This window comes from Hippichthys cyanospilos, chromosome 10 (genome assembly GCF_059441005.1).
Source record: "Hippichthys cyanospilos isolate Australia breed blue-spotted pipefish chromosome 10, RoL_Hcya_1.0, whole genome shotgun sequence".
NCBI lineage: Eukaryota > Metazoa > Chordata > Actinopteri > Syngnathiformes > Syngnathidae > Hippichthys > Hippichthys cyanospilos.
In genome coordinates this window covers 18,427,374-18,571,552 of record NC_142378.1, presented here as the reverse complement: position 1 = coordinate 18,571,552, position 144,179 = coordinate 18,427,374, and the positions used below count along the sequence as shown (strand labels likewise).

At 40.2% G+C, this 144,179-nt stretch overlaps 5 protein-coding genes and 1 long non-coding RNA gene across 9 annotated transcripts in view; 1 reads left to right on the top strand and 5 right to left on the bottom strand.

The window, feature by feature from the left end:
• The window catches only part of tcf3b (transcription factor 3b), a 33,122-nt gene extending 9,190 nt beyond the window's left edge, over positions 1-23,932 (bottom strand). The window contains exons 1-8 of one of the 3 annotated variants that reach the window (XM_088425949.1): positions 23,378-23,932; positions 20,049-20,145; positions 18,786-18,858; positions 7,633-7,706; positions 7,031-7,103; positions 3,416-3,456; positions 2,747-2,879; positions 2,359-2,405 (exon numbers count right to left, since the gene is read on the bottom strand). In XM_088425949.1, the coding sequence (XP_088282075.1) occupies positions 2,359-2,405; positions 2,747-2,879; positions 3,416-3,456; positions 7,031-7,103; positions 7,633-7,706; positions 18,786-18,858; positions 20,049-20,123 (516 nt within the window). In that variant the 5' untranslated portion in view covers positions 20,124-20,145; positions 23,378-23,932. The remainder of the gene's footprint in view (positions 1-2,358; positions 2,406-2,746; positions 2,880-3,415; positions 3,457-7,030; positions 7,104-7,632; positions 7,707-18,785; positions 18,859-20,048; positions 20,146-23,377) is intronic. The other 2 variants (XM_088425948.1, XM_088425950.1) reach the window with 2 other exon arrangements.
• A 22,958-nt stretch (positions 23,933-46,890) lies between these two features.
• On the bottom strand, positions 46,891-80,870 carry zbtb7a (zinc finger and BTB domain containing 7a). Its single transcript, XM_088425979.1, is given in 5 exon segments — positions 46,891-55,011; positions 55,013-55,409; positions 57,109-57,977; positions 61,347-61,901; positions 80,753-80,870. Coding segments are annotated over 4 exon segments (1,773 nt in total). The 5' UTR covers positions 61,824-61,901; positions 80,753-80,870; the 3' UTR covers positions 46,891-54,981.
• Positions 80,871-82,916: 2,046 nt separating this feature from the next.
• On the bottom strand, positions 82,917-96,986 carry map2k2a (mitogen-activated protein kinase kinase 2a). The gene is made up of 11 exons (XM_088425196.1): positions 96,232-96,986; positions 94,566-94,776; positions 91,564-91,710; positions 91,419-91,496; positions 91,237-91,288; positions 89,660-89,784; positions 88,141-88,354; positions 88,002-88,066; positions 87,854-87,915; positions 84,577-84,622; positions 82,917-84,504 (listed from the first exon to the last, which is right to left on the bottom strand). Exons 1-11 carry the CDS (start codon positions 96,318-96,320, stop codon positions 84,394-84,396), a joined length of 1,200 nt encoding a protein of 399 aa, XP_088281322.1. The 5' UTR covers positions 96,321-96,986; the 3' UTR covers positions 82,917-84,393.
• Positions 96,987-98,078: 1,092 nt separating this feature from the next.
• Positions 98,079-113,100, bottom strand: pias4a (protein inhibitor of activated STAT, 4a). Of its 2 annotated transcripts, none has more exons than XM_088425194.1 (11): positions 112,987-113,100; positions 110,497-110,878; positions 107,415-107,499; positions 107,291-107,332; positions 107,049-107,139; positions 105,846-105,974; positions 105,655-105,760; positions 105,501-105,574; positions 102,773-102,933; positions 101,349-101,500; positions 98,079-100,069 (listed from the first exon to the last, which is right to left on the bottom strand). In XM_088425194.1, the coding sequence occupies exons 1-11, from the start codon at positions 113,011-113,013 to the stop codon at positions 99,801-99,803; spliced, it is 1,518 nt and encodes a 505-aa protein (XP_088281320.1). In that variant the 5' UTR covers positions 113,014-113,100; the 3' UTR covers positions 98,079-99,800. The 2 variants fall into 2 exon arrangements, with proteins under 2 accessions (XP_088281320.1, XP_088281321.1); XM_088425195.1 differs by lacking the exon at positions 112,987-113,100 and adding an exon at positions 112,699-112,927.
• A 3,689-nt stretch (positions 113,101-116,789) lies between these two features.
• Positions 116,790-119,375, top strand: foxq2 (forkhead box Q2). The gene is made up of 2 exons (XM_088426136.1): positions 116,790-117,498; positions 118,783-119,375. The coding sequence occupies exons 1-2, from the start codon at positions 116,896-116,898 to the stop codon at positions 119,146-119,148; spliced, it is 969 nt and encodes a 322-aa protein (XP_088282262.1). The 5' UTR covers positions 116,790-116,895; the 3' UTR covers positions 119,149-119,375.
• A 3,023-nt stretch (positions 119,376-122,398) lies between these two features.
• Positions 122,399-127,884, bottom strand: LOC148417434 (uncharacterized). The gene is made up of 2 exons (XR_015867014.1): positions 127,839-127,884; positions 122,399-123,025 (listed from the first exon to the last, which is right to left on the bottom strand). It is a non-coding gene; the product is annotated as an uncharacterized LOC148417434 (long non-coding RNA).
• Positions 127,885-144,179: the final 16,295 nt, after the last annotated feature.

Sequence of the window (144,179 nt, the reverse complement as noted above, 5' to 3'; positions counted from 1 at the left end):
CTCCACAGGCAGCTGGGCTGAGGAAAAGGAGCGAGGAGGGGGTGGAGGCTGGGATCCAGTCAGAAAAAGAGAGACTGCAGTGGGTGGGGGTGGAGGGTGGGGGCGGCAATTGAGGAGTGGGGGCGGGGGTGATGATTTATGAAATGGGTAGATAGATAAGGGGTGTTGAGGGAGGGTGCCGGTAGAAGGTAATCTAAATGACTTAAACAAAGCTTGATATGGCCAGGGGAGTGTGAAGAAAACGGGGGATTTAACATGATCGCTGTTAATTCAGGGGAAAAAAACATGACTGAGATGGCTTCATTTAACAATAGGCTTTGAGTTGCTCTTTCATGGGGAACAATGTCACGCGAATCCTGTTGCTCTAGATGGCAAAAGAACTGCACTGACTGGTGTGATGCGGCGCAATTATCTTCTCAGGAAGAAAAGGGGTTTCTTGACTAAAACCCTCAACTAATAGGGCTTTAAAGGCACTTCAGGTTATCACAGCACAAATGGGTTTCTGTTTGAAAAATATTGGTTTGAATGGATTCAGATTAACTCATTAAGTGTTACTGATGGCTATAGACGTCAGAGGTCTATTTACTCTAGGCTGGCAGTGAATGAGTTGGCATCAAACTTACCTCAACGTGCTTAATTCTTAATTCAAGATATGTTCCTTCACCTTGCTTTTCAAAAGCTCACAGGAAGTAAAAATGATCTTTACAGGGAGAGTGTTTACTAATTATCAGAAAAAATGGCAATGGGCATAGGGTGTCCACACGACTGCGGGAGCACAGCATCATCACGGACAGTTATTAATCTGGGCTCAGACACGGGGGCTAAGAGGCCTCGTAAGCACCGTGCCTCATAACTAGGTCACACACAGGGGGGAGCCCCACACAGGCCATCGTGTGTTGAGGCGTAGGCGCCGGTTGACCGAGGTTGGAGGAGTGGGGGTGGGGTAAATGACCCACAGAAATGTCATCATTTGCACTGAAACCATGTATATATCATTCACACCATTGGCGAATGAATGACGTTTTAACAGTACAAATGTGGATTGAGGTCACACCAGCTGTGTGTGAGATGCAGGCTGGATGCATTCAGCAGCACATCTAACCACTGGCAGCCACAGGTAGGGGACCTTGGGGGAGGGGGGCACAAAACTTGAGGCACTTTTGTGACAAAAAACTGCCATCAATCCATCTGATACACGCCTTCCTAATAAATGCAGTCACTTGTACTATCTCATTACAACAATGAGATAAAATCCAGACTGTTTCCACTAGATTTAATATCATGCCACATTATGCACCCATGGCTATGCAATTTGTAACATGGCTGGCCAGAAAAATCAGCTTCCTCCTTGCTGTGACAAAACACAAGCATGACAACTCTCACGTAACCTCACAGGAAATCTGAGCACACCCACAATATTAAGCACACCTGCACAATTTCTCGAAATCCAATTCGGATCAAAACATTAACTGCGATTATAAAGATCAATGTTGATGAGAACCGTCAGACCGGTACTAAATACGAATTTATTATGGTATGCAAATGATATTAAAGGACATTTTTATCCTTCCATGACAACTAAGGAAATTACAAAAAAAAAACATTGCGGTATGGTTCTCAAATACGAATTTGTGGATCATTTTTTCTCCCTTAAAAGTGTTCTTCACCAAACAGAAAACATTTTCTAGGTTTGAAAAAAGGTTTTCTAGGTTTGACACAGCGAAACAACATGTGATGAGAGAATTAAAAGGTTGCAATCCTAGCGTGTTGAAAATGAACCAGTCGTCAAAGGGCAGCGATGAAGCTGCATAGTAATGAGCACACAAAACTAAACTCAACGATCTATAAAAAGGGGAGTGATGTGGCCAACTGCCGATTTACTGACTGTATAGTCAAACATGACTTGCATTTCCAACGGTGTTTGCCACGTCACATATAAGCGCCGTCAGCTGCTGGAAATTCCTGGCGAGCCGACAAAGTTTGGATACGGTCACCCTAAAAACCAATATTGGGGTTTGATGGCACACAAAAAGAGTGAAAGCAACAACTTAACATCTTTGAAAAATAAGATTGCTATAAAAGTGCCAGAACAGGGAGTGGATGGAAGACTCAAAGACACACATAGTAGAAGTTGAGCTTGATAAATGTTGATGTCAACTCACTGTGGGTCTTTACCCTGTATGTCACAGAACTGCTCAAGCAGAGAGGAGAAAGCAGTGCATGTGTCAGTGTGTGTGTGTGTGTGTGTGTGCGTGTGCGTGGGTGTGTGTGTGCGTGCGTGCGTGTGCGTGTATGTACTGCATGCGTGTGAGTGAAGAAAAAGTGAGCGAGCAGAGGGAGGAAGAAAGAAAGTCTCACCGAGGAAGGAAGGCCAGGGGGTTTCCGAATCTTCTTTGGCTGGGAGTCTGCATGCATGTAGACAGAGGAAACAAAAGATAAAGGTAAAAAGTGGCACAATATACAAGCATCGATGTCAGTACAGGTGCTTTATCTTCATGGGCCTGCTACAATTGTAACAGAACACAATTGCAGCATTGTGGTGCGTGCCAGTGTTTTATGTCTGTGGCTGTCAGAGGGAAAAAAAAATGTTGCCAGGCATCCAATGGCACATGGCATTGTGGGTTATTTTTTGGGAAGGCCAAATATTTTAATTAGAAGGGAAGTGAGGACAACAATACAATTTGGCATCCAACTGATACAGAGATTTTTCTGATGTTTATCCATTGCTGTATACTTGTTCTCTTACCCAAGCCTCCATCAGGCGGCCTCCTCCGTGGATTGTTTGGGTAGGACTGGTAAAACTGGGAGCCCGATTTCAGGCCCGATGGGGACATGGCATCTGGGCTGGGCATTGGAATTTCGCTTGGAAGGAAACCAGGCTGCCAACGCACAGAGGTGTGGTTATACTACATGCATATTAGTGAAGACTGAGCATCACATTCATTATTACAGTACAGCATATGATGTGTGTCCCGAACCTGACGATCTGACATTCCTATGAGTAACAAGCCCAAATTGGTCCCAACATTATATCTGTGCAATTACAATATTTGCAGAATCTTGGCTAAAAATAATGCTAAATAATAACAATTAATCTCCAGTTCATAAGAAGAAATACATTCTAGGAGACCACTGTTCTCCCTCAGTGTTATTTGGTAGGTGTGTTACCTTCCCGCGGATTTGTTTTTTACAGTTTTGTACAACATTAATGGAAAACGCACATTGTGACTGTTCAGGGTGGAGCACAAAACACTACTTTCCACGTAATGATTGTCAGAGAATTATTACTTCTAGCTTTCAGCACACAATAACGTCCCATGTCTAGTTTTGTCGAGCTGCTACAGAGATGTACGAAGCTGACGGTGCTGTTCTCATCATGGCAATGCAACAAATGCAGCTAAGACGTGTAACTTACTTGGTTTGCAAAGGGAGAGTAGGATGGCCGCTCATTTTTACCTTTAAAAAAAAAAAAAAAAAAAAAAAGCATTAGAACAAATAGGCCGGAGGTGAGAATTTGCACTCTAAGAAAAAAAATAGAAAAGTAGAAAGGGTCAAGACATCCTTCCCCTTTTATGAGTACAGTATACTCAGTTGCCTAAAACTGCCTGCCAGATATAACCCTAGGGAAGTTTTCTGCATCACCGTCTTATGGTCAACCAATGAAAACACATGCACACATTCGCAATGAAAAAACTATTCCTGATTATAATTAAGCATTTCTAGCAAATTAAAAAAATTTTTTAAAAAAATTATGAACTAGAAAACGCAATTTCTGGAGAAACTTTGTATGCATGAAGCATTTGATTTGATATAGAAACTGGAGGTGTACAAGTAAGTATTTTTTTTTTCAATTTGGGCTTCAGAAAATGTTATGAGTTTGAATATTGAATGCAAGTAAAAATATACAGCGAAACAAAAAATATAAAACACACAAAAAAGATTGATTTGATTTGATTTTAACTCAATGATTCAACTACAATGACCCCTCGCTACTTTGCGCCTTGCCTATCGTGCCCTCAGTGCGTCGCAGATTTATTGTTTATATACATTAAAAAAAATAAAAATACAAAAAGCTATAATGCGGAGAGACATGCTATGAAGGTTTCCGGCAAATCTCTTACCTAGATTTCTTTTGTAATAAATTAGAATTCCAAGTGTAAACTGTTGGTAAGACATTATAGTGACCTGCAAGACACTCAAACTTTAGTTCAAGAGGGGGATTGGAACTTCTATAAGACACACGATTGGCTCGTGACGCGACCATCGACCAATGAGGGCAGGAATTGTAATCTACTTCCGCCCCAACTCCGGCTTGTTATTCACACTTGAACATGCCAGTTGGTCTCATTCATTAAACACGCAGGCTGTTGCTCCTCCAAGATAGAGGATCAAAGACCTTCACCGGGCCATTGGAAATCTCCTATCTTGATTTATTTGATAATAAAATGGCATTTCAAGTGTAAATGTGCATGATTATCATGTTTGATCATGTACAGATTTGACTTCTGGGTGCCGCTAAATGACCGCGGCGGACATAAGACTTAAAAGGATGGAAAGGGGTAACTCTTCAGTTACTATACAAGTGTTAATAACTTAAGAATTAAGTAAATGTGTACTGCAGTAGTTCCACGTCCATGACAAGTGCATTAGTTACCTTGTCTGTCTGGCATGCAGGGACCCGTCACAGCAGGTCTCTCCGCAATATAGCCCCCGCCCCGCAAAAATCCGCGATAGGCGCAAAGTAGTGAGGGATCACTGTACTTGCTCATTTCAGGTTTTTTGAAGCCTTCCACAGGTGGTCCTTGGCTCTTCGACAACTCTTCTGATTATTCTTTGCACTCCTCACAGAAATGTTACGAGGAGCGCCGAAGCGAGACAAATTTATAGTGGCATGCTTGGCACTTACAAATCATGGCCCTAACTGTGCTCACAGCAACATTCAAAAGCATGGACAGGCGCCTATAACCAATGCCATCGTTTTGTTTCCCAACAATGAGTGTGTGTATAACACACACACACACACACACACACACACACACACACATATATTCACTCGTAAAAATATTTATTGTAATTCCCCAAATAAGATGCAGTTTTTTTTCCAAGGCCAAAGTGTGGATGTGTCCCATAAAAGGCAACTTAAAAATGTGATTTTTTTTTTGGGTCACCATGAGAGGAAGATTAAGCTGTCAGCGACATAAGCAGAGTTGTGATGCACATATGTGCATTTTTGCCATATTCTTACCGTAGCGTGAAACACGGAGACTGTGCAACTTTGGGTATTTATGGTAAAATGAACTCGGGCTGCGTTGTGAAGAAAAGTAAAAACTGCTTTGAGTGCAATTAATGTTACACTGGCAAGGCGTTTACAGACCGCTCACAATAGTGGGTCATCTGAAACACGCTTAGCGTGCAACAAATATATATGTGTATATAAGAGTTTACAAACATGAGATTTATTCTTTTTAGCTATAATTTTTACATTGTTGCCTGTGTTATACTCTTATACATGGTAACATTGAAAAAAACAGAATTTGACCACAAAATTAAGAATGTGTCTTTAACACAGGTGCATCTTATATTTGGCGGATTACTGTACTTGGCGGTGACTTTTCAACAACGCAAACAAAAGCGCACACACACATTTTTTTAGATGGGAGGTAGGACCCCAAACATTTTAGAGCTAATAATAATTTTCATATGAAGATGTTTTCAAGGATCAAAATCAAAACAAATGACCTAAAATATAACATAATCTGTCAAGGAAACTTGAATTTGTGCCGCAGGTAGCCTCAGGTCCTGTTGCAATGAAGCATAAGGAACCTAAGAGTGTAGCCAGATTTGCGTGATTTACTAGTTAAGGTTTCTCCAAACATAGCTAATTTCAGTTAGTTGTTTTTCCAGATCATCCGTTTTTGTGTGTGTGTGTGTGTGTGTGTGTGTGTGTGTGTGTGTGTGTGTGTGTGTTAGGAATGGGGCGTTGAAATACTGAGCAGTTTGAGTGGTTGGGATTTTGCTTTGCCGAACAATAGAAGTTTCCAGCAGCTCCGCTTTGATTACGTTTCCTCCTCACCTAACCCAACCCAGACCCCAAAACTAGCCATGGAGATCCCATTTGTGGTAGGGCTTCATTCATGCTAAAGTTACGATGACTCAATTTTTTTTCTACGTCTTTAAGTTACTTCTGTGAGGCAAACTGATTTGGGTGCATTAACGCCATCTGGTTTTGAGTGCACATACAGCAAATAACTTGCGTACTTGTTGTCTAAAGGCTTTTGTCTACTCTTGTAGGCACTGGCCCCCGCAGCGCATAGATTGCCCCTATGCTCCCGCACACCCCACAAACATTTTGGAAATGTGCAGTTTCACTCCGAGGTGCTCTGTGTCGCTAGGGCTAGTTTTGACCAGGATACCACAGGGTAGAGTTTCCTCTCCATTTTTCTGTCTAAGTCTTGTGGCTAATGCTAGAACAAAAGACAGTATTAGGAACATAGACGATGTTCATTGCGGAATCGATCAAGAAGGCAGCGGCATATGTGAAAAGTATGGCCACTTCATGAAAGTCATTTGAACGATGATGAATTCTCCAATTTAACCCTGCCTTGACATGATACTTTAAGTTTGTTGTTTTATAAAGGTCAGAAGTGAAAATCTTTGCAGAGAAAAGCTGAGTATTGTATACAATTTTCAGCGTGTCCGTGTCAAGTGCTGACATGTCGCCCAACACAATGTGTTGGTCACGTGATGTAACGCAGTTCTTGTCACCTTGTATGCACGGAATTTTGATGTCCATACTAAGATGGTTTAGGACGAATAGAAAAACCATTACAAGCTCTAATATCCAAGGTCATTTAGATAAGCTGAATGCTTTGAATTTAAAACTGGAATGACATAAATGTTACATGCACTCTTGAAATGAATGATAAATAAATAGGGGAAATACAAGATTTAACTTTGAAAATATATACTGTACATACAGTACCTACAGTGGTGGATGTCAAAGCAAGACTCAAAACATTGAAGTTCATACCTGCAATTCCCGAACTTATGAAAGGAGAGGCCAAGCCTTCATGTTCACTGTAGTGGGTTCCTTCTCCGTAGCCCTGGAATGATAAATCAGATCGGATGAAGATGAGAACATTTAAGCTTAACAGGCATGACAAGCACTCTTCTGGGCCATTCGCATCATGTTAGCACACCAAAGTGGGCTTCACGGTTACCCCTACCTCCGCTTAACTCACAGGACCAATGCCAGGCAAGTCTGCATCATCTTGGGGGATTTGGAGTGACTTTCTCAATTATGGACGCAGACTAATCAAAGCAATGCTGCGTGTACCTCAGTCCTTGTTCCTTATTTCTACACAGAATTGTGCCAAGGCAGTTAACGGTGGATGTGAGGCAGGAATTACCAGTGGGCTTCCACAGAGGTTTTGGGCGACTAGATGGCTTGCCAACGCATGACTGTGAGCCAAGGTTATTAGGTACAGAGTACAAGCACAACTTCACATCAAATGCGGCGTTGATTCAAAATGCACTTCGCCGCCACTATGATTGCCAAGTGTGTGTGATTGGCAATAGTAGTGATTTACAAAAATGCGTGTGACATATCACAAAATTCAATTTTGAGCTTACCCGTCCTTGGCTGAAAGAAGGACTGTTCTGTTCTGCCGAACCCCAGGAACCAGAGCTGCTGCGCTCATCTAGTGCTAAAAAAAGAACATTTTGTTGAGACCAGTAAAATGAACATGCGCCAGAGAACAGAAAACAAAGATTGAACATTTTATTAATGAATGTGTCATTAAGGTTAGAATGACATTAAGGGAGTGTGCCATAATGTTCTACTCAACATTTTAGGTCCTTAAGTGGCCACAATGGGCACACACGGAAACTGAGAGAATCACCAACAACCAAATTAGCTGCCGTTGCTTTTAAGACGCAAGTAATGCGGGGGAAAAAAAAAAAAAAAAAAAAGAATGGCACCTTAATGTAGTCATTAGTGTTCATTACGGCAACTGGAAATGAGAAAAATTAAACTTTTCTAAATGCAGTCCAGGAAAATCATATTACATTAAGTTAGATGAAGACAAACCAAAACAAGATGCAATCCTCCCCACCCCCAAACAAAAATAAGTAAAAGGAAAGACAGACGCCAAATGCAACACAAAGGAAACACTCAAAGCCAAAAGGCTGGTGAAGCTGAAAGCACCTCAAAATAGCCCCCATCATCCTCTTCTTCTTGACTTGCGCACTAATGCTATCCAGGCTCTCTGGAGACACAAGGCTTAATTGCATGCTGATTTGCATAATTGTGCATATTAATGCAGCTTTCCTATGAATATTCATGTCTTCTTTGATTTTTTTTTTTTCCGCCTAATTAAAAAAATGTGTATGAGAAAGCAAGTGAGTGGAAGGGGCGCGGGTTGGGAAGGGGGGGTCTGGGCCAGATCAGCAGCCCGGCTGACGAGCACAGGAATGAGTGATGAAACTAACAGAGCGGTGCAAGCACCTACACATGCTGAGACAGCCGTGATCTATGGCGCCTAGGCAAGATGCACGGAGAGATGGGCAAGCGAGGAAGAAAGGGAGACCTTAGAGAATCAGCCTCAGCGGAAAGGCCACAGCACTAATAAAAGCACCGCCATCAAACAAAACAGCGGACGACAGGCAGCAAAATATGTCTGAGCAACAGAGGAATTCATATTGGCACTTCTGAATCATCCTCATTTTCCTTGTTCTCCAACTATAAATGTATGGTCAACAACAATGCATCCCACCGGGTAAGTTGATTTTCTTGTTCAAAATAGAACAGTGGAAGCTGCGAAAACCATACAACATTGAACCAACTGTTGTAATGAGCTGCCAAAAACTAGGAGAACAACTAGAGTAGTAGGAAGGACTCCTGGCAGAGCACAACTAAGGCATGGCAACAGCCATCCCTAAACTGACATGATGATCTGCTGTACGGGCAGCACAGGTGTATATCAACTGTTTGGTATGAAGTTTACAAAACCGGCTGATACTAAAAATACAATCCGCTTTTGCCAATAGAAAAACAATTAGAATCGTGCCAAGCTGAGCTGTTCCCAGGCATTGGTTTAATCAATTCACAAACAAGATTGGCAAAAATAACAAAACATGAATGTTGTCTGCTGTCCAATGACTATGCTCTCAATGTAACAAAAAGATGTTTTAATTGGTCAGTGAGCCGCGGCATTAGCAGGGCCTGGATATTCATATTGCTGCATATTAAGCGTAATGTTAATTTAGAGATGTAACAATTAACAACAACCAATCAAATGTATTCATCGTTCATCAAATTGACCTTAGGTGTGAAGGTAAGAAGGGAGATGGGTAGGTTGGTCGGATGGATGGATGGATCATTTAGAAACCTTAAGTCATCCAAATCAGAATTCCAGCCACCTACCTGGAGATGGGTGAGTACCAAAACCAGGTATAGGGAGTATAGGGTTTAGATCCAGCCTAATTTACAGTGTCGGGCGTTGTTTTTAACACTTGATTCATTGATGGACAGATAAATTGATTATTAAAATAATCGTTAGTTGCAAATTGGGATCACTTCCCAACATAAAAAAAAAAAAAATGTAATGCGTACCACAACAGCATGTCTACAATCAGCAAAAAGAGATGACGTATTGCAGGGGTCACAAACCTTTTTCAAACCGAGAGCTACTTCTTCAGTACGGAGTAATATGAAGGACTACCAGTTTATGTGAAGACCTTGGTCATGTTATTGATTTTTCACATTGTTATTGATTTTTCACAATTAAGAAACAGCTGCAGTAAATATGTGAATCAAGTGTAATATGTAATGTATACGTCATACATGCATAACCGTTAGAAAATTCCTTGATAATCACAATGTTCTATTGCTTGTAAACTATTTGCAGAACAGGTCTGCGGGCTACTCATGTGATCCTCGGTTGCTAACCAGTGCCCACGGGCACCACGTTGGTGACCCCTGACGTATTGCTTAGTTTGTTTCATATAGCCTACCATATTATCCGCACTATAGGGTGCACATTCAATAAATGGTCTCTTAAAAAACAAAAACAAAAATTCACATATAGGGCGCACCGCATTATAAGGCGCATAGAATAGAGGCTACATCTGTGGCTGGGGTTGCGTTATGCATCCACTAGATGCAGCTGCGCTAAAGGGGATGTCACCAAAATAACCAGATAAGTCACTCAAACTAATAGACAATCAGAAATGAAGAATAAAGATGATTTATGGAAAGTACTATCTGAAAAATGAGCAAAAAATACTTCTCGATTACATTAAAAGACTAGTTAGATCAAATCAAGAGTTTTAAAGCATATTTATATTTAAATGAAATATTAAATTTATTTTTTCTTAATCAAATTGCAACCAAAAACCTTAAAATATATTGTTTTGTTGATCTAAACAGTTTCTGGATTTATTTTATGATATTTCGCTTATACAAAAGCATTTTTATGCACCTTGTCCCCATATGAACTGTTTCAAATTGGATCATACGTATAGAGCATTTCAAATTTTCAAAAAGGAGGTTATAAAAATTTTGATTGTGAAAAATACATTCATAACGGAAATGCAGAGGTACCAATTGAAGAATTTACACGGCGATTCAGTTCTTTTATTTTTCCGTCCCCCAAAAATGAAAACTTGCGGTTTATGCACTGCACTGTATAAGGCACACCGAATTATAAGGCACACTTTGAACTTTTAAAAAATGTAAGGCTTTAAGGTGTACTTTTTAGTGCGAAAAATACAATACTATCACTATTTAGAACTAGCTACAACTGAAATAGTGGATATGCATGCTGGCTAGGATTAGGGTTAATTTAAGAGCCGGCCAAAGCTACGCTACGCTACAAGGTTCGCTGACCTATGTCACTCACCAGGCCATGATTTGACTTGTATAGCCACAAAAACAATAGAAGAACAAAACGATTACGATTCCAAATGGAAACAATTCACTCACTTTGCATGTGTTGCGTATTGCTAAATAATGCAAATTCAATGTGAGAAGACGGGATAAAGATTAGAACATTCCCCCAAAATTTTTTTACAGATACATCCCTAATTCTTATTATAAAAAGTGATTTACACTGTTGTAATTGGACAGTAACCTGAAGATTGTTGCAGATGATTAACAAATAAATCCAGATATACAGCAAAGTATAGCTATGTCAGACTAACAAGTAGGAGCATAAAGTCATAATGACCCTTGTGTTTTGGATGCACCACCGCGCCACCTAGGACGCCTCCACTCACTTGGCAAGCAGGGGGTCTGCTGTCGAAAGTGGAGTGGAAGCATGGCTGTGCAGTCTGACAACATTGTTTCACACTTACTGGGCTAATTAAGTCAGAGGCAATTAAAAACAAGGTGGAGAACCGCTGAGGTGCCAATGACACTTTGCCTGCCAAGGAGAGCTAGAGAAGAGATTTAACCAATGTTGTTGACCTTTTGTCATGAATACAAACACACCATGTCCAACTTTAGTGCATTATGGGTGCTTTAGTGTATTATGGGTGCATATGTAAATAGGCGTGGGCCGAGAACCGGGTTGATGGTCTACAGTAGTGTTAAAAAGTCAAGGTACGGGGGGCCTGACAGATTCAGGAAATGACAGCAATATATAACCCGCAGGCTTTGACACAGTCATTTTGAAATCAGTCATTTGAGTGTTTGGATATATGATAGTTTGTTTAGCAATTGTTTGAAGAATTTAGAAAGAAGGATATTATACTAAAATGACATGAAATAAAAGGTTTGAGACAGCAATGATGAGTAAATTCTCCCTTGTTGTTTAATTACACAAACATTATCAGTGCCCTCCTCCAAGTTCTGCAAGCATGTTTTGCTCTCCTGGTTTCAGATGCTTTGTTGTGTAATATTTTTTTGCAGTAAAAAAAAAAAAAAAAAAAAAAAAAACCTTCTCCTAGCAGTTAAAACGTGTGAGAAACCGATACATCACCTTTTAAGATACTGATGTCTATGCTTATTACTCGCTTATTATAATCGCCAGCTAGTGGTGTGTTGTACACATGAATCTTCAAGAAATGAACCCTTATTCGACCCAATTGGCTGAATGGTTTGGAGACTCTTCGAGGTTTCACCTCGCTATCATTAGTACCAGGTGAAAACATTCATATTTAGAAAATATATCAAGCCATTATTTTAGAGGATTTTTTCCAAAGTCTAGTGTGCCTCAACATTTCAAATGGTCAACCAAAGTGCTATAAACAATAACAAAAGTTGCAAATAAAAACATAAAACACATAAAACAAATGAACAAGCAGAAACAGACGAAACGGCCGTGCAAAGGTGATGTCAATGTTCAAAGCACATTAAAAGCGAGCGAAAAAAGTGGGGTTTTAAAAGATTTAAAAGCACTGAGGGTCTGGGTGGATCTGACAGACAGGCAAACTATTACAGTATGACTCAACAAACCACCTCTGAAAGTAATTAGATGGCAAATGCTGTTTCATTTTTGTTTTTTTTACTTGTTGCTATGCATGGAGGATAAGTATGAGAACTTTGTCGCAAAAATAATTTAGCAGTGACATGGCACTGTGACTTGAAGAACAATTAAAAAAACAATAAGAATGTTGATTTACGTATTGATAATAAACGCGGTAAACATTTCCTAACATACAATTGTTCCCACTTTTTTTTTTTTTTAAATACAGTTAATGGGGTCCCAAAACCCCTTGTGAAAAGGGAAAACCAGTACGTGGGACACTTGGGCCTTACAGAGTACGCAAAAGACGAAGTACGAAGTGGCGACGGCGCACTGTTCCAACGATTCAAGATTTTGTTTAAAAATAAAATCGTTTGTTTTCAAACAAACAAAAAAATTACAGCGGTAATTTTAATACTGTGATACCAAGACACAGTGATATTTTATATATATTAAATGGTATCTGCTAAAGCCTACAATTGAATTTAAGATACCATTCATGTTTTTTTTTTATGGTTGTTTGGCAAATGCCACATAGGCCAAGGAAGACACAAAATTTGAATGCACATCCTAATAAATGTGTGGCTCCAAACATTTCACTTTTTGACATTACAGCCAATGCATTGGGCCTACTGTACACTATAAGGAAAAACAATCGTTGGAGACAATAATGTTCAACAGTTTGAATATTAAATGTCTTGTCTTTGGAGTGCAATCAACTGTATTTTGTAATTGTTTCATTCATTCGGTTTCTATTTATATTTTACAGACATTCCAACTTAACGTGAATTGGGTTTTTTAAATAAATAGCATGTCTACACAGATTAAACTCTTGAATAACTAAATACTATAGATGACACTGTGTTACATATATAGTATTCTAATGGATTTTAGTCATCAACATGTATTTACATATTATTACAATACTTGCACTAGTTGCAGGTTTTTAAGTTTTGAATTCACATGTTGCTGTGAGTAAAAGCCAAGAAAGACCTATGTATCTGTTCTTTTTGCAAGTGCCACTAAAAGAGAAGTACATGTTAGTGCTGCAGGTGTTCTGCACTGCAACGAAGACAACATCATCAACACAGCTAACATGGGAGCCACTACAAGACCGCATTATGTAAATTGACAAAGTTGTTTGTTGTGATCCAGGGGAAGTGAGCCAGTCACATCCAGCATGTTTCTGGGTGTGGGTGTGGGTGTGTGTGCATGCGCGCGCGAGAAGGGAGTTGGAGACATTGCCAGCAGCTGCAGAGGTGACAGAAAGGACGCCTGCCTGCCTGCCTGCTTGCTTAGCCCACTCCCACTACCACACGCGTCACTTGACCGCCACTTCTCAAACATCCCAAATCTTCTTTGGTAGGGGTCTCCCTTCCACATATGTGCGCACACTCACTAGCTCTTGGGGAAGGGAGAAAGACGCCTAATGCAATTAGCACCCCGCAGAGCACTTTTGTGTTAATGAATAGAAGTGGTCTGTTGGGCTACTGGGCTGCTTGCTGTTGTTCCCGCGCTGTTGGGTCACTGAATATACAAGCCTAAATGACGTCACACATGAACATTGTTCTTTAATGGCGACTATTGTGACAAGTAACAACTGAAGACCGCAATATGAACATCAGTGTCGTTCTTTGGCCGTTCTCATCCAAACAAGTCAAATGATTTTCAGCGGACATGATTGAACAAACAGCCGGATTTGAAAAAGTCTTCAGTACATGTCGGAAACATAAGGAATTGTATAGTTTGACAATAAACAATGGTGAGGCCTGATTTTGTATTACATACTGTATACTGACACTACCCCTCTATTACGCCAACAGGAGGCTTCAATACATGCAACCAACCTGCTTAGGCCTAGGAGATTTGTCGATTTTCTCGATAAGAATCTTTTGTTAGAATATTTAAAAAAACAAAATCAATATTTTACTTTTCTCTTTCCTGTGGCGTGTGGCCTACATGAGTGCCCGAAGCTTGCGCATTCATCATTTACTTTGCATTCACGCCAAACAGAAGGCTAGCGCAACATGGCTAAGGTTAATAATGCGACCCATTAGTTTTTAGAAGTTGTTTGGGTTTGCTGACATGGAGCAAGTCCCCCTGCATTGTTTATTCACAACAAACTTATTTTGGAAACTAAATCTGAGTGCAGTGGGCCACCGGTTGAGAGATTAATCCGTTCCGCGGTTGGGATCATAACGCAAATTCGCCGTATGGCGGGCAATCCAAATCTATGTTCATTAGCTAATGCGTGACTGTAACAAGAAATCTAATTGGAGACCAAACAGACAGTGTACTTTTGCTAGCTCTGATTGGCTGGCTTTGTGGCACATCCATAACATGTGTCCCAAGCTGAGCGCACAGAGGGGACAAACCCGAGCATGCAGAGAGCGACAAGTTTGAGTGAGAGAGGGGGGGAGGGAGGGAGGGGGGGGGGGTATTGTGAGCGAGCAATGAGTGATTTTGAGCGAGCTAAATCTTTTTCTGTGCTCAAAATCCAATATTGTTTGTTCAAAATCTATCATTGTTTTTCCGTGATCAAAATCTATCCGTGCTCGCCCAAAATCTTTCATTGCTCGCTCATGATAGTGGCACTACTATAATTCCATTAAAAAAAGTGCAAACTTTCAGCCCGAAACCTCAACTTGGAATTTGTATTAATATCAGTGAAAAGTCAAATAATACATAATCAGGTAAAAATGAGCTAGAGAGTAAAAAGTGAAAACAAAATGTTTAAAAAAATTGAGAAGAGGAACGGGACATGTTGAAGCTAAACAAATGAACACTCAAAGTAAAAAGCAGTGTTTGCAATATTAAGAAGATGATGAGAGATTCTACATGAAAGTTCATTCTATTATTTTAATAAATGTTATTGTGACAATTGTTAATATCTGTTGTTGGTTTTTGCTCAGGTCTTGTAAATGCATTTTCAACTTCGACTTACTCGGTCCTTTTTACTGCGCAATTATTGAGAAACCAAAAGTTTCTGATGGGACCCATAACTTTTTAAGTATTGCGAGTACCGGGGACCCGACAGTTTCCGTAGTTAAAATGAGCACTGCTTGGGGTTGTCTTTTTGAATAACGTTTGGCACTGCAAGAGTTAACGCTCTATTAGTTTCAACCTAAACAGACTCCAAATACTTCTCATTGAGGAATTTGCATGGATAAGCCTTTTAACACCATTGAGCTTCAGATCTCCAAAGGTGACAGCTATCAGTGTATCGCATTAAATGGGAGTCATTGAGGAAGGGCCACACTTTGGGACATGGAGAGGGGGGGAGGGATTAACTCCTTACTTCTTAGCAATTGCCAGCTATAATAGAAACAAACAGAATCCTGCCTTCCACGGGCTGATCCCTCTATTCAACAAGCTCCCTCTTCCACTTGGGCCACTCTCGGCATGCTGGGCCGGTTTAAGAGCCTGTGAGCTGGGGGGTGAGGCACATTGTCTCGGACTGGAGCCATTTCCTGCAGATCAGTGGGGGTAAGAGCCCTGCACCGGGTTGGGGGAGGAGTGTTTTACACTTATGGGTGGTGTTGATGTTGTGGGGAGTTGTTTCAAGTCTATAAGCCCCCCCTTTTTTTTTGCCTTTGTTCCTCCGTGGCCCAGCTCTCACTCTGGGGAATGCTGGGGAGTGTGACTGGAATTCACACGGCAGGTTGGCAGGGTGACAGAAGAACCAAAGTAACATGACTAAGTAATAACATTCAGCGAGAGACCGAGAAAGAAAAGCTCACTGAAAGTCCACAAGCACTTCCAGAGGTGAACTGTCAGTTCATTTACAATTTTAAAAGTAGATACAGACTATCCAAAACGGCAGAGAGGTTTGAGCGTGACTAATATTCACATACGTGAAATTTTCCTGGGTGAAAAAAATAAAAATGCCACTTCTCTCACACTCAAAACAACTAAAACAAATCATGGACTGTCATAATATCCATATACTGTACTGTACTGAACAGAAACAATAAAATGTGAATAAAAATACATTTTGGGCACCAATCAAAAATAGGCCCACTTTGTTCAGTGAACTCTGCTAAATGCAAAATCTATCATGCACACAGTTCAGGGAAGACACAAACATCGATCATTAAGCCACTCTTGTTTGAATGTACCCAGTATATGCATAAGCAACTTCCGCATTTTGCAAAATGAATGAAAGCAATTCCAGGTATAATGCAAATTCCTAAAGCAAGGGACAGACCAAACAAAGCAACAGTGGGAATGTCTTCTTGTCTGTTTTTTAATAGAAATTTAAAATAACGAATTTTAAATTGTAAGGATATGATACATCCATCCATGACATCAAACATTATCACATCAGCATTTGCTCCTCCGACTCTACCCCACTGTTGCCGTGCCCTCGGATGTTCCATGCTGGCAGTCCACCGCGTGTGCTCTCCGGTAAGGTAAACACACAAATTTAAGTTTCAAAGTGCTCTTTTAATTAAGTGCGCATTCATGCGCAGCAGCGAAACGGAAATGAGTAGTGCAGAAATGTTTGAGATTGTTCCTCAGCAAAATGAACAAAGTTTTGGTCGATCACCATGCGTGAGCTAATTTCATTTAGTTGCAATTTCTCCTCCCAATATTGAGCCAAATAGTGTGTCTATGTCTCATCTTGCATATTCGTTGCCACAAATGTACTAGCTGTATGTGAGCCATTTTACACAGTTAAAAGGCGCAGTGTCAATAAATTGCTTTGAACATTTGCGTGTGCTTACTGTGCTAAGGGAACTGCACCTGAAAAACTGCTTTAGTAAGTCTGGCCCTAACGCTCTAGCCAAATCTTTGTCTTGACCCCTCTTTCAAATTCTAGTAGTCAGTAGTCAAATAGTAAGCCCACCTCTGGACTAAGAAGAGGATATATAAATTAGAGCAGTCACCATTAAATACTTTTAAAATCCTTTACCATTATTCTATTATCTCCTCGATACAACCCCTTCAGAAGAAAATGTACTATTTTTTATTGTTTTTATTTTTATAATTTACTGTTGAGCATGAGTTGAAGTGGATATGAATAATCATTGTTTACTGTATTCTACAAGTATACAATCATTAGACACCAATCTAATGTGCCTATACTAAACGGTTAGCAATTGCTATCAGCATGGGCGTGCTATTGATTAACTATTACAGTAAAAAACACTAACCGGAGATTAACATTATTTAGTTCACAACTAATTAACGTTATACACACATTACACATGTAATAGTCACTTACAGACCATGTTTATACATTATTCCGGGAGTAAACCTAAGAGAGGAGCCACCCAAATCTATTGTCAACTTGCAACGCAAGACAGCGACATCTGTCGCTGCCGCAACTGCTTTTTGCGTCCCATGTGAGTTGAGTTTGGCTTGGGAGGTGATGAAGTTCACATATTGCTATTTTTTTGGCATCTCCCATGTGTCAACCCTATAATTTGAACACCTTAAATCGAGCCTCTATAGATTGTCCTGATCATTTGAATCAGGTGTGATGTAGCTGGGAGCTGTACAAAACATCCAGGACAACGGCCCTTGAGGAGTGAACATCCCTGTGCTAAAAAATGTGTTTTTAAACACACAAATAGGATCAGCCATTTGGCTACTCGATAGTGTGCCTCGCAAACAAATGGAGCAGTTTGTCAAGATGGTATTTTCATGCAAACGGGTTCTGTTTAAGTGCGGCAACGATCAAAGTCATGCCAGGTCCACCTTACAATAACTGAATAGTCTTTATTTTAAGCATCTTTATTGGAAATGGTCCCAACCTTATGTTGTTTTTTTTAAGCTTTTTGTTCCTGGCTTATTCAATATTTAAGCTTTGTGGTGAATAGTTTTACTTTACCTATTTTCAAAGTCGACTTACCCAACTTGGTCGAATTTTCCCCCAAGGCCTTAAAAATCAGGATCAATAATGCAGCACAAAATAATGATGGAAGCAAAAATTGTTGCATTTGTAATAAACGACAATCCCTTTTGTGTAATCTCAACACTCGTGCGGATGTGGTTTTCTACCTCATCCTCTTTCATGCCACCAGACAAACCCACATGTTTTCACTATGTAAGACAAGGCTCTTTGGCGCTATCTTTGAAGCTCAATATTAATTTGTTACTTCAAAAATTAACAAAATTATTCAAATTTTTTCTGGTCACACCGTGTTTCCTCCATGTTTAAAAAAAAAAAAGAAAAACTTAAAGCTTTTGACTGATGTTGATCTCTCAATTCCATTTATTTTGTGTGTGTGTGTGTGTGTGTGTAAGAGAGAGAGAGAGAGAGAGCGAGAGAGAGAGAGAGAGAGAGAGAAAACACGGCGCTTTGAAACTTACCTGAGCCACTAAACTGGCTGCTGGCGAGGGTCATTGTTCTGTTCTTACCATTCGCGACGGGAGGCGCGAACATCTGTGGGGATGACAAAAGGGGAATGATATCGTTACCAACAAACGCAAATGAGGCCACACTTCACACATTCCATTTCCACTAATAAAAACACATAACGTACGCCTGTCATTCATTAGGATAAACTTTTGACGTTTCAAGAAACACCAGAAGAATTGTAAAACTGGAAAAACTGCGCCAAGCTCGCAGCAACAACTTCGGAATACCAGTGTTGGCTTTTCATTGGGGAATTTACACCCACTAAGGGTTAGGGTTCTGTTTGGCTTGACTGTGTGTTTGAGTGATCAATGGTGCCAACCCAACCCCCCCCAAAGTAGAACATGAAGACCCGAGCACAAGCTAACAACATAGCAGAAAGCATTTTGATCCCATTAGGTCTTGTAATGACAATCTATAACATGAAGAACATTCAGTCTTTCGCGACCATACCTTAGAAGGATGTAAGCCACAAAGAAACAAACGACAAGGAAAGTTGATTGTACAATCCTCTACAGTTTCTCACACAATTATCGGTGTCGTAGTCTTAGTTGACAGAACATCTGCTCCTACAAATTGGCAGGCGATCAATCTGAACATTTTGATGGTGAATTCCGCGGTTTAATGAGACACTCCCTTCGAGGAGCGCTGCTTCCTTTTCTTAGAGGGGGCCTGTGGCGCTTCGTCAGTCATGTGAAATACTCTAGCTGCATACAAAAAGGCAACCAAACCCCAACCAACAAAAATGACATAACACCATTGTTAAAATGGCAATCAACCGCAGCATAAAAATGATATTCATTAGTGGTGACAATTACAGAAACAGCTTTGGCCTGAATGTAAAAAAAAAAAAAAAAAAATTCGTCCAGAATGTTTTTAAAAAAAAAAAAAAAAGGGAAAAAAAAATAACTTGTCATTGAGCCTGCTTGTTTTTGTTTGAACGTCTCCGCAACAACCTCAAAATTCAAACAATTAAAAAATACAATAAAACACATTGTTGATTCATAATTCAATGCTTCGCATATAACAAAAAAGGCAAAACTTCATTAAACTTTTCCCTCAGTCAAATGCCAACTAAGTCACTCCCTGCAATTCTGCAGATGCATGTTACTTTATCAGAACCTGCATTTACAAGTCGTTCTATCCTCGACATCTCCCACCTGTGTGGTCCTCTCTTCCCTGTCCCCCACATCCCGACTGCACTCCCGCTCTCTTACCGCGCTGAAATCCAGGAGGTCGCTGAGTTCCTTGTCAGTTCCCACTGCAGCCATTCTTTGCTGCTGCTCGGTCATAACCTTCCGTCTCTAACAAACCCTACGAGAGAGATTTGCAGATACAGGACTTTAATAAATGATAACAAGGTCACTCGCAAGCACAAGGACACGTGTGGCCAAGCTGAGCACAGTGTCGCTTGTGGTTGCAAATAATAGTGATGAAAAAATAAGTCAGTGCATGATAAATTAAGTGAATTACCCCATCCTATATTTGAAACCGTATGTGACTTCCTGGACAGCCATGACATCAGTACACTTTACCATTGTTTCCTCTTAGGAAAAAAACTATAGCTTTATTGCCAACATTGGGCATTCCTAATTCAAAACACCTCAGTACAAAGCAGAGAAGTCCCTAATTATGAAAAAATTCGAGGTACATTTACTTAAGTAAAACAAAGGTACGAGTTACATGCGTGTCTGTCCCTTTCATTACAAATTCTTGCAAAACAACCCATATTTTGGGGAAAAAAAAATCTACTTAAGAACGGAGGTAGGGCAATATTCTTTTACTTTGGCTTTTGTGTGTGTGTGTGTGTGTGTTTTTTTAGTTGTTTTTTTTTTTTTACAAATAAATCACAATAGAAACTCCTACATTGAATAGTGAAAAACAATAAACTCAGAAAAAAACAAAAACAAGAAGGACCTCACTGGGACCATGGTAGCACCTACCAAGAAAAGTGCTAGTATGCATGTAATGTGCAAAAGTTTTTAAAGTTCAAAATATATGATAACCATTTGCAATTCCAACACATTTCCACATTGAAAATACAAACTAAAAATTCTGTTCCTGGGTAAAACTGTCATGACTAAAAAAATCTTTTACAGAACTTTTTTTTTCGTAAAAATAAACTCAAGACAAATTATGGAACCCAGCTATTGTGGGTGTCTGGTGGGTGATGCGCATGTCAAAAAATGCAACAAGAGTTGGCGATTTATATCTTTAGGTTTAGATTAACAGTTTGTTTTTGTTTAATAAAGGGATTAAAAACATATTGATTGCTTTGTTCTCCCTTGACGGTTGTAAAACGTTCTAACCAGCAGTGGTCAGCTATATTAAAGTAGCTAAAGATGCCCTCCTTTACTCTGCATCTGCAACGGTAGGCATGTTGATGTTGTTGCACTTTCGTTCGCTCAATTTGCACATCTTCTTTTAAAATGAGAAATGAGGTGTCTTTTACCCTTTCTTTCCTTCTGGCTTGGGCATGTCTCTTATTTGTGGGTGGAAAATGTGTACAACGCTTATAAGGTAGAGATTTTGATTTGACATTTACTAGATTCAGTAATTCAAGTTATTTTTTATTCCTTACTGCATACTTAAGTGTCATTCAAATGGGTCATAGAAATGAAACATACGCTACAATGTGTCAAAAGAATTACTTAAAAAAAAAATACTACTCTGGCAAACAGCACAGCCATACGTCTATTACAGCCACATCAAAGGTGACGTGCACATTTACAATTACAGACATAATTGGGACCATTGTTAGCCCAAGGAAATAGGGTTGAAAGGCAGAGGTAATGACTCTATGCAAACACGTCATTACTAAATTAGCATATGTCAATGCAGAAGAAAAGCATGTTGGATTTTTCTTGCATTCATTTTGCATTCTGATATGAGCCCAAAGCCACGCTCTGGTGCTGATTCGTGATCGATCAAGGCTGGCAGCAAACCACCAATGTAGCTGTGACTAAATGGGGTGGGGGTGGGTAGTTGTTTTCGTATAGAGGCACTTGGACACCAACAGGTGGTGTACTTTTACAGCTTCTTTTGTAATAAGGCATTCACACTACAATTACCAAAAAAGTAAAAATAAAAATAAAAAATAGGAGCATACATTATTGGTAAATTTATGTTAAAATCCACATAGAGGATGCACAGGATGGGAATTAAAGTCAATACACATTTAGAAGATCATAGCCCACCATCAAACTTGAAAACAAACAAGTGTGGCAAACTCAGGCAGGCAGAACTAATTTAACCTTGAAACATAGAAAGGAAGTGACCGCAACACACGCACTGATCCAAGTATCCGTAAGCCAAGAGTACGCCTCTCTGTGCCTGTCCCAACTTTTTGGTCTTCTCAAATGTTACCCAAGCACTGCACGACGTTGACTCAGGCATATGGAAGACAGAGGAGAGAGGGGGTTTTGACAAAATGGCATCTTGGCCCACTGAGGGATCAATATTTGAAGCAAGTAGATTAAGGGGTCTGCATCAGCCCCCAACATAATGAATATATGCCACAAAGAAGCAGTCAACGCAAACCATTATAGCATCGTGGGTAACTTATGGCACATTGGTCAATAAGGGCCCCCTCTGTCACGCCATAAACACAATGTGAATGATATATAAAAGTTGGTGAAATTATTCTGCGTAAACCTGACGGTGGCGCACACTGCTATCATAACTACTTGCTCCACAAAACAAATATTTACCTACCAGTTAGCAGCACCCCAAAAGCAAAATATTCAACTGTTAAAAAAAAATGGTAATATCAGTAAATAGCCAACTTTGGATACGACTAAGTTTAAGTATATTACCAAACATCCAGAGAAAAGGCCACAACCAAAACCAATCCATGCGACTAATTTGTGTGTGTGTGTGTGTGTGTGTGTGTGTGTGTGTGTGTGTGCGTGTGTGTGTGGCACAAATATGTAAATAAAAGACGACGGCAGACAAACTTTGGACATTCTCCCTTTGCTTTGCTCATATTGGGGTTCAAGTAGCATTATGGAAAAGAGGTGGTGGGGTGATGGGAGACGGTGGGGGTGGGAGCGAGAGGAATTTCCTGCCAAATGTGCAATAAAATTAAAAGTCTCGCTGGTGGCCACTCGCTCGCATAAAGGAATGTTTAGAAGGCTTCCAAAACCGAGCTTATGGAAATTGTGTCCCTGAAAACGGGCGAGAATACATACAGTGGGCCCCGAAACGCAAAGTTGAGCTAAATTGCTTCTTCAAGCTTATACATTGTGTTTTCTGAAATGCTAACTAGCATTACACACAAGGCGGAACAAGCACAAAACGGGGATAGTTGGACCTCTTGTGGAATGATATTAGCGGTCGCAACGCGAAGCTAGCTCGTCAAAACAGACAAAACAATGTAACAAGCACCTCGCTTTAAAATCGGCTTCCCGAAAAAGTTTTCTGAAAAACACAAGGCGCTCTGCGCGAGTGTCAATGGGGAGGGGGGAGCCGTCGAATTCGAGCAACTTTTCGGGGTGAAAGGTGACGGCAAACATGGTGTTATTTTAATTTATTTAAATCATATTACCTCTCCTCCGCGGGTGTCGGCTATCCAAGAGAGGCAAAGAAAAAGCGCACAGCGGCGAGTGGGAAAAACATAAAAGTTGAGGAGAATTTCGAGCTTAGCGCACCAGACGCATTGGAGCGCCGTGGAACGTCTTTTGCCCCCCTCTTTGTCCCGAAAAGCTCGCTCTTCAAGTGTCCGACTCCACGTGCTGCCTCCAGCGTATCGAGTCTGTGTCCAAACAAATCTATTCTATTTCCTTAATCTCGCGTCTTCCTTCCTTTTTGCCCGTTACAACTGAGGAGATGATTTCATTCTTCTCGCAGACATATTCGCCTCCTCCGTCCACATTGTCAGACGCAACAACGTATCCGTCCGCGCGTGGAGTGAGGCCCACACCGCCAGCGGTGTCCGATTTCAAACGCCTTGCTCCACTGTCGGGTTCGATTCGTTCATGGTGAGTAGCGATTGTAGACGTTTCGGTGCCTACAAGCGAATATTTCATACCCATAAATCGCTATAGCCTGTTTGCTTTGGCTGCAGTGATCAAAACGCGAAAGTACTAGGCGCACTAGGTTGCTCGGCGGAAGGCTATCGCAAGAAAGTTACCTGCGATTACACAGCAGCAGCTTCGACGAGATGGCACGATAAATGCTAAGGCTTTCCACCAATGGGACGGCACGTACGTTTGATTGATAGCAAGCTCGGCCACTCGAGGGTTGAAAACACGGCCTTGTCCCCGCCTTTTTCTTGACGCTCACTTTCTCTGCGTAGTGCTTGTTCTCGGGGAGGCTGGTCGAGGGGGCTTCTACATGCCCGCTGACATCATTTTAATTTTCAGTGTGATGTGCTCACTTGCCTCAAAAAAATCCTCGTAATTACCTCGTTTTGTTACTGTTATTAAGCAGCGAGTCAATATTTTTCATAACTAAAAGGAATTTATGGAAGCCCACAAGCTGTATAAAGCCAGTTTCTACAGCGCAGAACTGCCAACACGTGTGATAAACATTTTTGCCTGGGAAATTAAGTACAATTTACATGAAAAATACACGTACTTGTCGGATGCGTGTTAAAATTAGAGCTACGGGGTTTAATTGGACATGTGCTTGCACAAGGAAAAACATTTTGTTGATGTTGTTTCTAGTATTTTGGGTTGCATTATAGCAATAAGTACGAAAAAAGCAAGAAAACATTGCTTATTAATGATTTTTGCAGGGCATTTTGCCCCCGTGACTCAAAGTCAGCGCTTGTTTTCTTGCCTGACAACCATAAAACCAACGCGTCCCTGCTTCCTGGCTGCTTGCTTCCTTAGCTGAGCCTCCAAGAGAATCCCAGGCTCGATTTTGGAACATTTAACAACCCTCCAACAATCAACGGAGAAACAATGCGGGGGCTTTCTTCTTTTAAACTCTACCTCTCCTCCTTTGGTATCGACCTAAAATATATACATTCACGTGAAGACACCCATATTATCATCCCTGTGCATAAAAAGCCACAATAACTCACTTTTGTTGAAAGTTATTGGTCATACAGCTGTTGCTTGCAGCCTGAGGGGGGAAAAACTGGGGGGGGTGTATCAGACAGCGCCTCTTTTGTTTTGCTGTCGACAAACACATCATCCTTGTCGGATAGAAAGTGTACATATTTTTCTGACCACTTCTGGAGCTTGGCGTAAGAATGCAACAATTGGTGTAGGACCGACAGTAATTCAGATCCAGACGAGCTCACCATGACACCAAGAATTACAACTCAAACAAGAGGGGTTTATTCTTTTATAGGACGGCGCACAATGCTTTCAAAAAAAAGGTGCATTTATCCAACCTTGTTCCAATTTAGTGAGAAAAGTTGAACACATGGACCGACTGCTGGAATCGAAGTAAAGAGTGCTCATGAGAACCATTCCACCATGAAACCTCCATAGCTGATGTGGAAAGGGCATAACTAGTGTAAAAGTTCCTGCAAAGGAGGAGAAGCAGTTTCAACAAGCGATACATTTACCCAACCATGTTCTAAGTTATGAAGTTTCGGTCCAACCAAGATTTAATCACAGATCACTGGATTCTAAAAAGTTCATTATGCAAAGACAGTGGTACGCAGTAAAAGAGCATGCTTTTCTTGTAAAAAAACGCACAACCGTGACACATACTTTTTGAAATCTACATGTTTGATTCGAAACCATCCATCCATCCATTTTCTAAAAGGCGTGTTGGTGCCTATCCCAGCTGTCATTGGCTGGCACAAGACACCCTGGACTTGTTTGCTAGCCAGTTGTAGGGAACTCCAAGATGAAGGACCACTCACACTTACAAACATGTCTAAGAGCAATTTGAAGTGTCCAATTCACCTACCATATCATGTTTTTGGGGTTATGGGAGGAAACTAGAATTCCCCTAGAAAACAGAGAACATCCAAAATCCACGCAAAAAGGCTGAAGCTGCAATTGAACCCATGATCTCTGAGGCCTTTTCTCCACGTAATCAGGGCTTTTTAAACCCGAATTATTCACCCCTCATGTGTCAAAAAATTCCGCCGCTAAACGAATCCGCATAGTGCGGTTTTATTCATTCACAAGCATGTCAAGCCACTAGGCAGAAGTAGTTTTATCAAATTCTGTCCAATCTGAAAGTACCTCTGTCCCTATCGTCACCAGCATCTGTGTCTTTGCCGCGAAATTGAAGAGAATGATGATGTAAATCTCAGTTTTATGATTGCTACACGCAAACACGGATCTCGAGTATTTGGCAAATCTCCACTTTGGTCCGAGTTTTTGGCACCTTCGGTTTTAATTCAAAAAATAAAATATTAAAAAAACCTGGGCACGTGTAGCGGATTGGGGAAACAGGAGACATTTATCACCTGTTTGCAAGAACTCCACTTGCGTGTGGACTATGCTTGAACTGTGATGTGAAAGTGCCAACCAATCATCCATGATTCAGAACTAGCAACGGAATAAACAAATATGCCAATTAGTCACTTTATGAAACTGGATTTTGAATTTTTTTTTCTTTAAATTTGACCTCTCTTACTGTATTTGTGCAAGCACTGTAGAATAATGTATACCTCATAGTCAGTGACTGAGTGCAAACATTTTGATGGAGCTAAAAATAATTGATTGTTTCACCTAAAACTTTAACTAACGTAAAAAATATCAGCTTCGTCTTACATCAGTACACTTTTTGTACAAAACCCTTTTGGAAGTTTAACCCATACACACAAATTACGATGGACCTATTGGACAATATTCCACTAAACAAATAACATTTTTTCAAGTAACCTGAAAAATGCTTAGCGAAAGCTAATGAGCAGTATGCTTTTCATAAGAAAATCATTCAACTTATTTATTTTGTCTTTTTTATTGTAATAACTATCTGACACTTTGAAATTTCGTTGTACATGGTCCGTGTTACAATGAAAACAAAGAACTATTCTATTCTATTCTATTCTATTCTATTCTATTCTATTCTATTCTATTCTATTCTATTCTATATAATGATCTTTTATGTATCACCAAAATATGCCCATTTGTACAGTTTACCACTTTGAGACATGTGTTATGAGATTACACTGATGGACAGGACCCAATGAAGACACAATACTGCATATGCAAATTTGCTCAACCGTTTGGTGTTGTCTATTTGCACAGCGAAGGGGGCGGAAGAATTTGCTGTCAATAGGTCATATAGGTAAATAATCCATTGGCTGTCCCCTGGGTGAAGGCACAGCACATTAATTAGCCCCGTGGACAGACTTAGGAATGTAATGAGGTTACTGCTCGGAACATGCGCACATATGGGTCATAAATAGCTTCACAAACATGCCACACACACGCACACACACAAAGAAGACAGGCACAAATGCATCAGAAAATGAAAAAAAGCGCATCCTCATTTTATCTTGCATGTTTTGGGAAACGATCTATATCAACATGATTAGGCATCGAAGCACGACATCTGCTCAGGGGAAGATGATGGATTTTTTTTTTTTTTTCCGAAGGGAAATTGCCGCCATTCTCACTTTTTCCAGCGGACGTTGCCTGGTTCTTTTGAGTAAGAATAGCGCCCGTTGTCAGTATTAGCAATGAGGCTTGTAAGCCCTCCAAGTAGTTTGTAGTAACAGCTGGGTCTGACATGGAGAGCATGCACAAGGGCAGCCAGGATGAGGAACAGGACGGGAGGGATGGGGCAAAAGAAGAATTACACACACACACACGAAAAAAAACAAAAAAACATGCCGCTCATCTTCAATAGAAACATGGGGTGAGGACAATAAAAGCAAAGTGACAAATGAACACAAGATGAACACAAGAAAATGAAGGTGGTGCTACTTTTATAAAGATGCTACTGTATGGTATTAATCAGAGCTGCAAGCAGCAATGAAAAGGCTCTCGTGCTTCAATTTTAAATCAAATTCTCTAAAAATATTGATGGTGTGCTTTGCACGAATTAGACAAGTGAGGGAAAAAAAGCCTTTGCAGAGGTTTATCTTATGAAACATGCTTCCTGGCAGATCTCAACTGGTGTAACCATCAACATCAGTTTTTTTTTGTTTTTTTTACTGATTATATGCCATTTTTGTATAAAAGGTTGCCCAATGAGGACAGGAATGGATGGATGACCAGGAGTCAATCATGTGACTTGTAGGAGTGCCTGTGAGCTTGATTGACCGATTTCCTGGCCAGTCTTGTTCAAGCTGTTGACTGCTGAGGACAGAACTTGGAGTATTCTCAAGTAAAGCTCACTGAGAATGCCGCAAGGATGAAAGAAAGCATTGGGAAGCTGTTACATTGAGCTCTTTTGTAATAAATTGGAATTTCGAGCGAATGTAAACTCTGATTCATTGTTATTATGTTTGGTCAACGACAGGCTTCACGCTAGGTTGACGTCCGAGGGGCATTACGCTCTGTAACTCCCACTCTGGCCCTCCTTGTTTCTCGACTCCAACCAAGGAATGGAAACAATTACAGTACAATTGGTGTATTCTATAAGGTTTAATAATTAAAGAGTTAAATAAATATGTGTATTGCAGTAAACTATGTCTCAAATATGAGAAGTATAAATACTTTTGACATTTAAAAAAATCTGGTACCCATGTATGGTACACATGCAAAATTCCAGGGGGGGGTACAGATTTTACTAATTGTTTTTTTTCCCTCATTAACAACAAAAAATGAAGAGATACTTTATTTACAAAAATCTGATTTGACGTCACCGTAAACATCTGTTTTCTACTACTTGCATGCGGAGGTCTTATAAAACCCCCCAAATTATTTTTTCCAGTACCTCCAAATTGTTACTTTTCTGTTAAGTAAAGGACCACTGGGGCTCACCACCATTGGTGAGCTTTGTGACAAAAAAAATAAATAAAAAACAACAGTTTGAAGAGAGTCCTCACAGAGTGGAATGCAATTTATGTTTGATTTCGCCTCTCGCCTTTCGGAATATTCAATCAAATATTCCGTTTTTGTGTCACTATTTCAAAGGTTTGTAGCTTGCATATGGTTAGCGAAATAGGGACAGTGTAATAGTTGCTTGGCGCAGTGTTGCTACTTTGGAATTTAAAGGGTAGGTATTGTCACATTTTTGTCAGGTGTCAGCGCCCAGCGACTTCCTACATAAGCAGATTAAAAAACAAAAAAACAAAACAAAAGCCTGTTGTTTCATCTTCCGCGGGTTAACTTGCCACACGAAAACGTCAAAAAGCTTTGCAGGGTTATTAGATGAGACAAAGCAAAGGGAAAAAGACATGCACGTCATTTAATCCCCATGTACAATGGCGGTGCAGTGGCCGATTAAAGGCCCAATAGGGAGCAACTCTTTGTGATTCCTTGCCGTGCTTTTATATGTGTGTAATTAACAACAGATGCACCAGGCAAATTAGCATATGTTTGGCAGGCCAATCATATATTTGTGCATATTGATGAAATATTTATGGACGTAAACATATTTTCAATTAGAGCCATATAAGTAGAAGCAGCAGTGGCGTACAAATGGTCTCATCAGCCACGCCATGCATTTGTTTATAATGACGTGCGCCTTTAATATTAAATGCAGATAAACAAGAGCGTCTTTTAAAGTGAATGCTTAATGTTTTGGTGTCTGACACAAAGCTTGTTAATGTCTGTTTTCTGCTCGGGCTGCCTTTGGATGGTAGCTACCTGCCTTCGAGTTCCACATGCTTGAAGCGGGCAAGCCACATCGCCGGCTCATCTCACACAAGGATAAACACGACGCGGAGGCAGCAGCCCACAAAAAGCCACAGTGAAGGCGAGTCGCTCACCTCGTTCCACTCGGAGCCCCTGACAGCGTGTAATAGTAGAGGCTTTAGGCCTCGGGTGGGGGAAGGGCAAGAGGTGCGCAGGTTTGTGATCAGACTTGCAGAAACAAAAAGAAGAAAAAAACAAGTAGGGCAGGAGTTTGGGGCGTCACTCCACAGAGGACGCATTTTTGTGTTAGTGTGCCAGTACATGTGTATTTATTTACAGGGCGGCGCAGAGGTGTGATTTATGAGCCCTCGACTAGAAGCTGTCGCCCAGTAGGAGTTGGAGACTGGAGCTTGAGGAGCGGATGGATTGATAGTGTTGGCTCAATGCCCGCGCTCCAAGTCTATCTGCATTGAAGGGGAGGGGACTGATGGCGATGGCGGTGAGGGGGATCTATCTGTTGTGCTCGTGATAAACCACCCCCCCACCCCCCCCCCACCCCCTTCCCCGGCGCAGCCCCTTTTCATGGCGACAAAACAGCCCAACTCAGGTTGTGTTTCCACAACAACGGACTAGTAATAACTGTTATGCTTCTCCATTTGTTTCATTTTTTTAAGAATGGTGCAAGTGATCCCGGATCATGATCGTGTCAGTGATCCCAGATCATTATGATCTACAACAGGGTTTCTAAAACTTTTTGGAGTCAGGGACCCTTTTTTGAAAGCACATTTTTCAAGAACCCCTCATTGCAAATTCTTGTGGAAACAAAACAAACAAAAATCATTTAAGCCCTTTTTATTCAGCAACTGATTCAATTTGACAACAGGTATATTTGTTACTTTTTAGCGATACTGAAGTTTAGAAAATTAAAATTGCAAATTGCACACCTTCTCATAACGAATCGGGTCAATTTTCCTTATACAGGTTGCTGCTAATTATTTAGTCAAAAACAGCATTATAAAATAAAACGCCGCTATAGCTTTGCTGACTTCATCGACTCGTTAGCAAGCGATTGTAGACGCGAAATGCATTCTGACGAATTATAGTATATATAGTAAACTAGTTGAATCGATTGCTTTATCTAAGAGTCATGAATACTTTCACAATTTTATATACATAACCCTAACCCTAACCCAAAGCTATGCTAGCCTAGCCTAGGGTACCCTTACTAGGGAATATGGCCATAACAAAGGTAAATAAATTTATCAATATATTTTGTTATTTTTTATGTTATTTAATTGTATGCATGTATATTATATATGAGTAGCACTTTCTATACTATATTGAAACCAGTTTTTAATATGTAGATACAATTTTTATGTTTTTACCTGGGGTTTTACATGCATTAGCTAATTAACATAGGTTTGGATTGCCCGCCATGCGGCCAATTTGCGATACGATAGAGGGCATCCGGTTTATGAGATGAATCCGTTCCGCGGTTGACGGGCAATCCAAACCTATATTAAATAGCTAATTCGTTTAGAACCCCGGGTAAAAACATCAAAATTGTACATACATATTAAAAATTGGTACCAAAATAGTATAGTAAGTGCTACCTATATATACTATACATGTATACAATCAGAAAACAGCATGAATAAAAATTAAATAAAGGTTAAATTTACCTTTTGGTGGCGCTTGTTATGCCCATATTCCCATATAAATCATCTTCTTACTTCTCTCTTTAACGTCACTAGCAATCTGAGGACCCATGGCTAACAATTTCAACTTTGAATTAATCAGTAAAATGCACTTTAAATACGGTTTTGTAACCACTCACAATCGAACAAAGCTTCACCATTCAACCATCAGACCACCATCTCCGTGAGGAGACACCAATCAATAACACACCAGAACTGTTGTGATGCTTTGCAGGGATGGCAACTGATAATAAGTGTAATTACCTAAAAATTCTTGCAGATGGAGACGAAACAACACAAATACAGCCAAGTCCCTAGGGTCATGACAGTTGTTTTGGGCGCAAAACCGGGAAAACACCATAAAGAGGGGATTAAATAACTCAGTATTAACATGAAAATAACGTAAGTCACTTATGATGTGTCGAGGTTACAAATGTGCGCCGTAAACAATTGCGCAGCAGATGAATACACTTTGTGGTCGTCGTGGGCGAGAAAGACAGCGTCTCTCAGGTTATGTTTCTCTTTTCTTTCTCACGTGTTTGTTTGTTTTTTTTTGTTGTTGTTTTTTTATGCCCAAGCAGACAAGCTGGAACGGTAGGCAGGCGGACAGTCAGGGGCAAACAGGGTCGGTACGTGAGCAGACAGGAGTGGGAAACAGGCAGGTGGGTGGTCAGAGATAAGATGGGTCGAAGCACGTGCAGGCTGGATTGGGCAACGGTAGATGGGAGGTCAGAGACAGGCGGGGTCGGTAAACATGTAGGCAGGCAGGATGGAGTGCGGGAAAGCTTGGCAATACTGAACATGACATTCTGGCGAGTTCTGTGGGGGAGGGACCCGGTTATATGCAGAGCAGGTAATTGGTAGCAGCCGTTGGTATTGGGTGCTGATTGGGAGGAGAGAGGTGAGCAGGTGCAGTGAAACAGAATTGAGATGACTGGACCAGTTGACGGTGACATTCCGGGGAAAACTTCAAAATAAAATTGTCCCAATGCTGTTTGTTTCATACATTACTTGATTTCTCATGTTTTATTTTGAAGCATTGTTTGACTTCCCTTATAAACAGGCGCGTCACCAGACAGATGTCACCATGGTACACGCTAAATACTGCTCTGTAGTGTTTGGGTAAAAGCGTCACCAATTAAAAACAAATTCCCTTCAGAGCGCACATGCCGCATACTAAGTATAGTAATGCATTGCTACTGTATTTGCTTCACATGAACAATGCACACATGGCTAATTAATATGATAATTTATTCGGTAATGTTAATGATTAATAGTGAGGTTTTACTTGTTTTAGACAGTATTTGAAAAAAATTGAAGTTGTAGTTACATAAATGATTTTATTGGAATAGAGTTTCCTCCATGCGCCCGCAATCTTAAATGAGTTTGACATCCCTGCTCTGGATGGTGCAGTGGTTCTCAAGTGATCTACCTTGAAAAAACATTTTTCCCGATCATCAAGTTGTGGGTCAATTTTTTTAAACCATTCACATTTATTTAACAGAAAATTGCACAGTGGACTTGTCCGTCCTGACAACGATTCTGGGATCTGTCCCCCCCTTTCTAAAATGCCTTGTAAAAAGTATCTTTAGGCCCTAAGCAAATTAAACTCGTCAATTTTTTTTAGTATCAGTGACAAATTAAACAAACGAACACTCACTGTAAAAAAGCAGACTTTTCTTCCAAAATTGGCCGTTGTATTATTGGCTGTGATATGAATAAAATGATGAGGGACGCTACGAGTAAGTTCATTGTATTTTAATAAAAATTCCTTTGTTAATATCTGATGTTGATTTTTTATCACGTCTTGTAAATGCAGTTAGAACCTTGGACTTACTTTGTTGTTTTTATTGCGCAGTTTTCGGGACTCCAAACATTTCTGTCGGGACCCATAGATTTTTAGTACTGCAAGTCTCGGGGACTCAACCGTTTTCAGTGGTAAAATGAGCATTGAGTGTCAAAGTCACTGTTGTGCAGAAAATAAAAAACATCTTTTCTCAAAAAGCTAATTTTCTCCTTTAGTCCAAAATAGCTAAGTGTCACTTAAAAGACCTGTGTATCAAACTGTGATTACAAAAGAACAGTATAAGGTAGTATCGTACTTTCTAGTTTTCTAAAAATTACAATGAAAATGTTCATTAAAAATCCTAATACTTAAGTAATTTACAAATATATCCCTGGCATCGGACCAACATTTCCTAGGTCACATTATGGTGACTTTCTAGTTAAAAAAAATAAAAAAATCTGCATTATTAGCCAGTCCACATGCAGCGGTGTTATTTTATTTATTTATTTAGATTATTGACCAATAATAATAACTAATTCACAACCATTGAAGGGAATAGATACCAAAGATTAATTTCTACTGGGCTGGCAGAGAATACCTTAACTCATTCACTGCCATTGTTAGCTATATAAATCAAAAATCCCTTTTAACTGGGCTGACGGTGAATGAACTAATGCAATGCAATGCAATGCTAAGCTAAAAATTGAACATATGTCCTTTATTGGGATTTAAAACGTGATGATTTTGCAGATACAAGGAGCGACACCAGCAATATATATTTTGTTTTATGATAGCATATTTTGGCGTTATGAACGACTCACACATAACCTGTTAGAACGGCAGCATAAGAATACAGTTTCTATGAAAAGTCTGCAAACAGGATCAAAAATGAGACCAAGATAAGTTGTTTCATAAGGTCTGACGCCCTTATGCACCTGTAATCAGTACTCATGGACAAAAAAACCCCCCAACACATTTTAGTGAAGGGATGTATAAATAACAGCGAATGAATAACTCTTTGAAAAGTATGTTAATGGGGAGTCAACAGATGTTTGCTACATTTCAAGTGCCTATGGTTGACTCCAAATAAAGTTCAAATATTCAAGTAGGCCTTTTTTGCTTTTTTCTATCCATTGTACTGTAAGAGGTCACATTGCACATGAAAGCATGCTCCATGACTTACTAAATGTTTTTCATCGTGTTGTTTTTTGTTTTGTTTTTTTCCATACAGCGTTTGTAGCCTAGGAATGTTTTCGGGACAAATATTTTAACAAGGTGCAGGGCAGTCCATCGACTCTCCCACAGGTTACGCTACCCGTGGAAGCAAAAACATCCCCGCTTGTTTGTGGAACAAGCGAGGACGCCGTATCTCGTCCCATTCAAGTATTCAAAACAAAGTCAGGCCTTTGTGGGAGGGGCTAAATGTGTGCTTCTCTCCCTGCCTTATCCACACAGTGTAATTCCCACTGAGCTGCACAGTGAGAAAGAAAATGAGTTTGAGGGATTGGCCCTGACATTAATCCGCCGCAAACGCTGCACTTCCACACGGGACGCGGCGCTCACTGGCAAAGACAAAGCAAATCAACAATCTATTTAGCAGAGGAAAAAGTGCATCAACAATCCTTGTGGCTTCTGTCTGCTCTCATTTGACAATAGCTTCCGCCAGCCAGCCTTCCTTCTGTCGCTCTGCTATTTTTTCGTATACCCACTACCACCTCCACTTTAACCACCTCGCTCTTGCGAGTTCTCCATTAAAATTAGAATCTTCATTAAAAACAAACAAACAAAAAAAAACAACTAATTTTCCCCGGTGATTGAGCCAATTTCTAGCAAGGAAGCCCTGAAAACAAAATGTACAGGTAGTGTTTTTTTTTTTGTCAAAAGTCAAATCAAATATTTTGCGGTAAGAAACACTGATGTATTTATGTGTGTGTATGCATACTGTATATTAAATATTTAAATACCTACGTGCTCATTAAAATTAAGGTAGAAGCTTAATTAAGAAAAAGTAACATGAGTGTGCTTCATAATTGAAAAAAAATGCTCAAATAATATTTCATCTAAATGCATCACGAATAAATAATAATTCATGATACAACTGAACTCCACTTAACAAATAAGCTGTATTGGATAACAAACACACAAAAATCTAATTTACAACAACGTTATCCCCACTATGGTGGCAAGCTGGACGATGGATGAAGGGTTAGCTAGTTAAATTCCAGCTCACTGGCCTCCCTATGTAGAGTGCATGTTCTCCCCGTGCCGGCGCGTAATCTCTCTGGGCACTCTGGCTCCTCCCACATTCCAAAAACACGCATGGCAGGTGTATTGGACACTCTAGATTGTCCTTAGGTGTGATTGGGTACGTGAACGGTTGTTCATCCCTGTGTGTCCAGCGACTGGCTGGTAACCAATTCAGGGTGACCCCCACCAACTGCCCGAAGAAAGCTGGGATAGGCACCAGCAAGCCAGAGACCCAAGTAAGGAGAAGCAGCAATTGAAAATGAAATATGCTTGATGAATTGAGTGATTCTTTCACATACCACAAGAGGCAGCCCTTTCTGATGTAAAATGGGGCAAACTGCACAAGCTGGTATCAAAATAGCACTCTTTTGAGAATTTGAAGCGATCACAGCATTACGTCAGTTTTCAACCAATTACAGGGCAGTAATTTACAAATTCCTACAAAATAACGATGCCATAGCCTTGTCATTTTTCTATTTAGCATAAAGCATTTTTCGTTTTAAAATCCTACTGAAACCTGCATTTCAGGTAAACGGCAAATATTTTAGTATTCAACAAATGACTGTGCACGTTTATTTTAACATTATATCCAGTTATCAACTAATTACAGTGCATTTTCTCAGGAAATTCTACAAACTATAGGCAACCCACAATTTTGTAAAACACCATTAATCCAATAAAAAATTGTGCGTTCAACCTTTGCAAATGATCATCACTTGGATGACTGAGAATGTGCAGACATAAAAAAAGTAAACACATTTGATTCAATCCAAATGGCGACTTTGTTACGAGTGGATTTGGTAATTATGCTATAAGACCAAGAGTAGGTACATTCCATTTAACAACTGTTTAGTTTTCTGTGTTTCTATCAGTCCCGCTGTATGTATTCAAAGCTTTCTCACCCCGAAAAGAAAACGAAGGTTTTTCCAGAAAAATTATGACAATTAGGCAATTATATACTCTTTCACTTAAGCTTTCATATGAACTTCTACACAATCAAATCCTACAAAATAAACAATGCTCATGCATATATTTGTCAATATATAATGTTTCTCTTCATAATATGCTCCTTTTAAAGACTTGTCCCACAAGAAGTTGCCACATGCTTAATTGTTGGGGGCTTAAACTGAGCTTTTTCTAATAAATCATACAAAATAAACTGCTTAAGCACATAATCAAAATAAAAAGCGAATGCACATGAAGAGAACGTTTTCAAACAGCAGACATATTCTTTTAGCAGTTGTGTGAATCCTACCTTATTTAGGAAATGATATTAATATTCAGTTAAAGGTCAAGGGTCCTCAGTGTAAGCGCAGTCCATTGTGTTCTTTGTTGATTAACATAATCAATAAAGGATGAGATCAGTTGAAAAAATTTTCCTCTTATTCACTTTCCTCCAGTTTCTAAAAGACTTGATAAAACACTTTAATGACTTCTGTTGTTCTTTTTTTTGTTGTTGAAAGAATGTGCTCAGCTCAAAAGATTCTGAATAAAATGTTTAGTTTATTTCCAAAAGAGGTGTCCAAAATTTTTCACGTTAAACACACTGCAATACGTCAAGGAAGCACTTGCGTATTGTTTTTATTTTCAGTTTACTTTGATAAACCGCTACAGAAGAGCTTTCTGTTCAAGAGATGAGGCAAATAAATGAGGAATTTTTGGATGGCCAACAACCCTGTATCCCCAATGACCAAAATCCATCCCAGAACTGGAGATCAACCCAAACCCATCTCAACATTTAGAAGTAGAAAATTAGTCAATTGTTGTCAACTTAACATTTTTTAAATCGTTACACAACTTTGAACCTTGACATGAAATTAATTTTATCACCGGAGTGTTTTGAATAGAAAATGCTGTATTCACATATCTTTGCATAAATCTCTATAGTACATTACCCAGTTTATTCGTAGTGGTACCAGCTGTTATTATTTTCATCGATACACCTGCCCATTCTCTATATATTTTTTTTCACTTTCCACTAAGGGTACGGACCAATAAAAGCGGACCACTTGGCGAAAACGCAAATTTTACAGGGGCGCGAGAAAAGCTCACGGCCAAGGGGACCATACAAAAAGCGATGTCAAAGACAGTCAAGTAGTCTCAGTTCATTCTTCACGCTAATTTTCTACAAAATTCACTGTTTTAAATACAGAGTAAAACTGAATATTATGTTGCAAAAGTTTGTTTTGCGTTTCTCTCAAAACAGGGCACCCTGGAGCTGTGGCGTTTCTAAAACATGTAGAAAAAACCTCGAATCGAAACAAACAATAAAAAAATGCAAAAAATGATGATTGAATATTCCACCAAGTGGATTCCATTCTGTTGGCTCGTACCCACATGTCGCGGACCGCTGATAGGCTGGATGGCAAGTCACAAATGGCCCCAGGCCTGTAGTTTGTAAACTCCTCATGTACAAGCTGCTTTCAAATCTTAATTCAGTAATAAGAGTATTTTCTGTTCTTCTGTTTTTTTTTTTTTAACCAATGCAATAATCAAATATGAAACCTTTCTGATGTAAAATGGGGCAAACTGCATGCGCCTAGAAATAGTGCTGTGCTCTTGCCCGCATGATAACAATCAGATCAGAAGCACAATTGACTCTTAATCAATTGAAGTGGGCATGTCATGTCAGGGCTGCCTGAGAGCAGAGGGTGCTTGGGTGTGTGTGTGTGTGTGTGTGATGTGTGTGTGTGTGTGTGTATACGCGCACGCGTGGTGAGGCAGATAGATGGATAGATGTGAGGCCTGGTGGGGGAGGGACAGCAACCAGAGCTTATTGGTGTCGTGGGAGCAGCGCAATAACAACAATAACAGCAGTGTTTTGTGTGTGTGTGTGTGTGTGTGTGTGTGTGTACGTGCACGCACGTGTGTGTTTGAGTGTTTGTGTATGAGTCACAGGCAGTGCGTTGGGAGTAAAAATGGGTTGTGTTATTATGGATCCCACTGAAGTAGCAAAACGACGTGGTTTTTATTTACTCAATGAAGATATAATTCATATTATCTTTTGATAGTTAATGTCAGTTCAAAAGGTACATTTTCCAATATTATTATTTTGTTCTGGCGTTGTTTTGGATATGGTAGTCTTCAGTCATGTTGTTTTGCTCATTGTATCTTTCATGTATCTTTCAAGCTGGTTGTGTTATTATGGATCCCACTGAAGTAGCAAAACGATGTGGTTTTTATTTACTCAATAAAGATATCGTTCATATTATCTTTAGATAGTTTATGTCAGTTCAAAAGGTAAATTTTCAAATATTATTATTTTGTCCTGGCTTTGTTTTGGATGTGGTAGTCTTCAGTCATGTTGTTTTGCTCATTGTATCTTTCATTTTGGGATTTTTGGGTTTGTGTTGGTTTCGGTATTTGTTCATGTTCTTAGTTCATGTTTTCTGGGCCCCTTGTGTCTGTGTGTTGTTAGTTTGATTGTGTCTACCTGTCATCGAAAATCTGCTACCTTGTGTAAACCAAGCAGCTCCCTGCACCGCTTATGTCTTGTCCAGGTGTTCATCTTTGTCTTATCAGTTTGGGTTGTATTTAGTTTCCTGTTTCTTTTTGAATGAGGTCTATGTTTTCCGAGTCCATCATCCAAACCTTTTGGAGCGAGTTTGTTTTGGGTTTTTGTGTTGCTCCTTAGCATGTGTTTTTGACTTGCATTTTTTAAAAATGCTGCAATTGCTCCAAAAATGAAAATGCATTAAAATCAGTGGTTATGAAGTATTAATACTAATATAATCATCTCAAATATTACAGCAGGCAAACCTTGAATGTAGTGTTTTCCCCCCCCAAATTCGCCAAAAACACCACGCCCATTACTTTCAGTTAGTCAGAGATAAAGGCAAGGAGAATATAATCGGTGAACTTGGTGTGCAACACCGAAAGAGCTGTTCAACTCACTAAAAACGAGGAGACTCTAGACTGGTTGCCAGCCAATCGCAGGGCAAACGGAGGCGACCGACCATCCACACTCACAATTTGCAGTGTTCATCCAATACCCCTTGCTTGCATGTTTTTGGAACGTGGAAGGAGACCAGAGTGCCTGGAGAAGACCCACGCGAGCACATGGAGAACATGCAGACTCCACACAGGAAAACCGAGGGTGAGCTGGAATTGAAACTGCAACCTTTCAACTGTGAGGTGGTGCTGACCATTCTTCCACTATGCCGGCCTCCTTTAAAGAATGTACAATACAAAACATATTCTGTTTTGTTTAGCATATTTTTGTACACAAATAATTTATTGGTGACTTTAGTATTAATCTTCCAGTAAGTGTTTCCACATTTTGACCGGTACTGTGATATAAATGAAAATTCCCCATTATTAGGTACAAGTACACAATCGTGAGAAGCAGTGTCATGATTATTTTTTGTCTTTGATCCATTCTGTTTTCATATCCAAACACAATCATTTTTGGACATTTTTCTTTGTTGTTGTTGTTTATACCATTTAGTCGTCTTCTTCTGGTGATTTTCCTCCTTTTTCCCCTCCCCCGTTCTTTCTTTGCAGATTAGAATTCATTAGCAATCAAAGAGCCTCCAGAGAGCGCCGGCTCTTAATTACCTTCTCATTTGCATTTTTGCATATTAATGACTGCAGGCTTCCCCCCCCCCATTTTTTGCCGCAGTGGTTTAAAGGCACCTCGGTGCTCTTGTTCTCTGGGGATGAAGAGGAGGAGGAAGAGGAGGAGATTGGCCGGAGGCGAGGCTGCAAGCCTGGACTCGGCCCACCAAGGCCCCCCCCCCCCCAACACTCACTACTCTACACATGGCAATTCCTGATGGGAGCTGAACAGGACAAGGATGGGGTTGGCTGGAGGCATGTGGAACGGGTGCGGTGTAGGTGGCCGCCGCCATATAGCGGTGAGGAGAAATTTGGGAGGGTTAAAGTTCAATGTCCCTTATCAACATAAGAAAAAACACATGTCTTGTTTGCTGCCTAATTATTGTCATACTGAGGCGTCTAAGCACAAGCACCTGATGTGAACAAAACAGAGCCCGAGAGAAAGTGCTAGTTTGGAAGGGGACGCAAAAGCAGAGGGGGATCCATATATCCCCCTGAGAAAGGTGTACGCTGCTGAAAATGAGGCTACTGTGCGTGTGTGCGTGCCTTTCTACATTATTGCCTCAGAGTGTTCACTGTGGGGGCAGTGAGAGGCTCATTTGGCTTAATGATGCTGCTCTGCCTGCATAGCAAGTGACATGATGCACTTGAAAGTACAAGCACACAAAAAGAAGCCCCCCCCCCCCCCCCCCATTTGGGCATAGTGGTGGTCCGCTTTATCCAACATGTTTGGAGTGAGACTTGGACACATGTTGTTTAAAAGGTAGCTCACAAACATAACAATTAATAAGCTGGAGCCGACCACACATCTGGACAACAGGTTCAAACGCCATCCACAAAAACTAGCTACCGTGTGTGTAAGGAATATAATAGCTTGACTTTTTCAAGACATTCAATAGATCGTTTTGACTTTTTTTTTTTTTTTTAAATCAGTTAGCTTTTGGAGTTCCTTTTGTTTAATGTTTCACTTTGGTTTACTTTTTCTTAGTTTTAGTATTAGTTTAAAAGCAAAACATAAATACGATATTTGTCAAAAACAAACTGAATGACTGTTGACCTTTTTTCTGTTGTACAGCCAAACAGTAAAACCAAAATTACCGTATTTTACGGACTATAAACCGCGACTTTTTCCTCATGCGGTTTATACTCCAGTGTGGCTTATCTGCAGTTTTTTTCCGCCGGTCAAGCAAATGTGTGTATCTGTTCAAGGAGTCAGTTTATGAAACAACTAGGAAATAGAACTCAAAAGATGCGAATCAATGGCTGTGCTCAAAAAGTTTTAAAATATACTATTAAAAATATTTTTTAAAAAAAGTTTAAATTGAGCAATATCTTGCATAAAAGTTTGTGACTTGTAAATTTGATATACGGTATACAGTATATATGATTGTATTTATAACATGATTGTATATATTATTTAAGTGCTGTGTGTGTAATGTTCACAAAATTAATCTATTAATTAAACAATGGGAGATAAAATGCTATCAAAGTGTTGACTTCAAGTTTGAACTGCTATTTAACTGCAAAATTCTGTTGGTGATATGAAGGTAATATTGATTGATTTTCTATAAATATAATGTTGGGATTAAACTCACAGGCATGTTCAGTCTGTTAAAGAGAGGATGTTGCAGCTGGTAGACTTTTTGCATAAATATGTGATGTTATGACCTTCGTTTTATAGTCCAGTGTGGCTTATATTATCTTATATAAAAAAACATTTGTTTTTTATATAGGCCATTTTTGGCTTATATAAAAAACAAAAGATGTTTTTTTTTGCTCAATTTTTGCTCCTGTGGCTTATAAACCAGTGTGGTTTATAGTCCGGAAAATACGGTAAGTAAATGCAGTGTGATGATCTAAAAATAAATATGAAATGTGTAATGACACAAGAATAAGTAACTACGAGAAGGATACCTATATGTTTTAAATACAGCAGAGCCCTCTGTTACAGCGTCCCTGGCTTACGTTTTTTTTCATGTTGCGATGTGGAATACTGAGTTTTTTCGTCCCCTCTTTACGGTATTTTCTCAGATTTGCGACAAAAACAACTGTCTTGACCCTAGGGGGTTGGTTGTATTTGTGTTGTTTCGTCTCCATCTGCGGGATTTTTTTAGGTAATTGCACTTAATTTCTGTTGCCGTCAATGCCTCCATGCAACGCGTCACTACAATGCTGGTCTGCTATTGGTAGGTGGCTCACTCGTTTTAAAATGGCGCAATGGTAAAGCTTTGTTATATCGCAAGTGGTTACAAAACCAAATTTATAGTGCAATTTACTGCTTAATTCAAAGTTGAATGGGTTAGCCATGGGTCCCAAATTTGCTAGTGATGTTAGAGAGAGAAGTAAGAAGATGATTTATATGGAAACGAAGCTGGAGATAATCAAGAAATACGAAGCTAGCCTTATTGAAGAATATGGGCATAACAAGCGGCACTCAAAGGTAAATAAGTCCTTTCTCTATTTTCTATTTATGATGTTTTCTGATTGTATACATGTATATTATATCGGTGAAGCACTTACTATATTATTTTGGTACCAATTTTTAATATGTATTTACAATTTTCATGTTTTTGCCTGGGGTTCTAAATGCATTAGCTATTCAACATAGGGTTGGATTGCCCGCCATACGGTGAATTCGCCTTACGAGCTCAACCGTGGAACGGATTAATCTAGTAACACGGGGGCCCAAAATTGTACATACATATTAAAAAGTGGTATCAAATAGTATAGTAAGTGCTACGTATAAATAATATAAAGGTGTGTCTTATATTTAGGGAATGACAGTAAATAACACAAAAAACTGTGAAAAAAAAGATTAAAACTTTAAAAATAAAATTATAATAAACATGAAATATTACATGAAAGAAGCACAACCCTACACAATTAAACTTGTAAATTTATGAGACGTAAGAAATTAAAAAAAAACAAAAAAAACACTTGTGTCCTTTTGCTGTGATCCGGCTAGCAAACAAACAGCTGTCAAAACAATACCTCCTGCCGTTCTTGGTGGAGGTGAAGAAACAAAAGTACTTTATTGTACCTTTGGAGGTGTGATAGCTTGTTACTTAAGGTGCTGCCTTTTCACCCTCGTTTAGAGTAATAACAATAATCTCTCAGACTGCCATAAATATGGTAGGCATTGCCTTCATTTAAGATTCATTGCATTCAGTCATTTAAAGTGTTTATTTACAAACATTCAGGGACAATTTGCATTTAATTTTATTTGAAACACATTTAGATTCATGATTTAATTTGTATATATATATATATATATATATATATATATATATATATATATATATATATATATATATATATATAATTTTAGATTAATGCTTTCGTTTTGCTGTATTTGTATTTAGGAGTACTTAAGTAAATTAACAGGAACCACCAATGAGTATTTCAGTAGTTAAGTGAATAAGAAGTAATGGAGTATATCGAAGATTTGGTGTATTGAAGTCTATTTAAATTAGACTTAAAAGTGTTCATGTTACTTTCAGGGATAGTTACTGTAAGTCCATTTAAAAATACTCAGAAATCAATATGAGTACTTCTACTAAGAATAGTTATTTTAGAGAATATTTCAATTGATTTAACAGTATTTATCTTCACAGGACTGTTTTGGTCATATCAAACATGAACACTTGAGCCTTGTACCCAAATGCATTTTAACGTTTAATGTTTTGTCAACTCACCACAAAACTCATAGTTCATCCATTCAGAAGTCGAGGCAACAAGGTAGGCTTACATATAAAGTACAAAATGGGGCCTCATCTATCATGGTAGAAACAGCTCGAGTCGACGTTGAGTCGTCCTTACTGCTGCTATTAGTGCAGCATTATGAAGGAGGCGTGTGCGAGCGTGCTTTTCGTGTGGGCTGCCAGGGTGGGGGTTAATGAGCTGCTCCGTGACCTCTGTCACCTGGCAGGATAGCCTGAGGGAGATGGTGCGAGACAAACAGGAAGTCGGGGTGACAACAAGGTCCGCCCGCTTTACAGCTATGCTTTTGCAGGGTGGCCCGATGCTACATACATAACTACATAGCCTAATATGCGGCTTAAATTTAGGGCTCATCCGTTCATCTTCATCTTGTCTTCACGACAAGCAAACTCATCAGGAGGAAGCCTGAACCAAGATTAGAAGCTAGAATCTCAGAGCAGTGAGACAGAACCACCAGGCAAACCATTAGGTCCACTTTGCTGCCGAGGATTGCACATTTACCTTAGAGTTTAAATGAAGGCACAAATGTTTGTTTAAGGCAACGAGGAGTCATAATTGTACAGCTCATCCCTAATGTCTGAGCAGAAACAACACCGCCACCTAGCGGGTGCATTCCGAACAAATGACACATCACGCTACGATCTGTGATGGGATTCATTTTGGATAAACATTAACCCTGGGTGTTCGGGGATTTTTCACTAACTTAGCCTTTTTATCACCCAACTTGGGGTGACTTTCAAAGGGTCATAACATCGTCAAATATAAATGTATATTGACTTTCAACCCCTCAAAATCTTCAGTGGCATCAGCCTTATCCATTAATATGTCTATTTACATATGTACATATTCCAAGGCTGTTTGGTTTGGAAGAATTTTCATTTTGTGAGAAAAAAAACAAAAACATTGACAGCTATTCAGTGCTGCAGAGTTTGCAGACGGGACTATGCAGAGATAATGTTATGCTTTCTGTGAAATAAAATGTTTCTCTGCAGCAAAATAAAAGCTTTCCTGCAACATTTAGTTCTTGGATCAAAACTTTTTTGTCAACTACAAGTTCCAAAATACATAGCAAGAGTTTTGCAGTATGAGAGTAAGGCTAAGCCACTCAATGAAGTCATTGAAAGGCTTGCAAATGTTATAAATTGTCCGCTAGCGCCTCCCCATGGTTTTGGGGTCCTAACACAAAATTTTTTACTGCACCCTGTTTGCGAGTTGCCGTGGAAAGGATTGATGCAAAAATCGAGGGAAATGCATGCAAGATTATGTTTTCATGTTGTCCACAGTTGACAGTTGCAGTAAATGAGCATTTTCATTGGCTAAATTTGACATCTGCAGGGTTTACCTCTCGGCCTCTCGTTTGCAAGCATTTAGAAGGGACGGTGGGCGGCTGTTGATGGTGTTTCAGAAACAATCTATGCAATATTTTACAGCCCTAGTGTTTTTTTCTGGTATGGTTTTCCTTTGTTACCACACATCAAAAACTTCTAAAAGCCCGAGTTGGGTCAAATTCTCACCCAGGGGTTAAAATCCATCTAAAACGGATGTACAAGTGAAGACAATACAGAAAGGTGGTGCATTCAAAGAGCCTAGTAATAATAATAATAATAATAATAATAATAATAATAATAATAATAGAACATTTTCTGCATGAAAATGAAGTGGAATACGTTAAAAATACTTGAGGTAACAAACAATATTCTATATAAACATATCTCCATCCATTTTCTTAGTCGCTTATCCTCACGAGGATCGTGGGGCCTGCTGGAGTCCATCTCAGGTGTTTCAGGGCAGTAGGTGGGGAACACCCTGAGGTGGTTGCAAGCCAATCGCAGGGCACACATAGATAAACAACCATTCACACTTACAAACAAACCTAAAGGCAATTTAGTGACCATTTTACCTAACGTGCATGTTTTGGGGTACGTGGTAAGAAATCGAAGGATAAAGTATATACATATTTCACATTAAAGTCTAATTTACATAAACGACAGGCAAAACGAACACGTTTCCTTTACAAAAACAATGATCAGTTTTGACGACTCCGTTCGTCGAATAGCACTATCATACTTGAAGCTGTTTCTAACCTTGTGTATCGTAGCCGCATTTAAAATAAAGTTACCTGAATTGAATCATCCCCATTGAAGGTAAACTCACTTATAATTCTGTCCGGAAGAATCCAGGTCATGGCATGGCTTCTTGCCTTTGTTTGTGACGCCCCCTACAGAGTGTTCTGATTATGGCGGAAAAAATATGAACCACAACTTGACATTAGTGTGACTGTTAAGTAAAATATTGTACAAGCAGCATTTTATTCCATTCCACTTTTACACCACTTCACATTGATTAATTTGACCGAGAGTCTGAAAAAACGTTTTCAAATATTTGAAGTAGTCAAGGGAGGACTTTAAGTACTATTGCACTGGGTTCCATTCGCGCTGTGATTGCTATCACTGGTAAGATGCCGACAGATTCTCCATGAGAAAATACCCAATTTCAAAGGATTGGTTCGAAAATGATTTGATAGTTGCTCTGCAATCCCTGCAATTATATCAGCTTTGTGTTCAACTCAACATAAAAGGCTGCACTGCGCAGTTCAAGACGTGTCTCGACGGACTGTGTAGAGACAAATCATTGACACGCAACACGGAGTTCAAACGCCCAGCCCCCCCCCCCCCCCCCCCTTTTATTTTTTTAGCTATTTCTTTGCGGCTTTAATGATGCACATCTTGTGTCGTCACGCTGTTTTAGACAAAAAATAAGTTATCAACAGCCTCAACGACTAACCTCAACCATCCAGGGAGTGCGCTCTCTGCTGGGGAAATATGAAACTGCTACCATCCCTCTATTTGTACTCAATGGCCAACTCATTGGCACCCCCCCCCCCCCAGGAAAAACACACACACACACACGCATTTTCGGGGGCCATGAACACGCTGGATGTGCAGGCCTACTCAGGAGTACGCACTAAACATGGCTATCATTTGGAGTGAGATGAGATCGACATTGCTTTAGTTTACACCCGTTGAAATGTCAGCTTTTACTAGTAAAAACAAAACCCCCACGTTTTTGTGGCCTCTAACTTGGAAAAAATGTAAACGAAATTGATTCACTTCGAGAGTTAAGTAAAACAAAAAACTCACTCATAGTGTATTTATATAGTATACTGTATATACTGTACATGGTAGTGATTTTTTGTATTGTAATTTTGTTACAGTGGGTGTCCCCCTGCTACTGCCCGAAGCCAGCTGGGATAGACACCAGCCAGCCTGTGACCCAAGTGGCTCTAGAAAACGGATGGATGGATTATACAGAGGGGTGTGTACATTTCTTCAGGTTTCTGACTTATGTCTTGGTTCCATAAAAGATTCGTTAAAAACAAACACATGCAACCGTTGCAACCATTGTTTTTTTTAATAAACATTTTTTTTATATTCTTTAAACCAGACAACCAGATGCCAGACATTTTTGGATATATTAAAAAAAAAAAAGAAAAAAAAAGGACAAACATGGAATTACGTACATGATTTTCAACTGGGTGAATGTAGTGGTCTCATACATTGTTTTCTTTTTCCTCATCACCAGAAAGTGCAAATTCTCCCCAAAATCAATTTACCCGCTTGCAGCTTCATAAACAAGTGGAGCGAACTAAGGAAACAAGAGTAACATCAAGCAAACCAACTACTTGTACATGTCATCACTTGAAATATTCAATTGCATTTTTTCTATGGCCTTAAGTCATACATTTTGATAAAAGATTTTGCGTGGTCATGTACTTTGGTGCCTGACGTGACTTGTGTTTACAATATCCCAGTTTGAGTGTTGGGAAATGTTGTGACACTTAATAGGCCACTTTAGAAACCTCACTAATGACGCTCAAAATAAATAGTAGCCTACCATTTAATTATTCTCCCAGGTTATGTTCTGATCAATACATTTTTTTCCGCTGGACTGCACACAATATTTTGCTGACTTGGAAAAAAAAAAAAAAGTGCTCAAGATGGATACCTGATCCAGCCTTGTACTGTACACCAGGGGTCAACTTTTCCTCAAAATTGAGGTTGCACTTGTTTAGGATTGCATGGCGGGCTGCATGTGTTGCCCACCCCTGGATTACACGTGACATTCAGTACAGCTTCACAAGTCTCCCAAAATGAGAACCAACCTTGTTTCTCTTTGATTAGCAAGCGAGCAAGCAAGCGTAGGGTATCCAATATGGCGTCCATCTCCCACGATACAATTCAAGTGTATTTTCTCACAAAAATGGAATCAAAATAGCATCGAGGCGACAAGAAAGCAAAAAAGAACATCAATACATACAACAGAGGACGGCCTTTTAATTGCAAAGTGCTAACGTTTACAATCGCAGAAGCTGAGAAGCAAAAAAAAAAAAAAAAAAAAGCCAAGTCGTCACGTGTGCGGAATATGAAAAGAGAATCACAGTATGAAGTTATGGAATGTTTGCTTTAAGTGGCCGCGTGACACTTTCTCCACAACTTGGTGCTACTCTAAAAACCGAGACTGATAAAATGGCTCCCTCCCACAAGGTATGGAATCACAATGAGCCCAGTCCTCCTTTTTCCGTCTGCTAATTCACGAGGCGACAAACCGAGCATGGTAGGACACACACACAATAAAAGCCAATGCATAGCAGTGTTTTGTTTCCACCTGAGAAGTACTTGCAAAAGAGGCAAAAAGGAGACCCGCAGCCACCTGCATCTTCGGGACGTTTTCCAAAACAACATGAGGTCATGCGCTAACCCTGAAAACATTACAATTACACCCCCCCACCCCTTCCTCAAACATTGGCATAGAGCCAGGAGGTATAAATGGTCCACACTTGGCCCGTCTTCCATAAGACCAGAGGTTCGACCTCCTTTTCTTAAGTCATTCGCCGCCATTGATGACTGTACGCGTCAAAGAGCCATTCATTACTGGTTTGGCAGCTAAGGAGTTAAGAACTGGAGACCTGGACAGCCCATTGTCACTGAGAAGTTTAAATGACAGCGCTTTGGAGAACTGAAGGTAGCCCATCATTTAGGACTCCTTAACAGATCTCTCTGGCTAAGAGTGAAGGGTGGCGGCCCACATTGTCATGACCTGGGGTCTGCACTTCTACCGTCGATCCAGATGAAGGACCCCTTCTTCTTAAGAACTACACGATGGGCATCCGATCATAAGCTTATACTGCGTTAGGACCCCTTCTTCTTAAGGACTACACTATGGGCATCCGATCATAAGCTTATACTGCGTTAAGACCGAAGTGGTGTAAAGTATTTGGCGCAGCATGGCGCAAAAGTGTGTTTGGCGATGCGAAGGACGCGTATGGAGTGACGCGACATGGAAAGTTAAGCGAAATTCCGCTCATATCGCTGGGTCGCAGGAAGTAAACATGTTTGAAACTTTTGTCGAGTTGCGTTCAACGCCGCACAAAAGAGGAATGAATAAATTATGGCGGCCGATTTGTGGACACATGGAGTTATGCTACACGGCCAACATTCAATACAAAAGCCGAGCAAGCATGTGCGCTCACCTGGGTTGTAGAATTGGTGGAGGACGAACCTGGTATTACTTGAATTTTTAACAGGTGGTGAACTCCAGTTAACTTGAGATAGCGGTAGTGCAGCATTAACAACAGCAGAGTATTCGCCACTTGATTGCAACGTTGAACCTTTATAATAAAACCAAAAGCCTAGCAAATTAACGTCAAAAAAGACGATCGCTCAGATTCGGTTTCTACACAGCATGAGACCTAAAGGGGTCATCACGACCTAACGTTTTTTTGGCCTTGGCTTTATCGTCCTTGAACTGCGGGGTTGGCCCAACTTTCACTTGAACCTGAATGCAGCCAAGGGGGCTCAGATCTTCCGTTAAAAATCTGGCTAAAGTCTACTGTTCACTAGGAAGCGACCTTCAGTGAAGACCTGGGGTCAGAACAGTATTTTTGGACAACCCAGCTTATCTTGGGTTCCAAGGGCCTTTTCCACGGTATGGAGGTAGCTTGGGCCGCACTGCATATGCAGCCAGAGCAGAAGGGGAAGAACTCACTAAGCAATCGGCTACAAATCTCAGTGGCAAAGCGCCGCCAACCCTGAGCCAGTTCCTCCTGGCGTCTGCAGTCTCACAACTCCAGAAAGAGTCCCCTTATCTTGCCTTGAAATGAAAATAATATATCTTTATCATGGTTGTTGGTCTTGTTTTATGGCTTTCTCAGATATATTCAGAAATAAAGTCTTTGATAACAAAATAAGAGAGAAACAGAAGTCAAGGTCCATTTGGTAAAACAATCAGAAACTAGGATGCACTGGCAGCAGAACTCTCGGGTTTCGGGACAAATGTGGTCAAAGTGAAGACAATAAATTAATTCAAGTAAAGCTCATACATCTGCATGATTAGCGGCAGGTCGTACAGTTTGGTCTGAAAATGTGGCAGGGAAGAAACAAAACAAGGAGTTTTTGCCGTCAAAGAACACAGCGTGGATTTGGTCAAACAGTCCCCACGTTGGGGCTCACCTGGTGGAAATGAGCCAAAGGGACGCATTGTGAATTCGCAAAAAAGTCAACGCAATCAAAGACGTATGGAACAAACGCTCATTTCTTATCGTTGAATAAAAAGTGAAATTGAGTGATTAATTCATCATCAGTCTGACTGAAAATACATAAATCTCATGGTGGGTTCCGTATCTTTGTACACTGTGCATCATCAGAGCAGGACCAGGCCAAAAATTTCTAATGAGAGTCCCAAATTTGGAATCTTTCACAAACAAAACAACATGAGTTGGACTCACTGGGGTTTCAAAGTCAAATGATCCAACAATTCCATGCGAATTCCATTGCAACGTCTTAAAATATTTCCGCTTTGGTATTAGTCAATCTCGGACGTATACATTACATATATACTATACATGGTTACTTCTATAGGGCGGGACCGACCGCGGGCCCACCCAAGGTGGCCTTTCTGTGGTCGTCTCCCACCAGCAGGACGAGAACATTGACAATTAGTGCAAAGGTTTGCGCTACGCTCAGCTAAAGCACCACTTCCAGTGCTATCAGGCTTGAAATCCTAGACGAGACACCCGACCCAGGCACCAGTTTACGCCAAACCAAACCACCTGGCGCTGAAGGCCCATTAGACATCAGCTACACCCGACATTCACACACTGAGTTGTAGCGTAACAACTTCAAGCAAAGCCAGAAAATACTCGACACCCTTAAACCTGTGATTCTCTTTGGGTAGGTCCCTTTTGGAGAATGAAACCAATTTCATGCGAAGCGGGTACCGCTGCTGGTTCGGTACTGGATACCGGTTTGGTTCAACTTTCACTCGTGTCTGTTTCGAAGGCAAAATGTCAACACTTGGTTGGTTTCTTAACGTAAGGGGAACAGTGGTCAACCCCCGGTTGTAACTATTATAACTTCAGTATCAGTCAAACGTTTGAACACGCCTTCAAAAGTCAATGACCAATTGTCAATTATTACTGGACACCCAGACCATACAAGCGCCAAAAATGTTACTTTATACGCTCACGGCTTACTACCCTGAGAATGCCTCCGAAACTAAATTTTACACTAGCTAACCAGCAACCCTCATGAGGATGAGCGGTTATAAAAAAAAAAAGAGGATGTTATTCATATCAATACATTTATAGATTCTAGATTTTTTGAAATAGGTGCCATTCAATGACATCTTTGCACAGCTTGGCATTTTTTTCTGTCTGTTTTATGTGGTTGATGTTTTATGGGTAAATACTTGAATTTGACTTTGTGTGTTTTGAGACTATTTGAATTTGAAAGCGATTCATAACTTTTGACTGATACTGTGCAACAGCTACTTTTGGCTTTCCAGTTATAAACCAGCCGAGGCACTAGGCTATCATTCAAGAGGTCTATTGACCAAAAGTAGGACCAGTACTATCAGAATGCTTTCACACCACATAATTTGAATTTCTGACTCCTGATCAGTTTATTAATGAGTACAATTGGCCTTGATCCCCGCTGTACACCCAAAACATTTCCATGAAAAACAGTACATCTTTTTTTTTTAAATTTATTTTCTTTTAAATTTCTCCGTTGTAATTTGAAACCACTCAGATTGGGCTCACAGACAAATTCAATCACTCTGTTCACACCTGACCAAATTCAATTCAAACGGAATAGGAAAGGTTGCAGGTGTGAAAGCACTCTAAGACTATATCGTAAATGTGAAAATCCCAAAATATACACAGGTAAAGATGGCTCAAAAATTATTAAGGAACAAAACTAGTTTAGGGTCCATACAACTTATGACAGTACAGACATCAGTTTGCATTTTTTTTTTTTTTAAACGAGAATTGGGACTTCAGAAAAATAAATAAGAAGTACACTCTCAAGGCCCGGACAGCCGCCAACAATGACCAGCGAGGGTAAACCAAGATTTATGCAAATGTGCGCCAAGAGAGCTGTGAAGTAAACAAGTGACTGTCCGATGAGGTGTTTTACAACGTTGGGGCCCGTTATCGTCGCGCACTTAGGAGGGGAGCCGGGGAACAGATGGGCCAACGTTTGTTTACACAAGCTTGTCCCAAGACCCTCCGGTCCACCAGACAGCAATGCACGCTTGCACACATGCGAAATTGACACACACACACACACACACACACACACGCTCTCCCCTTCTACCTTTAAGATATTTAGACAGCTCACTAACTGCTAACTTCAAGTGCAATCGGTTACAGAAATTTCTCTTTTACCAGGCCTTTCTTCTAGAGAACTACACTTTAGTGCATGGCAGCTTGTCACAAAGATAAAGGGCCTCTTTTTACTAACACCAAAAGAAGAAAAGGCTGATCTCATTTGAATTTTTTTTTTTCCTCAAAAGTACCCGTTTTGTTGACAAAAGTGCCCCTGTGTTGTAACAAAGTGCTTTCAGAAACTGCCTCGTTCTGATTCAGGTGCAATTAAGGACAGGAGGAGTACAGCAGAGATGATCTAGGATCAGGCAGGGAAGGGCCTTATTGAGGAAACATTTGGGGATATTCCAAGTAGGGATTGGTATAAAAATTGTTTGGCGTCAATAACATTTGTCAAAATGGAATGGTGCACTGCACTGATGATTTCGGTTTGTGGTCTTCGTACATCTAAGCGAAGCCGAGACGATGTCATGCTAGGTCAGAAAAAGGCCAATTTTAGACAAAAATCGGACACATCCATGTTTGGTTTGTTTTATATTACAAAAGTCAAATTTAAAAGAAACGTTTACCTTTTACCTGGGTCATTGTGAGCTCGCTTTGGGTTGTTTCCATACAGAAGAACCCATTATACACATTTATTATACATTATACACTAGGAAAGTCAACATGACCTTGCCATAGGTTGTTTTCTATCGAAACAAACCATTTTTCTAAATGAGAAACAAATGTCTCATACAAAAAAAGCAAGACTGATTTCTTTTCCATTTAAAAAAACCGCCCTTTCATATTGATCAAACTAGTAGGGGTTTGTCCAATTTTTGACATAAAATTAGTTATGTTAGACCCAGCAGTCTTAAGAGCTTTTTTCAGTGCAGAAAACACCAATTTCAGAATATTCAGATTCGCCCATCCATTAGAAAACATGTTTTACAAAATGAACAATCAGATTTTTTTAAACCATTATCAATCAAGAGATTCATTCAAAGGCCATCCCTAACTCAAAGATCAACAAAAGCCGAATGTGCAGATTCCTTTCCGATACCTTGGGACTAGTTTCCACCTAACAGTCCAATTTGGTATAGTCTGGTTTGTGTTGTACGTTTACGGATGTCTCCGCTTCCACGCCCGATGAGCGTTAGCGATCCATACCGACCGCTTGGTGGAAACGTAGCTAGGAGAGATGGGGAAGTGCACTGAGGCTGGCGGCTAAAGGTGCATGTTTGAACAGGCCGAGGCTGACTCACACACTGATGATGTGGCCACAGGGACCCTGGCTGCCACGCACGCAGGCACACGTGGACACACGCCATGCACCCACGGTAACACCAGGCTCTTTTATAGTCATATCTCTTAGGGGCACTAGAGGTCCACGCAAATCGGGGCCGGGTCTGATCCCCACCGTCGTCCTGCATGGAGACGTGGCTGAGCTGGGGGAGATTTTTTGGGAACGCATCAGACATGGTGAGAGCTACGTAACCTTCCTGTGAACCAACAGCAACTGCACTATTATTTGGCCTCCTGACCCGGACAGGTATTCACCACGCTCTAATTCGTCTAAGCCCCCCCCCCAAAAAAAAGAAAGAAAGCCGTTTAAACCAGGGTGAAAGCACATCTGCTTATCCTCTTTGTTTTGGAGGTTTTTTAAGTGTAGAAAACATAGAAAAAAAGGTGCTCATCTTTTCTCTTCATCACTCTCATTTGGACTTCCTGCCGTTCCTTAAACCTGTGCCTCGTCACACAAGGACACACACTGCACAAAGCAAAGCGCATTCATTCTACTAAATTTCATCTGCTCATCATTTTAAGGGCGTACCCCCTCGATGTGATTCCATGCTATCGCTCAACAAACATTCATACGGGTTGTTTGCCGACATTGCGATAAATACAACATCTAGCCCAAGAGAAGCCAGAATGGCTGGCAGGGATGTCAAATCGGCCCATGCTGTATATACAAGTATACAATTATAAAGTGTCAAGTACCCAGTCAACTAAAAAAACAAAACAATAAAAATCAAACAAAGACAGGAAACGTTAAATTGCAGGATTGTGAGGGCAGTGGTAGCGTTTTAAAAACACCGAGCCTCGTACTCCCCTCGTCCTGCAATCCTTGAGCCCCCACCATTGTGGATTTGACTCATTTGCTAAGACAAATGATAAATTCTCCCGATGCATTTTTGTTATCGGGTAAGTAACACTTCAATCAAAACCTTGTCTAGGACTTTATGGAGCATTTGGAGAGCGAGCGTGACCGAGCTGTTGCATCGCAAGTGTGGTGAGTTTTCCTTGCATATGCCATAGTATGGCAACATTGTTTCTATGGTAACTGTACATCTCTAGACCTGCAAAAGAATAAAAAAAGAAAAGCTGTTTTCTCTGGGAAAGATTTGTCCTCGCTTCACCCGTACGGCAGCCGGAAGGAGCTCAGACACCTTTGCTCAGAGCTCGCCCGACAATAAAAACCTAAAATCAACTGCATAGTTTCATAGTGTACTTTATACATTATGCCAATGTATAAACCCCCCTATTATTATTGTTAAGAAATAAACGGCCCAGAAATTGGACGTCGCAGGTGCGTGATTTGAAGCGGTCTTTGCTCTTTAAACTGACTCAAGTGCTTTCACATCTACGTTGTTTCCCAAAGGAGAAAGAAATGTTGAGATTAAAATTGTGACACCCTGATTTGGTTTATAGAGCCATAATTATATATATTTATATATATATATATATATATGTATTCTTTGAAGTCCTTTTTTTTCCTCCTCTGTGGAGACATGTGGAGGTGAGTGACATTGTGTGACAGTGCCCATCAATTTGTTAAGAGTGTGTCTCAGGGTCCGGCCCCTCCTGCAAACTGCGGGCTGTGCGCGTGGGCCCCCTCAACCTCAGATTTGAGAGCTTCCGAGAGCTGCCGTCCCTTGATGATGTGAGGCTCCAGGCCAGCGTCTGAGCCAGGGCTCAGCATGCCCATGGGGGCATCCAAGAGCCCCGGTTCTCGCACACGAGGCTTTCGGCCCCGGCGGGATGGGATGCCGTTACAGCCGTCCTTCTTGAGGTGGCGGTGCAGGTGGTCTGAGCGTACAAAAGTCTTAAAGCAGCTGGAGCACTGGTAAGGGCGCAGGCCGGTGTGAACGCGCATGTGGTTCTTCAGGTCGTAGTTGTGAGCGAAGGCGGCCCCACATTGCGTACAAAGGTAAGGCTTCTCTCCTGTATGTTTCCGCATGTGAACCTTGAGCTTGTCCTGCCTGGACGGAGGAGTGGGGGAAAGACATTAGAATCAACACTAACCAAACATCAAAACATTGATTTTTACAATCCAAGCTAAATACATTTTCTATTTAATGGCCGAGCATTTGGCTCATGTCCATTGGTTTCCCCCTTTGGAGAGGTCAACTTGGTTGACTGTCGCAAAAGCATCAAGTTTGCATCTTTATCTGTGTAATCGCACTCAAGAGGCCAATTGTAACCTGACAATAAAGCTCAACGTTCACCTGACACTTTTTTATGGGTGCTTCTCAAGTTATCTGGTTGAAAAGCAACACGTCAGTTGACAGGGCATAACTATTTTTGAGATCATCATCATTTTGTTTTAAATGATACATTTGTCAGTACAAGAACATACACCCTAACTAAACTTATTAATGAATGTTTAGTAGGAGTGACTGCAGAAAAACAACAAAGAATATAACAAAATGAAATCTTCAATCCCACATAATTCATGTCAGAACTATTTTTTGAAAAGAAATGAGATTTTCTGCAGGGTTAAACTCCAGTTAACGGAAAAAATCTTAAATGGATATTAAACATATTCATCCATTTTCATCAGTAAAAAAAAAAACCCTGCGAAAAGTAAAACTGTATCACATGGTGTTCCGTGCCCCGGGCAGCAATAGAGAACATTTGAACATCATGACGGAACGTGCCTAAGTCCATCACCAATCTATGCCTGTTCTACCTTCGATGTCACATGCCAGCTTCGACTAAACTTTATCAGGACACTTTCACCTGGCTCTTGAACTGCCCCTCCCCCATTTGACAACTCAAAGAATTTTGAGGGGATTAGCTCTCATACTACACACGGAACCAAGCATTTGCACTAACTGTACTCTTAAATCTAAAATGACCGGGTATACTAACACATGTTAACACCGGCACTGAATTATTTAAAGGACGGGAGTGATTTATTACCATGTGTGCGGCACTCCTAACCCTGATCAAACAGGATTAAGATTACAAATAGCCCACTTCCCACTGCCGGTCTAATTTAACCAGGAGGCCAATTTGGTTCACCATTGCTCTCCCCAGACTCCGCTGCCAGCAAACGTTCCAGGTATTTGAGGACCACTGCATCTATTCCAAGCACGAGTGCTCTGATTGATTAATTACGGGAGAGATTTCAAGGAAAAGACCGGCCTCCTTAATACAGGGAAATCACTCAAAGTGTCTCGCTAAACTCTGATCACATTTATCTGAGCGGCAGAGTCAGATTTCATTAGCGAGGTAAAGAGTGACAAAGCAAGGAGGGGAGTGGGGGTGTATAACTACTCTGCTGTGGGCAATAATCAACACAGGCAGAGATCAAAAGTTCAAATGGCTGCACTGAAGCACAATCTAGGGCCTGTAACCCCCCTTCAGTATCAGAACTTTATAGCAGCCCTCCGCTAGATAACGCCAGCCGGCCACAGCCTTCTTTTATAGGACCCCTGCGCTACAAATGCAGGACTTTGCTTTGCAGAGTATCACAATAAAAGCCGCTTTTATGTCGGAGCTGGAATACCTCAGGATGCTAAGCGATACAAAAATAAACAAGTGTGTTGGCCCCTTAATGCAAAGCCAAATCTCCTACTCTCGACTGCAGATGCATCTCCCTTGCTGGGTGCTCTGCCAAGTCCAAAAGTGTTAGGACACGTGACATGGTGCAGCGGCCTCATTAATTGGGCTTACCTGGTAAAGCGAACTTTGCAGATGGCGCACTCGTAGGGTTTCTCCCCCGTGTGCGTTCGGATGTGTCGGGGTAGCTTGCCCGCTCCTTGAATGACCTTGGAGCATATGGGGCACTTCTGAAAGGCCTTGGAGCGCATCTTCCTCTCCCCGCCGCCTCCGCCACTCCTCTCGCCGACCCCCCTGTCGCCACCTAGTCTGTCGGTATTGCTCCGTGACAACCACAGTGGCGGAACGCCCGTCGTCACGGCGGCAGAAGGCGTATCCTCAAGATGAGTGCTGTTAAAGTAATTGTAGTAAAATTCCATATCTGGGTCATCCCCATCACCCGGGTCCTCGCCGGCCGCTTTGCGCTGCTTCTGCCTCTCGATGGAGTCCATCATCTGCTGCAAAAGGGCGCTGGCAGAGCCCCTCTCCCTGGCCAAAAGCTGCAGGGCGCCGTCATCCATGTCTGGTGTGTCGTGCCCCGACCGAGCTTCAGGGGGGAGGTAGAAGTGCCCGTTCTGGGAGGGTGGGCAGTAAAACGACCCGAGGCCTATTCCGTTGCCTTGCAGCGCTTCCCCATCCTCGTCTTCTTCTTCTTCATCCTCTTCCTCTTCTGGCTCGTTGATGGGGGTCTGGGACAAAGCGAGGGCCAGGGGTGAATAGTACTCACCGGGGCCACCGGCTGCGCCGTTGCTTGGGGTCCCGCCGTTGCCGTGGTTAAAGTGCAGGTGCGTGGGCAGTTCCCTGAGCTCCGGTGTGCTGCAACTGCTGCTCCAGTGGGCCCCTCTCTGAAAGTACTCCAGGAATTCCCGGGCCAGTGCCTGGTTTCCCTGCTCACCTCTTCCACTGCTCCTTTCCTCATCTTCGTTTCTTTGCTCGCTGCCCGCCTGGAGAAGCATCGGGAGGGAGATAGATGAAAATATATGTTAGCCATTAATAAAAAAAATTCAAGTAACCCCCTGCGGAGAAGATACACATTTGAGTCAAGTATTTTCAAATATGGTGGACGGCTAAGAATAAAGAACAAAAAAAAAAAAACAAAAAAAAAAAACAATGGTTGCACATAACACGCTCCCTGTAACATTTACTAAAAACCCTGGCTAAATTTAGCTATTCCTTGACATACACCCCCAAAAACATTCTCTCAGTCTAAAATGCCACAAGCAATGCCGTTAAACCAAGTCACTCAAATCCTTGTTTTCAGCATAATGAGGGTGGGTACATTCTTTAACAACGCCGGTTGGAATACCAACTCGAAAGTTTCAATGTGCATGGATTTGATTGACAAATGTCGACCGTCAGCAAGCGAGCAATCAATGCTGAGACTCATACCATTTTTTTTTTTTTTTGGGGGGGGGGCACTGTTGTTTCTGCTATGCATCAAAACAACAGTTAAGAGTACCCACCCTTTTCGGTGGGTGTACAGTACCTTTGGGGACACCCTTTTTCTGCTTGAGGACTTCAGTGTTCACATAGGCAATGACAGTAGTGAGACCTGGAGGGTCGTCATTGGGAGGAATGCCGACGGTTGTGTCAGCGGATTTGTGGTCGCATGTTGTGGACACTGGGGAGGAGAGGGGCGAAGTTGACAACTTATCACCACCTGGTGGTGTGTTGGCTCTGATGGAGGGGGAGGATGCCGGTCAGAGCTGCTAGACCCAAACATATTGTGAGGGTCAGCTGGGAATGTCTAGCAGAGGTCCCTGTCGAAAGTAGTTTTAACCCCAATCCCCGGAAAAATTTAGTCTGAGTGGACCATGTTCTGTGCCTCCATTGTCGAGGTGGCTGATCAGAGTTTTGGTGCCCGTCATGGCAGCAATCCCCGAACTTGGAGCAGGAAATCGACAATTAAAGCAAAAATACACCTTTGAGAGAATCTGCAACTAAGATACAACTTTAAGCAGCAGGAGTTAAATCTGTGTGACAACGGCACACCTTATAGTCTAGAAATTACAGTAAACATTGAACAACTACCTGCATTGACAAGCAATGTGAAACCTCAATGTTTCCGCTGTACATGTAAAGTCAAAAACTACAGCATAGCACATAAAATATTTGCATGAATTGAAATATGCATAGTATTTGACATTTAACCCTCCGTTTTCACTAGTAATATTTCTACATAGTTTTGTAAAGTTTTCTACAAAGCGTTGTAAACTGCATTGACCAGTTAATTCACGCAGATCCTAAGGCCTATATGATTGCAAGAATTGTTAGGTGATAACATCGAAAGACAGGAGCCAATCGTACATCGCTACACTTTATTGTGTGGACGTGTAACTGTGATATGATGTTTGAGGGGGAAAAAAAATGTGCTGTTCCTCCGCACAAGCAATTGGCTCAGCATGAGTAAGCGTTGAACTAACCCCAAGGCCGTGGGTGTGTGTTTGGCATGGTGAGAGCCACTGATAACGGCCTTGACGCGAGCTTGACGGGGCTGACTACACAACTTAATGAAGGGGAGAGTCACGAGGACCACACACCTTCATGCTAAACGGTTATTCTGGCGTGACGACACATATAGCCTATAGTCTAACTCAATTTGTCTTTGACAGGAAATATACGTTTAAATTATTTTAATTTTATCCTTGCCAATGTATAACTCCAACAGAGGATGTTTCTAAGTTACAATCATTGCTTATGAACTACTCATAGCAGTAGCATGCAATGTTCCTACATCTTGGGACTAAGAATTTTTCATTCCGTTTGAAATCAAATTTTAGACTAACTTACAATGGTCCCAAAGTCTCATGCTGCTGCAGTACGTTATGAGGTTCATCTGCTCTTACCATCATTGGTTCGTTGGTTCAGCTACTGTGATTAACCCGCATTCACCTCATTTGGCAAATATTGATCAGGAATGTTAACTTATTTTGAGATTTAAAGGTACAGTGTGTGAGGTTTAGTGGCAGGTAACAGTGAACTTAAGGGATGTTGCATTTTGAATTATCCGCACTACGGTGTGTCAAGTCACCATATTCTGCAAGCTTATGCTAAAGTGAGTGAAGGGGTGAGGGGAGGTAGAGAAAACATGTAAATACTGTACAACTGGTTTCAGTGCACAATAGCGTGGAATCTACAAAACCTTGACAAATATATGTGAACACCTGCTATTTATTCCAGGGCTTTGGCGAACACAAACAAGGAAGCCTCAGCCAGTGGTGGAGAGGACGCCTTCATAGTGAAATGCCAACACTTCCCATACTTTTTCAAAACACTACGGTTAACAACACGCAACAATGCGGTACTTATCACTGGACACAAGGAAGCCATAACCGCTGGTCCCCAAGCAGTTCTCTCGAAGGTAAATTTTTAGTGGAGCGCGATGCCTTCGCTGGTGTTCTTTTGTATTTGGTGGGTGTCTTCAGATGCGTAGGATAACTGTAGCCATCCTAATTCTAAATAGACTATCAAGCCCTGCCGCAACAATTTCTTGTGTGTTGCATGGAGAGGAATTCCACCCCCCCCCTTATTCTATTCTTCCTTCTCCTCCTTGGATTTACAATTGGCATACAAACCAGACGCATTGCAACATTGATGCAGTACACATAGAAGCAAGCGAAGCAGTACAACAACTATAACTGCAAATTAGATTATTACATTATTGTGATGCAGTTATCAGGTTGCGATATATACCACCGGGTGTCCCCATAAGTTTTTAAAAGCACCGTACACCAGTGTAGCTCCAAACATCAAATCGATCATTTGCAAACAAAAGGCATTCCCAGCAGAACTATTTGCCAGGGTTCGCTCACGCCCCTGCTACCCCAGTCAGAAACATGGCCAAGTCGGGACAGGTTAGCTAATAGCTACGCCTCAAGCCAAAGCAAACACCGCGTAGCATGCTTGTTGAGCATTGCACCGCCTTCCTGCAGTGAGCTACCACGCACGTCACGTTCAACGTGAGGCCTCTAGATGGCGATCTTGTGACTCGATTTGCGATTACAACTGTCCATTAAGTTATACGGACTGCTCACATATCCTTCTGCTCTTGCGCAGAAGCCCGCAACTGTTGAAGCGAAAGCCCTAGCGCCTCCGAGAGCAAGCAGATTACATGCAGCCTGGCGACACAAGTTAGCTGAATTCTAATTGGCTAAAAACTCCAACACTACAACACTAGAAGGCACGTAGCCAAATGGATATAATTTGACACGAAAAGAACACACACATACGCATGCACACGTAAATACATGCTATCATTTGAGCTTAATGTTCCACTCTCAACGTAACAGTGTAATTGTAAAGATGTGTCATACCGGCGGGGAGAGCACTTTGGTGTCCAGCAGGTGTGTACAGACGTCCTGAACAGGTGGGATCTCAAGGAGACGTGCGGCCGCGAGGATGTCCGCCACGCTGCTGTGGCTGACAGTCAGCGTGGCCGTGTAGGCAAAGTCCAGCAGTGCCCCTAGCGCCTCCGCCGCCACAAAGTCGATGTTGTAGACATTGCGTTGGTCGGCGGCCACTCCCGATGTGAACAGCTTGTGGAAGTAGGAGCTGCAGGAGGCCAGGACTGAGCGGTGGGCCGGGAACTCGCGATCTTGCGTGATGAGCAACACGTCGCAGAGCAGGCCGCTCAGCCTCTGCTTGTTGAGGCTGCCCAGGATGTCGGCACTGTGTTCAGGGAAGGGGATCCCCACAGGGCCCTCTTCGGCCTCGCCGGCGATTCCTCTGCCTCCGCTGCCTGCCGTCCCCCTGAGTCGCCTTCCCCCTCTCCCGCCGGCTCCGGACGACATCTTCCACCAGCCTGCCGCCGAGCCGCCAAGTACAGCCCCCACCCGTGTATCCGTCCTGCCGTCTGTCTGTCTGCCTGTCTAAAAACAAAAAAAAACAAACAAACGTGATCAACACAAACATGTGAACATTTTTAGCAAATGGATTAATCTGGTTTGTCAAAATTGATGATCAGATAGCTGCTCTGTAAAACGGTCTAACCAAAAAAACTGCCAAAACTTCAAAGTGCTTAATCAACAACATGAAGCCAATCGTAAAATTCCATACCAGGAAGCTATGGCCTCAACCTGTACCAAAGTCAAATTAAAAAGTTAATTACTGTAAAATATAAAAAGAACTGTAAACTCATATGTGTCTCAACGTGTATTTCTAGTTAGATGGACACACATCAAAGTGGGTATCTTTTTCTTATTAAAAAAAACAAAAACAGAACAAAGACTCATGGCATCATAACTGTGTCATACAGCGCATAAAGCCCCTCCCCCATGAGTGTAGAATCTTTTTCCTGTTCCTTTTAATAAACTTATCAACACACTAACTTCAAATCAAAAAACAAAGCAATGCAACGACAAAAAAATAGAATTAAAAGAATTAAAAAGAAAAACAAAAAACTCAAGTTGAGCTTCACCAAAAATTTCTGCCACAAAAGTCACACGGAATTTAGAAGTTCAAACCACCACCATGCCTAATATATAATCATTTTAAACCTTGTAAATGACATTATATTACTTATTTCGCATTCGGACTAATTTTATTCAAATACAGATATGCGGAGAAAACTGGTCCGGTTTTGAGTTATGTGGGTATAAGTGGACCCCCCCAATATGGAGGTTGAATAGGAGGAAAAAAAAAAAAACCACTCAACTTGTACATGGAGAAATGTGGTACATTTAGTGATAAGTGGCTAATGACAATGGATGGATGTTTTCTCCAGGGTATTTTTTGAAGCAGGCGCAGGCATTCTGGGAAACTGTGGTGGTGTCAAAAAATAGGACTTGAATGCAGTTCTACTGTCAAAGCAAAAAATAGATAAATAAAAAAAAAAATTAAAAAAAGAGGGGGGGTTCTCAACTAATTAGTCAATCAAAATTAATTGATTACTCGACAATCAATAATCAATTATTTAATCATCGCATAGTTGGTTGGATCCATTGCTTAAAATGATCCAAATCCTATACTTTCAGCATCTCAACAATAATTATTCTTACTTCTGTATCCCTAGTGAAAGCTGGATGATTGTCTTTTGATTGATCAAACAAGACATTTGCAAATTCTTGCTTGTACCTTCGTAAAATATTGACTGAACTCAATTATTTACAATGGTGAATGGAAATACATTTAAATAAAATGAAAACAAGTGAGCAAAACACGCAAAAATAAACAAATACAAGAATTCTTTTTGACTGAACACATTGAATTCAATTGAAATAAATTCAATTTGTATGAAGTGTAAATCAACAGCACAACGATAATATTAAACAATGTATCGATTTGAGATAAACTACCACAACTAGAACTACAATATGCAGTATTTAAGAGTGCGATGTGCATTCTGTCACTTGACGTTGAAAGGGCAGATGACAATTTTTCTGCACACATGCATACACAAATGCACTCTCTTTGCCTGTGTTTCTTTTTTTCTCGTTTACTAATTCTTAGCATACTTGCAACGTTCATTCGAAGATAACGTTAATATATTAACAATACAGTGCATTTGTCAAACAGCTCTCTCATAAAGGTGACATGTTAAATGTTTCCTCCGTTCTACGCCACTTTTTGAAGCATGTTTTGCAAGTGGGATACACAAGTCACAGTCGCCTTCGAAAGCCTAAAACTTTCTACACAGCCGACTTTGTTTATTTGGACGATGTGAGGGGTTTGCTAGTCACATTATCTGAGGTACCGTAGTTAGCCACAGTAGCAAACTTATTAATGATTTCCACAAAGCAGGAAGTGGACAACAGCAGCTGTAATGTAATTGGCTACTGCAGCGGAGTTTTAAAATCTAAAAGCCTTAATGGGACAATTTGTTAAGATTTAGACCGTTTTTCATTACAGGATTTACCATTGTCCGTAGGTATAATAGTCATGGCAGCCTCTGGAGGAGTGCCACCCCCCATGTAATATAATTTAATGCTAATTAGACCTATGAGTATATTTAAAACATACTGTTGGTCATTACGAACACATTTATTTGCACGTTCTTTAAATTTCTAATCATTTAATTTAACCCTCTTGAATGAAAAATGGTCTAAATCTTACACATTGTACCTTTAAAATCGTTCTAATCCTAAGAATTTCAGGCACTCGGTTGGAAATATTATAGTAATAATACTATAACAGTCTTCAAAAGTCTTGTCTGAAAGAAGCCGGTATTGAATCAAAATGAGACATTTGCAAAAATTTGCTTTTACTAAGGAAAACAATGATCCTTTACGCCAATATTTTGACATCCAGAAAATCAGCAGCCAACATAATTTTTTTTTAAAAATGCCACCCCCCTCAAAAAAAAAAAAGGAAATTCTTTTCAAACAAACCAATTCAGTGATTAATTGCCAAAAATAATCAACACATTGACTTGTCTATTATTAAAATAATCAATAGTTGTTTCCGGAAATGGAATAATCAATTCTAAATATTAAATACTGATAGCCCCAGTTTGGACTACTGTACTTCCTCTATGTGTGCTGGTGGCAGCGTGTCTCCTTGTAAACACCTATACCTGCATGTATGTGTGTGTGCGTGCATGCACTCGTGCAAGAGGTCATGAAGGACAGCTAGGCAGAGGGCAGTGGGGATCAAAATGCATGCTGGGAGCTGGGCTGTCAGCCAGCAGCCAGGGAAGAGAGTAAGGGAGGTAGAAGAAGTTAAAAAAAAAAAGGAAAAAGGAGGTAGTGGGACATTGTGAGAGGGGCGGAGGGGCTGCCAACATTGGACTCTGTGGAAAAACTCCACAAGGAAGAAGACACACAACAAGCTGCGAGGGAACAGTATTAAAAGGGAGGTTGTCAATCCGGTCTGAGCTGGTTACCCCACCCTGCACTGTGTGCCAAGTTTCAGGAAAGGCTGTCCCCTTGCTCACGTGTGTGTGTGTGTGGGGGGGGGGGATTAAAATGATCGACTGAAGCCTGCAATGGGAGGGGGCTTTCGGGAGAACAAGCCATCCTCGATTCCTGTATCAACACACTCGCATGCACACACAACACAAACGCTGTGCCATCACAGAGACATCAATAATGCACACACACACGCACAAACACGTATCGTACATCCACCACCCACCCTCTCCATTCCATCTGCCAGGGAGAAGCAGCAGGGGGTGAGACGGGGGGGCGGTTAGACTCTCTATATGAGCAAGTGCTCTAACGACCGTGCAGCAGATTAGCTTCTATGTACGCTCGCAGGCCACAGCCCCCACCACCAAACCTGCCGAACCTGGCTGCCTCTCCTCCCTCACACCTGCTCACCTGCATTCACCTCTCACGTTCCCTTCCTGTCCTTTGACCAACTATGCCTATCTGCCACCACAACTTCAAAATGTGCCTTTTTATGCTGATTTACAGTCAGGGGGCAAGAGCAAAGAGCACGTCCTGATCCTTAAATTAGTGGCGTGTTCTTTAAAAAGTAGTGTTATATAGTGCTATTAATAGAGTATTAAAATGAAAATACAATGGAAGCTCTCAGGTCAAACACAATCCATTCTGAAATGCTGATCGTGCAAAATTTTTTATATAACCTGCAGCTGTTGAAATATCATTTGGCATATTTGATGAACCTTTCAGGTGTGAATAATGTTATTTGTCAATTATTATCATCATCATTATCATTATTATTATTATTATTATTATTATTTTAAATTTGACAATATACATCTTTGTTGTAAAATTCTAACAAGTTCAGGGAGGTTCCAGGGACCGCAATAGCCTTAAAGGGAAAGTCAACCCCAAATTAATGTTTTACAATACGCTCTATGCAACCTCTCAACAGTTATTATGATTAATATTGCACATGTTAATATGAATTAAGTAGCGAAATCCGTCTGTTACTATCCAACAAAGGAGGCGGCCATTTTGCCACTTCACATCACAGTTGCTCAGGTATCAGGTCATGATTAATCACAGCTCAGCTTTGAGTGTCACATGACCTGAGCCATTAAAAAAAAAACCCTGCGAGCTGCCATTGGTTATGACAAAAGCCTGGGCAAGTGTGATGTCATTTTCAGTTGACAGCAAATGGCATGTTGTGCTATGATGACCGGGGAAGTACGGAACATAGGGTAAACCAAAAAAAAAAAAAAAAATGGGTGTTGACTTTGGCTTTAAAAAGTTCAATGACGAACATCAATAGCATCAACATCCTATGTTTTCAAAGTGTTAAAATTTCAATTATCTTTGTTTGAATAACAACAAAAACAAAAGGTACATTGTGTTCCCAGGGTCAGCAGAATCACTAATAAAATTAACAGTTTAAATGGATTTTTTATCGATCATCACATTTTATTTGAAGAAAGTAAATAATAATAATTTGTCAAAACCTAGACTATTGGCACAGACAGTCAACCTCGCTACTAATAGTCCTGTGCTTAATTTTAAGTAACATTTTAACATTCTTAATTGATGGGTAAGCGTGAAATGAACTTAACTTGACGGTGTAATACTGGTCTAATAGGGAATTAATTTACACCCAAAATGTATCTTGATGTTCTACACAATCCAAAAAGGTATGCCAGGGTTTGTCCCTTTCATCCATTCATTTGGGTTCCAGGTGAGCTGGACCCTATCTCAGCTGACTTTGGGCAAGACACTAGGTACGCTCTTGGCTGGTTACCTGTCGATCATACAGTATCGACACAACAACCATTCACACTCACAACTAAAGACAATTTAGGACAAGCAAATATTTGAATGTGGCAGAGAAAACAGATGCAAGGACCCTAACCCAAACCCATAATATAATATAATATAACCCATAATATACAAACTGTTTAAAGAGCTCATCAAAACAAATTCACAACTACAATGACAGCAACAATTATCATTGTCATGCTGAGATATTCATGCATCACCCAATTTCTAGTATACTTCTTCCAAAAAGGCCACTGAACGCAAACCCCGAGAAAACCAAAAGTTAATCCTTTGCACTCCACTGGAGTGACCCATTGTGAGGTGCACATGAGTCATGCAGGACATCATAGGCAACGGTATTTTGAACTTGAACTTCACGGCGTACTTTTCACAGCGCTTTTGGCCAAATGATAAATGAAAGTATTTCAGGGCCGTTGAATTGCGTGCATCTATTCTGATGGCATGCTCATTAAAAAGGAATTATTAGATGCCAGTGAAAATATCAGCGCATCCTCTCATTGGATTTTCACTACACTTTAAATTATAAAAAAAAAAAAAAGGTGTCTGGCAGCATCTGAGCAAATTGCATCAGAGACGGACTGATTTGAATATGCAGAGGAGGATGGGGAGGAAGCAGAGGACAAAGACAAAAACTGGAGATGGCTCAGGAAAGAGAGAGGGAGACCACATGGCCTCCGGTCATGTCCTCTGAAGGAGGAAAGTGATCTCTTGTGAACCCATCCGGACCTGACTTCAAGCACCTGCGCAAGACCGGACTCTGGCTGCGGGTGTGTGTACACGTTATCCTCTGTGCATACAAGAGCTGACCCCGGGTTGCAGCTTTGTGGGGGTAAAGACGCTGAGCTGAGAAGAGATAAAACATGCACACGCACACGCACTTGGTTCAAGTGAGCGCCAAAGAAGCATAGAGGGATTCCTCGGCACGCCGGAGCCACCTGTCCCCAGATGACCTAGCGTGGACTAAGAAAGCCATGCATCCAACCTGATCCCATCACCTCCTTCTGGCTTGCAGCATTCCCTATAACTAATTCATGCTTTTGTGCCATTGAGCCCAAAGTCAGGTACAAAGCGGGGCGGTGTCTGTCCATATCTATATAGTTGTGCTTCAAGGAAGGCCCATTCTTTAGTCTAGCCAGTAAGAACTTAAGTCCTGCTTTGCAAAAAAAAAAAAAAACTTTCTGTGATCCAAGCCACGACATGGAAGCTCTTTGCACACGCTCCACAGTACAGTGCCCCCTGTGTTACAGCATCCCTGGCTTACGTTTTTTTTTTCACGTTACGATGTGGAATATTGAGGTTTTTTTTGTCCCCTCTTTATGGTTTTGCGACAAAAACAACTGTCATGACCCTAGGGGCTTGGCTTTGTGTTGTTTTGTCTCCATTTGCAGGCTTTTTTAGGTAATTGCACTTATTTTCTGTTGCCGTCAATGCTTCCATGCAACGCGTCACTACAATGCTGGTCTGCTATTGGCCGGTGTCTCCTCATGAGATGGTGGTCTGCTATCGTTTCAAAATGGCGGAACGGTAAAGCTTTGTTCTATGGTGAGTGGTTACAAAACCATATTTATAGTGAATTTTACTGCTTAATTCAAACTTGAATGGGTTAGTTATGGGTCACAAGATTGCTAGTGATGTTAAAGAGCGAAGTAAGACGATGATTTATGTGGAAATGATGCCGGAGATAATCAAGAAATACGAAGCTAGCCTAGCCTAGGCTACCCTTACTAGGGAATATGTGCATAACAAGCACCACTCTAGAGATAAATGAATCCTTTCTATATTTTTTATTTATGATGTTTTCTGATTGTATACATGTATATTATATACTGTATATACGTAGCACTTACGATACTATTTTGGTAGCAATTTTTAATATGGATGTACAATTTTGATGTTTTTACCTGAGGTTCTAAACATTAGCTATTAAACATAGGTTTGGATTGCCCGCCATACGGTGAATTCGCCTTACGAGCCCAACCGCAGAACGGATTAATCTCGTATCACAGGGGCCCCACTGTACTTGGTTACACTTTAGGCACGCAACAAAAAAATAGTCTAGCTTGTGTGTTTACTATCCAAACCCAATTTGCTCATCTGTCACATGGCTATTTCATTCCGCGTATCCGAGCTAACATGAAACACAGATCAAAGATATCCACTGCTGTGAATCAAAAAGCTGGTCTCTTTAGCTGACAAATACTATTCAATCCAACAAACAAAGAGGCAAAATGTTAAGTCTGAGAAAATTCTGATGTGTTTAAGATAGACAGCCAGCACATTTAAGGAAATGATCCCAAGGCGTTAGTGAACATGAGGCATGATAGCATTTGAAACAAGTTGAAATAAAAGTGCTTTTGTGATTTTCCAAGAATTTTTGTGAAACTGATTTGTTTCACATAGCTTTTCGATGTCTGCTGTCCTATGTTCTGTCTTGTCTTTCCATTGTGTAAAACAGACTTGAGTTTTGTGAAAGCTAAATAAATACAAATTTGTATTATTCTATTAACTGAAGGTCCTTTCATACTACCACTATAAAAAAAAAAAATCACTGGCGTGGAATAGAGTGGCTAAATCAATCTGGGAACTTTCTTCTTTTGAATGTAATATCAGCAAGATCTGGTAAGATGGGACAACAATTTTAACCTTTTGGCTGTGAGGAAATGAAAACAGTTACCTTAAAAAGGATATTTGTGAAAAAAATCTCAAACTTTCTCTGCTGACTTGTGGAACTTTTAGCCAGATCGGGAAACATTATTATAGACTTATAGAATAACTTATAGAATGTCACATCTGCTGTTACAGCTCTGAGATTTGTAGGACAGGAGGTTATGTGCTAAAACATGTGCATAATTGGGCTGAAAAGTGAGATTTTAAAATGGACTTACTGCAATATAGAGCTGTTATGGCAGAAACACACGTTGCTGTTCTAGTATATGTCTCTCCTCTTCACATGCCAACACAAAACTCCACAACATCGTCCAAATAATCACAGTCAAAGCCACAAGATCAAACGCATCAAAGGTTCATTCCAACTTGACAGCCGGGTGGGAGGTGTGGTCCTAATGCCCGCCACACATTGAATAATCATTTGCCCCCTTGCTGATTTCTGTGTTTTTTGCACATTTATCACTTGCAAAGGGTTGATGAAATTAAAGCTATCAAACTTAGACAACCCTAGAAACCTATTTGACCCTACGTGAATAAGTAATTGCCCATCTTGTTAAATCACAAAGTGACCAACCACAGTTTTGGCAAAGCTAAGTTCGATTTTATGGGCCAGACCCAAACATGATTACTACCATGTTTGTTGTTTGAGAAATCATTTAAATAGGATCTTTTAGCCAAAGTGGAGTAGGCTACAAATCCAAGAACAAACATCATGCCAGAATTCAAAGAACTGAAATCTATCAGTCTGGAAAAGGTTACAAAGCCATTTCCAAAGCTGTGGGGCTCCAGCAAACCACTGTCAGAGCCATTATTCAGAAATGGAGAAAACGGGGAGCAGCGGCAAATCTTCCCAGGAATGGTTGGACAGTGGAGATTACTCCAAAAGTGTAACGGTGCCTCATTCAGGAGGTCACAAAAGAGCTAGAAAAACATCCAAACAACTACAGGCCCCTCTGGCCTCAGTTAAGGTCAGCGTTCACGACTATAAGAAAGCACTAGGCAAATATGGCATCCATGATCCGTAAAAATCAAAACTTAGTAAATGTTAAAAAAAAAAAAAAAAAAACAGTCTCCCCTGTTATTGTCTCTTGCAAAGCAGACTGAAGTTGTAGATTCTTTGCACATCTAAAGATTGAAGCTCAAACCATTTTTGATTGAAGTGAATCATTTTCAATCAAAAATTGTTGAGAATCAAAAATCAATTTTGAATTGCATTGGAGACCCCCCAAAAGTGGAATTGAATCAAATCTTGAAACAGTCAAGGATTTCCACTCCTAGTGGTGAAGGTCTGGGCAAGAGTGCCCTTGGTGGTTAGGGAAGAGGAAGAGCAAGATGAAAGTGAGACTTGGAGGAAATCCGTACAAATGCCAGGTCACCATACAATTGACGCAGACAGCAGACTGGGCGGACAGTTTGCCAAAGACAAACTTATTTTACTCAAGCGCACCAAGTCTAAGGCAAAGGCTGCCAGACAATGTATCAAAGGCCTGGCACAGAAAAACAAGAAGGGTGTCATCACATTATCACATAAAATTCAAACATTGATTTCAAAAAAATAACCTCCAACATGCATAGATTGCATTCAAATTCAGACATTTCAGACTCAGAAAATAGTAAATCAATGGATTAAACATTGATGACTGCAAATATCTTGGCATTGTCAGCTTTCTATCAATACACATAATGATATAATCTGAATAAAATGAATAATGATGGGGATTAACATTACTTTGGTATTTTACTTAATTACAAAGTAAGTCAGGTGAAGTGTAATTACAATAAAATAAGAATTTTCATAATTAATTTTTTAATTTAAGGTCCTTTGATGCACTTGGTTATTTTTTTCTGTTTTAGACTAAGCTATAATCTGCATAAACACTGTAAAAAATTAACAGCTGTCGAAAGGTGATTTATATATATATATATTTTTTTGTTAATGTTAAAAAGGATATAGGTTATGATATACTTATACATTTATTATAGATAATAATCTTGTTTATAGTCAGCGTGTCAAGTGTGTGCGCGTGTGTGTGGAGCGTGAAAGGTTTTCTCTTTCCTATGGGGGGGCTTGGCAAAATATAGTTGAGAAGCACTGCTCTAGTCACTTGTTTACCCAATCTAATAACTAGGCTTCTATCTTCCATTCTAGTGATTTACATGTCATTGAATTAGAGTAAAAAAACATAAACCTGACTTTGGCACATAGGATTTACCCAGAAAACTGGCACACTTTTAAATTAGTCCGGATGTTAAAACACTGAGCAAGAATAATATTTGGCACCATGGTTTCAAATTTATGTGTCTTAGCAGCAACTACTGTTCTTGTTACAGTAAAATATTTAGTAACTATTGTATAGTTTGAGTCACTGTCAATGTTTGTTTTATGAAACTAGAGTTTGCAAATTGAGGTGACCGTACTGCACATTAGCAAATAAGATCCTGTACTGATTCAAAAAAGTGTTCGACCAAATCCTATGCAGTTCGACTAGTGCAAAAGTTTATGTAAAGCCCTGTCATGCTCTGAGTTGTCAACAAAAAACAGGTAAAAAACAACATGAAGTAGAAAGACATCAAGACAAAGATACACTCTGTCTCTGTCCTGCAAGAAAACAGCAATTTTGAGGGAATTACCTGATTCAAATCAATAAGGGTACAAAATCCTAAGAATGAAGAGTGGGGGAGGCCGCATCTAGGAAAAGCAGATTTGGAAAAAGTGCCATGGTGGCTAAAGTATGCCGCGGATGCCAGGAGACCCGTGGAAGGAAATGTCTTAGTGGGAGATGGGAGGAAGAAGGTGGCTGGCTGATAAAACTGACATTGCGAAAGTCGCAGCGTTGAGGCATTTGCTCGCAGCTGAGCAGGAAGTGCTGGTGAACACACCGAAAATGAGTGAAGTGATGGTGGGTGAGGCTGGCTTATTAAACTCACACCCTCTTATAACAGAAGAGTATGGAGGCCTTGGATTCCAGTTCAGATGTCAACGATAAACTCGGATCTTGTTCGTTTAACTGGTAAAACCTGCTTCAAAAAGAAGAAAGCTCAACGCCCACAGGTGGGGCAAAGATTCATTTGAGTAAGCAGGTAGGGGGTTATTAACTTTTGCCCTTCTGCAAAGCCAGCATAGTTCAACAAGTACACTCTGTACAGACAAGTGTAAATAACAAACTTCATTTTTAACTGCATTCATAAAATTATATTTTAAGATGTATGGATTAATCGTATGAAACATCCCAAAAAGCTCAAGGGCAATTAAGATCAGTTGGGAACATTTTAATCAATCCGCCGGATGCCTCCAAAACGATCTAAGTTTAACAAGAATGTTCTGGTAAAACATGCCACCAAATTTCAACTTTAAACTATCATTATGATGTATGTAACACAAAACTTGAGCATGTCACACGCTGGGCACAAATATTTATTTAGAATTACTTCTTTTAGACAACGGGTCTGACACTTTATGTTGATTATTTTTTGGAGGACAGATATTTATTCATAATTAAGTTAATGATTAATTTTTGTGAAGCAATTTCTACTGTAATCCCAAAACAGGATGCTTTATGTTGAATATTTTTCTGTGGACAAATATTTACAACTATATCTTTTTGAGAACAGGTGTGACACTAAGTTGATTATTTTTTTGTGAACAAATATTTAGGTTTCAATTCCACCTCATAAGCCTTTAGATGACAATGTTGACCACATGTTTGCGTGTCAAAAGCCTCTGCTTTTCTCAGGCCCCTAGTATACCATACTAGCTGTCACTTGAGACCCATTTTGGGAAATCCGATTGGCAAAAATTTGAAAAAATTGGGTTCGAAATGACCAAAAATTACATTTTGACTACTTAGCCCATACTCACGTTGAGTGATTTTGGTACTTTTGTGATTTTTTCTTTTTCTTGCAAACAAACTTGAAGGCTGTTGTAGGTGTTCTTACGGGTCTGTTGTAGTATATGCTTGTTTCTAAGTAAGCTGGGTTTGCACTCAGCAATTTTTGACATAATTATTTACTTTATTTTAGTTTATTATTATTTTTAAGTATATATACTTGTTATATACTTGTTTATGCAGTATATACTGTTAATATATAATCGTGAACGCAATACTGACCAAAATAATCATGATTATTATTATTTTGGCTATAATCGTGCAGCCCTAGTCTAAAGTTTAATAAATATGTTTTATTCAATTATCTATTTTTTTAAATCCCCAAATCCTTTGCATTGGTTAAAACAGAGGTGGGTAATTTCAGGCCTCGGGGGCCGGTGTCCTGCATGTTTTCCCGTTTTCTCTCTCACACACACCTGATTCAAATGATTAGGATTATTTTCAAGTGCCAGCAGAGCTTGTTGATTAGCTACTGGTTTATATCAGGTGTGTTAGGGAGAGAAAACTGGAAAACATGCAGGACACCGGACCTCGAGGGCCGGAATTGCCCACCCCTGGGTTAAAGGGTACTTGACTGAAAAGATATTTCATCGGGGGTACATCACAGAAAAATGTTTGAGAACCAGTGGGTTAGAGAACACGTGAAGTTGGGCTGGACGATAATGGCCAAAATAATAATCCAAATTATTTTGGTCAAAATTGAAATCATGATTATTCATGTTTAGTCAAACATGTATATTAATTGCCCCCCCCTTTTTTTTTTTTTTAAACAAGCAGTATATACAAAAGGCTTCGATGCTTGATACTTACAAATAATAAGAAGCTAAAATAAATAAATAAAGAAAATAAGACAAATTCACTCAGGACATGGCAAAAACTTGGCACACAGAAAACAGTGATGCCTACTTAGAACCAAACACTTTATTCACTTTTAAGAAAATTTGAATCAATTAGGAGTCAAAATGTCATTTTCGTTTATTTCAAACCAAATTAATTTGATTAATTAATCAGATTTTTCAAAATGGGTCTCAATTGACAGCTAGCACGGTATTGAAGGCCTTGAAAAGGAACTCTACTTGTTAAGTATCCCTATTATTAAAGGGACAGTCAGTTATATTTAGTGATGAAGGACAAAGTTATCAATTTTAAAAACTCACTATAAATTTCAATAACATGCCAACAGGAGCATGATAATCTGTTTGGGAATTTGGATGACCAGTTATTTTACACATTTGAAGTCACTCGCCACACACAGCCAGCAAATCTATTGTGATAAAACATAAATTTACTTTGACGAAAGAAAAGGTCTGTGAAGTGTTGGACTTTTGCTATGGAGTCTATTAAGTTGTAGTGTTGTGAACACTCGCGTGACTTGATTGCTGTACCGTATTCGTTGATCCCTTGGCCTGCCGCTTTCTACTTGACTGGTAAGAGTGCCTTTGTGTTTGCATTTAGCTTTGTTTTGGAGATCCCCAATTATAATATAAAGCATCAGTTACAGCATGCGACTGAACACCAATTAGGTAAACTGTTTTTTTTTTTTTGTATGAATGAAAAATAGATCAATGATGAACAAAAAACTGCATTAGCCGACCAAGCAGGGAAATGTATCTATTCCAAGCAGTCTAAGTAACCATGTACAGTAGGAGTGCATGTACATACGTATGTATGCTGGAGCTGTGTATGCTATAGCTAAATATTAGCTACAGTAGGTATATGCAGTTGTGTGTTGACATACTGTTTTAGTTCCAGTTATACTTGATGGCTCAATGTTGGTATTAGAAGCACTAAGCCAATCCTGACTTTGGGTCCGGATCCACAACAGTTCTAATGCTGCTAACGAACAACATCACCAAATACGCAACGGCTGACTCCCGCCACAGCTGGTCCAGGTGGGTTCGGTTACTGGGAAGATTTACGAAAAGGCTTCGCACACGTCAATGACTACAGCGCAGCACGCACGTTCCTAGCCCCAGTGCTTGGTGGAAAGCAGGTGGCGAGGCCACCTGGGAGAACCGGCAAGTGGGGACTAGCTGCCGTGCATGACAGCAGAGAGGGGCTACGTTGTACGGTCTTCTTTTGCGGGTACTTCTTCCGTGTGGCTAATTAGTAATCAAAATTTAACATCCAAGTTTTAAAACATGAATGATTCCGGATTTCAATTGATTACCGATTCCGTGTTGCCACCCCTCATGGCCCACAGGTGGCATGGCAGACCGAGAGCAGAAGCAAGCTGAGAAAAGTTGCCCAAAAAATTTTGCCTCAGCTTTGATGGGGGGAGTGGCCCTAGAAACACTTACACATGGCTAACTAGGAATGAAAATTTAGCACTTTTTAAAATCTGAAGGATTCTGATTACAAAATCCAACAAGAACCCATCCACCCCTATAGCTCATTTGTACGTAAGTGTGGAACTTCACTGACCAACTCCTTCAAATGTACTTGCAAATACATTTAAGCATACTTTCAAATCCATTTGAAATGCAAACAAACAAAAAAAAGAGCTTTTGTTTCCATAATGCCACAAGTTGTTGACATGTATATCTCACAGCATTCTGGGAAGAAACTGCTGTTTGTGGCATTTAGCCCTCAAGTACGTTCAGACCTATTTACAAGTTCTTCAAACTTAGTTGCAAAAACAGTTAAACATATTTAAATACATTTGAACGAGTTTGCCAGTCAAAATGTTGACTGCGTTGGCAGCATCACACTACCACACATTTGCAACTCAGCTCACGTTTGAACCACCGCTTTGTCATTAAGGCCAAGGCTCAAGTATCTACTATAGATGGTGCGTGATGAATATTATGTAATTAACATCTTTCTACACTATTTGACAATTATGAATGTAGAAATTGTGGTGATATGAACCACCACCACCTTGTTACTAAAGTTTACTTGTGCAATCTAATGTAAAGGCTTGATGAGGTTTGAACCCAAAACAATTCATTCACACCATATCATATGGGACAATGTTCTATTTCACCAGTTCGGACCCCTATAGTGTGCTCCTACAAGCATCAGCAGTTCACGTCTTCATTTTGAAATGAGACCTCAAAAGTCAACCAGCATCAATGAAAGGATTGTATTCAACTTAAGAGGTTCCATGATACACTTACATTGATTACAGTGAATAAAATCCATGACTTTGTCATACATACACAGAATGCTCTCTTTATACATGGCTATGTATCGAGACAACATTCGCTTACTTAAGCTCGACGCTCCCGTGCGACAAACCAGGAAGTGTGACCAAATCTTAACACATGGCTTCAGAAGAGACGCGACTGCCCAACAGAATTTTGGCGGGCCTGACGCTGGGCCAGCGAGGCCGCACGCAGACCAAGCGGGAAGGACTTCTTCCTGCGAGCCCATAACAGACATGTAATCGAAGCCGCTGTGTAATCAGATGACCAGCTCTCTGCTTGCTCAATCCCTCTGTCCTCACTGTCTGAGCCTCCCTCTTTCGCTGCACGGTTGCTCCATCTCAGTAGCGACACATCACCTCACTTCCCTCTCTCCTCCAGCTCTTTCACCAAGGACCCAAAGCTGCTAAGAGCCCCGCCCGTGGTCTTGTGACGTGCCAACCTCCAACACAACCCACCCATCTCCTCTCCTAAATCAAGGTCAGCAGTGTCACATCGGTCACATGTCGCTGTCCCGACCACTTCGCCAACGCCGCTCTGCTTAATTAAAAGGCGGCTGTGGTCTCTGTGCTAGTTATTTTAGCAATATCCAAATAGGCAGTGGGCGTGTGACGAGAGCCTTTAATGAATGCATGTTTTTGCGTCATGCCATGAACATTGAAAAAGAAAACTGTCTGCTTTCATCCGCAGCTGAAAAGTATCCCAAGCTCCTCTGGCTCACACTAATTTGATCAGGTTGCGTTGCCCTCTCCATAATAAATGTCCCAGACAAGAACAGAAGAAGCCCCTTTACTGCCCCTAGACATGAGCACAACAACAGGAAAACAACAGAGAGGGGTCTGTGTGGCTGGAAGTCGAGCAGCTGACCAGGAGAACCAAACACAAGGGAAGAAGTGAGACTGCAGTTAGGGAAGGGGCTGCTAAACCAATTTGATTGTGACTTAGCATGAATTTACACACAGCAGGAAAGAAATGACTCAGCTTGATATAAAACTTTAAAAAAAAAAAAAGGAGACTTCACCATGCATCATGCTCATTTGCAGGGTTGCCTCAGAAGGGGAAATTAGGCCGTATCATTCGGAATCAGACCAATACTATATCATAAATGTGTCCAACACCAGCTTTTAAAACTGACTATCAACTTGATAACAAAGTGTTCCTTATTAAGTTGTCATTTTATAGTAGCTAATTAGAATTGGAAAAATGAATCAAACAAAAATGAATTGTTCAAAGGTTAGAGAACCTTCTTTTTTCCCTGCATTTGTTCAGTATAAATGCGGGAGACCAAGACGACTTAGTCATTTTGTGCCTTTTAAGATTGCATATTAGGTCTTTGCTTTATAACAGTCTAAAATACAAATTTTTGAGGTTACAAACAGTGTGCAGCGTAAAAAAAATGCACTCACGTGACACTAGAAGGCATGTTCACATACTGCCTCACTGACTGGATTTCATTTGCTGTTTTACAGCTCATGATTTTTTTTAGACAAATATTTACTGTAAATATGACTGTACTACGGCCTTAGTGAAGGTTAGCAGCATGCTACAGCTATTTACATTTTAGGTAGGAATTTGGAAGCTGTTGACGCCATAGGACCACTGAAATTTGCCTCCCACTACTCATGCTCTTCTCCTGCACTGCTGTGTTGAAAGCATTTGTCACATCAGATGCTGACATCAGGCAACTAATGATCCAATTGCGTTTTGCCTTCCGTAGTTGATGTAATATCCCACCTAATTCTATTGCTAAGGCTTTAAAACATCAACTTTGCGATATCCCCCTTTTGTTATACATTTAGAGCTGTTAGTGTTACTTAACACATTGCCTGTAAGCAAGAAAATGTTTTATGACAGCCAAAATGGGTCTTTTTCTTCAAAATGGATCATTTCTATATACTACGTAGATCCTTGTCGAAAAAAGTCTAAATTAGGACTTGGACTAGAATTCTGCAATGTGCACAATGCTGTACAACTTTATTATGTTATATGTACAATCAATACCTTCAAAAACACATTTTGCCAGTTACTTCCGAATGTAAATGACATTTTTTAAAGGGTTTTGTCATGTGATGGTCAGAAGTTGAGCTGTGTGATGTCATTTCCAATTGGGAGCAAGTGGCAAAATGTGTTTTAAAGCTATTGGTTGTACATTAAGTTGTCAAATTATTGACTTTGTAAAAGTATGTTGACTTTTAACAGCCAAAAATGGGTAAATAGGTATCCGTTTAATTTACAGTTGCCAAAGCAACAGAAAAAGAAGTATGGTATGAAGCTTGACAATATATAAGAAAAATCCGTCACATATTAACATATTCGTTAAAATAAAGTGTCATATTTCATAATGTACACTTCAGATTTTGAGAAAAATGTCAAGCTTTCAAACTGCCACGGCGACATCGGGAAAACCTGTCTAGCTCGGAAGCTGCTCGTTTCGGGCTATAGTGGTGCAGGCACAAACATACAGGAATATCAAACTGTATTCAGCCTCACCACCAAATTGATGGGTGGTGTCCTGGACCAACCCACAGCCACTGAAGTCCCCTGCAATTCCCTTGGAATCTATTGTTGGTAACACAGACGCACACACATGCATGCGTGCGTGCATACACACTTACGCACACCAACACATATGGCGTCCTAGTTTAACCTCTTGGTGGGATTTGCTTGAGCCAAATATGCCGGTGTGGTCCAAATCAGCACCTTGAGAAGTAGCATAGGAGAATAGAATCAGGACAATTATAATGACGGTATCTATTGTATGCCCTGACATAGAGCAGAGGCTGATTAAAACAACTACAAAAAAAAAAAAAAACGTCCTTGCTGCTTCCTTCTGAGAAGCATACCACACTACTTCCAAGCAATTGGGCGTCTTCAAGTACCCTCTTCGTGTCCGCAAAAAAAAAATATGCACAACAAAACGGGTCCAACAAGTACGTCCAGCTCTTAAAAAAAAAAAAAAACACATGTCTGATTCCTATGTGAGAAACAGCGTTTCCAACCACAAGTGAGGCAGGTGAGTTTGGAGCAAGATGCTAGTATGTATAGAAGTCACCCCAAAAAAGAGAACACTTTAAACTTTTTTTCAGATAGTTTGGGGAGTCTCAAACAAATCTAGTACCAAACTCAAACATTTACAACTTCCTTCACTGTTCCACACAACTAATATTCGAGACCGTCTACAAAGAAATAGAAGCCGCATGAGAATAGAAGCAACGGAGCTGTGCAACTCATTGACCCATTTGCCTTCCCTTACTTCATGTGCAAGTGGGTCAAGAACTCTGAACTCCTTCACTGGCAACATGATGTGGGTTCCATCCCTCCTGCCTGACTCACTTCTCAAGACAATGTGTGTGTGTTCTTACCAAATAGGAGGTAGGTGTCCCCTGCTCTGCCTCCCCTGCCTGCCTGCGGGCCAGCTCTGCCGCCTGCGTCTCTGGGCAGGGCTCGAGCTTCACCAGACAGGAAACTTGCGAGCGGCCCTCGTCATATAGGCAAGCCCTTGCCTGATCCCACACAAACAGACCCCCCCCAACACCTCCTCCCTTTCCCCTCCAGCAACCATCACTACCCCACCCCCCTCTATTTTCAGCCCACAACTGGGATCTGCATGAGCTCTGCTCATTGGCCCGACGGCTGTGCACACGCCACACCTCCTCGGTGGGATAGGCTAGCGGCTGCTCGCTTTCCTGGATTGCCACGGGCAAGGCACTCTGGGAGATGGAGTTCCGACAGCCCGCTTGACCTGTTTTGCAGCCCCGACGCAGGACTACGAGCCCCAGCTCCCTCTACCCTTGCCCGCCCCCACACTCTCCGAGCCTGTTTTAACGTAAGCACTCCGGGGCTGAATTATACACTGGAGTGTGTTGCTAGCGGGCTTTCAGGTATTAAAGTACAGCCCTAAGCACTGAGGAAATAATAATAATAATAATAATAATAAACAAACACAAAATTCAACTTAACTTGAGCATCACATCTCGTCATTCGCCAATGGCGGCATGACATTTCGCGCACACACACACAAACTCCTGACCTAAATAAAAACAAGGGAACATGCTGGGTATCGCGCTGTCACAAAAGTTGCTTTCGGATTAATTATTAATTCATAACAGTTCCCGCTCTCTCGCCGCCCCCCTCCTGTAAGTGCTTCCACCTGCCTGAAAAGTCATCACTGTAAACTTTGAAGATTCTCCAGCACTACGAGGGGAAGTAGAACCAAAAAGAGGAACCTTGACAGGCGACCCACCTCTCAGGCCAGCAACCTCCCACCCTCATTCCTCCCACTCTCCTCCGCTGGCCCTGCTCCCCCCCTCTGCTTGACAGGCCCAGGGCAGCCAGCGAAGGGATGGCAGGCTGCCTTTTAGCTCACCTGCGATGGCCGTGGTGCTGCTTGTTGTGAGGTTAGTGCAGCCCTCCGCTCTCCTCCTCTCTGGAGCGCTCTCTCTCCCAGTGGCTCTCTCTCCCTTCTCCCAGCCGCTGTCACTGTTGTGCAGGCTTAAAGCCCCCGTATGCGCTAACCAAGCAGCAGCAGATCAACTCAATTCCCTTCCTGGTTTCTGGAGGGCAAAGAGGTCCCTCCCTTTTTCTCTCTCCTCCTCACTCACCCTCGCTCTTAAAGAAACAGCCTCCACCCCCCCCCCCCCCCCCCCCTTCCCCATACCTACCTCCCACCCACCGCTAAAAAAGTCAAGTGGAAATTTCTCTCTGCGCCTCCAAAGTGGACACTTGCTAAAGTCGTAAAATCAATCAGACAAATTATTAACCCATGCTTTACCGCGTCGTGCTTTCGCGTCAGCCTGTGGCGCTGTGGGCTGTGATCACGTGTGGTTTAAGGTTAAATAAGGTTGTCCTCCCTTTCTTAACCGCTGCTCCTTTCCTCCCCTATTGCAAGAAGTCGCACCCACTCATCCCACTGCCTGAGGTCATGGCGTCCCACCCCAAAAGCAAGCCGCGGCAGATTCCAGAACATAATAGCGGGGGCTGCCAGCGAGCCCCTTCACATTCCCTGGCTTGGCCCCTGCTCGCTGTGCATAATACCTGCCAAGCTCCGACAGGTGAGCTGTCAGGGAATACGATAGTGTGTAGGAGTACCTTCCCCGTGTCTAAATGTGCAAAGCACTTGATGTTGCGCCACTTCCCTGCCGCCCACCTACACGTGCACACCACCCCAACTGAGAGCGAGCCAGTCATTGTGCAGCAAAGAGGGAGCATTCTGACATACTCGCTTGAATGCTCGTTTAAGAAAATACATTGGAGGACACATACTTAACACCACGTGTCCTATGGTCCACCATGCATGTGTTAAGAGAAGGCAGTGGCACAACCTGTATCTAGAGGGCACTCTTCTTCTTCTCAAACAAAAGTGAGCTGGAAAAATCAGATTTGCTTTTCAGATCTTTTTACTTGACTACTGAAAATGTACACATAATTTTAGTATACCTTATACCTTTACCCTACCTAATTTGACCTTCCCCACACTTTTAGATGAACATGTCTAATTGCTGAGTGATCGAATACTCTGGCTCAACTTGCCTTTCTCAAACAAGGAGCTGAAGGCCAAAATTCACATGTCAATGTAATCAATATTAGCCAATACGTTTAAAAGAAGTTCACTTTCGTTTCTATTTGCGACTCGTTCCGTCTGCCATTTGACGAAATAATGAAGTATATATTAGATTCCAAAAAAAGTTTCATCCCTTAGTTTATGTCTCACAAGATGCCACATTTAGGAGTCTCTGAGGGATGACCGCAAGAAGGAAGAAATATTGCAGTATTTATAACTTTCATTGTTAGCGGGTAATGCAGCTAACGTAGGGGCATATTTGTAACCTGAGTGTTGCCTTGAAAAAGCAAAGCATGATACTAGGCCAATTACTTTGTCCAAATCCATCTTAAATGCTATTCAGTTCTAGTACACATGCGTGCATGTGTAGTCACCACTCGAATATATTTGTTGTTAGAATTAAAATGGCATGAACATTTTACCAAAAAAAAGAACCCTTCTACCTTCGAAATGAACCGGCCGGCATGCTAAACTGTTACCAGCATGAGCAAGCTATGTCCGTATGGTGTTTTCACGTTGCGCTAGTAACTGTCGAATGCCAACTAATGTGCGTCCTCGCTCTTTGCTGTTGTTTTGTTAGAAAACGTACCTTTTGTGTCCTTCCCTGGAGACGAGTAATTTCATATTTGGAACGTAACTGAGAAGGGTCACAAAAAGAAGAAACTTGGGTCTACCTGCCGGAGGCTTCAGGAAGTAAATGTTTGCCGCCAAATTGTGACGACACCGAGCGATTTCGTTCCCGGAATGCTAGTCAAGCACAACGTTTTTGAATAAGAAACATTAAAAAAAAAAAGAAAAAAAAGTGCATGTCAAACACCACAAAGGTAGATCTTGGCCGAGATAATGACTAAAGTAAGAAGGATAACTTCAAAAACTAATAATGTTGTTCCATGTCTGATTAATTGCATAAATGATGAGTACGGTAAGTTTAAGGAACCACATAAGCAATGATTGATAGAAATCGGGTACCTTCCAGTCACAAATAAGTTTTATTTTATCCTTTTATACATTAGAACCATATCCAACACGTTTTATATTATAATAAATGACTCTTTTCCTTGTCATTTACATAAATCAAAAAAAGTTGTATATTAAGACTGCAAAATAGTACTCCTGTAGTTTTTGTATATTTTGTACACATACAAGTGATGGATGCATTCAATTTTGCTGGGAATGAATGCACATTGTTTTTGAGGGTTTGGGGAATAGGAGAGGGCAGGCAAAAAAAGCAGAGAGAGAGAAAAAAAAAAGCAAAAGCTCGAGCAAGGCTAGCAACACCACCAGCATATGATGACCAACACTGACCCAGGTTACAATGCTCAATTGAACCCTTTTTGTTCTATTCAAATATTTGCGTCAAAGTACGTCCAATTATACCGCAATGTTGCTTTATAGGTGTGTGAGGTCTCCTTAAGAAGCGCAAGCAAAGTACGCTGGCTGCTTTTGGAGTGCCACACATTTTTGCAATACAAAGGGGAGCGTAACCAAACACACCTCAGGGAGAAAGAAAAAGTACAGATCAACAATAAAGAAAACAAAATATTAGCGAACAAAAATGATTCATATTGATAGCACAGAGGGTTCTCATCAAAACACTGGCTGACCATCCGCACCATAAAAACAAAACACAAGCACAGTATAAGAAAGATTAAACCATGCTATAGCATCCAAAGAATACATTTTTGACCATTGTTTTCTCAGCGTCATTAAGACGCAGTATATTCCTGCCCTCCATTACAGGAGAGTGTGACTGAAATGTATGAGAGGAAAAATGTCAATTCAACTGCACTGAATTTCATCCAAAGTGCACTGATATACTGTTCTTCATATATGTGCCGACACAAAGGAGGGGTAGTGATCAGGCATTGATAAGTGCGAGTATCCTCTTTGGTTTGACATCCTCAGAGCAATTAATCGTTTAAAAAAAAATTAGCGAAAATGACTGAATGTGTCCCATTTCTCCCACACTGTCCCCAACTAATGTAATTACAATGTAGTGCATCTTATTGGGTCATTAATTTGGGGTCTGAGTGAATGGAAACTGCTGCATTCACTTTGATCACAATCTATATGGAATTGACTTTGTTGAGGTTCCTCCTGTCTGAATCGCCAATGTTATCAAAAGACAGCCCCACTCGCCATCAACCGTTACCATAGAAAAGATTCATAAAGAATAGCTAATATAAAACAAGTGTGTCAACCAGGGCAGTCGAGTGGAAAGGTGACACTGGCCTGGTGAAGCTTGTTATCTTACAGTACGATGACTCGAGAGCCCTCCAGCTGCTGCTGGTGAACAAATACATGAGAGGAAGCTGGAACCGTTTTGAAGCCAAAACCAACATGACAAAAGAGTAGAGTGTGTGTGCGTGAATGTACAGGAGAACGTTTGTGAATATGCAAGCAAGGGCAGTGCTCGTAGATGAGGGGGAGTGGGGGTCAGGTGGGCTTCACTCAGTGTTGCGGGTGGGGGTGCTGGGCTGGTTGAGGTTCATGGTTTTGCACAGCCAGCCGGCAAAGTTAACTTCCGCTACTTCGGATCGCTTGATGAATGTGTGATTCTGGAGAGAACAAAAAAAGTGGTTATTAAAATGAAAGAAAATTGAAAAGACGATGGAAGTTGAGTCACTCACAATGAGCATCTTCAGATCGGCCCTTTCGGCTGGATTCTTGATCAAGCTGTAAACACATACGCAAACGTGCGGGTCACACACATAGGTCACAAACATGACATCGCTATTAGGTCTCAATTACTTGAAAAAAAGACAACCATGGTTTGATAACTATTTGAATAACATCTGTTGTTTAATATTATCTAAGTACCGGGTGCTATAAACTTCAATTAAAAATAAAAAAAGTCAATAAAAAAAAACAACTAAATATTCAACCGAGATGTGTTTAATGTATTTCATGACCACACTGACAACACAAAATTCTTGAATCACAAATTTTCTTTCCCGAGTGAAATGGAAGCCCCCAGAAAATAAATAAAACCAAAACAAACAAAAAAAACAACAAACCCTTCACACACACAAATTACAATGTTTGTAGTGCGTGTGTTTAAAAAAAATAAAATATATATATATATATATATATATATATATATATATATATATATATATATATATATATATATATATATATATATATATCTGGGAGCTTTGACAGGGGATGCTGTAGTGTACCTTACACTGTTAACACAGTAAAGATGTCTCTGTAAGACTTCTTTTTTCGAAAGAGGCCTCCACATGACCTCTTTTCATCTGTGAAGCCCTTTGAGACTTTGGTTATTTAGGGCTATAAAAATAAAATTTGATTGATTGATTGATATATGTGTGTGTGTGCACACACAGTGTGCAGTGGGCGCCCCGGGTTACACCACGCTCATACGTCACTAAGATGCTGGTCCGCTATTGATCGGCGTCACTAAGATGCCTATCTGCTAAAGGTGTGAGCGCTTACAATATAGCATTTATTGTGCATTTTAGTACTTAATTCAAATTTTAATTTGTTAGCCATGGGTCCTAAGTGATGTTAAAGGGAGAAGTAAGATGATGAATAGTATGGAAACGAAGCTGGAGATCAAGAAATACAAAGAAGGCTATGCTAGGCTAGCCTTGCTTAGGGAATATGGCCATCAATAGCTCAAGTCACGGCACTCCTAAACTAAATTCAATTTCTTTTTTCCTTCATATATTTTTTTTATTTATGATGTTATTTAATTATATGCATGTGTATTATATATAACTATCACTAACTATATATACTATTTTGTTAATAATACTTAATATGTATGTAAAATTTGATGTTTTTACTTGGGATTTTTCCTATTATTATTACTTTTATCAATATTATGAGCTAATAACGAGAGGTTTTCATTGCACGCCATACAACGATTTTGCATTACGAGCCCAACTCCAGAGCAGATTAATTTTGTATGTACACTTGTATACATATATACAGAGGTCCTCGGGTTACGACGGTCTCGACTAACGATGTTTTGAGGTTACAAACGTGTGCAGTAAACAATTGGCCATCACCGTGGAAGTGAAATTAGACAAAAACAGTGAAACGCGAACAACCAAGTTGTTGCAAGCAATAGCGACTGTGAGAGATTGAGTGCTATTATCCGTTTTTGGGTTTTGTTTATATAATTAAAATAATGGTTGAGACTGACCCTGTCTCCCCGCTGCCATTCTTGCCGGCTGCGTAACAGAGTAACAAAGTGATTCGCACACACCGGGGCAAAAATAGCCACCGCACTGTTTCCGGTTGTCTGACCCTTCAAAACAAGAGTTCTCTCCAAAATAAAATGTGGTGCAAGAACAAAAGTGGCCCCTTGTCTACATTTTATACAATTTCCCAACTTCAACCGAATCTGGTTTGTAGTTACCTTGTCCACATACACACACGGCTCATATTAAGTTGGAGATATTTTGAAAAGCTCGATAGATGTCACTTTAGAGATTTATGAGGTACGGAGACAATTGTATTTACCACCTCATTTGGTCTCCCATTTCTCTGAGTTCTGTGAGGCCATGAAAAACTAATTTTGCATGTCTTTGAGGAAATTCTGTTCCCCCATTTGGTGTATCAGGTGGAAGTAGTGCACCATTAACATTGTGTACAGTGGAGATAAGACGCTGCTTTGGACGTTGCGAGCCGGTGGGGAGAATACTTCATAGACCATATCAATTACAACGACACATCTTCCTCCAGAAAGCAGAGTCTGGAAACTCAGAGCTGGGCTCTTATTTCTGGTGCTGAAGTCACCAAGTTGGTCAAAGGCCCCTGGGGTGGATGAGATCAGCCCTGAGTTCCTAAAGGGTCGAAATGTTATAGGGCTGTCCTGGTTGTCAAGCTTCTACAACATCGCATAGACATCGGGGACAGTGCCTCTGGACTGGCAGACCGGGATGGTGGTCCCATTTTTAAGAAGGTAGACCAGAGGATGTGTTCCAACTTTAGAGGGATCACACTCCTCAGCCTACCCAGTAAGGTCTACTTAGTGGTGCTGGAGAGGAGTTTGAACCTCGGATTCAGAAGGAGCAGTGTGGGTTTTGTCCCCGCCATGAAACAGTGGACCAGCTCTATGGCCTAAGCAGGATCCTCAAGGGTGCATGGGAGTTCGCCCTACCAGTCTACTTGTGCTTTGTGGCATTAGAGGAGGCATAATCGCGTTTCTCACTGTTCTGTGGGGGATGCTTGGGAGTATGGGTCCTTAAACCACCGATGTCAGAGATTGTTCCACAATGCTGGCAGAAAGTTGAATTCATTTCCAGTGAGAGTCAGGCTCTGAAAAAAATGCCTTTTGTTACAGATTCTGAATTTTTAGGAGCAGCAGAAGCAATCAGAGCATCTGACTTGGTGTCTCAGCATTGTAACTCTGCTTTTTGCAGATGATGTGGTGCTTCTTCAGGCATAAATAAAAGAACGAGATCCCGGATAAAAGCGTCCGAAATGAGTTTCCTCAGCAGTGTCCTCTGGGCTTTCCCTTGCAGATAAGGTCAGAAGCTCGGATATCCATGAGGGGCTCAGAGTCAAGCCGTTGCTTTTCCGTGTTGAGAGGAGCCAGTCGAGGTGGCTCGGGTATCTGGACGCATCCCTGGTGAGGTGTTCCAAATATGTCCCATCGGGAGGAGACCCTGGGGATGACTCAGGAGACAATGGAGAGACTATGCTTTTCTGCTGGCCTGGGAATGCCTGGGTATATCACCTGGAGGAGTAGGACTCATTGGCTAGGGAGAGGGAAAGCTGGGCTTGCCTGATAAAGCTGCTGCCCCGCAAGCCAAACTCGGATGAGCAGTAGATGGATAAAAATGGATGGATGGATAAACGTGCGGTTCTCAATCGCTGAAAAGTTGCTAATTGTAAATAATTTACAATAATGTAAATGATTCAAGAACTCACCATTTTGTGACAAAGTCTTGGAAGTCATTGGTGAACACACCGTGTGGCAATTTAGGAGGAGGCTGAGAAGAAAATAATAATAAAATATAGGCTATTTAAAATAAGTCACTATTTTGGAATCGATAAGTTTGTGGATTTTTTTCCAAACCTCATTCACAATATAGTCCAGGAGTTCAAAGATGGCCATAGCGGGTCTACAATCCATTCCGTGACCTGCGCCAAAAATACCCATTAAATCCAAGGTAGTACAGTTGGAGCAGAGAAATAAACAAAGATGTTTTTCCTACCGCTCACAGGCCTCCCTGGTGGTCTGGGCCTCTGCATGTTGGTGTGAGGCTCCCCCTCGCTGCCGTCCAGCACAGGCCGTCCAAAGATGGCCTCGAGTTCCTTGGCGTCTGGTGGGGGGATGGGGTAGCGGCCGATGGCCAGCTCCACCAGGGACAGACCCATGCTCCATACATCCGACTGAACAGAGTAGTGGGTGCCCTGCAGTCTCTCCGGCTGTTGAGGTAACACATGGTACGGTATATTTGTCTGAGGGTTAGAGAACTGGGCCAAGACACAAGGCAGCATTAGCAGGCACTGGGAAGTATATAATGACAGAAGGAAAGGGGCAAGCCATTTATGGAAAAAATACACAAACCGATATACACTGATGATGAGGACAACAATGCTCAGTTTTGATCAGTTATTCATTTAAGGTCATTATTGTGGTTATAATTCACACTACTGTAGTATCATACTTCTTTATGCATTAAGTATTGATGCATCAAATAGGGGGCGTTGCCAATTATTTATGATTAGAAATATAGGATCCACAAAGCACATGCATATACTCTTGTGCTCTAATTGTGATGCAGTGCAATTTACTATAACCACAATAATTAACATGTCAATACCTGTCTAACAGTGTCAACCAAAACTGTCTTGTGTTATTTCTAAGCGGCATAATATCTGATAACCCTTTCATTTTGGATGGGCCGCCTGGAAAATGTTAGCCTTAGGCCAATACTTTCCTAAGCGTTCAGCATTTGCATGAAAAACAATATTTTTTGGTTGTCTCGTTTCTATCATCATGTTGCCTTGGCTGCAAATATCTGTTGCGCCTCTTCCAACTCAAAATACCTGAGGTGATAGGTCTTGTTTTGAATATCTTTAGTTAGTTGGTTAGATATAATCACGTCACATGATTAGAACTGTGTGTGCGTGCATCTTTATGCTATACTAGTCAGTCGAACAACAGCACAACATAGACTTGACTTATAATTAAAACACTTGGCCAGTGTGAGTGCACTGTTAATGGTTTTCATTTATTGTAATGACAATCAAATGTAATCTTCAGTGCAACTATCATTCCACAACATGTCTGTCATCCTTTTCTTTTGCTAGGCCATTGTAGAAATGGGTTTTTGGTCCAAATAGACATTTTGTCTGGCATTACAGCGCTACGTGTTGCCAGTACATGTTAAAATAATTTATTCCGCACCCCAAGGTGGGAGAAACATGCTTTACAAAAGTTTAAAGGTCTTTGAGAATTAAAGGTTGCTAAATAACAGTGAATCATTAGTGAGCAGTGTTTTTACATAAACCAGGTGTCCGCAGGATGAGAAAGAACAGCAAGAGAGAACGAGAACGCGGTTGTCGACAAATGGACCAAAGAACAGTCTCCTGGGCATGGCCCTTGCCTCTTGGCAGAGGAGTGAGAAAGAAGGTAAAGGGCGGCGCCCGCTGCATGTGAGAAAAGAAAGGGAAGGAAAATGGGGATGGGGCCAGAGGAAACGGGGTGGGGGCACAGCGCTGACTCACCGACATGTAGGAGCGCGTTCCAACAAAGGAGTTGGCCATGGAATCTATGAGCTGGCCGCTCACTCCGAAGTCACACAGCTTGATCTCCCCGCGAGAGTTGACCAGAATGTTGGAGGGCTTCACATCTATGTGGCAGGCAAGGGGTGGGGTAGAGGCATGCACAAAAACAAGATAAAGAATGCCTTAAATTCTTATTTTGGTTTTGCAATACTACTCAACACAAATGAAAGAAGTTTGGATTCTCTAAATTCAGTTCAACGTAATTGTTATTGCAAGAATGTACAAATGGTAATAATGATATATTCAATGAGTAGTGGAGGGAAAATTAAGCACTTGTGATACATTTGTTTGACTCCTCCAGATGGGACTTGGTTTGAAGATGAAGATGAGTGCAAGTTTTTTTTTGTTTGTTTTTTTTTTTTTTACATTTCCACTGAATCTCTAAACCTAAATGATTATGGTTTTGATCATTGTACCGGTAATAAACCAAGCACTCTGCTAGCTTGATTTATTGAAAAATAGTCAAAGTCAAGGTTGTATTTTTAACATTGGATAACTACACTATACACTTGTGTGATAAGAATGCTGCTAAATTATAAGATGTTTATGTTAGTTTGCGTCGCATTGTTGATGCCATGTCATGAAAGCAAAAGTGGTGTACATGCATACTGACAAATGGCAGTAGGAACAGTTAATGTATTATTCATTATGGGGGAAAATTTTTTATCCAGAGGCTCGCCAGGTGGATCTTGCCACAACCGTGTGTGATTTCACGTAGCTTCCTGCAGTCACACAAGCAGATAGCGTGATGTGCAAAATACTTGTCCGACTCAACAATTGCATCCAACACTACAGGGCGCGACAAGTGAGCATCAGGTGGTAAACTTCACACCCATGTCCTGGGATTTGCAGAACACCCTTACAGTATATGTAGATAAGGTGCTCACTTTTTTACAGCTCTAATACTACCTCAGAACATGGAAAAATGAAGCCGCCAATTCGTATTCTGTTTTAAAGAAGAGTGATGTTTTGAAAAAGCTATGACAGCCAGTTTGAAAAGCAGTGAATAATAAGGCAACTCTTGGTTGTCATACTTATAGTATGGCTAAGATTAACAGTAACATAAATGCAGGTGCATTGCGAAGAATGTACTGTATGGTAAAGCGCTGTGTGCCCTGAAACGTGTCCTTTGAGGCGTGTGACGGTCTTCCAGCAACCAAGGTCAGGCAAGGAGTGAGTGACAAAGCGATGGCATGAAGAAGTGAGGGAACAAAGACAAAACAACTATGGAGGGACAGTGTGGAAAGGGTACATAGGGTGAGGTTGCTCATAATCACATTTGAGAAGCGGCAATTACCGCCTGATCTCACAAACAACTCTGTCATGGTGTACTAATTATTCATCCTGAGACAACTCTACGCACTTAATATACGGCCGCCAATACATAATTGAAATATAAATGACAAGTCAAAGCCCACAATTAGGTGGGTGAATCTACTGTGAATATATAAAATTGGCCAGCTCCCAAAAGATCAAAGAGGGATTCTTCTTCATCTTTCTTTTTTTTTTTTATTTACCTCTGTGCATGATTTGATGTTTCTCCCGCAGGTAGGCCAAACCTCTCAACACCTAGTGAATGGTAACAGAGACATAAACAGATGTTACAAAATAACAGGCCTGTGTGTGAAACTCATTGGTCATTAACCCCATGGCCAGAATATTTGAATAATCTGTCAACAATAATACTCATAATACATACAGCGATGCTAACTTTGCCCAAGACTTCCTCTGGAATTCTCCTAGCTTCCTTCAGAACCTGGTCCAAAGATCCACCATCCTACAGAGACAACACACTTAAATATCTAGAATATAAGACTCAACAAGAAGGTGTAAACATGTCTTACCATGTGCTCCATACAGATGCTGATCTCACCGTCGCTATAGAAAGCTCCATAGAAGCCCACAATGTACGGAGAGTTGCACTTGTGCAGGACTTGAAGCTCTCTGATGATCTGGTTTCTGATGGCCGGCTTGATTTCCAGGTGGATCAACTGAGACAGAGAGGAAGCAGGTTAACGTACAGTAATATTAGAGGTGGAGGCTTTGTGAAGATACAATTTCACTGTATCTGCACCATACAACAACAAAAAGGACTTTCGAGATCCTGATACTGATCGAAAAGATTCTGAGGAAATCTTCCACAATGGAAAAGTTCACCTGTGCAGTTAAACCTAAGCAAAACTAAAACTAGCTCGTACTCATTGAAAAATATAAAGGTAAACGAAAAATCCATACATGAAATTTAAGTGCTACAGTAGCAGAAGATTCAATTGTAGAAGCTAGGGTAACTTCTATCTTATCTGGTCAAATACACAAAAGAAATTACACATCGGCTGTCAATGGGTCAATGTTTTTGTTTTTTGTGTTTAAATTACTTATTTAAAAAACTTGAAATATATTTGTTTGCTCTCTGTGAGATTGTGTGTGTGTATGTATGTGTATGTGTATATATATATATATATATATATATATATATATATATATATATATATATATATATATATATATATGAAATTTCTTTAAAACAGTTAGGAATTTTGCAGTATTTTATTGTTTACCGTGTCACTAGGAATGGGCAGCTGACACGCAAAGGTCCGGCAAATGCGTCGTAGCTCATAAAGCAGTTGCGTCAAATCACCGCAGCGAAGTTTGGTTTGGTCACACGACTTATGACGTCAAATGCACTTAAGCGACAAGAAAGTGCTTCAAATCAAATGGATTGTTAAAATTCGAGTCAGTGGCGCGTTCGAATGGCCACTAGGATTGGCCCCCGTATTTTGTGGATTGTGTTGGTTCATTTCGTTTCCAGAATGATTGCATTGCATATTTAGCGAGAAAGGTAGATAAGTCTACGGATCGATATTTATAGGTAGATAAATCTGAACAATATATAAATATAGAGATATTTATAGATGGATAAATCGATATATAGAGAGATAAACATATTGATAGATATTTCTATTTATTTATCACCAATAAACCTTAACATATTTTGCCCAATTCCATAATATAATCTCATCACATCTCATGAATGTTATCAGCAATATTTAAACGTCCCATACCACAAGAAGAGAATATCTACTTTGGTCTACAATACAGATATTACAGATGTTATTAGAGTAATTATTATTATGGCTACTTTAATTAATAGTGTTGACTACAATCCGTGCAATTATCTGGTGTCTTTAAACAGGAATGTGCATAGAAAATCAAATACTCCAAAATCCATGAATGCTTGGAATGTGTTGTGTATTTAAATAGGTATGCTGCAGAAGGGTTAGCTACTGTTTAAAGCCTCTTTTCTATTTAAATCAGCTACTTCGATAGAATTGTCTGGGATTCCAATGTGTAGCCAAGTGCCTGTGAGTAACATGAAATCACATTCCATGAGTTTCTTGTGTTGTGTCATTCGAAGTCGCAATTCATCACTCTTGTTCACCAATGACTGCACATTAGTGAGGAAAACGTGCTGTTAGCGGTAGCCTCGCTCCCAGCCATCCATGTTTCAAATCCTCTATGCTACCTGCGAGCACCGTTGGCTGGGTAGACTTCGACACATTGGGTGTTCGCCGTAGCTCAGGGATCAGGCAAAGATCGCTGTTAAAATGATTGTAATTTTGCAGTCTAATGTCTAAAATCTCCAGACGGGTGTATGGTGTAAAAGCCGAGCTGTTCTGCTCTGACAGACCCAAAATGAGCAGGAACATTTGTTAACTTGCAAAATCTGAACAGACACTGAGCATCGCGTTGTGTGGCCACCGCCACCATGTGGCCAAAGATAAAACGCAAAGTAGCGAGACAACGCTGTAGTTTTGTTTGTATCCTAGTGATATAATTGTCAATGTTTTTAACAAAGTTGAATAGTTTGAAGTTTGCACTTTATCAATACAATGTTCTACTACACTTAAGTTGTTTATAGCAGACCTTCTCAAATAGTGGGGCTGGCCCCCGTGGCAGAGTGCGAATGACCCCAAGGAAAAGGCTTAAAAGTTAACATTCGTTAAAAGTTTATTTCTATGTTTTGTTTTCTTTTGTTAATGTTAAAAAGGACACGGGAGGGGGGGGGGGTATTTTGTCTGGGGGACTTTGCAAAATATAACAAAGAATCACTGTTTTAAAAAAGTATTTCATGTAGGGCAAACAATTGGCCTTTTAATTCTAAGGCAGTTATGCATGATAAATACTAGTTAAATAAAACTGTTTTGAATTTCCTGTGTCACTTTTACTTGTTTTCTCTAAAAAATAGAGGAGGTCAGGAAAACGGAACAAAAATGGGAAAAATATAAAAAGTATAGAAAATTGTTTCTTGGAAAAAAAAGTTCTTAAGTTATCTGTGTTTCTTTAAATAAACTATATTGTCTTTGACATGAAGTAATTTGCATCAAAAGCATAAGCTAATTTCAAGAAAGAAAAAAAATATATCGCTGATTGACTATTAAAATAATCATAAGTGAGAGCCATAGTTTCAACAATATTGCCAAAACGCATACATGTGAAACTTTGCTCATAAAAGTAAACGGCTGATAATCATTAACAACTTGAAGTAGAAAAACGCACCAAAAGTTCATGGACACGTTATGTCGACTTGTCTGGAATGAAAAAGGGGCACTATTAACATGTGAGACAAACTCTCTCTGGTGTAGATGTCAAACTCCAGTTCTGGAGGGGCGGTATTCTGGATGTTTTCAAAATGGCTTTCTCCAACACACCTCATTCAAATGATTGGGATCATTTTCAAGCGCTAACTATTCGTAACCATTTGAATCAGGTGTTTTGGGGAGACAAACCTGGAAAACATTCGGGACCGGAGTTTGACGTCTATGCTCTATTGCGCACTCATTCTCACCTTGCGAGCCATGACCAGACCTGAGGGCTTGTGGCGAACCTTGTTGACCACCCCTCCGTTTCCGGCGCCCAGTTCGCAGATAGGGTCGAAGTCTTCGTCCTTGAGCTCCCCAACCTGCGCTTTCTGAGTGAGGAAGGCTTCCAATCGCATTTTCTGTTGCTCATCCAGGTCTAGTTCACCAAGCTTTTTTTGTAAGGCCTCGAGGTTTGCTCTGTAAGAAGATGAGCACATGGTTTGATACGGTTCTGAAAAGCTTCAGCTGTCCATTTTTTGCAGTCCTTGTCCTCATTAGAGTCACGAGGAGCTGGAGCCTATCCCAGCCTTTCCCATTTATGGGAAATAGGCGGGTTTCACCATTTACTGGTTGCCAGTCAATTCCAGAAGAAAATAACAAATTCACACATATATTGACAATTTTAAGCATGTCAACTGAATCCAGTCTACCAGATCTTTTTAAGTGGCCCACTCGAAGTTAAACTGCATGGGGTTGTCTTAAAATAGGTCGACGTTTAATTAATATAGACTTAGTTTTCACTCAATAATCACATGTGGCAAGAGGGAAATTTATCATGGTAGTGATTTGTGAGTATTAACAGAATGGCTACTATAAGTTCGTAGTTTGTGGGTAAAAGAAAAACAAAACTATGCACACTGTAGACCAATTTTAAAAAGATGAATAGTGATTTGAGTGCTCCGTGCTTACAATTTTGTTTAACATTATTTTTAAATGATTTTCAAAATGATCTTCAAATAGGTTATTTCATTTATTGAATACAATTGTATTTGTATTTAATAGTATTACAAAACAATTATTTCCTAATTGCTGTAGTCACTAATTATTATTGTTTTCAGATCATAGAAAACCAAACAATAATTATGCAACATCCCGCATGAGGGATTGATTGATGTTGTACTCAATAACCTTTTAAAAAATGATTACGTTATTAATGGGGTCATTTTTTCCCCCCAAAAGTAAAATCGGGTGTTTGCAAATATCTCCCTTTGATTAAATACTAAAGATAATCGCTCTGTTGTCATGAAGGACTGCAGTAATCTGAGTAATTATTGATGACAGGCTGTATTCAGAGGATGTGGCGCACTTTATATTGGTTACTTGATTATAAAAATACCTGTTGATTAATTTGACTATTGATTAGTTGAAGACACATTTTTGCATCAATAAAACTTTATTTGTACAGCACATTAAATATGCAAGGCAACTATGAAACCAGTGAGTGGTACATGGGCTCCCTCCTGTGGTGTGCATAAGAATCACAATCCAAAAACTGTTCAGTTGTATTTAACTTTGTCAATGTCGATGGGAATGCTGTAGTTTAATGATAACACAGGTGTTTATTGCTAATAGGTAGGCTTGGTATAAAAAGTTGGAGAACAACGGCACTCAAGAGAAGAATGACTGATTCATCCATCAATGAAAAGTACGTAGTTGGACACCCTTGAGAGTGTTCATTGGAGGTAAGAGGCATGATTTGGGAACGTGGAGGAAAACCGTGGCACCCGGGAAAGCATGCAAACTACACAAATCAAAGGCCGGTGCTTCGAATCACACAAATACTACAGACGTGCCGATCACTCGTACACAGTGCTGGCCGTTACTAAAGATACACACAGTAGAAAGGATTTCTAATTCAATCATGGTACTCACTCAGATGCAGCATCAGTTGTGTTTGAAGTGGGCTGCCCTTCTCCAATTGGCGTTATATTCAACGGAACCGGTCTTCTTTTGGGGGCCATTTTAAATGGGGGAAGGGGCGGGGGTGTAAATGTCAAATGTTGTGCACAAAAACGCACCGAGGCGAGCAGTTGAGGCAAAGTGGCCCTTTCCTTGATGGCTAGTGAGCAACAGGATCACGTCGAGGTGGCTAACGACTAAGCTGGCTAACGTCAGCGAAAAGATGACACTTTCACGAGCCGTGTCACTCTAATGTTTGGCTTGGACATGGCATACCGAACGTTTCTAATGAACAGGTTATTTGAAGGTGTTCATAATATTTGAGGTGAGCGCATTGCTAATTTTGGGACGTTTCTTATCGGTATTATCTACCTGCTGCTAGCCATTAGCCACTTAGCTAGCGCAACCGGAAAAAGGAAGCCGCTACACTCAGCGGCCCGCCACGTTTCCCCCCCGTTTGATCGACGGTAGCACCGGGGACCGGCTGCTGATGGTCGTCTGGCGTCCCTCCGCAAAATTACAACCGTTCTGTTAGGGAGGGTGGGGAGGGTCTCCGTGGCCGGTTACCAGGGCGGCAGGGATTTCGTCTGTGACTGGTGGTGGTCCGTCAATACAGGAAGCAGCAGACCTGAGTGACACCCACAGGGAGGGCCCGTCACTTCAGCAAAACTGGAAATTATTCTCGAGAGAGAAAGAGAGATTTCAAACGCAACAAACTCACACTGTAACATTGGAATCGCACGTTTGAACTAATCATAACCGGAGATGTGGCTTTCTTGCAAGTTTATTAGCAAGTAAATGTCATGTGCACAATTCTGCCACCTAGTAGTTTGATAGGGAAACTGCTCGAATACTTTAGTGATACTTCGAGAAACGAGTTCAATTCTCAAAACACCCATCCATCCATTTTCTGTTGGCGCTTATCCTCACAAGGGTCGCAGGCGTGCTAGTGCCTATCCCAGCTGACTTTGGGCAGTAGGCGGGGTACAACTTGAACTGCCAGCCGATTGCAGGGCGCACTGAAAAGAACCCAATCATACAGTAATAGCCTACGTTCTATACGGTGCTCTTGAGGATTGAACCGTGGATGGACCCGGCTGACGCGCCTGTGTTGCACAATGTAGTGTACATCAAACAAATTACTTTAAGCACTTTTGTGGGAATGGATTTATTAGCACCAGAAATGAATGTCATCGGTATCTGCGAATAGAAAAACATAAATCATCAGTGAATACTGTCCAAACACATTTCCGACTGTATTTGAATTTCTACCATACCTGCGGTCAAAACCTTTTGCCCTTCCGGGTCAATCCTCGCTCGCCCTACTCGTGAACCTGCCGCTTATATAAGCCACAGCACCACCCCAAGGCAACGTGATCAGTTGCTTTTGCCCCTAACACATACCTAAGGACAATTAAGGTATGTGTTCTGTACACCTGCCATGCATGTTTTTGGAGTGTGGGAGTAAACTGGAGTGCCCGGAGAGAACCCGCATGGGTTCTGGGAGAACATGCAAACTACACACAGGAAGGTCTGAGCCAGCTGGAACTAACCTCAGGTCCCTCAACTATGAGGCAGATGTGCCAATCACTGCTTCACTGAGCCACCCCCGTTCTCACAATTTTATCTCAAATCACTCTGCCCACTTTTACAGTACGAACGTTCTACGACTCTAAATACACGGAAACCTCTTGCAATTTTGATCTGATGAACAAACATTTCAAAGTGTATGTTTTTTGACGTAAAACATACAGGTAAATCACCACGACATTTACACATCCAAAAATGTCTGGCGCACAAAGGAAAAGCAACAACATAGACACGTTTTAAAGAACTTGACTTTAATTCCATACATCAATAACAGCTGTTAGAATTCATTGTTCAATTGTACAATCGCATCCTCAAGGCTGAGCATCTGGAATTGAACCACACACCCTTTTAGTCCTTAGGACATCGTTTCCATTAGATATCCTAGTACGCTTTTCTTTCTGGTTTTGCCTGTCGGAACAACTGGAAGCAATTCAAGGCTTAATAAAATATCATTTAAATTTTATTGACTTTTAATATGAACATATAAAAAAACAAAACAAAAACATTTACATCATGGATTGTAAGCATCTGTCCATGCTACCGTATGCATTTACCGTAAGCGATGCCACAACATACTGTAGTCACAACCAGACTCTCAGGGCCTTGCACCAGTCCCCACCAAAAACATCAACGAAAACCCCCATCTGGCTCAGTTCCATAGAAGCAAACTTGCAAATGGACAACTTCTAAGAATAACCTGGACAGATTATGAGGGTGGGAAAACAGGTTGGAAGACCAGATTTAAATCAAAAGTATAGCCAAATTCCAAGCCGCCAAGCATTAATGCAATTCCCGTATCAAAGTCATCAAGACAGACGTTCGCAATCTGATGGTCCTTGTGCTGTGGATGGTTATGCACTACACAATGGCTTTAAAGGCATAAACACAAGCGTGCAAACGGCTGAGTCCCAAATTATTAAGTCCCATCCAAAGTAGGCTTGAGGGTTGTGGGTAGACTAACAATGCTTGTTTTTATTTCCTGACACGTTGAATGTCTTAACATTTTAAACCCACTGCAAAAAAAAAAGAAGCAAAGGTCCTATGAAGTAAAAGGTCAGCGTCCAAACCACACATGAGATTGAATAATTGAGTGATTCAAACAGACAAATGCAGAGAAAGGGCGAGAGAATATTTGTGAACAATTTAGATACTTCCGCATAAATGGGAAGCAAAGCAGAGCAGAGCAGAGCAGCTTCCCCTCTAACTGCGTAGCCAAGGACTGCCATACTACAGCCATTTTTGTTAAGTAGAAACCAGACAGCCCCGATCTCACTCAAAATGAACTGCATAGCATGAAGAAATTAAAAATACATTAGGGGAGTTGGGAAAAAAAATCTCCAGTGTAAAATGGACGTCAGTATGACTGTCAATTGCTTGTTCTGATCAGCCGGCAGAGTGTAATGACTGAGGTAGTTATTTTTTAACTTAAAAAGGGGCAAAATAAGATAAAGGAAATCATCACCTCTACTTTGAAAATTAAAATTGATCAATTCTTAAAAAAAAAACAAAAAAAACACAAAAGCCATGGGAGAGGTTTGCATCACGTTCAGATTATTCTTTTGCCATTTGTCTTTTTCCATCTTTAACTGAGTTGCACAAATAGCTCAAATGTGCCGAAAACCATATGCAATGTGGCGTGAAGCGCTTTTTGTTCTTGGTCAGACAGCAAAGAAGATGACGTCCATCAAGAAAAGGGGTATCCAGTGGTTGAGTCGAGTACAAAGGGGAATTCTACTGACTCTAGGCCGAGAGTTTATTATCTCTGTGTGGAACTGCTAAAAGGCCGTGATTTTTTTGTTTTTTTGATGACTGAGCGAAAAATGAGAGGGGGGGGGGGGTGTCGCCGTGTCTAGTGAATTACTCCATTCACCATTATTTTCAGCCCTCACCATTTGTCACGTCCATGAGAGGAGAACGGGGAGAGGGGTGTGTTTGAAGAGTAGCTGCATGGGTCAGTATGCAGTGACCAAGTCCTTGTCGTAGTTATATCGGCCCCTTTTGGGGTTGGGACTGTCCGTGCTGTCCTCAGTGTCCTCACTGTCGCCACCACCCCCACCTCCTTCCTCCTCAGAAGACGAGTCTAGAGTCAGATCCACCACCACACCCCCTGGTGGTGCGGCCGGCCCTCCGCCGACAACGGCTGCCGTCACAGCCCCTCCAGATTTGCCAGACTGGCTGGTGCTGCTGTTGGCTGGCGAGTGGCCATTTGCCTCCGGAACACCTGGAATCGGGACATGGAATACTGAGAAAATGGCTGGTTCAAAATCAGCGATATCATGCCTCCCAATTTCCCAGAATGCACAAGATTCAGAAATCTTGTTTTTCATCACAAAAGAAGAGAATAAAATAGAATGCCTTTATTGTTATTGTACACCTGGTAAAAATGCCCCAACCTCTTGGGTTTGTATAAATATATACATAAATAGATATATGTGTGTGTGTGTGTGTGTGTGTGTGTGTAACAGTGGACCCCTGGTCTACGATGTCCCTGCCTTAGGTTTTTTTCACCTTTCGATGTGGACCGCAGTGTTTTTTTTGTCCCCTCTTTACGCCATTTCTTTCACCTTGCACCTTGGTCGTGACACTGACCAATAGCAGACCAGCTATGTAGTGACGTAAGAGGTGACGCGCGTATAGACGTTCGAGCACGCTCCCATCCAACATGGCGGTCAGTGTGCATGCGTGACCGCCATGTTGGATGTGTCCGCACTCATACGTCTATACACGCGTCACTGCTTACGTCACTAAAATGCTGGTCTGCTATTGGTCGGCGTCACAGTCAAAATGGCCGCATGCTAAACGAAGCGGGAAATAATCCAAGAAATACCAAGAAGGCTAAGGTGGCCTAGCCTAGGCTACCCTCAAAAGGGAATATGGCCATAACAAGCTCGTCACGTCACTCAAAGGTAATGAAATCCTTTATATGTTTTCATTATGTTATTTAAAAGTATAAATGCATATTATGTATATGTAGCACTTACTATAACATGTTGATACCAGTTTTTAATAAGTATATTCAATTTTCATGTTTTTACCTGGGATTTTACACAGTTATTTAACATAGGTATGGATTGCCCGCCATAATGGCGAATTCGTGTTATGATCCTAACCATGAAACAGATTAGCTCGTAAACCGGAGGCCCACTCTGTATACGTGTGTGTGTGAATATGAAATGATCTGCACCACGCAGTGCTCTCATCTTTTTGCTAGCAGGTAAACATAAAAATCTTATAAGCCGGGTAAAAAAAAAAAAAGACAGCACTTGTACTGCATCTAAAATCGGTAAATTGGTCCAATTTTAAAACCACCTCAATTAAATTGACATTGGTCTGGCTACTGTCATCTTATGAGTCCAAGGCTCTGACGAATGATGGGGTAACCCTCCAGCCCAAGCTTCGCATCAGCATGTGTTTGTACGAAAACCGACCATGTTTCTCCTCCAGTGCATTTGAGGAAAATCTGTGCAATGTGGGAATAAGAACGAGTGTTTTTCACGTACACATATCGACCATCGAGTACTCTGGCGTGTTGCTGCGTTCTCTTTCCTTTTCCTTCTCCTTGTCTTCACTGATTGGTCGCCAGGAACCATCTGTCAGGTATTCGATCTCCTCAATTTCCTCACTCGTCTCTTTCAGGATCTCAGACAACAACCTAGAACACACTCACTGTCATAAGTGACACAGATAACTTCAAGTCAAACAAGTTTCTATTATTAAGGTGGACATTTAACCTAATGTTTGAGGATAAATATGCCCCTGTTTACAACTCAAAAATCAGCTTAAACTGTCCCCATGCGAGATTATGGTACAAGACATGGGATCATTGACTACTATTTTTGGTGACAGTTTTTCCAAAAGTGGCAGCCTCAACAAGATGTGTTCAGTCAAGAATGTGAGGGATGATTTTTTTTCTTCTTCTTCTTACGGTTGTGTCATAACTAAGAATGTTAAAATGGGACACATCTTTGTCATTCCCCATTTAAAATAGAATTAGGGTGAGGATTATGAAGCATTTATAGTGGGTAGGGCTGCACGATTATGTCCAAAATAATAATCACGATTATTTTGGTCAAAACTGAAATCACAATTATTCATCATGTTTGGTCAAACATGTCTATTTACTGCACTTTTTTCAAACAAGCAGTATATAAACAAGGCTTCAAAGCTTGCAACTTAAAAATAACACTAACAATTGGAGCAACAATGGCAACACAGCACCATAACTTGTTCCTTCTGATCAAATTTTTAACAAACCAAGCAGACCAAAATGTGCAGTTTCAGTCGACAACATGGCTCCTGTGGTTATGACGTCAATCTTAGACCAAAATTTATGGCGACAGATTTCTTTAAATCTCACTCTTTCTAGAGGAAACCAGTGTGTTATCACTTTCATATTATGTAATGCAAAAATAAGTATTCACCCAGGATAACATTTTGTTGTTTGTAGAAATTCTAGAGAATTATCGTCACACGTATAGTTGACCACCTGGTTTTGTTTGAACAAAGACCCTTTCACTAAACATAAATGAGAACTCTGAGGCTAGAATGAGAGGCCCTTGACAGATAGGTGAGTTCAACAATAAAGATGTATATTATTGTTTTGTATTTTACTCCCTTCTTGTAGCTCATACCTTCCATGGCCTTAAGAATCTTGTCTTTCACTTGTCACTGCATACTGTTTTACAGATCACCAGACTACTGTTAAGATTTGTGTCGAGGAATCTTCAAATTAAAGAACTCCACTCCGAAAAAAAAGACTAGCCTAAATCCTACAAAATTCCAAAAGGTAAAAAAAAAATGCTTATTAAAAATGTTGCTCATGCTTAAAAATAGCCCTCTGGATAACAGTAGTCAAAAAAATAGGTTGTTTTTACCAAACAGTATAGGGAAGTATAAAGAGTGTTTCAAATGGGCACATGCTTACCCATCAATAGTGAGCAGCTCAAAAGGCGCTGGCTTGTCACACACGGGGCAGGTCCATGTGGGCTTCTTCTCATTCATCTGCAGAAAGAAGACTGCGTCGAAACACTGTAGATGGGCGCAGGTTAGAACTCGACAGGGAACACCGATGCGCATCTTCACCAGCTGAAGAGACAAAGAAGCACGGAAGTGTTAAGACCATTATTCATAGGGCAGGCAAAAGGGGAAAAATTAGGAATAAATAACTTGGTAATGGCTTGTATGCAAGCATTGCTTTTAGGAGGGAAATGGGCTTGGACCATTTGCAAACTATAGCAGCAAGGTCACTAAGTTGAAAAAGCTTACATTGTCGCATGACCGAACTAAAGAAACCTATACTCAGACATTGAGTCAACTAAATTCTGTGCTTTCAAACAGTGCCACAACTAATCGGTTCTCCTTTGTGTATAAGAATGGCTGGGACTTTTAATTGAAATGCCTGTCAATTCCTAGAATTGCTTCTAAATGCATTACACTGAAGACAACTGTTGAAAAAGTAAATAGACTGAAAACAATGGCCGCATTCAAAATGAAGGCATATCTGATTTGATTCAAATTCTTACTCAAATCCTGTTTTTGGGGCTGATTGTCCATACTTATTAGCAAGTTCCAAAATCTGATCTGGCCCTGTTCCGACACCAATGCTCATTTTACCTCAGAAAACTGGACTTGCAAGACTAAAAAAAACTATTGGTCCGGAAAGAAATGTTTGGATTGCCAAAAGTTGTGCATTAAAAAGGACAAAATAAATCTTCCAACTGCATTTATAATGACGTGAGCAAAAACCACCAAATGATATAAACAAATGGCACAGTTAAATTTAATACGATAGAATTAACTTACATGTAGCATCCGTCATCATCTTCATATCGCAACCACTGATATAACAGTCCATTTTGGTAGAAAAGTCCACTTTTTGCTTTGAGTGTTTGTTTAGTTTCAACATGTGTGTTTTGTCCCTGTTCTTGAGCTTCTGTAGTGTTTCGTTTTTGCTTCTTTACTTTCTGGCTCATTGTTAACCGATTGTGTATTATTTGACTTGTCATTACTCATTGATACTTGAGGAAAAAAAAAAGAGAAAAAAAAAAAACTTACTTTGTTTTGAGCCTAAAGATAGCACATTTTTGGAAGGCATTTTAGAAGTGGGGGTTAAAAATGTTTGTATAAATTAAACATTTAGAAATGTTCATGTCTTTAAAGAAAACAAGTGCAGTACTGCTGACTGGCTTTAGCTTCTCAAGGCGATGTGTGCGTGTTGCATCACTTGGACGAGGAAACCTCAGTTCCTGAAGAGCCTTATAGTCCCTTTTATTGATGTCTCCCTGACATCACCTGATTAAAATGATCAGGATCGTTATCGGGCTTCCACGGTCAGTGGGAGTGGATTATTTGATTCAGGTGTGCTGTTAGCGGGAGATGTTGAAAACAGAGTGGGTACAACTCTCAAGGAACTAAAATATCCTACGCCTGGAATAATGCCGTCATCGATAGTCAAGTCAGATATGTGGGGGGTCCACTGTACCTTCGGTTTTGCAGATGACACATTTCCACTTCCGGGTTTAATCACGGGCAAGAGAGGCAGACTGCTGCACTCATCAAACAGCATGGTCTATCTGATGCCATCCTTGATGAATTATCAGGAATGAATGCCATAGGTTTCATTTTATTGTATTTCAAACATGAGTATCGATATTAAGGTATATTTTCGCTGTTTTGCCGATCACGCATTTATGTTTCCAGACGGCCGCGCTTGTTACAGATGGATGGAACTAAATCTAAAAGTGCAGTCTGACAGTATTTCATTTGGTCAACAACACCAGGGAAGGCTGTGTGCAAAACATGCCAGGGTGAAATCAGCATGGGAGCAACAGTAACAAAAAATAAAACCACATCCAACCTATGGTCCCACCTCAGGATTCATCACCCTGACTTTAATTAAACTTCAAAGACAAGTGATTGTAGTTATATTTAATTTTTACTGTATTTTCTATGGAAAATTTTCAGGGAGTTATTTACTTAATTCAACTTCTTTTTTGAGTGGTTCAATAAACATGCTTGTAGGCATTTCAATGAAGTTCAGTGTTTGCATTCAATTTTTTAAGCCAATTTTTACACACAAATGAATATCAGATCCAAATACGGTTATCGGCCTCCTCTACGACTAATAATTGGTATCGGTCCTGAAAAACCCATATCGGTTGATCTCTCGTAGAAATTGATTTTAAATAGGAGCGTTCCAATCAAGGCTTTATGCTGCAGAGATCAGCCACTAACTACACGATACCTGCTCAATTTTTTAATTTAGAGTTGTTCACCAATTATTATTTTTAACCTCGTAATCCGCCAATTTTATCAAATGTTTTCAGTTCACTAATCGGATTAAAAACATTCTCTTTAAATTTCTGTGGTTCTAGGAGTTTTTTTTTTTTTATATATTTCATAAAACAGATGAACTTGTCTGTATTTTAAATGTGCTATTTACTTCTAAAGATATATTACTCCAGTAAAGGCTGATTTGATACATATGTTAATATATTTCATAGTGTAATGATTCAATTCAGTTTGATTCAATACACTAAATCAAAAATGAATTTCAGGTTCAAACTTTTTGACAAATTTCCATTAGAAACTCAACTCTTTTTACCAACAAAAGAGAATACAGATCCCTTCAAAGTAAAATATCAAATACTCACTGGACAAATGAGAGAAACCCTGAGGCCTGTAGTGGCAATCTCACTCTCTGGGTCAAAACGTAGCTTGTCTTGAACTACAAATCAAAAACAAGAAAAAGCATTATGACAATTTGGGCAAAAGCTCTTAAATGGATGAAGGAAAAAAAACACCCACTGCGCTCACGACAGCGCTCTGCACTCTCAACAGAGCAGAGTTTGAGCTGGTTGAAGAGGTCTGATGCAGTGAACACCCTCACTAAATACACTGCCACAGAGTAACGCTGAAAGCACACAATTAAAAGTCACACTGACACAGCAATTATCAGGAGAATAGTTCTTGCGAGGGTGGCGTCCATCCACGTTTACCTTGCCAAAGTTTCCCCAGGTGACTGTGACTCTGTTGGTGACAGTGGAAAGATGCAACCAAGGAGTAATGTTGACAGGGCGACAAGGACGACGAGGTTCCACGCCAGGCTTGTTTGAAGGGTAGTAGCCCTGAAGAGCAAATGAGGAACAATGAAGCTTTCTGCAAAGAACTGCCCGGTTTCCATTTTGGGCGCTTAACCCTTGTGCACTTTTGTGACAATTTTGGGGTCTTCCACATCATTCTCACACTGTTTTGGCAGATAGACGGTACATTCCTGATAGTGTGATTATCGTATTTTTTGAGCCAAAAGCCGCACGATTAAGTAAGCCACACCAGCAAAAATTGCAAGAAAGAAAGGGAAGGACAAGCTGCACTGGACGACAAACCGCAGGTCGTAACATCAGATATTCGTGCAGAAAGCTGGCAAATGCGTTTTTTTTAATTGTCTGTTTACAGGACATGTCTGCATGTTTAGCATTATTATATTTATAGAAAATGGATGGATGGATATTTTCAACATAACACTGGCAGTACACTGAAATTCAAAATCTTTAGTGTGTTCTTCTGTCTCCCTTTTTTTAATTGATTATTTTAATGAACATATAAACACACTGCACATAATTCACATATAAAATCATACATACTTTATATGTCAAACTTTTATCCAAGATCTTATTCAAATTATACATTTAAAAAAATATATTTTTAATACTACATTTTTAAAACTCCGAATTCAACCATTGATTCACATCTTTTCAGTTTTAGTTCATAGTTGTTCCACAAATTGACACCTTGAAGAGATACATATGTTATACCCTGCAGGTAGGTAATACTGGACAAGCCGCAGGGCTCAAATCATGAGAAAAAAAGTTGCGACTTATAGTCCGAGGAATAATGTAAGTGGTTGTGCCATGTTGAACTTTGTCATCATCTAGGTCAAATTTCAGCTCCCTAGTGTAGTCTTCAAATTGTATCCCTTTATTGTGAAATGCCTGCAGATCAAAGGATTGGACAAAATACTACCCAAGGTTTATAATGGAATACATTTCGGAGATGGCCTATAAATAATTGAAACAGTGCGTTATTAAAGACTAGTCATACTGCAACAAAAAATCCCCTTTAACTCAGTTTATTAGAGAGTATTTGACTATTGTTAGTTTAAACAAAGCCATGTGTTTTTGTAGTACTAAACTAAAACTCACCGGGACATGACAGTAGGACTGGTTGACTTTGACAGCAATGTTGGGAGGATACTGATCCTCCTGATCCCCAATGGAGTCTGTGTAACATATTCTGCAACACAAAAAAAAGGTTCTCTTCATAAAACAAAGCAAAATCTACAAGAGAAAAATGATTTTCATGAGGACAATGATGTTGAGCACATTCTGACTTCATTTTGAATTGGGAACCATAGTGATAAGAGTCAATTGCAGCGCATTCTTACCTGAGAACCACTTGGATTGATCGAATTCCTGGGCGAATTTCACTGCAATTATGAGACCAGAAATTATACCACACATACACACAAAAAAACAAAAAAGGAAGTTGGGGATAGTCCACATTCCTACCTTGAGTTTCTGATTTGGTCTGCTTGACTTGGTGTTAACTCAAATATGCACTGACTGTCTTGCAATTTCTCATTATTCTGGGCAACTGTCAAAACACATTAACAGCGGAAACAACAACAATTATTCATGACAGCTTGACAATCAGAACTACCCGCTTGACCCATTGGCAGATGGCATAACACTGGAAAAAAAATAAAATAAATCAAACCTCTACCTCACTTAGAAATTGGAAGTTCGAAGAAAAAAATTAGTGAATGACAGCTTAACAATCAGAACTACCCGCTTGACCCATTGGCAGATGGCATAACACTGGAGGAAAAAAAATAAATAAAATCAAACCTCTAACTGAGAGATTGGAAGTTACAAGTTAGAATAAAGAAATTAGAAGTTATAACAATGTTTGTTCTAGCTACTAGATAATTTTGATGCAATTAGTGGCAAGTAAGTAGATTGACTCCAAATTGATTTTTAAGAGAAAAATATGGTCATGCTGTACCTCCTCGAGAAGGCGTGCAACAAAATCCTGTGCGGTGCGGCAAAAAGTTTGGTAAAGCCACTGCTACGAGTGCAATAGTTACTGTAGAGCTCTGCTATAACTATCTTGCTCAGTATAGAAATAAACTTGCACATGCTCAATGCATGACGCTAGCCTATTGTAGAATGAGTAAATCCCCCCGCTTGTTTGGAGTAGCGATCACCACGTCAATCTCTCCTAACACCTGCCCCCGCTGCGGAAAAAAAATTCGAGAGGAATCTGAACACAGAGGTAAAGAGGCAGCTTTTCAAAGAATGGAGTTTTTTGGTTCAGCCATGAAGAAACATTAGCTGCTAGAGAACCCAATTCCTCTGACGTGTCTACTGGTGCTGGATAATGCCCCTGCTTACACTCGCCTCAAGGCACACAGTGCTGCGGTTTGCTTTCCTCCTCCTCAGCTAATACATTTGAATGATGACTCACTTGAAAGGTTAAGGATCCACATTTTTGTACTTTTAATTAGCTTGGCAAAAAAAAATACACAATTTACATCGGAAACTGGACTATTATATATATATATATACACACACACACACACATACATACATACAGTTGGCCCCCGGGTTACGATCTCCCTCTTTTACGAACTTTTCAACTTACGAGCGTGGACCGCGGCGTTTTTTGTCCCCCTCTTACGCACAAACCTTTCTTCTTACGAACAACCCAATATGTCGGTCAATGTGTCCATACTATTTTTTTCGCTTTGCTACATCAACGAAATCACCTGTTCACGAATGTCACGGTCACACCGATATGCTATTGCTCTTATTATGTCACAGTCACTGTCTCAGTCACGGTGTCAGTCACAGAGATGCCGATATGCTATTGGTCGATTAAGGTCACAGTCCCGGTCTCACTCACGGAGATGCGGATATGCTACTGGCCGGCGTCACGTCAATCACAAAAATGCCGATATGCTTTGGCCGAACGCCTTCATCTAGCTTGATGGCACAGCTGGTAAGGATAGAAGGAAGGAGAGAAAGACTGAAAAACGGAAGGAAGGAATGTTGTGAAGACTTTGCAAACTTTATCTGTTAGACATGGCTTCTAAAATTGCTAGTGGCGGTAAAGGAAGAAGTAAGAGGATGATGAGAATAGAAACAAAGCAGGAGATAAAACAAACACGAAGAAGGCGCACGCATAGTTAACCTTGCTCGTGAGTATAGCCATAACCGCTCGGCAATCTTCTAAGGGCAAGACTTTCCTTGCCAGGGGACGGACCTCGGTCGACAACAAAATGGAGAGGCTTCTTCTATTATGGATTAAGGAAAAGGAAATCGCCTGTGATAGGTTCTCGTTTAAGAAAATAAATAAATAAATTCTGCGGTTCGTCTCTGCTCCCCTCCGCCTCCAACCAGCTCAAGTCATGTCGCCCCAAAGGTAAATGTCATTTTTCCTTGGTATATTTATGTTATTTAATTGAACTGTACAGTAGATTGCTACTAATTTTTAATATGTGTATAAAGTCGTGATGTTTTTACCTAAGGCTTTTGCACGCGTTGCAAGCATTCACTAATTAACATAGGTTTGGATTGCCCGTCATACGAGCAATTCGCGTAGCCGCTGAACGGATTAAGTTCGTAACACGGGGGCCCACTGTATATCACAATGCCTAGTAAAGTACCTGCTGCAATATCTGCATGTAACTCACCACTACAAGTGGCAGTGTTCCCCTGAATGAAAAAGCACCAAATAAAAAAGCACCAGGATCATGCTAACCCCTCCTCCACTGTACTAGACAGAAAACAGTTCAGGTGAGATCAAGATGGCTTCCAATGTTACTTGCATGACAAGGGAGATCCTACTTGAGATATTTTCTAACTGGCACAGTGGATGAAGTTCCACCATGTTTGAGGGTACTTTTTCACTCAGTGGAACACTGGAGCTTCAGGTGCTGCTGGGTCATCGAACGCCGTCTGGTTATGACTGGGGGCCCTTGTCTATGCATTAACAACTGGGTTTTTCAACAGGACAAGGCTGCAGCTCATAATGCACTTCTCAGGGTGAGTAACATTACTTTTTCAAACCGTCCTGCATGTTCCCCTGATGCAAATTCCATAGAAAACATTTGGGGATGGATAGCAAGGGAAGTTTAGCCAACTGGCCATCAGTTCCATAGTTGATTATGAGGCCATCGTCACCACACTTGGAGCAATGTTCCTACTAGCCTCCTGGCTAGCATCACTCGCATCAGGCATAGCCAAACAAATTTCTAAAGTGATTATTAAGAACGGTGGGGCTACTAATTACTGAGTCCTACTGAGAAATCCTTTCGTTCTGGTTTGACAGTTTTTTTTTTCTTATTTCTTTAAACTTTTGATCAGCTGACGAACAGCCTATTTCATTTTTTTTTTCTTTAAGTAAAAGTTCCACATGTTTTTGTCTCACTGACCCTTTTTGATTTTACATACATATTATGGCTTTATTCAAAAACCCCATTAAGATCCCCATAGTGCAAAAAGTAAAATTCTAGCTAATTTTCAACTGCTCTAAAAAAATTTGGGGGGATCTGGTCTGGATTTAATGGGTACTTAAGTGTATACTCACTGAGCTCTGTAGGTGGCAACAGTGTTTCCAAAGTCTGATAGAAAGGCAGCTGTACCAGTTTGACTTCTGGAGTCGGGGTGGGCATTGGTTTGGAGATGCCGTTGAGGTATTCAACGCCCTGAGATGTGGCCGACGGTGCTGAGCTGAGGGATGAGTAGGAAAGGGGCATGCCCTCTGGGCGCCTCGCCGCCAGCCAGCTGGATGTTCTGGGGAAGCGTGACTCGTAGAGCTGCCGCACGTTCTTCAGCAGCTCAGGACTGTATTCCGTCTGAACCAGTCTCAGGGCCCGACCCACCAGGTCCTGCTTTAAGCCGCTTTTGCTGCGGCCCATGGAGGCCAGCAGTGTTTGCAGGTCAGAGACCCGGAAACTTTTGACCATGTTCTGGATTGAAAACAATAACACAAGGAAGACAGATGACATGACTGATGAAATCAATAATTCCTTATGATAGTACTCAAATTTGATGAGACTGCATTTCCTGATGTCCAAGTAACGAACTAGTTCAGGCCTTGGCTAAAGCCACACACAGGTGTCACAGGTGTTACTTTGTAAATGTGAGGATTGCGACCTCAAGTGGACAAAAATAACTCTAGAAAATCATGTTCACATTTTGTATCAGTATTGCTTAATAATGCAAAAATAATTAAAATATTCCTTGACTGTTGGTAATCGGGAGGGACGGAGTATTGGATCGGGACTCAGTATCCACACACTCAAAATGTGTGTCTCCGACACGGGTGCAAAAAGATTGTGAACAGGACATTGCTATTAATTGATGGAATGATCGATATAAAAACTGATTCCAAAAATACGATAGTGACAGAGTTGTTTATTTTCATTCTTAAATTAGTAGCAGACGTAAATGACATAACATAAACTGCAATCAAAACCTTTTTGATTGTGAAAGGAGACTTCAAAGCTTACATTTAAAAGCTGCTTGTAACAAATATTTTATGATGTTGCCTCCCCCAGATTTTGAAGCAATGCACCGATGACGGTAAAATTTTGATCTAATTTTTCTCATTTTTATCTCATATTTATCAACCTTGAACTTCAGTGAAGCTGTGCTAAAATTAACCAATCACTAACAAAAGTAATTTGATCATTTAAATAGTCTATTCACATTCTTCAGATTTTGCCCAATCTTTGATCTTTAGATTAAAGGCATATTAGATTAAAGAGAAAGCATTGAAAGAACACACTAGGGAGCTGAAATTTCACCCAGATGGTGACAACATATCAACATTCAACATGGAGTGTGCCATCCCTTGGCTTCAATAATCTGATGTGGAAGAACATAAAATGGTCAAAAAACTGCACAAGGGTTAAGGAATTTAACATTTTGCAAATTTTCAGCCACTCAACTAAGTATTTTTAGATTTCTGTTGCCCTTGGTGAAAACAGACTTGAATTTGAATGAAAATGAAAACATTGCAAACAACTTTCTTTAGCATGCAAGCAGTCGACATTTTTGACTATTTTCTGAGACAATGGTGCAAACGAATTTCTGTATAGTCAATCCCAAACCATTTCAATGAAGGGAGGGAAATAAAAGCCTTTTGTTTATCGTATTCATCACTTAATAAACAAATTCACAAATATTTGGAATACGGGACTTTAACAATAAATACCAAGTGCATGGCAGTGACGATACTTGTCAAAAGGGTAAACAATGCACTAAAATGCAATTTTGACGACTTGAACTTTATAATCGTGCGAGACTTCTCTTACCTCCTCAACAGCGTTACATGCGACGCTCAAAAAGCTTTATTATCGTCACGTACATCATACATTTGTCATTGAATAACATCCTAAATACATTTGTCATTGAATAACATCGGTTTATGGTGTTTACATCTAAGCATTTAGCATCGGGGGTGCTAACAATACAGCGTTGGTTAGCAATTGAGAAAAAACGGGACTGTTAACAAGCAACAAATACATCATTTGGTTGTTCTATTTGACGCAATAGGATCATTGTTTGTTTCAGTTCAGCGCGCTCTCATTTAAATATTATCCACAGAAGCTGCCATGCTAGCCGGCTAGTTCTGTGGGGAAAGGTGATTTTTTTTCGCTGCTCAATCAAGGCAAACGGACGTTTTGACAGGTGCACAGCTCGGGAAACTAAGTGTGTAACACAAGAGATAATATAAGCTGTTGCAAGCGATTCGAAAGGCATGCAAGTGTTATAGCATAGAAACCTCAAGTGCGCTATGATGGCCATTCATTTTCGGCGTCTTCTTTGGAGCCAGCGTGATGCTAGGATGCTAACCCTTAGTACTTGCTAACTTAAGTGGGTAGATAGCACCGTTAGCAACACAGGCTAGTCGCTTTCGCCACGACCCTATTACGCCACATTCGTGACAGTACGCGCTGTAATGTCGTTTTCGCACAAAGATGCCGGGGGTCTCAGCGTCCATGCCGGGTGCTCAACAAAAACGCCCGCGCCCGGCTTCCCGTTAAAGCGAAGCTATTGAGACTCTACTTGCCATCGCCTCCACCAATTCGGCCGCCATCTTCACGTAGCAGTACCGCGAGAGTCCCAGCCGACTGCCTGTCTTTCACCAATGGAACGTTCAGTTGACTTGACTGACAGTTCTTTGTGACCAATCACCGAGTGGTAGAAAAAAGAGCCCAGAGCGCCCCTTTCGAAATGGGCGGAACCGACGGATTTTAAAGTTACAGTGTAACTTTTTTCAAAAATACTAAGAGACAGGTCTCCTTTCCAAATTAGGCCCCGGTGTCCACCTGTGACGCGACCCGTGACAATATTCCGATGTTCATGATTATACGGGTTTATAATGTCATGGTTTACTCAAAACGAGCCACATATAGACTTTTAATCCGTCGTGGAAGTAAAGCGCGGGATGTCAAGTGGAGGAGGTCGCATGGTGCGTTGAAATCCCGTCCGAGCAAAAAAATCCAGTCCGGACTGTGAAAATGTGGACTCGGTGCTTTGTCTGGGATACGACCAACATCTAAAGACAAAAAAACGTAATCAGTAATCCAACGTGCTCTCGCCAATGCCAACTCGTGGCACGCCGTGCCTAAACTCGCATTTAAAGCAGTGGCATGCTTGTTTCCAAAAAGTGAGTCATTTAGTACTCGAGTTTTTATTCACTCCCGTTTAAGATCCACTCCAGTTTTTTTTAACATATGGCAAAGATACCTCCAAGTGCGGCCAAGCAGTGGCTGAAATAGCAATATGATGTCATGATACGCTGCTTTGTTGCTTCGACTCCGCGTTGGAATACGTCAATAAAGTAACGCTCTTCGTTTCAAGGTGTGATGGTGACATGATAAAGCATAAAGTGCTTCCTGAATCATGCTCTTATTATTTACAATCATTCTTGTCTTTATTTTCCCTAGTTTGCATTTTCCAACAAACATTATTGGCCTTGGAAGAATATTACATTATATCAACGCATTTTTTACAATGATCATCATAGACGACACTAAAAATAAAAAGGCTTAAAACAATAGAGATTTGTGAAAAGTTAAACGTATTTACATAAAATCTTGTGCTCCGGACATATTTATTTACATAATTCGGGGGGGGGGGGGGGGGGGGGGTTGTCCTCTCTACCTTGTTTTTTTTTTAGGGCCCAAGCAGCTACCGCTGCGAGGTCCTAAAGTTCTTCTCCAGATATGGATCCTTTGTCTCGGTATTATTCCTTGAAATGTTCTACTCTTTTTTCGCTTGTTTTTCAGAGTTATTACTTTTCGTACTTTGTATTGAAGTTAATTAAAAAAAAAAAAAAGCCTAAACCTGGCCTTGAAGTACAGCTCACGTTCCACATCTGAGACAGAAGAGGGCAACATAGTCCTATTAATTCATCACTCTAGTTAACCTTGGACTGTAAATCGTCTGTACAACATTTACCAGGGTTTAACTGGGTTCTGCGATCCATTTTACAATTTGGGTGTCCGTAATAAAAATATCATAACGACATACAGTTTGGTTTGTATTTGCATAACACTTATCACAGAAAGGACTCACAAAGTGCTTCACTTGTTGAACTACAGTACATTGAAACACAGTAATACATGAAAAATAAAATTAACTTGGCAAACTCCTGATAAAAAAATCCATCTCAGGGAATGGCCATCTTGCTACTTTCTGTCGACTAAAACTGACATGCAGTTGCTCAAAGACCAAGGCAAATCAACCAATTACAACTCACCACTTTTCCAAGTTTGGTCATGTGAGATTCACAGACAGAGCCACGATTAATCATTACCTGAACCCAGAGCAGCTGTGATGTCATTTTCAGTCGATGAGTCATCATGCAGCGACAATTCATATTTTATTTGGTGCTGCAAAAAGAGCGGCCAAAGCTTGCTACCTATGAAATGTTGTGGCGGAACCTTATTTTTTGGGAGAGGCTTCTGCAGTTTGGTTGATGTCGCAACCACTTCTGTCCGGCTCCTCTTGGAATAATACAAAAGGAGGTGTGGTGTGGTGCACTCAGGAGGGGTACTGTGGTGTGGGGCTGGTTGAGGCTAATAGAAACGTGGCACAAGAGTGATGCGTGGTTGTTGTATTATAAAGTCGTCGGGATGTTTTCCAGCTGAAACTAGGGCCTTAGTTAGGATGAAAGGATATATATATACCAGTCAGTAGGGGCGTGCCAAAAAATGCATTCACATAAGAATTGGGATTCATTTATCATTTGCTACGATTCAGTATTCAAATCAGATCTGAATTAAAGTGTCCTAAAATGTATATTACAAATTAAAATATCATCAAACAAATCCGCTTCCTGTTTGCTTCTGTTGGTGTTGCACTACGCAGCCCATTGGGGAAGTCAGCGTTGGTTTACAAGACACAGAGAAAGTGAAGATGGAGGAAATTCACCAGCCCCATCCTCATTGAATGCAAAGATGTATTACTTTATGGCGTTCTGGAAAATGTTGCAGACACTATACCATTCCTAAGGATTTTCAACTGAGACAGCTGCGCCACAGCTATCACCAAAAGATTGAAAGAAAAGTTGCCAGTGCCTTGACTGAAATGACCAGTGGCACTACCATGTGATGAACATTAGGAGCAATGCAGTCTTGTCACCTTTTGTAAACTCATGTGACACAAATGTAAATACAACGTTTCACTCGATTGCAAAGAAATGTGCTTTGACTATCAAGGATTGTGACTGTGTCATACTTAGGTCCTTAGGTGTGATTCTGTGCGTGGATGGTTGTTCGTCTCTTTGTGCTCTGCAATTGGCTGGCACCCAGCTCAGGCTGCCCCCCCCCCCCCCCCCCCCCCCCCCGCCTTTTGCCCAAAGTCAGTTGGGATAGGCATTAGCAAGCCTGTGACCCTTGCGAAGATAAGCGGCTCGAGAAAATGCCTGAATGGACTGTGACTGATACTGTTCCTTATAGGCTCGCAGGTACACAAACGAACAATCTGGCATGTGTTTCATGCTTTGCCCTTACTTTCAATTTAGAAACTCATTTCAAAAAGTTTATTTTCAAATCTTGTTTGTTATTCTGTCTCGTAGAGCCGACTGAAGCAGTTTGATGATTCTTTGCGTATCTATAGATTGAGCCAGAAACCTTCCTTAATTAGTCAAGTCCATTTTTTTAAATTGAAAATCATTTGGAATCAAAAATGAATTTTGAATCCACTCACGTAAACTCAAAAATCCAATTCAAAGAAAATCTTTATACAGTCAAAGATTCTCACCCCTACCAGTCAGACATGTCAATATTATCACAATGCTTTCAGGCTTCTTATAAAAAGCTTATAAATGTCATGAATTATTTCCTATTAATCAGGGACACTTTAATTATGATTTCCCAATTAGCATAAAATTGAATGTGACTGGTTTCGAGCTATAAAGGGTGTGCACACCTCTACAACAGACTTTATATTAATTCAAATTTCTTTTCAAAAACATTTTTTTCAATTGACTTTCAAAAAGTTGTTTGCAAGTCACAATAATTGTGGAAAAGTTTAATTACTCCTCTATTGTAATTGCAGTAAGTCTTTGGACGGTCTTCCCAACTAGACAAAACAACTTTAACAGGATAACAGTGGCATCCAAAGGGCCTTTGACTCTGCAGCATGCATCCCTTGTTCTCCGTGTCTCGCGCAGTCCTGAGTGTTTAATCTTCCGTAATTACACAGATTTGCTTAGGTTAATAAAAATAATCCGCCTAAATTGAGACCCCCTACCTCGACCTCCCCTGTGCCTCTTTTGCCCCTTTCTGTGAGGGATCAATTTGCGGTCATATAAATAGTGTGAAGCCCAACTTTGATTTAGGAGGATTGTGAAAAGTAGGGCTAACCCAAGAGACGCCGGCGCTTTGGGAAATTTCATTGTTTCGAAAAAGTCGCTGCATTTAACCTGACAGACTGACGTCATTTCCACGCGATAGAGATCGTGTCACCGATGAGCGCATCAAGGTTAACAACAGTTGAGAGGCTCATCTTTATCTGCGAACTGGTCAACACTAGGACTCGGGCGAAAACAGCTCTACGCAAGAGATCACCAGGCCATGCTGTAAAAGCCCAACTTCTTCAAAGGCGACAGGAATTTTTTCACTTATCGGCAGAAAGATTTGATTTGGGAGTCATGAGTGACAGTTATTTAACACCGGAGATGACGAGAGAGGACAGGAGTGGTCGAGAGCGACTTGGACTGAGTTTCACCATCGACTACCTCCTGTTCAATAAGGGAGCCAAAGATTCCGCAGGGGAACCGACGGCTGGGCAAATGTCGCTCGATCATCATGAATCCAAAGAGGTGGCCATCGCACAGGAGATGTCAGCAGAGACCGGGGAAAGGAGCGTCAGGAGAGAGGAGGGGGATGGAGAGCGACTAGAGGAGGGGGAGGAGGTGACCACTACCATGACCGCCGCGTCTGCCGAAAAGCCCAACCAGTCATACATCGCGCTCATCTCCAAAGCAATCCTGGCTTCGGAGCAGAAGAAGCTGCTGCTGTGCGACATCTACCAGTGGATCATGGACCACTACCCTTACTTCAAGAGTAAGGTATCTTCCACTCTCACTGAGTCCTAATCAGAATTTCCCATTCCTTATGGCGCATATGTTCTACATTTGAAAAATCTCTCAAAAATTAAACAAACATAGTTTAAAGAATCAATGATGTCATCTTGATTTACTCACAAATTGTACTTAGTGTGAAATGATTTATGCTGTTGATTGAATGGCGCAAGATAATTGTGGAATGATTATTGTATTGACAACTGATTGAGTATCAAATTTATGAATATCACTTTTGATAATTCATCAATTTGAGATTCATTTCAATTGAATCAAATGTATTATCGATTAATTGACAACTAATCAAATATCAAATTTAATGATTTTTCTTTAATAATTAATTCATCATTTCAAGACTTGGTTGAATTCAATCCTCAGAATGTCAGTCTCTGAAAATATTTCTCCACTCAAGCTGACATTTCATCTTTGTGTTGAATGAAAAATAAAATATTTGTAAACATTCACTTAAGGAAAAAAATTGAAATAATTTTGCCCTTAAATTCTATGGACGAAACCAGTAACTGAATCTCAATTCAATATTATGTTTTGCATTTTCTGCACCCAATTTGAAATAATGCCCTCTTTTTCAAAGAATGCAAAATGAAACTTGTTTTTTTGGTCATCAGATTCATCAATTTACTGAATAAATAATGGCCGGATTAATGGATTTTAGTATTTAGTAGTATTTAGTTCAAGACCTGGTTAATTGTACCTTCGCCATCTAGTGGAAGAGCGTTTAATTACTTTGCTTGTTACAATAAGACACTGGCATAGATTGATGAACAATGTTATTTTTCTGAATTATTCAGACCAATTTTTACTCCAGAAAAAATACCGTTAACAATTTTCATATGAGAAAATGGGAGAGGGCTGTTGGGCCAATTTTCCAAACCGAGCGACCTACTTGGCAAGCGTAATCTGTCTGAGGGGTTAGACAATTAGACGCGATCCCATTGTTGGCAAATTTGCAAATAAAGTAATCCGGTTGCTAGGTTGCAAACCGCCTCCTGCCTTTGGCAAGTGCACTAGATGGCATGACAGATTGAAGATGGGTCTATTGGATTAGACTCGATCGGTCGGTTTGACGTGCTAAAAAAGTAACGTCAGGTGTCGTGTCCTGTTGAGATCATACTCCATGTTGACACGCAATCGCCACACAAGTCCTGCCAAGAACAGAGCAAGGTGACATCTCAAAAGAGATCAACTTAACACCCGCTTATGCCCACTGTTTCGCATTAGCGACACCCTTGGTCAACTCTTGTGTCATGGCAGGATAAAAACTGGAGGAACAGTGTGCGCCACAACCTGTCCCTGAACGACTGCTTCATTAAAGCTGGACGCAGCGAAAATGGCAAAGGCCACTTCTGGGCCGTCCATCCATCCAACTACAAAGACTTTTCCAACGAGGACTACCACTGCCGGAGGACGCGACGGCGGGTCCGCAGGGCGGCCGGGCAGCATCCGCTATCGCCCCTCGGCTCATCATATCAAGTCGCACGTCACCAGAGGGTGGCCTGCTGGTGCTGCCCACAAGTTCACACGCTACCTCTACCTTGTTTGGCCCCCAGAATCTACTGGCCTTGGTCCAGCGTCCAAGTGCCAGGCTTTCACCCGGGCCTGCATGTCTCTGGACGTTGAGGCTACACCGCTATTGTGGGATCTGTTTGGCATTGTTCACTGCAAATTTAGGTTAAGATTTGTTTTCAACCTTATGTTTTTATAAGGTTGCGAATGTTGTTATTGGACATTGATGTCTGTGCATTAAAAAAATGTATGTAACACAACGAAAGTCAGATAAAAATGGCATCATAAAAAATGACTGAAAATGGATTATTTTACCATTATTAAATTATTTTCCAAACGTATCTAATCTAATTTTTTAACATGTCATCATCTGTTCTTTGATGTGGGAAGACTTCTGACTGGAGAGTGCATCAATTAATTTTTCTTGATACCATGAATGCATGATTAAATCTGGCCAGTTTTCAGTGCTTGGAACAATGCTGAAGATTTGATTTTCATGGAAGATGAGCCCTTTCACAATTTGCAATAGTTCTTTAATGCTCATTGTTCTACAGTTACTTTTCAGAAGATTGCTGGTTCATGTGAGTGGCCTATTAGGCTTCCTGACTTAATGTATCGTAACTCTTTTTCATGAGGTTAATTACAGGAGCCAGTTTATTGTACCACACCAAGGATTGGAGTAACATAGAGGGCAATAATGAGGATGTGTCTTCCATCCCACAAAGGATCCTGATGAAATCAGTTAACAAAACGCATGGGCAGTTTGAGAAGGGAGTATTATTATCATTATTTTTTTATTTTTTAATTTATTAATTCTGGCCCTAAGTCTCTTTTGCAATACTCTGAGGCAGCTCACAGACAAATAAAAAAAGCCCCTAGATAAGAAAAATCCTAACTTTGTTACCAAGTGACACAAAAAAGAAGCCACTACATTATGGTGAGAATCTGGATGAATATGCATATACATTCCCAGCACTGGCATACCACCCGTCTGGCATTAAGAAAGTAACCTGAGAAATAAAACTCTTTTGCCTTGGTTGAAGGCTGTTTTGCTGTGGCATTATCGTTTAAGGATTTTGGCACAGTACTAAATCCTATCTTGAATAAATGACCAAAGTTATAATATATGAAGGCAATTGCACTTTTTTTTCAAATGAAATGGTTTGTTGATTAGATCACATTGAGAAGGACTCATCCTAAATTTTGTCACATTGCCATCATATTTGCTTTAAAAATATCCAACGTTTTGTATGACATCCTAGGCACGAAATTTCCACATGATTAAATCGAGAGACACAGAGTGGAATAGCTTGAATGTTGGTTGACATCTAGTGGCTTCAAAGTGTGTGGAAGAAAATCAATTTTAGTAGAAAAGTAAGATTCATTGTATAACAGCTCCAGCTAGCAAATCTCGTTTCGCTAGTTTTCATGAAAACTAACACTAGGATTAGGGCAAGATCTCATACAACGAGATTGTGTGAGATAAGAACGATTTTGAAAGTCACGGTTATTTAAAACCATCCAAATGTGTCAAAAGAGTTTTTTAACCCCTCCTGCGTTGTCCACCTTATTGGGCAATTGGCAGGCTGCAGTGGGAGCCTCCTCTTGATGTGACTCATACTCTTTGGTTGCTGCAGCCAATCATGTCCACTTCCTCGTTTGTTGGCTTCAGTACAACTGTAAGTTAGTGACTGGAGCTATCTACCGTTTCTAAAATACTTAATGCTAGTTTTACAGAGCGTTTTATGTGATATCGCTCGAGGTAGGATGCAAGGAGTCTTTCGAGCTAAAAAAAAGTATGGGTCAAGAAAGCGAACCCTCGTTGACATGAAATGACAGAATCCACATCGTACTAATAATTAATACACATAGTTGTTGAATGATTGATTTGAGATAAACTACATCTCTCGACAGTAGTTGATTTGAAATCAATAATTTAAAAAATATTGTGTATTTAGATTTCTTTTTTTAAATATTATACATGGTAAATGTTTGTTATTGTAACAAATGGCATATTATATATTTTGTTTGAAAATAAAACTGCTTATATCGTTTAGAAAAATGGTTAGTTACTAAAAAATACATTCTAAAATGATATATTTTAGAGCTGTAATTTCAAAACTGTGATACCGCAATACCGTGATATTTTTGCTCAAGGTTATCATTCTGGCAAATTCTGATATCATCTTATACCTACCCTGGACCAAACAGTATCATTTTGTTTTCTTGTTTTTTCCACTTAGTCCTTCACAAGTGCAAAGGTGTCAGTACAGAGGAAAGAGTAAATCACATCACCAACACTTCAAAACAAACCTTGCCATACCAAATAATATATAGACTCGAATGACTTAGTACGCCTTTATTTTGAAGATGTTCCCGGCAGAATGTTGCCACAAAGGCTGGCAAGACTGACTCGTCTTTCTACTGCACAAAGTAATGCTTCCGGTGTGAGTGGCGTGATTTAAAACAACACAGCATTGTTGTGTTGACGTGTTCATGTTCATTGAACATGAAGTTCAATCACCAATTTAGGGCGCTAAAAAAGTGACTTAATTATACAGACATCGGGTTGCACAGGGCATAAGATATTAAACTGGTTGTTCTGGTTGCTTTATTGTCATGAATACTTTCACAATTCATATAAAATCAAATGAAAACAACACAAATATACTTTTATTTTTTTCATTAATAACCCAAATTATTTCGGATCCCTTACAGTCAGAATATGGTTCCGCAGACCCCACTGTGAGAACCACTGCTTTAATGTTTTTTAAATTTTTTTATTGCATTATCTTAAATAAAACAGAGATGTATTGATCACACCTTGTTGCAAATAGACATCATTTCCACTTCTTACTTTCTACAGTCTGTAAAACACATTCCATTCATGTAACGCATCACTAGGGATGGGACAAGAAACGAATCTTGCAAGATGAGATGTCTCACGGGGTTGAGCCCACGAGAACAGGACTCATGACTAGGAATGGGACTGGAGATTAAAAGAACACGCAAGAAATTATCTCAGTGACAATGCACAAATCTCAACCTAAATTTCAAAAATAAACATACTCAAAGCTGAGCCAGTATAATAATATGAACAATAACTAGTCCCAGCAAGGATTGAACAATGTATTACTTTGGGACTGGATTGCAATCTCAGACAACAAGATTCCAAGATCTAAAAGCTGTTTGTTGTTAATTATTTTTAATTATTTATTTATTTTTTTTGCTTATACGCAAGTAATTTTTAGTGCTAAGCATTTATATCAACAGATGTCAATCATCACAGGAGGTTTGTGCACGAACGTGAAATCGTGTAGAGGGAAGTTTTGTAGTTGTACAAGCGAGACTTATATTTAAAAGATTTTGCACTCACAGGCTTTATTTAGATTTGTAGTTGCAAGGAAAATATTCAAAAATGCACATTCTTTATTCTTTGTCAAAAGAAAAAAGTTCATAGCCACACGTTTCAGTCACACTTACAAGAAAAATATTCATACTTCCAAAATTTAGACTCATACTCACAAGCTATAACTATTACTGATATGAATGGTTAAACACACATACATCTTTTTGACAACAATCCATCCTGACAGAGCATCGTTCTTAGTGCACGCTGAATTTCTGAACGACACATTTCTACAATGCTCTGAATTACTGAATGTTCTGAGTGAAACAGTGCGTGGCTCCCAGTATGTTTCTGGACGCACCTCTGAGTTTGGATGGAGCTAAAAGTGAGCCCACCGCTAACACTGCCACCCGCCGTTACATGCTAATTAGTCCAAAGCTGTCGGGATACAAAATCTCCTGCAGCATAAGACACTCAAATCGGTGGATGGGGTCCGGGGCTGGTGGGTTTTACAAAGCCGACTCCTGAGTGTATGAGGCCGGATAATCTGGGCAATCCCAAGCAGTTTCAAGAAATAGGAAGATTATCACACGCCATAATCCGCCACCACTCCTGAAGATTTTGAAGGGCAGGGCCCAGTGGCTGAGAAAAGGGAAGGATGGAGAGAGATATATATTAGTGATCTCTAATATACTGGTGAAGATGAAGATAATGAAGAAACAATATGAGTAGAGAACACAAGCAAAACCACTACACTGAACTAGGTTTAAGTGAAAATAGTTTTATATTAGTGTCGTTACAACTGGAAATTAGCAAAATACTGTGTGATGATAATAACATGGAGAACAAATATGACCTCAGCCAATGAGTCGCTTGCGGCAACACCAAATCATCTGATCACATGACATAATCTGCTCTAGAAAATCTCAATTGCATGTACAGTAGGGATGGGAATCATAAACCGTTTCTTTTTCAAGGCGGAAAGCAGTCTACAGTTTGGCTATATTTTATGAAAAAAAAAAAAAAAATGACCCCTGGTCTCGTTTCAATATGTAGAATTAACATCCAGCCATCCATTTTCTAGAGGTGCTTCTCCTCACTAGACTTGCTGGCTTGCTGGTGCCTATCCCAGCAGTCCTCGGGCAGTAGACACGGGACACCCTGGAATGGGGGGCCAGCCCAATCTTACCTAAGTGTAATTGGAAGTGTTCAATACACCTACTTACCATCATTGTTGGGAGTAATACGTTACTAAAGTAATGTAATTACTGTAATGCATTACTTTTTGCTGTAACACTGTTGTGTAATGCATTACACACAAAAATAGTAATATATTACTCAATACAAATGACAGTAATGAAATGACATTAATAACTAATAAATAATGCATTACAGTTTTGAAGTAACATGCCCAACACTGCCTACCATGCATGTTTTTAGAATGTGGGAAGAGACAGGATTGAGAAGACCAACACAAGCACGGGAAGAACATGCAAACTCCACACAGGAATCTCACCGGGGCAAGCTGGGATTGAACCTGGCACCTTTGTACTGTGAGGCAGACGTGCTAACCAGTCTTTCACCATGCTGCCCAAGAATGAACATGTAACCTGTTACATATTTATACATTGGTCTCATTGTATATCACTTTTGTCATTTATCACTTTTGTCATTTCAGTTCCTCATTCAATGAAAAGCAATTTTAAATTACTGACAAGAAATTTGGTTGATCGGACTCGATACATCCTTACCAACTCCCATCCCTGATTATATGTGGGCAACCTCTAGTTAGTCAGTGGTTATATCAACTTTCGCAGGGTTTGAAAAATTCATGCAATATGTGGCAAGTTTGAATTACCCTGGAATGACATCTATTTAGTTTGGTGGAGAAATTCCACTGTTCATTAAAAAAACTATGTTACGATACTGATGCTGTCGATTGTAACATCAATAGTGAAATTCTTCTCTGACTGGCTGTGGTTGGTATTGACATCCATGCTGCCTAAGAGGATTAAAGGTTACACATTGACTTTTGTCAACTTTGTCTCAGCAAATGATCAAATACTCCAATAAGGCAACATTTGATGTGAATTTAGATCATAAGAGGACAAACAGTATGCTCAAGGGATTTGAAGGGAATGAGTAAGATGTGTGTGTTATGATTACCGTGATGAATTATGATGTTCATTAAAATAATGACAAATCTACCTAATTAATTTTTTCTTTTTTTGTGGGGGTAGGGAAGCAGGTCCACCAAAGCTCCCTATTCAATGTCAAGTGCTAATTGGAGACCTAATTTGCTTAATTCCCATGAATTGCTCTCCGCCTCAAATCCTCTTCAATTCACCAGCTTTAAAGCTTTAATTTGGTTACATATGTTTGCTGTACACACAGACGCACACACAAATACACACTTGCCAAAGTTACAACCCCACTGCGTAAGCTTTTTCTAATGTAGCATTTTGAATATATTTGCTGACTTTGAAGATTACCAAAACGAGCATTTTCTCTGTTACTAATTTATAAATTAAACAATTATTGCATACAAATGTGAAAATACACATTCATGGTGTATACGGGGCTTTAAAATGTGATTCTCCAAAATGAATGCATCTTATTTAAAATGAACAATTAATTGAGGGAAAGTCAAATCCAAATTTTTGGTTACAATGAGATATTTTAGATCTAAACATAGTATTCTGAGTTATCCACTCTATTTCATTCTTCTGAAATCAAGATGACATCGTAGTTGGCCAAAGTTCCAGGGATGGACAATTATGGCTTCGCTTGAGAATGTCACATTACCAAACATGTGTCTTCTTAATACTGTAGATCACTATTGTTATATGGAGGGACAAAATAGTAACTTGATTGCCGTTTTAGTTAGAATTTTTTGTTCAATTTTTTTTGGAGCGAGTGGCAAAAGCTTCAAAGACCTTACAAAGTTATCAAAGCTGCACCTACCCCGTTGACAAAGACGTGCCATGTCTTGAAATCAACACATTTCAAAAAATGTGTAACTACATTTCAAGACAATTGAGGTCAGGCGGTCTGCGTGTGCGCGCACATGCCATTTTGTTAATCTAATGAGATGGGCGGAAGGGTGCAGGGGGTGCGTAGATTAGTGCCCAAAGATGTTCCCGATTAGCAGAGAGTGAGCTAAGAAGATCAAGCCCCGCTGAGATGGCGATGAAACATTATGGCCGTGTTTTAACACATTCCACGGCCGATTTCCTGTAGTTTGACCACACACAGAACACACATGGGGGAAACCCAAAATGAACAAAACCAGTTACCATGAGGCACTATTTCTAGTACCTGGTCATGAATGGACCGGCCGTTTGATTAACTCCATTAATGACATAATATTAATAATTATCATTATATATACTGTTCAGTATATAGCAGGCAGCATGGTGTAAAACTGATTAGCATGTCCACTTCACATTGATTCTGGCTCTGGTCTTCCTGTGTGCAGTTTTCTTGTTCTCCCCATGCCTGATTGCTTTTTCTCCAGGTATGCCAGATGCATACCTTTCAAAATGTTGAATTTTTGACGCATCAGTCAGCTGAATGTTTCTTCAAAAGTCTTGAGGATCACCAAATTGCTTCTTGCCAAATGTCAGAGGAGCCTCTGTGTTCTTTTGTGACAGCAATGGTTTCCACTTGGGAACCCTCTTTTGGATGGCACTTTTGGCCAGTATCTTTCTGATAGCGGTCATGAACACTGACATTAACTGAGGCCATCGAAACATGCAGTTCTTTGGATGTTTCTCGAGATTCTTTTATGATTTCCTGGACGAGCTGCCATTGCACTCTTGGCGTAATCTCTATTGATCGACCACTCCTGGGAAGGTTTGCCACTGTTCCCAGTTTCTTCCAATTTGTGGTTTATGGCCTGAAAGTCGTTTGGTGTTGAACCCAAACCTTCGAAATAGCTTTGTAACCTTTTAAAGACTGATAGATTTCAATCATTTTTTTTCCCCCATTCATTCTCATTTCATAATGCGTTTGTTCTTGGGATTTTGTAGCCTACTTCACTATGACACATAGGGGGCAAACTCAAGTATCCTGCATGGTTTCCATGTTTGTCCCCCAAACACACCTGATTCATATGATTAGGCTCATTTTCAACCCCCTGCAGCATTCGTTGATAAGATAATCATTCGAATTAGGAGTGTTGGAGCGAGAAAGATTGAAACAATACAGTATAAGGAAACCTTTGAGGTTGGAGTTTTACACTTGTGGAACAGATTCCGTTTAAGTGATTTCATGAGTCAACAAGGGGTCGCAGGCTTGCTGGTGCCTATCCCAGCAAGTGTAGGTGAGGGACACCCTGAACTGCTTGCCAACCAACTGCACTACACTTAGAGATGAACAACCATTCACGCACCCATCCCCGAAGGACAATTTAGTATGTCTAATACACCTTCCATTCATGTTTTTGGAGGTTGGGAGGAAACTGGAGTGCTCGGAGAGAACCCATGCGGGCTTGGGGAGAACATGCAAACTCCACACTGGAAGGCCAGAGCGAGGTGGATTTGAACTCAGCTCCCTAAACTGTGAGCTGGATTACATATATATATATATATATATATATATATAAAAACGCACTATTCATATAGATTAGGTCATAGATGGTCGTTTCCTGAGCCCTGTGTGGCAAAATGGCCAAAAACGGATAAAAACAGGTGTAGTCTACTGTTTGATTACTATTCCACAAATTCAATATTAATCAGAATGGTGTGTTTAGAATGGTGGAGCCGCATATAACATATTATTATAAAACATTTTTTTTTACTTAATTTCCAATGTATTATTTTCATTTTAAAATGCCTGTTTAGCTTTATAGCAATTTAAATTCTATATTAAAATGAAATAAAAACTGGTTAGAATTTATTTGCCAAATAGTGCTGCTTGGAGTTGGAACAAACCATTTTAGCAAGTACTTTTTTTTTTTTTTTTTTACATCAATTTGGTAAAATTACACACAATTACACAATTCTTGACAACTGTGGTAGTTAAATAGTGTTTCAATTTGTGGAGCAAAATGTGGAGTCGTTAAAATATTCCTTTTTAAAGATTAATAACGTTGATGACATGAAGATGAATCATTCATTTTTACGGATGACCTAACCAAATAGTTGAGGACTAAATCTGTAAAATGAACCACACTTGAAGGATGTGCGAGCATATAAAAGGCAGCAGGAGTCTAAATTGCTCGTCTTTTCGAAATCATGATTGCATACAAGTAGTAGGTAGGTAGCACTATTTAAGGCCGCAAAGACACAGCAGAAGTAGCCCAACCACACAGCTGCCATTTCATTCTCGTGTCCCGCCATGAACAATAGCCCGTCTCCCTTCAAAGGCGCTTTAATAGTCAATCGATGGCAATGCGAGGCGCCTATTCTGCAGATTACTGTTAACAATAATTTGCCTCCCAGTGCACCGTTACCATCTTTGAAGCAATGTTTTATTGCCTTTTTTCTCCTTCCATCTGCATCTGTCATCCCCCTGGTCCGGTGTTTGATCTCCCTGCAGCGGCCTGCATCCCCACGAATCGCCTTGACCTGTTGATTGACAGCTGCGATCAGACATATGGCGGTGCATGCATCGACCCGAAGAGCTCCCCCGGGACAAAAGCAAGTCCAGTGGGATTTCCCCCTCGCGACCTCCCCTTTTGGTTTCCCCCCCATTTCCTCCTGCACTGTCTTCGATAGGACAGCATGCGATCTGACGGTCTCATTCGGCCACGAGATGTCGCAAGATTCAAGCAAATGTTTATCTTTTGCTGCCAGACACAAGATTAGGTACACTCGTGGCCCAAAACCCTGACATTTGAAGAGGCATGAACAATATATTATGCTCGTTGTTGTGCAAATAAATAAATAAATTAACAAAAGAATAAAATTAAAACGGTGCCATAGCTGAAATAATTATCCTCACTCATCGTACGTATAGGCCTATTCACGAAAGCACAAAAAGCTCCACAGGGCCGCTGTATCCGAGTGGACACCACCTTTTTTTGCAGTTCTTCACGAAGTATTTTGTGGGAGGGCGTATAAAAAATATAGTCTACTTTAGAATACGGTAATAGGGGTTAACTATACCAGGATTTTGTGGAGGCTATTCAGTCAAATGCAGTCAGTAACCCCCGCGAATCGTGGTACTGCTGTAGAGTACCAGTCAAAAGTTTGCAAACAAATTATAAACTATCCAGTCAAACGTTTGGAAACACATTTTAATCTGTTGTTTTCTTTCTTATATACTATGACAACATTTATTGTACAAACATCTAACTTTAAAACTCTAACTCATCACTGTACACTCCCCCCCCCCAAAACACACACACACACACACACACACACACACACACACACACACACACACACACACACACACACACACACACACACACACAAATAAGCGTGTAAGCATTTATTCTTTATGAAAATACTTTGGAAACTTCGACTCAAGCAATGCATGGGCGAAGGTGGCTAAAGGGAAGAAGCAAAAAAAAAAAAAAGTCCAACAAGGTACTTGAATGTTCAAAAATACAAAATAAACGAACTTTCAAAATAACAAAAGCTTAAAGTGCCAAAACCAAACTAAGGAAAAGGACTGCAATAAAAAAAAAAAAATCTCAAAAAGGCCTGACAAACTCAACAAGCAAGAATAAAAAGAAAGCAGGGAACTAAATACAGGCTAGCTGGCGAGACAGCAAGGAAAGGACAAGAGAGAAAGTGTTGGAGGAAGTTGATGGGTTGACACAAGCAACCAGGCTAATCAGAGCAGGTGGAAAAGAGACGCAGGAAAACATGATAAAATAAAATCTGGTATAAAATCAACGCGGATCTAGATTTAACCATCATAGGCCACTGCCTTTTGCTGACACATGCCATCATGCCATAGCATAACTCAATTCCATTTTTTTTTGTAAAGGAGCTTATAGTAATTCAACATTTTGGAGCTTTTAACCATGTTATGATGCTAATCTTAGTGTAGACGATAACCCCCTCCTAAAGGGTTATTGTCCTTTGTTGATGCATCACTGGGAATTGTTGTTCATCGCTGTACTCTTGGCACCAGCCCAACACAGGGTCCTTGCTTTATTCACTTCGTGACATCACTAATCCAGGAACGGCCTCCTCCCGCCCCTATACCATACTTACTGCCCAAGCAGACTAAACACACGCCCACATTCTTATAGTTGCCAGTGGTGAACTACGACAGTGTCATGAAAGGCAGCGAGATGGTGTGGGGCATGCTTTAAAGGGACAATGTGTAATATTTAGACAGTTATTAATTTAAACCCCCACCGTGTATTTCAATAAAGTGTAAACAAATGTGTTTTGTCACATTAACAATTAAATTATATATATATATATATATATTGATTTAGTCTAGTAATCGCTAATTATATGACTTGGGGTGTGCCGCTCATACGGAGGCTTTCATGTTTCTTTTAGCTACAGAAAACAAAGAAGGAAAACTTTCATCAACGCAATTTAGAATGTGTTTTGCATTTAAGTTTGTATCTAGTGTGCAGCCAAGTGAGTTTCTGGTTTGTATGCCAATCGCAAATAAACAAGGAAAAAAGAGGAAATAGAAAGTTTGGATGCTGATCGTATATAAAAGAAATAAGAAAGCTCCATGCAGCACAAGTTTCACGATGATGCACAATGATTGGCTTAGGGTGACTAGTTATTCTATGCATTTGAGTTCACCCACCAAACACAGCAGAAACCCAGCAAAGACATTGCAATACAACAAGCATTTACCCTTACAAGAATGGCCAAAAAGAGCAGCTGTGGCTTCTTTTTCTCATGGATAGGTCACTGCATGCGCCGTGTTGTTGTCTGTTGTAAATCATCCTGTGCCTGGATCCCTGCCCTGCATTGTACTTGACTGGTATGAGTTGTGTCTGTGTTTAGAAAAATGTTGGAAGTGTTGGATTTCCGCCATGGATTCTGGACTGCGCAATGCTTACGGGAGAAAAGGAACGAGGGTTCACCGGAGCGATGTAACTCTCTTACCAAGATTTCTTTTGTAATAAATTTGAATTTCAAGTGTAAACTCTAATTATTATCATGTTTGGTCAGCTACAAGCTTCACTCTGATAAGACTTGCAGAGGCCGCTAATATTACCTTGACTTTCCGTGAGACTACAGCCAAAGGAATAGGAGGGGATATAGGGATAACAGTACAGTTACTGTACAAGGTTTAATAATTTAAGATTTAAGTAAACATGTGTATGGCAGTAGTTCGACGAAGAGGAGTGTCTGTAGCAAGTGCATTCATAGTTACCTCGTCTGTATGGCATGCATGACGGAAATCTTCACAGCGCATCACTATGCAATATAGCTTTTTTCTTTCTGTCCTTTTTTTAATTAAAAAGAAAAATCCGCAAAGCACTGAGGGTGCGAAGTAGCGAGGGATCACTTTATTCTGATTCACTTTCTGTCTTGCTCACGGGGCAGATACTTCCAAATTATGGTCTATCTGAGACACTGTAATCACGTGTTGCATTCACATAACACCAGTAAATGGCAACTCATCACTTTACACAATGCAGCTTTAAAGGAGCCAACTGTTTAATGTCCTGGTTAAAAACATAGCCGCCAAAAAAAATTAATGTACTGGATGTTCAAAGTTGGATATTTTATGCTTTAACATGGTTCCAGTCAGACTTTTGTGGGAAAGATGGCTCAAAGATTTATTTCTGGTGTTAAAAGGTTACGTGTCAATCTAATATTAGATTACTAATGAGCATGGCCTCTCCGTCTTACTTTGACATCCCTTCATGAGAACGACATAACACAAAGCTTATTTGCCGTCACACAGTGAAAACTGAATGAGGAGCGATTCAGCAACATATTTAGCCATACTACAGTCACCAGTCAAAGTTCATTTCTAGCTAGTGGATGTGGCTTCATAGCACCATGTTTGCCTTCAACTCAGATAGTACACATTAGGTGATGTAAATGGTGCTTGTCCAGCCCAGTGAAGCTTCTTGGAATTATGTCGGTCGATGATTCTCAGTTTTTCTTGGCAAAAAGTTTTGATCAGGCACAAAATCCAAATTGCGAACTGCAGATCATTATTTCGAGCCCTGGGTTTGAGTTATCACAGGAGGTAAGTTTGGATTTCAACCAGCTTCCTGACTCCCACTTGTAGAAAAACAAATTCGTGATAAGCCTATGAAAGTGGGATAGTGTAAACCGTATGTGTGTGTGAATGATTTCAGTCCATCAGGCAAAACCCCTAACAATTCCCCATCTCTGGTAGGCTCTGTTGCCATGGCGATACATCTCCAACCATTTCTAGTCCCTGCTGACCCTGGTGGTTGACCTCTGACATTTAGGGCCACGGCCAGTGGAGGCAAAAGGTCAGCAATGGCCGGAGGGTGACAGGAGCACTTCCATGATTTGCACCCCCCCCCCATCCCTACCACCCCCACCACACCCCATATCCCCTTCTTTCCATCATTTGCATTTGACCATCAGCTGCAGGAAATTTATCTGACTGAGTCACACATTGCACTTTAGCAAGGTAGTGTGTGTGTCTGCGTGTGTGTATGTGTGTTCCTCGCTTACGGCAAAAACAGCAGAAAAGCTCAATATCGTATAAATTTGCATTTGATGCTGTTGCAACGGCCTTCTGGGTAAACTGCGATCAGCTCTGCCAGGCCAACACCGGCTACGGTGATGATTATGATCGCCGGTCGTAATGATCATCACTATATTCCCATGGCCTTGAAGACGGTATCTCATACGCTAGGATATTTATAGTCTCGTATTTTTTGGAATTTTTTCTCCTCTTTTTGCCGGACACAATTTTGACTGTACCAAGAAAATCTATCACAAGATTTCCCAAACTTCATTGAACTTATATAAGAACATTCTTACAACACACCACCAAACAAAAATGTCTCAAAAAGTACAGCCCCAAAATTAATTGTAACCTCTGTTCTCCATTTGAAAAATATTCAATTGTTTTGACTCTCACTATAGGCACTTGGCATAGGCAGATGAATACCAAAATATTATTTGCACCAAATGAATATTTCTTGGCAGGTACATCATTTCATTACTGCTATTGTTACTACAGTGATCATATTTTTCTAGATATGCCATTCCATTAAATGTGCTGCAAATATATGAACACTCACTACAGATTTTTGAATTGATGACTGACTGACAGATGACAACTTATTTACAAATTGTAATGCATTATTCATTACATATTACTGTCATTCCAAAGTAATTATCGTATTAACTTAAATGCTCAAAATAAATAATAATGCTCCTTTGACTTGTAAATGATGCCTAGGTCGCTGGAACTGTAAAATAAAAATGACCAAAACAACTAAAATGACAATGTTTGCTGCATACCCACAATATACCAGTGCCATCTCACCGCAACTAAATGTTATCAACTGCTTTAATTAACATTATAAATTTATAGGGTTTAGGAACATTTTTGGGGACTATATATTATAACGCATTGTAGTGTGCATTTTTGTGTGTGTAATGCCTTACAGTTCAGTGTTATAGCAAAAAGTAATGCATTACAGTAATTACATAACTTTTGTAATGCATTACTCCCAACACTGGTGACTGATATGACTGACTTTGAAATCAAACATCTGGGTCAAATATCTTTTGATCAACAACAGTAAAGGCACTAAAAGTAATTCAAAATGAGGCCTTTAGTTAATGCTGCCTTGGTTATATATGCCCTATTTTCAAAAAGTTATTTATGATTTCAAAATCTAGAAATTCACAGCGCAGACAGTTTTTGTTGGCAGAAATTAATACTGGCCGACCGAAGCGTACTTCTTGCTTCATGGTAAAGATAAAAGTGCATAATGGTAAAGACAAACAACTTCATTAAGATTGTAAAAATGGTACAGTAATCTTGTGTGGCCTTCAAACTCAGCAGACACAATTTATAAAACATCCAAAGTGCTAATTAAACCCATGAGAGCTAAGTCTTTGTAAAGGTAAAGACATGCAATAGTTCCGCCACTTTTAACAATTCATCCATGTCTGGGAAATAATTGAATTTATTTTGCTCCTTTGCTGATGTGTGAATGCAAATTGACTTCTTGATCCTGGCAATTCAAGTCACAGATGCCTCTGGTGTCTTCAAACAGTATATGAGGCTCTTATCTTGAGTCATAAAGATGAATCATTTATAGAAGAAACCAAGAAATTAAAATATGACAGTAAACCACAAAAATTTTATTTGTGTTGTTTGATTTCTTTATTTTTTGCGGATAAAGCATATTAACAATAGAAAAAGTGCCTTACACATCTGAAAAAGGAAGTTGGCATCTTCATATATATATATATATATATATATATATATATATATATATATATATATATATATATATATATATATATATATATATATATATATATATATATATATATATATATAAAATGTAGACATGCCGTCTATTTCCCATCCTCGTGTGCATTACCTGGGCCACCTGACCTTCCACCCGCAGAAGGCTGGTAGCTCATTCAACAGTATATATGTATATATATAGATACACAGTGTAAATAAACTGACAATAATTTTTCTTAATCCATCCTACATTTTAATGAAGCAACCAAAATATAAGAAACACCTAACCTTATACAGCAGGAATATTCAGTTGAAGTTCAAAAATTATGCTCCTTATGATTCAGCCTCTTCTCCTTGTTCCCTCAGTTTCTCATGGGGAATAATTACAGATTGGTGTGTACGAATGTCATGTGACCTGAGCCTTCTGCTACCCAAATTATTTATCCGCCACCCTCGGCTGATAGCTCGTCAATATCAGTTTATTAATTTAACAGTTGTGGACTGATAAAAGGTGGTGCGCACAGTTAGCTTGCCCAAGGATGAATTTTACAGTTTTGCGTGTGTGTGTGTGTGTGTGCGTGTGTGTGTGTGTGAGAATGGAGGAGAAGGGACAAAGAGAGGGAAGAAAAGGCAGCGATCAATGGTGTGTAAGAACAGGCCACCATCGCTCACATTCCGAGGTTATTGAACGGACGCTTATTAAAATTAATACGCTTATTATCACCGTATTAAAAAATAAAAATGGAAGACAATGCATTTTGTGGTATTGATATTCAAATGCTGCCAATACATTGATCTGGCTCACCAGTCACACACTAAGGAGGATTTTTTTTCCTCAAACGTACATGTATACATTTGTAGAAAAAAATGTTGCAGTGATCATATTTAAAAAAAACAACAACTAAATGTCAGTTGCCTCCCCTTCATGCACCCTCTGATGCCTGCCTGAAAATGCTATTTCCATTTACATTAGGCAGTTGCGTAAATAAAGTATTTGATTTGACTCACTTTCGTCGCCCTATAAGAGCAAAAAAACATGCAAAAGATAGTTGTTAGTTTGTTTGTTTTTTAAAATTTGTATTTCTTGGAAAAGCCACATTTTGTTTTGTACACATTTGTGCGTACTAGAATCACAAATAAAGTCTGTTTGAACGTGAATCTAGACTGGTCGGTGCAAAATGGCTGATGTCAGTTTTGAGTGTATTTAGTCTCCTGTTTCCTTTCAGTTCTTGTCGGGTCATTGTTGTTGTACACACTGTTGCTGTAGCATTAGTCTCAGTGAATTTTATTTCAGTGTTCTTCCGAGTTTGTTTTAAAGAGTTTTTTTAGTTAGTTTATATGTGGATTTTTGTTTGTTATTTTGTACGTAGATTTTGTTCATGTTTCTTTTTCCCCCCATTTCATATTAAACCACTATATTTTGAAAGCACCCTGCCCCTATGGCTTTGGGTCCACGCCTTCCACAATTCTCCCCACCATGACTCAACCTGACAAATACAGAATGACATAATAAAATACGTTTTTGACTGGATCTAGCCTTTAATTAATGGTCTTATCAATTGCAGTGTTGAGTTGATTCACTTCAATAGTAATACTTAAGATGTGTTTTAAGAAATATCCAGCTTAGTAAAATAGCATTAATTATTAAGATCATTTCAAATATTTGGTGGTAATCATTTTTCACTGTATGGAAGAAACATCAAAAAGCTCATGTAACTACAAATGTCGAATAATTTTGACAGCTTTCAAATGTAAGTCAAGGTCACTGAAATTACATGTAAACTTTGTCATGGACCAATGTAGTAAGTAAATCCTAAGTCATTTATGCTAGTGCATTTTTTGCTCCTTCATTTTTACATAATGTTTTATCAGGGCATCAGGAAGAATCTTTATAACCTTGAAAAAAAACGTTCATAACATTTCTGATGAAAAATGGATTTCCAACTAGTTGAATGATACTTTTGTCATGGTGTGAGGGGGTCTGTATTGCTTTAAACATTAAACAACATTGAAGAGGGTGGCAACAACCCTTTCACACATAAAAGTATGAAAATGCTGAACTGCTACAGGGTATATAAAGTTCTCTTGACACTTTGCACTCTTGGCTCCTTTTTCTTTAAACAAGCTATATTCAGGAAAGTCATGCTGTGGCTGTTGCCTACATTTCCAACAGACGAGTTGACTGCACATGCAACTGGCACTCCGACAAGACACATGATGAGCTCCCAGCGCAAGCTCGACCAATGAGGGAAGGAGTGGATAACAATTCCTGCCCTCATTGGTTGATATCAGGCTGAGAGCCAATCACGGGTCTCTTAAGAGGGCCGTTAACTGATTGACTGATTATCTCGCCAGTCTTGTCAAAGCTGTTGACTGTTAAAGTCTCTCTTGTAGCACTCTCCAAGTGAACCTCACAGGCAAGTAGGCACGGCGGAAGGAGTATGACGAGGATGAAAGAGAGTGTTGGGAAATGCTGTTGTAATAATTTAAATTTCGAGTGTAAACTCTGCTTCCCTGTTATCATGTTTGATCAGCTATGGGCTCCACTCCATGTCGACGTGCGACGGCCATTACTCAGAGGGCAACTCTTGCCCGCCATGTTCCCCGACTACGGTCAAGGGATGGAAACGGGAAGAAATAACAGTACAGTTACGGTAAAAGGTTCAATGTTTAAAGATTTAAGTAAATATGTGTACTGCAGTAATCTTTGTCTCAAATATGTAAAGTATAGATTTTTTTCACATTTTAAAAATCTTGGTTCCCACATACACATGCACAAAAATTCCTGGGTGAGGGGTGTCTTACTTTGTGGATTTCACTTTTTGCGAGTGTGGCTGGTCCCCATTAACCTAAAACGAGAGAACACTGTAAATCTCTTTCCCCTTTCCTCATTCGCTACTAAAATAGCAGTCGATTTAAATATGAGCTATGATTGTTGTATGGCAGAAGCTGCAAAAACAACCAATTGAATGAAAATTTATTCCTGAGACAACGAAAAAGAAAAAGGGAGGCTACCTGGATGAAAGAACAGTCAAGTATCAACATTGGCTCATCTTTCACTTACTGATGTGAGCTCAAAGATGAGAAGAACAAACGCTGACTCGCGGTTGTTGCTGGTGGACACTATAGTAGAACAATATGTTGAACAAAAGAATGACATAATTTTTCATATAATATATATTTTTCCCTTCATTGATTATGGCATGAAATCACGTGATTGTGCCTCATGCTTAAGCATGGACCTCCATAAGAGCACCATAGATGTAGTTTTTGCTTTGAGGGTGTTAGGAAGGCCAGAAGGAGTGCCAAGGGATGAACTGTGGTGTTGTACGAGGAAGTCTGGAGTGGCAAAACAGTATGTCAAAACAGTGCAGGACATGTATGAGGACAGTAAGACAATGGTGAGATATACTGTAAATGTGACAGAAGAGTTCAGGGGGAAGGTGGAACTGCATCAAGGATAAGCTCTGAGCCCTTTCTTGTTTGCTGTAGTAATGGACAGACTGACAGACGAGATTAGACAACAATCTCCATGGACTATCATGTTTGCAGAAGACATTGTGTTCTGTAGAGAGCAGGCAACAGGTGGAGGAGAAGCTAGAGTGGTGGAGGTTGACCCTGGAAATAAGGAAAAGAATGTTAGCCACATCAAAATGAAGTATATTTGCATGAATGAAAGGGACCCAGGTGGAAGAGTGAAGATGCAGAGAGAGGAGATAAAGAAGTATTTAGAGTCAACAGTCCAGAGCAATGGAGAATATTGAAAAGAGGTGAAGAAGCCTGTGCAGGCAGGCTGGAACGGGTAGAGAAAAATGTCAGGTGTGATGTTTGAGAAAAGAGTTTCAGCTAAAATAAAAGGAAAGGAGTACAAGACTGTGGTGAGATCTATGCTGTTTGGCCTGGAGACAGTGCCATTGAGGAAAAGACAGGAGGCAGAGCTGGAGGTAAAAGAGATGAAAATGGTGAGGTTCTTTTTGGGTGTGACCAAAATGGGTAGGGTTAGAATGAATAGGACAAGGACAGCATATGTTGGAGTTTTTGGAGATAAAAGTCAGAGAGACCAGACTGAGATGGTAGATAGAAGGATGCTGGATTTGAAGTGTCAGACAGGCGGTCTAGAGGAGGACCAAAGAGGAGGTTTATATTCGGTATGTCGTGAAAGAGGACATGAAGGTAGTTGGAGTGAGAGCAGGATGCAGAAGACAGGCTTAGATAGAGGCAATTGATTCGCTGTGGCGCCCTCTGAAGGGAAAAGATGAAAGGAGAAGAAGATTCATCCTTCACGTGGCAACTGAAAACAGAAATAATATTCCATATGAATTTAATGATGACAACACTATTTACTTGTCCTGACGGGAAAACTAGTCCTTCAGGCAAAAATACTACCGCTTTTGTCCATATGGTGTGATCATGGTAAACAAAAAAATTATAAGCCCTGAACTGTCGCTTTAATACAGGACTGGAAACAGCAACTTTTTTTTAAACAGATTCATATATTAAACACCAAAATAATTGACTGATGAATCAAATAACAAAATAATCCTTTTGTTGTAGCACCAGTGACGATCATTGCTCACTAGACAGAGAAACATGTTAAAAGAATTGTGTGTAATATGTGCATACATGTGGGACAATAGTAACTGATTTCAAAAGCAGGAAAAATTACAAACTTACCTTTTGTCAAAATAAAACTTTACAGTAGGTACAGCACAGGAAAAGTACAGGAAATGTATTTAGTTGCATGTGGATGTAAAACACCTCCTGACTGGGTTTGCCTTAGGCCCCCCCAAACTGCAGAATCTTGTTGTGAAAACAAAGGGAGGAGAAGAAAGCAGATAAACGTGACTCACTTCTGAGAAATCCGTCTTTTAAAAAAAGCAAATGAATATACATCTGGCACATATATCACCTGCCACAAATCACCCAACACAGAGGGCGAGCCAATTCCCAGATCCATTACATAATATCCCCGAAGGAGGCTAAAAGGTATTTTAACAAGACCCACTGCACTGCGAACTCTGACCTCTTCTCATCTGACCCTAGTTCTACTTACACAAGCTGGGCATAGCCACGGATTTTGCTCACATCCGCTGTGGAAAAAAAAAAAAGAAAAAAAAAAGATATGATCCTCTTTAGGATGCCTAAGTAAATTCTGCATTGTATTATGAAGTCATAAAGCAGTTGCAAAATAGTGAGCATGCAATGTTTCATTGTAAAATTTTCATCATAAATGAACACTTATCAGGTAGGAAAACAAATATAAGCACTCGTGTAAGATTTAAGTGCTAAGGAGCAGTTGAAGACATTCTTATCTGTTGGATAAGTATAAAATCAGCTAAAAGCAAAGATGTTCAGAACTCACTTGTGACCTTGACAATGATATTATGATGATAAAAAATAATAATAAACATGTTAATCAATTAACATATTTTAATTAAACAACATGTTTATTATTGAATGGTTGTTTGTTTAAAATAATAAAACATGATTCAACACCTGTACTTTCAAGAAAATAAGATATTTTTGATTGTGGGTTCTGTCTTTTTATTTACCAAATATTTATGAACCAAATATATCAAGGTAATATTGCTTTTTTTAGTTAAAATCTGTTGTATATTATTTTTCACATTTCCTTTTAAAAAATACAACATGCACAATTTATAATTAGTAAATATAAATGGTATATACAGGGATAGTAGTTAGTTATGTTCAGTTAAATCATATTCAGATGTTCAGTTTAAAAAAAACTATATATATATATATATATATATATATATATATATATATATATATATATATATATATATATATATATATATATATATATATATATATATAGTTTTATAAGACATAAAAAAAAACACTCCTTCTATTGATTAGTTTGGTACAATCAAATGGTTGTGCCTCATGGTTAAGCGTGGGCCTCCTTTTGAACACTAATTTAGCTTGAATAAACACATATTATATTGCTAAAAGTTTCCCAACAGAATTACTATATTTTAACAACATAATACACATATTTTCTCTCTTGGCAGGTGAGTGGTGGTGGTGGTGTGTGTGTGTGTGTGTGTGGAGGGGGGGGGGGGGGGTGTACAGCGGATGCGGCCTTGGAAAGCTGCAGGGTGGCGAGTGTCAATTGGAGTGGAGTGCTTGTGTGAGCTTGAAAGATGACAGAGCGAGGTTAAGAGGTGTCAACGTGACACGAGTGAATGGCTTGAGAACTCTTCACCAGAGCCCACCTGACACTTTCCCCAACCTCCCTTCTTATTAACCACTCGAAAGACGCCATTGAGACGCCGACACTTCACACAGAAAAAACAACAACCTGTGACTCTCTACGCGCTCAAACACACATGCAGCAGTGCTTTCTCAGAGGAGGTCTGGCAGCCATGAATGGATTTGTTTCACCTCCGATGTGCCGTACTTGTTCAGCCAAGAGGAACACTGCAACAGTGCCACCCCTCAGGACTTCGCACCTGTCAGCTGGTGTAACACAACATGTGAACATTCACAACACACGATAGTGCATCAGGAGCTCTTGTCCACACTTTAGCCAGGAACCTCTTTTTAAACATTAAGTGTATAGGCTGTACTGTGGCCTTGGGATACGAATGATCCAATTCAGGATTTTTCACCCAAATTAGCCTTTTGTTTGCATTGACTTACGAGCAAAACACAGAGAGTTGTAGCGAACTCAACCCGCTTCCTCACAATAAAGAACACTTTGTCTGGAAGTGAAGAGTTCTTCAAAAATGAAGCTTTGAAGTGTTATTACATTTCCCAGTTGATGTTCAGAGCCAAACTAGACAAAACAACTAGAATTACACATCGTGTATTTAAAACAACCCACAGACCCATTTTTGGAAATAGATAAGAAAAGATTTAGATTCAGATTTAGTTTCTCTGTACAATGAAATTCTTACTTTGCTGTTCACATGAATTTTGTAAAAAAAAAAATATAAAATAAAAATAAGTACCATGTTAAGTCAAAAACAACGTATAGATAACACATAAGTTGCAGAGAACAAGTATGAACCGTAAGTGGGTAGATGATGTACAGGTACACTAACATGCAAGTGCGCATGGTGAATAAAAAATAATGTGCATGTGCGCATGGTAGGTTAGGTACCGCTATTTAACAAGTAGTTTGCAAAGAAAGGATAAATAGTGAAAAACAAAAGTCGGAAATAAGGTGCAGTCTTGGGATAGTCACAGTTGCATGAGATGCACAATATGAGTGTGTTATTATTATCTGTATTGTACTACTGGTGACTGCTGAGGAGTCTGACGGCAGAGGGAAAGAAAGAGTTTCTGAGGCTGCTGGTCCTGCATTTTACACTTCTGTACTTCCAACCTGACTGGAGAACAGTGAATAGTCTGTGTTGGGGATAGGCGAGGTCTCGGCTGATGGAAGCAGCTCTCCTGCGGACTCTGATTGACTTGGTTGTTTAATTTCACACTGGATGGGGGCCACTCCAAAGATGCAACAAGTTGCATTCAAGTTGCGTTCAAGCAATTAAGAACTCAGTTTTATTTAACGAGTCCCTTTTAAAGAAGATCTCCTCAACAGGGTCTTGGTGTCATTTCACTTAAATTCTTGTAACAGATATTACAGCCAATAAACCATTGAATGCATTAAGTTGTACTAAATGCAGTTTTAGCAAAATGACATTCCATTCATGCAGATCACAGTTTGTTGTGATGAATAAATGGATTTGGTTTGAACTCATATGTGAATTTATAACATTATACAGCACTTAAACAATGATAACAAATATGGCTAGTCAGTGGCTTGCAAAGAGTGGGGTAGGGGCATACGGAAACAGGGCTGGGAATCAAACTTAGCTGACGATTGGTTTCCGACAGGCATTTGGCCTGAGGCAGCAAAACTACATTGCATGCCGCTCACTGATAGGAATTATATTTGGGCTTGAATAAAAATAAAATTATATATATATATATATATATATATATATATATATATATATATATATATATATATATATATATATATATATATATATATATATATATATATATATAAATAATATTTTTTTTAAACTGAACATCTGAATATAATTTAACTGAACATAACTAACTACTATCCCTGTATATTCTTATATTTAATAAAATGTGCATGTTGTATTTTTTTAAAGGAAATGTGAAAAAAAAAAAAAAAAAAAATATATATATATATATATATATATATATATATATATATATATATATATATATATATATATATATATATATATATATATATATATATATATATATATATATATATATATATAGAGAGAGAGAGAGAGAGAGAGAGAGAGAGAGAGAGAGAGAGAGAGAGAGAGACAATAGTGGCAAAAAGGTGATTGCAAAATTATCAGTTCCTCAGATTTTGTTATTGCTCGGTATATAAGTTTGAATAGAATGAACATTGTTTTATTTAGAGTATTTAGTTGCAGAAAACGAAAAATGAACCCCCAAAATATGAAATTTTTCTCTGTCTACTTTTTTTCCACAGCTAAAAGTCTCTGATAATATAAGATAATAATAACTGAATGAAAACAAAGTCTTTCAATGCATTCTCTGCAATATTTGCAAAATAAAGTCCTACTTTTGAATGAAGCGATGGGAATTAAAACATGTATTTTTTAAACTTCTAATTTATGGATTAATCACCAAAATATTTGAGTAAAATAATCATTAGTTACAGTTATTCTTTACATTCTTTTGTATGAAAACCTCTGAAACAACTATGTTTGTGTGTATGTGTGCGTGTGTGTGTATGTGTGTGTGGGCAGTGGGGGTTCATTTTGGTTACTTAACAAAAATGGTGTGACTGCATTAATAATATGCCCGCTTTGTATAATTATGACAGTATGATTAACATTGCACAAACTAATAAAACAAAATAAAGTGCAGCAAAAGTCATTTTGATTTGATTGAACAACTGAGTATCTTCTGGCCTTTTCTTGTACAATAATGAGCCTGTGTGAGTTTCCAGTTTGATGATGTAAACTCCCTATGAACCCTTCTTAATTTCAGATGGACTCATTTTGCTTTATTTATGAACAGGAGACTTAACATTGCGATCATTTAATGATAAGGTCATTCCATTTGGCATTGGCGTTTGTTGCTTAAACATCTCTCTTAACTCTGCCACTCCATCAAGTTCTCTCACAGGAGCGGCTGTACAAAATCCAACAGAAATGGAGATATAATACAGGCGCCGCACGGGGTTGTATGGATCGCCCCGATGTGAGAACACAGTACGAGTCGATAGCCAAATGAAGAGAGATGCTGATGCGCATGACTCATAGCTGGAAGAGTTGACGTGCAGGGAAGGCGGCCGCATGAATCTTAATCAACGCAGATGAGGAGCGAGTAGGTTGTGCTGCAAAGATGCGTTGAGCGTAATGACATTTGAACGCTTGTAATAGGGGCGGGGAACCATTTTCCTATTTTCGAAGAAAAGAAATATGCGGCAAATGTCTTTTATATTTTGAGTTTATTTATAGGTGTGACATAGCAAATTCTTGCCGTTTTGTATACAGGCTAGTATTTTGTTTAGATCTACAGTATATATCATTCATAATTTGTGGACAGCTGTCACTTAAACCATTCACGCATCCAATCACACCTAAGGACAATTTAGAGTGTCCAATACAATCGCCATCCATATTTTTGGAACGTGGGAGGAAGCCAAGAGATTCCAGGCGGGCTAGGGGAGTACGTGCAAACTCCACACAGGAAGCTGGAGTTGAACTATTTCTGAAAAGCCTGTTTTTTCTTTAAAATCTGATTGGCTTTAAGGTCCATTTCATGATTTAAAGCCTTGCCAAAGACTATTCCTATTGATTTGTGTCCACTGTTGTGTCCATTTAGTCCCAACAAGACAGCAGGGTTAATTGCATCCCACCTAAACGTCGAAAAGGCAAGGGTGTCCTCTATTGAGCACACTAGGACTTTGTAAGGTAGAACGAATGAGTCAAAACATTTAAACAAAACAAAAAACAAAGATCCACTACAGTGGAAACAAATGAATTGACTGGATCTCAGGAGGCTACATCACAATGGATGTGTTTAAATTGGTTTGCATCACTCTAACATTATTCAAAGACCTACAGAATAGAGTGCATAGTGTAAATGCTGTTGAAGCATGTGTAGTGGGTGAATGTGAGCACTCAACGCCTATGCAACAATGAATGGTTGGTTGTCTCTGTCTGTGCCCTGTGATCGACTGGCGACCAGTCCAGGCTTCATCTCTATGATTCCTAAGAGGATAAGTGGTTTAGAAAATGGATGGGTGGAAATTTAAAACAAACAAAAAAGTTCTGCTATGGTTTTATTGTTCGAATAACATAACTGTTGGATAGATTACCCATGCAGGCCATAATTGGCCCCAGGGCCGCAGCATACCCACTCTTGCTCATATACAAAT

What these genes read in the sequence shown, in the direction of transcription:
- pias4a (XM_088425194.1), bottom strand. Translation starts at nt 113,013, where the DNA reads ATGGCGGCCGAATTGGTGGAGGCGATG. An exon ending in CCGAATTGGTGGAGGCGATG is followed by an intron (nt 110,879 to 112,986) that starts GCAAGTAGAGTC and finishes TTTTCAATCCAG; the next exon opens with AACATGGTCAAAAGTTTCCG. An exon ending in TCAATCCAAGTGGTTCTCAG is followed by an intron (nt 107,140 to 107,290) that starts GTAAGAATGCGC and finishes TTTGTGTTGCAG; the next exon opens with AATATGTTACACAGACTCCA.
- foxq2 (XM_088426136.1), top strand. Translation starts at nt 116,896, where the DNA reads ATGAGCGCATCAAGGTTAACAACAGTTGAGAGGCTCATCTTTATCTGC. An exon ending in ACCCTTACTTCAAGAGTAAG is followed by an intron (nt 117,499 to 118,782) that starts GTATCTTCCACT and finishes GTGTCATGGCAG; the next exon opens with GATAAAAACTGGAGGAACAG.
- map2k2a (XM_088425196.1), bottom strand. Translation starts at nt 96,320, where the DNA reads ATGGCCCCCAAAAGAAGACCGGTTCCGTTGAATATAACGCCAATTGGA. An exon ending in GCATCTGTATGGAGCACATG is followed by an intron (nt 91,497 to 91,563) that starts GTAAGACATGTT and finishes TTGTCTCTGTAG; the next exon opens with GATGGTGGATCTTTGGACCA. An exon ending in TGGACTATATTGTGAATGAG is followed by an intron (nt 87,916 to 88,001) that starts GTTTGGAAAAAA and finishes TTTTCTTCTCAG; the next exon opens with CCTCCTCCTAAATTGCCACA.